The 144,179-nt window shown below is 43.6% G+C and overlaps 1 protein-coding gene across 2 annotated transcripts; it reads right to left on the bottom strand.

Annotated features, from left to right (window-relative positions):
- Window positions 1-68,919: 68,919 nt before the first annotated feature.
- LOC129701706 (tetraspanin-17) lies at window positions 68,920-130,796 on the bottom strand. 2 transcript variants are annotated; one of them, XM_055643074.1, is made up of 8 exons: window positions 130,419-130,794; window positions 104,941-104,991; window positions 99,426-99,572; window positions 93,911-94,081; window positions 90,052-90,177; window positions 80,672-80,719; window positions 72,246-72,362; window positions 68,920-71,777 (listed from the first exon to the last, which is right to left on the bottom strand). In XM_055643074.1, exons 1-8 carry the CDS (start codon window positions 130,497-130,499, stop codon window positions 71,712-71,714), a joined length of 807 nt encoding a protein of 268 aa, XP_055499049.1. In that variant the 5' UTR covers window positions 130,500-130,794; the 3' UTR covers window positions 68,920-71,711. The 2 variants fall into 2 exon arrangements, with proteins under 2 accessions (XP_055499049.1, XP_055499050.1); XM_055643075.1 differs by lacking the exon at window positions 72,246-72,362 and having other exon boundaries at window positions 130,419-130,796.
- Between the last annotated feature and the right edge of the window lie 13,383 nt (window positions 130,797-144,179).

The raw sequence follows: 144,179 nt of genomic DNA, 5'->3' as shown, positions 1-144,179 counted from the left end.
AAATGAGGTGCTTGAGGAGTATAAAGAATGTAAACAGAATCTTAAGAAGGAAATTAGAAAAGCTAAAAGAAGATATGAGGTTGCTTTGGCAAGTAAGGTGAAAGTAAATCCAAAGGGTTTCTACAGATATATTAATAGCAAAAGGATAACGAGGGATAAAATTGGTCCATTAGAGAGTCAGAGTAGACAGCTATCTGCAGAGCCAAAAGAGATGGGGAAGATATTGAACAATTTATTTTCTTCGGTATTCACCAAGGAGAAGGATATTGAATTATGTGAGGTAAGGGAAACAAGTAGAGTAGCTATGGAAACTATGAGATTTAAATAAGAGAAAGTACTGACACTTTTGAGAAATATAAAAGTGGATAAGTCTCCAGGTCCAGACAGGATATTCCCTAGGATATTGAGGGAAGTTAGTGTAGAAATAGCAGGGGCTATGACAGAAATATTTCAAATGTCATTGGAAACGGGAATAGTGCCGGAGGATTGGCGAACTGCGCATGTTGTTCCATTGTTTAAAAAGGGTTCTAAGAATAAACATAGCAACATATAGACCTGTTAGTTTGACGTCAGTGGTGTGGTAAATTAATGGATTAGGATAAGTAGGGATAATGATACTAAGATCTGTGGGTCTGATTAGGATACATTCAACATGGATTTTGCCTGGAAGTCTGTTTGACCAAACGTTTGAATTTTTTTGAAGAGATTACTGAAAGAAATTGATGAGGTTTAATGCTGATAAGTGTGAGTTGTATATATGAACTTGGCAGGACAAATCAAAATAGGACGTACATGGTCAAAATGGTAGGGAATTGAGGAATGCAATTGAACAGAGGGATCTAGGAATCAAACTGGGTATAAATGCCACAGTTCCCAGAAGGTGGAATGGGAGATGCCAGAGAGGAATGGTGGATGGCTGTTTGTCAGGTTGGAGGCCAGTGACTAGTGGGGTGCCACAGGGATTGAGTATGGGTCCAAGTTGTTTGTAATGTGAACATCAATGATCTGGAGGATGGGTGGTAAATTGGATTAGGAGTATGGATGTACTAATTTTGGTGGGTTGTGGATAATGAAGTAGGATGTCAAAGAAAACAGAGAGATTTATGCCAGTTGGAAGAGTGGACTGAAAGATGGCAGATGGAGTTTAATGCTGATCAGTGTGAGGTGCTACATCGTGGCAGGACAAATCAAAATAGGACGTACATGGTAAATGGTAGGGAATTGAGGAATGTAGGTGAACAGAGGGATCTGGGAATAACTGTGCACAGTTCCCTGAAAGTGGAATCTCATGTAGATAGGGTGGTAAAGAAAGCTTTTGGTGTGCTGGCCTTTATAAATCAGAGCATTCAGTATAGAAGTTGGGATGTAATGTTAAAATTGTACAAGGCATTGGTGAGGCCAATTCTGGAGTATTGTGTACAATTTTGGTTGTCTAATTATAGGAAGGATGTCAACAAAATAGAGAGAGTACAAAGAAGATTTACTAGAACAAGAGGACATGACTTGAGAATTTAGGGACCGATGTTTATGGGTAACATGAGGAGGAACTTCTTTACTCTGAGAGTGGTAGCTGTGTGGAATGAGCTTCCAGTGGAGGTTCGTTTTTATCATTTAAAAATAAATTCGATAGTTATATGGACGGGAAAGGAATGGAGGGTTATGGTCTGAGTGCAGGTAGATGGGACTAGGGGAGAATAAGTGTTCGGCACGGACTAGAAGGGCCGAGATGGCCTGTTTCCGTGCTGTAATTGTTATATGGTTATATGTTATATATGGTTATATTATTGATTAAACATGTGAATTAAATAAAATACCAGAGCAAAAGGAGGCTAAAGGTTTTTGGTTATAGAGTGGAGCTACTACTCGTGGAAAAAACCTGTTTTTATGTCTGGCTGTGGCAGCTTTGACAGTGCAGAGTTGTCTTCCAGAGGGAAGTGTTTCAAAGAGATTGTGGCCAGGGTGAAAGTGGTCAGAGATTATTTTACCTGCTCGCTTCCTGGCCCTTGCAGTGTACAGTTCATCAATGGAGGGAAGGTTGCAGCCAATAACCTTCTCAGCTGATCGGACGATTCGCTGCAGCCTACGGATGAATTGCTTGGTGGCTGAGCCAAACCAGACCATGATGGAAAAGGTGAGGACAGGCTCTACAATGGCCGTATAGAATTGGACCATCATTGCCTGTGGCAGATTGTGCTTCCTCAGTTGCCGCAGGAAGTACATCCTCTGTTGCGCCTTTTTGACTGTGGAGTCGATGGTACCCCCCCATTTAAGGTCCTTGGAGATGGTGGTTCCCAGGAACTTTAAAGACTGCACAGATGTGACTGTGGTGTTGTTGGCGGTGAGTGCGGTGAGGGGAGGGGGAGCTCTCCTAAAGTTTACTCTCAATTCCACTATCTTAAGAGCATTGAGCTGCAGGTTGTTGCGATGGCACCAGGACGCCAGCTGTGTCACTTCCTGACTGTAGGCAGGTACTTCCCCATCCTGGATAAATCCAATCAGGGTTGTGTCGTCTGCAAATTTGAAAAGTTTGACAGAGGAGTCAGTGGAGGTGCAGTCATTGGTGTAGAGAGAGTGGAGGAGAGGGAAGAGTATGCAGCCTTGCGGTGCTCCAATGCTGAGGGTTTGCGGGTCCGGGATGTGCTTTCCCAGCCTCACATGCTGCTTCCTGTCTGTCATGAAGCTGGTGATCCACCGACAGAGGGGTTCAGACACTAACATTTTATTTTCTGATGTCCATGATATTTATACCTTACTTCAGTTTTATTATATTAAAATATAAACTTAAGAAATAGAAACATAGAAAATAGCTGCAGGAGTAGGCCATTCAGTCCCTCGAGACAGCACCGCCATTCAACATCTCTTGAAAATCTAAAATATTTCTCTATTATTTGGGGAGAAGACATCATCTGTGTCCTATATCACGCGGAATCAAGCCTATTCTTTATAAAATTTTATTTTTATAATTTCACTAGAATTAACCAATAAATAGATAATTTAATTAAAGAAAGTCTCATTTTGGTCACAGATTTAAGCAGTATTTATTATCATAACCCCAGGATCTGTCTTTGACATTATATTCACAGTTGCTGTGATTTCCTTTTTGAAACAAAATCACATCTCTGAAACATATGGCCTTGGATTTTGCAATCAACAGTTAAAACACGGTGTTCACCACTGACCTCCAGAAACCAGTTACAAAGATTGACCATAGCTGAGTGCATTGATTTCCATTATTCCAACGTGATTAACAATCTGAAACCATTTAATATGGATCTGGGGCATCCAGCAGCAGTGAAATTATAAGTCAGGCTAAGAAGCCAATTAGATTGAAGAATTCTCTCAGAAGGCAACCCTGGAAATAAAAAAAACATCGATGATAAATTATTTTTAATCACTTTACAGAAAACACAATAAAGATTGGGACGTTAATATGTGGAATGTAGGTAAAATATGAGATATTATAACAGCCTAAAAAGAGTGAAGCTAGAGTGAAGATATATTTTCTTGCATAAAATGTTTTGGAATCTTAACATTGATAAAATTGAATCCAATTTCATGTTTACATTTTCAAGACCAGAGGGATCAATCATTTTGATTTGATTCTCTGTTAAGAAGTAACTTCAATTTATTTGGCATAGTTTACCAATTTTATTTGCGATAAGCATTGATAATGCATAAAATCCTTAGCTTCTCAGTAAATCGTAAATTATGCGATGTTTCCATCTGCAAAGTGGACAGCAGCACACCCAGTGGAGAACCAGCCTATCACAACAACTTTCAGATTTTTGCATAGGATTGCACATGGCCTGATACCAGAAGACAGCATGGTGAGAACCACAAACCACGGGTGTCAAGATTTCAACATGGAACTTTTAAAGATATTAATGTTCGTAATAAGGAACCATCATTTTCTCCTTAAATAAAGGAACTTAGAAGAATATGCTGAAGTACATGATACTGCTGCCATCATTTCAATCATTATTAAATATTTTGTGTATTTTTTTCAGGCTATTCTGCTGGATTCAGAGTTCCTCATATTAGGTCCTATAAAAAGTTTAGATTTGGGGGTGACGGTGAGGGTGTAAGATGATAAGGATGCTTATACAGTGATCTTCTCTTTGTCTTTTATGAATTCCTGGACTAATTTAGTGGGTGCAAGGACAAAGATTGGAAAACATATTTAACCTCTGATGCCGCTAAAATGGATTGTGAGAGAACGAATCTGAAGGAATGCCAAAGAAAAAATATTCATGAAAAAGGAAGAGAGGTTTTGTGGACATGCTAAAATTAGGAAAATAATCTATTTCATTTGCAAGTCAGTGTTGTAAAACAAAAAATATATATAATAAAATAACAACAGTACTTGTACATAATATATTATAAGTATAACAACCAGGAGACTTGTTAATAAAACTAATATTTGGATTGTGGATAATATTAAATTATTTACCAGATATTTTCTTATTCATCTTTCATATTTCAGAATTGATGTTATTCCTAATATGTAATATCTAAAAAAAAAACATTTCACATACCAATGTCATTCAGTCCATGACTGCACTAATTGTTGCATCATTTAGCCCTCTGTAGCAGCAATGTCTTCAATTTCCTACAAATCAGCTCTTTTCAACTGCAAACCTTATTATTTTGTGAGATTTCCAACTGAATCTGCTTCCCCTATCCATTCAGACGGCAGATTCCACATTATGACAATGCTGTGCATGAAAATGTGCCCACGTTTCTCCTTTGGTTCATTTCCTAATTATTTTAAATCTGACCTCTGGATACCAATGCACCTGTCAAGAAAAAGCAGTCTCTTCATAAATGCTCTATCCAGAACCCACGTAATTGGAATATGTCCATCAAATTCCTTTGTAACCTTCTCTGCTCTTGGCACAACCATCTCAGCTTCTTTCTTCCAATTTAATTTAGGTTTCTCAGCCCTGCTCTCATTTTGATAAACCTCTCTGTACCATCTCCAAGGTTTTGTCATTCTTCCTAAAATAAACTCAGAATTGTAATCTTAGGCATAACCAACGACTAAAGCTTTTGGTTTGACTTCTGAGTTTTATGATCAATGTCTTTAATTACAAGTACAAGCAACACACAATGTCTTGTCTTCTTAACTTACTATGCAGTGATTATTTAAATGTACCCTAAGCCCTTCACACTGCCCTCCAATTAATACTGTTTATATATGTTGTTTATCTCTGTGTCTATCCGTATTTTCTTCCCATATCCTAAGTGTGTCTATCCATATGTTCTAACAGTTGCAATTTAATAAGAAATAAGAGCATCTATAAGCTATCCGCACGTTGTGACTGCTCTCCCATGTTTAGTCTTGACTTAAGATCATGTTTGATCTTGACCACTCTTCTACTTGATTTATAATCCCTGATTTCCTGTTGTCCCAAAATTTAGTTCTCTAAATCTTATTCTCAGCTCCCTGAAAGAGAGAATTCCAAAAATTCACTACCTTCTGGAAGAACTTTTGTTTTCTCATCACATCCTTCTTAAAATCCACTGAATATTTTGAAACTATATCACACGACTCTCCTGTGAGGAGAAATATCCTCACAACATCTACTTTGTCAAGCTGCCTCAGAATCTTATACATTTGAACCTGTCATTCTTCTAAATTCCAATAAATACAGGCCCAACATGCTAAATAATTCCTCATAAGGCAATCCCTTTATCCCAGTGAACATACCCTGAAATGCACCCAGTATAAATATATCCTTCCTTAAAGAAAGAGGCTAGAACCATACACAGTCCTCCAGGTGTGTTCTCACAAACACCTTGCACAATGTATCAAGGCTTCCCTACTTTTGACCTCAATCGTCATGTAATGCATGACTATTGTCTAAATACTTGCTGTGCCTGCACACTTACGTTCCGTGTCTCATGTACGAGGACATCGAGAAGCCTTCAAAAGAGCAGCCTTCTGAAGTATCTGTTTCATTCTGTATTTTCCCCAGGATGGAAAAATCATATACTGGAGAGCATAGATTTAAGGTGAGAGGTGAAAGGAGATTTGTGGAACAAGTTTTTTTACTCAAAGGGTGGTGAGTGCCTGAAAAGCACAGAAGGTGATGGTGGTTGAAACAGGTGCATTTTGTGGAATTTAAAATATGTTTAGATAGGCATATGGATACATTGAGAATGGAGATATGTGTTATGTGCAGGTAGATAAGTGATGGTTTTCGTATCATGTTTGACATAGACATTGTGGGCCGAAGTGCCTGTTCTTGTGTTGTGCTGCTCTATGTTCTATATTTTCTATTAGTTTTAGTTTTAGAGGTACAGCATGGAAACAGGCCCCTCAGCCGACTGAGCCTGTCCGACCAACAATCACCCATACACTAGTTCAACGTTATCCCGGATTTGGACCCTACACATAAGGGCAATTTAGAGTAGCCAATTAATCGACAAACCTGCACATCTTTGGAATGTGGGAGGAAATCGGAGCACCCAGAGAAAACTGATGCAGTCACAGGGAGAAGTGTAGTCCAGATAGCTAAGGGAGTCAGTGGGTTTGTAATATATGTCAGTCAATAGTCTCTCCCCTGAGATGGAGACGGTGAGATCTAGAAACGGTAGGGAAATGTCTGAGATGGTCCAAGTGAATTTGAGTGCAGGATGGAATTTAGTCATGAGGTTGATGAAGTCAGTGAGTTCTGCATGGGTGCAGGAGGTAGCACCGATGCAATGGTCAATGTAGCACAGATAGAGTTCGGGAATTGCGCCAGTGCATGCCTGGAACAGTGATTGTTTGACGTACCCTACAAAGAGGCAGGCATAGCTGGGGCACATGCGAGTTCCCATAGCTACGCCTTGGATTTGGAGGAAGTGGGAGGAGTTGAAGAAGAAGTTGTTAAGGCTAAGGACCAGCTCTGCTAGGCGGAGGAGTGTAGAGAGGAGGAGAACTTGCTTTCCCTCTCTCCATCCCCTCCCCCTTCCCAGTTCTCCCATCACTCTTACTGTCTCAGACTACATTCTATCTCTGTCCCGCCCACTCCCCTGACATCAGTCTGAAGAAGGATCTCGACCCGAAATGCCCCCATTCCTTTTCTCCAGAGATGCTGCCTGTCCTGCTGTGTTACTCCACCAATTTGTGTCTATCTTAAGTAAGTAAGTAAGTAAGTTTATTGGCCAAGTAGTCACATACAAGGAATTTGCCTTGGTGCTCCGCCCACAAGCAACAACATGACATTCAGTGACAGTTACGAATGACTCAGAAAACACTAAACATTAATAATAATAAAACATTAATGATAATACACCATTGATCAATCATATAAACCAACAAAATACCAGATCAAAGGGAGGCTACAGATTTTTGGCTGTTGAGTAGAGCAACTACTTCTGGATAAAAACTGTTTTTATATCTGGGTGTGGCAGCTTTGACAATCCAGAGTCGCCTTCCAGAGGGAAGTGATTCAAAGTGTTTGTGGCCAGGGTGAGAGGGGTCAGAGATGATCTTGCCCGCTCGCTTCCTGGCCCTTGCAGTGTACAGTTCATCAATGGAGGGAAGGTTGCAGCCAATAACCTTCTCTGCTGATCGGATGATTCACTGCAGCCTCCAGGTGTTCTTCGTGGCTGAGCCAAACCAGACCACGATGGAGAAGATGAGAACAGACCCTACGATGGCCGTGTAGAATTGGGCCATCATTGCCTGTGGCAGATTGTGCTACCTCAGATGCCGTAGGAAGTACATCCTATGTTGTGCCTTTTTGACTGTGGAGTCGATTGTGATTTTTCAGTGTAAACCAACATCTGCTGTTCCTTCCCACATGTAACAGATTATTTGCCATCTTAATTGTTTACCTCCTTTGCATGGTGACCTTCAGTGACTAGTGTACAAGTACATCTTTGAACATTAACACCAGACAATTTCGCACCATTTAACAAAAGTTCTATTATGTGCACCAAAATGGATAAACTCGTAATTTTCCATATGATATGCCACCTGCCAAATTCTTTCCATTCACTTAGATTGTCCTCCTTCTTTAAATTTTACACAGTACTCGTACTGGAAGAACTCAGTGAGATAAACAAGAACTGTGGAGGGAAATGCACAGTTAAGTTTGTTGTTCTCCAAGCGTTCGGTTTTTGCTCCAGATACCAGCATCTTGGGTCTCCTGCCTGGTTTAATGACATCAGCAAATTTGTAAATTTGACAATTCATGCCCTCAGCCATCCAATATCATTAATATACATCATTAATATACATCATGAATACCTGAGTTCCTGTGCTCACAACTAGCCAAGCTGAGAAGGATAAGTTTATTCCCACTCTTTGCTTCCATTCAATAATCAATTATCAGTTCATTATCCCAGTTCCATGTACTCTAATTGTGTTAACCAATCTGCTGAATGACCTCAAGCCATCTGGAAATCCAAATCCACTGGTTTCCCTTCTACTATCCACATCCTCAAAGGACTTCAACGGATATACCCTTCATTATTGATTCCAGCATTTTCCCCACCACGGCCGTCAGGCTATTAGGTCAGCAATTCTCAGCTTTCCCTCTCTCCCTTCTTTCTTAAGTAGTAAACATAGAAACATAGAAATTAGGTGCAGGAGTAGGCCATTCGCCCTTCGAGCCTGCACCGCCATTCAATATGATCGGAGCTGATCATCCAACTCAGTATCCCGTACCTGCCTTCTCTCCATACCCTCTGATCCCCTTAGCCACAAGGGCCACATCTAACTCCCTCTTAAATATAGCCAATGAACTGGCCTCAACTACCCTCTGCGGCAGAGAGTTCCAGAGATTCACCACTCTGTGTGAAAAAAGTTCTTCTCATCTCGGTTTTAAAGGATTTCCCCCTTACCCTTAAGCTGTGACCCCTTGTCCTGGACTTCCCCAACATCAGGAACAATCTTCCTGCATCTAGCCTGTCCAACCCCTTAAGAATTTTGTAAGTTTCTATAAGATCCCCTCTCAATCTCCTAAATTCTAGAGAGTATAAACCAAGTCTATCCAGTCTTTCTTCATAAGACAGTCCTGACATCCCAGGAATCAGTCTGGTGAACCTTCTCTGCACTCCCTCTATGGCAATAATGTCCTTCCTCAGATTTGGAGACCAAAACTGTACGCAATACTCCAGGTGTGGTCTCACCAAGACCCTGTACAACTGCAGTAGAACCTCCCTGCTCCTATACTCAAATCCTTTTGCTATCAAAGCCAACATACCATTCGCTTTCTTTACTGCCTGCTGCACCTGCATGCCTACCTTCAATGACTGGTGTACCATGACACCCAGGTCTCGCTGCATCTCCCCCTTTCCCAATCGGCCACCATTTAGATAATAGTCTGCTTTCCCATTTTTGCCACCAAAATGGATAATGTTTTTGCCACCTAAATGGATAAAGTTATATATGCTACCATCAAATTCACAGAAACAATTCCAGGATCGAGAGAACCTTGGAAACTATAATTGTTCTGTTGTAATTGAAGAGAACTCTAATTGTAAAGAACCTACAATTGCTCTTGCTGGTATAATTCTTTCTACATACCTACCTCTGTGAAAAGAACTTGCCCCGCACATCTGCTGTAAACTTTGACCCTCTCACCTTAAAGCAATGGCTTCGAGTATTAGATTTTTCCAACCTGGGGAAAAGGTTCTGACTGTCTACCCTATCTATCTCTCTCATCTATCTATCTATATATGTCTATGTCTATTGGTTCTAAAGCTTGGTTCTAAAGCTTGCAAAAAAAATGTGTCTATTGGTTCTAAAGCTTGCAAAAAATGTCTATTGTTCTAAAGCTTGCAAAAAAATGTCTATTGGTTCTAAAGCTTTGTCTATTGTTCTAAAGCTTGAAAAACATGTACATTGGTTCTAAAGCTTGCAAAAAAATGTCTATTGGTTCTAAAGCTTGCAAAAATGTCTATTGGTTCTAAAGCTTGGAAAAATATGTCTATTGGTTCTAAAGCTTGCAAAAATATGTCTATTGGTTCTAAAGCTGGCTTGGGTGTGTCTTGAAATTGAAAGGCACTACTTACTGCAAATGGTGGCATGAAGTTGAAAGGCAGTACTTACTGCAAATGGTGGCTTGGGAGCTTTGGCTTGAAGTTGAAGGGCACTATTACTGCAAATGGTGGCTTGGTTGCTTTGGCTTGAAGTTGAAAGGCACTACTTACTACAAATGGTGGCTTGGTTGCTTTGGCTTGAAGTTGAAAGGCACTACTTACTGCAAATGGTGGCTTGACTTGAAGTTGACAGGCACTACTTAATGCAAATGGTGGATTGGTTGCTTTGGCTTGAAGTTGAAAGGCACTACTTACTGCAAATGGTGGCAGTTGTGGCTTGAAGTTGAAAGGCACTACTTACTGCAAATGGTGGATTGGTTGCTTTGGCTTGAAGTTGAAAGACACCACTTACTGCAAATGGTGGCATGAAGTTGAAAGGCACTACTTACTGCAAATGGTGGATTGGTTGTTTGGCTTGAAGTTGAAAGGCATTACTTACTGCAAACGGTGGATTGGGTGTGATTTGAAGTTGAAAGGCACTACTTACTGCAAATGGTGGCTTGGGTGAAATGGCTTGAAGTTGAAAGGCATTACTGCAAATGGTGGCATGAAGTTGAAAGGCACTACTTACTGCAAATGGTGGCTCGGTTGCTTTTGCTTGAAGTTGAAACCACTACTTACTGCAAATGGTGGCTTGGGTGTGGCTTGAAGTTGATAGACACTGCAAATGATGCCTTAGGTGTTGCTTGAAGTTGATAGACACTGCAAATGATGGCTTAGGTGTGGCTTGAAGTTGAAAGACACCACTTCCTGCAAATGGTGGCTTGGGAGCTTTGAAGTTGAAAGGCACTACTTACTGCAGATGTTGGCGTGGGTGCATTGGCTTGAAGTTGAAAGGCATTACTTACTGCAAATTGTGGCTTGAAGTTGAAAGGCACTACTTACTGCAAATGGTGGCTTGGGTGCATTGGCTTGCAGTTAAAAGGCACTACTTACTGCAAATGGTGGCTCGGGTGCGTTGGCTTGCAGTTAAAAGGCACTACTGTAAATGCACTTACTTCCTGTTTGCACTGTATATTGATTTTAGATAAAATGCTACCGCTTACGGCTGTGATTTTTGGCCATCTTGCTCAGTCCCCCTCCGCTGAGCAGGTGCAGAGAATTCTTCCCATCAATGAAAAATAAAAGTGTTATTAGTTTTTTAAAAAATGTTGAGAATCTCTCTCCTGTCAATCACTTCATGAAAGCCACACGTTTTCCGGTGGGGGGGGGGGGGGTTATAAAACCCGGAAATGTGGGTGTGGCTCAGTCTCTGCAAGATGGAGGGAGAGGTCACGACTCGCTGTCTTTAGTGGCTTTGCACCCTACTTCAAATGTTATGAAACTGCACTTGAATTTGGTGGCCTTGCACCCTGCTAGTAGTGGTAAGAAACTGCACTTGAATTTGGTAGCCTTATACCCTGCTTGAAATAGAATTTCAGCCCATAACACCCATACTAGCGTTCCAGAAAGCCCCCCCCCCCCCCCCCCCAACTGGCCACCAATATTAGAATTGGTGGTGAAATATTGCGTTGGATGACCAGCCCTCCCGTGTGATGCTGGGACCCAACGGGTCCCACTTAGTCTAGTATATTACTAAAAGTCTGTTCTTGACCGGTTTTGGCGATCTGTGCTGCGATTGCCAAGAGAACGCCGCCACCGACTGCTGTCATTTTTGGCCACCTTGCTTAGAGCCCCCCCTTCGCCGCATGTGTGCCATGGATTTTTCCAGTCGATTAAAAATGACAGAGATATTAATGTTTTTACAAAATTCCCCATTCTCTCTGCTGCCCCCGCTGGCGGCAGGGGGGAGGGACTATAAAACCAGGAAGTGGTGTGCCACACAGTCTCTTCAAGCTGGAGGAAGGAAGAGGGTCACATTTCTCTGAGCTATGAATAACACTGAACACATGTCTACTCAAATGTAAGAATGTGTCTATTGGTTCTAAAGCTTGCAAAAAAAGTGTCTATTGGTTCTAAAGCTTGCAAAAAAATGTCTATTGGTTCTAAAGCATGCAAAAAATGTCTATTGGTTCTAAAACTTGCAAATAATGTCTCTATTGGTTCTAAATGGCAGCAAGATGGTGGCGCGCACAATCGCAGCGGCTCAAAGCTCTCCCTTTCAGTGCTTTTTTTGTGTGTTTTTGTTTGTATGTCTGTTTGACAATGTTACGTTTTGTCGTGCGAATCTCACCTTCAGTCGACAGGATCTAATGATTATCGGATTACAATGTAAACAGGCAGTTAAGTGTGTTTTTCTGCATTCTCGCAACATACCGGAGGAGATAGCCAGGCCCCCGGGCTCTCCGTGGATTGTTGTCGGCCCCAGCAAATGCCGGAGACGGAGGAGGCACAGGAAGCAAAAGCATGGTCGCCGGTCCGGACTACTCGCTAGGCTAAGGCAACAACCACATAAACCACCGCTACCCAGCATCATTCTCACCAACGCCAGATCTATCTCCAACAAAATGGACGAACTAGGACTACAGGTCGCCGCAAATGAATTCATCGCGGACAGTTGCATTCTGCTAATAACAGAGACGTGGCTACACGCACTTGTACCGGAAGGAGCCATTGAGCTAGCAGGCCGCACAGCATTTCGCTGGGATAGAAACAAAGAGCAAAGGAGGGGGGTTATGCATCTACGTTCACAACAACTGCTGCACAAATATCACAATCATAGACAGACACTGTTCTGCTGATTTGGAGTATCTGATAGTTAGATGCAGGCCTTTCTACCTTCCATGTGAGTTTACCGTGGTCATAGTTACAGCGGTGTATATCCCACCGGATGCTAATGCTAGCATAGCCCTAGGTTACCTCCAAAGCGCTATCAGCAAACAAGAGAACACCTACCCCAAAGCAGCCCATATCATAGCTGGTGATTTTAATCACGTAGACTTAAAATCAGTTCTCCCCAAGTTTGAACAACACATCAAATGTGCAACCAGGGGAGAAAATACATTAGATAAGGCCTACTCAAACATCAAGAAGGGGTTTAGAGCCACACCACTACCACACTTAGGCCAGTCGGATCACCTATCAATTCACTTAGCACCAGCATACACCCCCCTCAGGAGAAAAGCTCAACCCACCACCAGGACTGTTAAAACTTGGCCTGAAGGAGCTTCCACACAGCTACAGGACTGCTTTGAAAGGACAAACTGGGACATTTTTGGAAATCAGGACTTGGAGGAGTACACATCCACAGTACTCTTTTACATCCAGAACTGTGTTGACAACGTCACCGTCGACAAACTCATCCGGGTGTACCTCAACCAGAAGCCGTGGATGACAAAAGAGGTCCAAACTCTCCTCAAGGACCGCAACACCGCCTTCAGGTCTGGCAACAGAGCCCTGTACAGCGCTGCTAGAGCCAACCTGAAGAAAGGCATCAGGGATGCCAAAGCGGCCCACAAGAGGCAGATAGAGGACCACTTTAACAACAACGATCCACGGCGGGTGTGGCAGGGCATCCAGCACATCACCAACTACAAGCCCAGCAACAGCACGACGGCCGACGGCGACGCCTCACTGGCAGAGGAGCTGAACTGCTTCTTTGCTCGCTTCGAGGCAGAACCAGAAGAGTTCGTCACCATTCTCCCACCAGCTCCTAACAACAACAACTACACCCTCACTGTGCAGGAGCATGAAGTGAGGCGGGTGCGCAGGGCGGTGAACCCGAGGAAGGCTGCCGGCCTTCAGGAAGGCGTGATGGCGTGACAGGAAGGGTTCTGAAGGAATGTGCAGACCAGCTCTCTGAGGTCTTCACGAAAATCTTCAACCTGTCCCTGTCCAAATCCATCATCCCACCGTGCCTGAAGTCTGCCACAATCATCCCACTACCAAAAAAGCCTGTTATCAGCGGCCTTAACGACTACCGACCGTTCGCTCTCACACCAGTCATCATGAAGTGTTTCGAGAGGCTGGTCCAGCAGCACATCAAAGCCAGCCTCCCGCCCACCTTCGATCCACACTAGTTTGCCTACAGAGCAAATAGGTCCACTGAGGATGCCATCGCCACTGCTCTTCACACTGCACTGACCCACCTCGAACACCAGGGGAGCTATGTGAGGATGCTTTTCATTGACTTTAGCTCCGCCTTTAATACCATCATCCCCAGCAGACTGGTCACCAAACTCATGGATTTAGGACTCTCCCAACCCATCTGCCTCTGGATCAAGGACTTTCTGTCTAACCGCCCCTAGACCATCAGACTGGGCCATCACCTCTCCACCCCCATCACACTCAGCACCGGCTCCCCACAGGGCTGTGTGTTGAACCCCCTCCTCTATGCCCTCTACACCCACGATTGTGCCCCCGCCCACTCCACCAACACCATTGTCAAGTTTGCGGACGACACGACTGTGGTTGGACGTATCTCAGGAGGAGATGAGACAGCCTACAGGGAGGAAGTCCAAAGACTGGCAGCGTGGTTTTCAGGCAACAGCCTCATCCTAAACACCACAAAAACAAAGGAAATTATCATAGACTTCCGTAAGAACAGTGCAGCCCCCAAACCCCTATTCATCAATGGGGACTGTGTGGAAAGGGTCTCAGACTTCAGATTCCTGGGCACACAAATTACGGAGGATCTCTCCTGGACTACAAACACCACCACAGCAGTCAAGAAGGCCCAGCAGCGACTCTACTTTCTGAGGATCCTCAGGAAAAACAACCTGGAGGAGAAGCTGCTGGTGGCCTTCTACCACTGCTCCATCGAGTGTGTGCTGGCGTACTGTATAACCACATGGTATGCCAGCTGCTCTGCAACGGACAGGAGAGCCCTTCAAAGGGTCATCAACACCGCACAAAAAATCACTGGCTGCCCACTGCCTTCCCTGAAGAACATCTTCAGCTCTCGCTTCCTTGGCAGGGCAGCCAACATCCTAAAGGACCCTTCCCACCCTGGACACAACCTGTTCCACCTGCTGCCCTCTGGTAGATGGTACAGGTCTTTCAAAACTCGCACAAACAGACTCAGAGATAGCTTCTACCCCATAGCCATACGTGAACTTAACAATGCAAAATAAGAAATAACACTCACATTCAACTGAATAGTTCTACCTCAGCTGCTATTGTTATTTATCTGTAATTTTTTTTTTAATATGTATATATTTTTACCTTTTCTTAAATGTTTAAAATTGCTCTTGTGAATCGCACCGTGGGATTGACTTTTAAATTTCGTTGTACCATGTGCAATGACAATAAAGAGATACAATCATTCATAAAGCTTGCAAAAAATGTCTATTGGTTCTAAAGCTTGCAAAAAAATGTCTATTGGTTCTAAAGCTTTCAAAAAAATGTCTATTGGTTCTAAAGCTTGCAAAAAATGTCTATTGGTTCTAAAGCTTGCAAAAAAAAATGTCTATTGGTTCTAAAGCTTGCAAAAATGTCTATTGGTTCTAAAGCTTGCAAAAAATGTCTATTGGTTCTAAAGCTAAAAAATGTCTATTGGTTCCAAAGCTTGCAAAAAATGTCTATTGGTTCTAAAGCTTGCAAAAAAAGTGTCTATTGGTTCTAAAGCTTGCAAAAAAAGTGTCTATTGGTTCTAAAGCTTGCAAAAAATGTCTATTGGTTCTAAAGCTTGCAGAAAAAATGTCTATTGGTTCTAAAGCTTGCAAAAAATGTCTATTGGTTCTAAAGCTTGCAAAAAATGTCTATTGGTTCTAAAGCTTGCAAAAAAAATGTCTATTGGTTCTAAAGCTTTCAAAAAAATGTCTATTGGTTCTAAAGCTTGCAAAAAAAATGTCTATTGGTTCTAAAGCTTGCAAAAAAATGTCTATTGGTTCTAAAGCTTGAAAAAAATGTCTTGCAAAAAAATGTCTATTGGTTCTAAAGCTTGCAAAAAAATGTCTATTGGTTCCAAAGCTTGCAAAAAATGTCTATTGGTTCTAAAGCTTGCAAAAAAAATGTCTATTGGTTCTAAAGCTTGCAAAAAGTGTCTATTGGTTCTAAAGCTTGCAAAAAGTGTCTATTGGTTCTAAAGCTTGCAGAAAAAAGTGTCTATTGGTTCTAAAGCTTGCTAAAAAAAAATGTCTATTGGTTCTAAAGCTTGCAAAAAATGTATATTGGTTGTAAAGCTTGCAAAAAAAATGTATATTGGTTGTAAAGCTTGCAAAAAGTGTCTCTATTGGTTCTAAAGCTTGCAAAAAGTGTATCTATTGGTTCTAAAGCATGCAAAAAAATGTCTAAAGCTTGCAAAAAATGTCTATTGGTTCTAAAGCTTGCAAAAAATATGTCTATTGGTTCTAAAGCTTGCAAAAAATGTCTATTGGTTCTAAAGCTTGCAAAAAAGTGTCTATTGGTTCTAAAGCCTGCAAAAAAATGACTATTGATTCTAAAGCTTGGGTGTGGCTTGAAGTTGAAAGGCACTACTTACTGCAAATGATGGCTTGGGTGTGGCTTGAAGTTGAAAGACCACTTGCTGCAAATGGTGGCTTGGGAGCTTTGAAGTTCAAAGGCACTAACTGCAAATTGTGGCTTGTGTGTGGCTTGAAGTTGAAAGACACTAACTGCAAATGATGGCTTGGGTGTGGCTTGAAGTTGAAAGGCACTACTTACTGCAAATGGTGGCTTGGGAGCTTTGACTTGAAGTTGAAAGGCACCTCTTACTGCTAATGGTGGTTTGGGTGTGGCTTGGGTGTGGCTTGAAGTTGAAAGACACCACTTACTGCAAATGATGGCTTGGGTGTGGCTTGATGTTGAAAGACACTACTTACTGCAAATAATGGCTTGAGGGATGAATGTTGAGATTTGCAAAAGAACAAATAACTATTTGGCAGTATATACAGTGGAACTGTACGCTATTTTGATGGCAGTTCGGTGGATAGAACAGGTGCAACCATGCAAAATATTAATTTGTAGCGACTCATTGTCTGCAATCCAGAGTATTGGGTCTGGTGCATCCCATAGGCGGCCTGACCTAGTGTATGAAATTCTACTACTATTAAGCCAAGTAACAAGGAAGGGCAGTGACGTGACTTTGTTGTGGGTCCCAGCACACATTGGTGTGCTAGGAAATGAAAAAGTGGATAAATTAGCAAAATAGGCCGTTAAAAAAGAGAACATAGAGGTAAACCTACAATTATCCAAATCTGAAGGAAGACACATTGTGTGGAAGAAAATAAATCAGGAATGGCAACAACACTGGGAACAGGAGACAAAGGGGAGACACCTCTATTCGCTACAAAACAGAGTGGGCATTACAACAAGAAGAGGGGGGAAACAGGAGAGAACAGGTAGTATTAGCAAGATTGAGGATAGGACACACCCACCTTAACAGTACATTAAAAATGTTGGGAAAACACCCTACTGGGATGTGTGAGGAATGCCATCAGCCGGAAACAGTTCAGCATGCTCTAGTTGCATGTAGAAGATATGCAACAGAAAGAAGAGTTTTGATCAATGAAATGAAGAAAATTGGAATGACAGATATATCAGAAAAGAACATTCTAGAGTATGGAGGGGAAGGAAAAGGAACAAATTTGTTGTTTAATTTCTTGAGGGCCTCTGGCCTTATAAAAAGGATATAAAGTAAAGACATGAGGACTGTGGAGTGAAGCCAGAAGGTGGCAGCAATGCAACATTGTGGATGCCGGCTGCCGTAAAACTCAAAGAAGAAGAAGAAGAAGAAGAAGAAGAAGAAATAATGGCTTGGGTGTGGCTTGAAGTTGAAAGGCACCTCTTACTGCTAATGGTGGTTTGGGTGTGGCTTTAAGTTGAAAGGCACTACTTACTGCAAATTGTAGCTTGGGTGCTTTGGCATTAAATTGAAAGGCACTGCAAATGGTGGCATGAAGTTGTAAGGCACTACTTACTGCAAGTGATGGCTTGGGAGCTTTGGCTTGAAGTAGAAAGGCACTATTTACTGCTAATGGTAGCATGAAGTTGAAAGGCACTATTACTGCAAATGGTGGCTTGGTTGCTTTGACTTGAAGTTGAAAGGCACCTCTTACTGCTAATGGTGGCTTGGGTGTGGCATAGGTGTGGTTTGAAGTTGAAAGCCACTACTTACTGCAAATGGTGGCTTGGGTGCATTGGCTTGAAGTTGAAAGGCACCACTTACTGCAAATGGTGGCATGAAGTTGAAAGCCACTACTTTCTGTAAATGGCGGCTTGGGTGCTTTGGCTTGAAGTTAAAAGGCACTACTGTAAATGCACTTACTTCCTGTTTGCACTGTATATTGATTTTAGATAAAATGCTACCACTTACGGCTGTGATTTTTGGCCATCTTACTCAGTCCCCCTGCGCTGAGCAGATGCAGAGACTTCTTCGCATCAACAAAAAATAAAAGTGTTATTAGTTTTTTTTTTAATGTTGAAAATCTCTCTCCTGTCAATCACTCCATGAAAGCCACACTTTTTCCGGTGGGGGGGGGGGGGAGAAGGGTTATAAAACCCGGAAATGTGGGTGTGGCTCAGTCTCTGCAAGATGGAGGAGGGAGAGGTCATGACTCGCTGTCTTTGGTGGCTTTGCACCCTACTTCAAATGGTATGAAACTGCACTTGGATTTGGTGGCCTTGCACCCTGCCAGAAGTGGTAGAAACTGCACTTGAATTTGGTGGCCTAATACCCTGCTTGAAATAGAATTTCTAGGATTAGCCATGAGTCAACTACCAGCCCACCAGCCGTGAGTGAGTGAGTGAGTTGCCAGCACAACAGGCTTGATTGACTGAGACGCCAGCCCAAGAATCCATTTGGCGCACAATTTGCATATTAGCCCTCTGGAAACCAGTCCCTTCAGCCTACAACACCCACCCATACTAGCGCTCCAGAACCCCCCCCCCCCCCCCCCAACTGGCCACCAATATTAGAAATGGTGGAGAGGTGGAATATTGCGTTGGATGACCAGCCCTCCTGTGTGATGCTGGGACCCAACGGGTCCCACTTAGTCTAGTAATTTTATATACTTCTATCAGGTCTCCCACAACCTTTGGCATTCCAGAAAAAAAACAAACCAAGTCTGTCCAATCTCACCCTGTTCAGACTTTGAGAAGAAGAACGATCTCGACCCAAAATGTCACCTACTTTGAGAAGAAGAACGATCTCGACCCAAAATGTCACCTATTCCTGATGCTGCCTGATCATCCGAGTTACGCCAGCATTTTGTATCTATCTCCAGTGTAAACCAGCATTTGTAGTTCCTTCCTAAACATTCTGGTAAACCTCCTCTGCACCCTTTCCAAATCCTGCACATCTTTCCTTATTGGGGCAGCCAGAACTGCACACAATATTCCAAATGTGGCCTAACCAGTGTCCTATAACATTGCATCATGACATTCTGACTCTTATAGGCAATGCCCTGATCTATGAAAGCAAACATACCATCTGCCTTTTTTATCAATCTATCTACTAGTGTTGCCTCTTTGAGAGACCAATGGACTAGGACGCCATGATCCCTCTGTACATCATTGCTTCTATCTACTGCTTTTGACTTGTTTCTTTTCTGCTGAGTTCTAAAGTGCTCCTAATCCTCAGACTTGCTGCTGCTTATGGAACTTTATAAGCCTGCTCTTTTGATATAACACCATCTTTAATTTCTCATGTTGGTCATGAATGAATCGCCATTCCTTTTTGTTTCTTTTATTTATTTATTTTATTTAAAAAAAATTATTAGCAATTGTACAAAGATAAAACATTTGGCGTCTAAAATTATCCAATTATTGTACAGCTTCATTTTTAACCTTATAACCTAAACTATGAAAATGAAAAAAGAAAAGAAAAAGAAAACAAGAAAGGAAAAAAGTGTAAAGATAGATCGAAAAAGAACAAAAAGACCCCTAAACTACCAAAGTAGTGTGGCCAAAAGATATAGAAATAAGAAAAAAGAAAAAGGAAGGTGGAGATATACCTTGCCCCCCGTCCCCCTCTGACATACCTAGTGTGATCAATCAGGATCCAATTTTGTTTTAAGTATTTTGGAAAAGATATCAAACATTCCCCTCCAGAAGTTTTGTAATTTTGTACAGGAAACAAAAGAATGGGTTATAGTTGCTTCTTGGAGGAGACATTTATCACAAATAGGAGAGACATTTGGGAAGATCTTATTCAATTTAGAATTTTAATAATAGTCTATGCAGTATTTTAAATTGTATTAGCGAGTGCCTAATATTAAGAGAACAATAATGTGTATATATAGAAGACTTTCCTCATAACTATCCTTTGGAATTGTTAAACCTAATTCATCTTCCCAAGCTTGCCTAATTATTTCCGATGATGGGATATGTAAATTTAAAATGGTATTATAGAGGTATGATACTAACTTATTTGAGTCCGACTTTCTATTCATCCATTCATCTAGTATATCTGGACCCAATCTTGGGTGTGTATTTTCACAGTCTCGTATTTGAAGATATCTGAAATATTGACTACCTTTCAATATTTCTACTGTAATTCTTGAAACAAGAGGAGGGTTCCTTTTTGTTTATTATGCCTTAAGGTTTTTTCTTCTCTACTCGGGCCTCATTAAACTCACTCAAAAGGGACAATTTTACCCAAGCCAATTTGCCTACAAACCTGTACGTCTTTAGAGTGTGGCAGGAATAGAAGAACGCAGAGAAAACCCACGCAGATAACGGGGGAAATGTACAAGCTCTCTGCAGACACACCCATAGTCAGGATTGAACCTGGGTTTTTGAAATTGTCAGGTAGCATCTCTAATGCTGCGCTATTTTGCTGCCCAGTATTTCTCTAAATGTTTAATTGTAATAAGCTGAAAAATCAAGTCATTATATAAATTAATTGGGCATAATAATAGTGGCCTTATGGATGTTTATTTACTAAAAGCTGTTAATTGGTTTTCCCACTCCAAAACGTTAACTAGAAAATTTAAAGAATTTTGTTCATGATTTGTCTAATTAAGCATTTCGGAAATCAATTACCTGGGTTACTTAAATGCGTTGTGGGGGAGGGTTTAAATTAACTTGCCGGCAGGAATGGACTTAATAATTTAAGCATAGAAAGCTAGGTAGGATAAGCAGCTGCCAAATAAAATCAAGCAAGATTTAGATGAAAGGAGAAAAGAAACAAAACAAACTGTCTTGTTCTGGAATGGAAGTGTATTAATCCTAGGAGTGCTGCAAATGAAATAGGTGAGCTGTGAATGAAGATTGTCATGGGCGGACACGATGGCATAGCATAGTAGTAGAGTTGCTGCCTTACAGCGCCAGTTGATCCGGGTTCAATCCTGACCACGGGTGCTGTCTGTATGGCGTTTGTACGTTTTCCCCGTGACAATGTGGGTTTTCTCCAAGATCTACAGTTTCCTTCTACATTCCAAAAACGTACAGGTTTGTAGGTTAATTCGTACCATACTCAAATTGGCCTTCGATCCAGGTTGAAGTGGTATGAAACTGCACTTGAATTCGCTGGCCTTGCACCCTGCTTGAAGTGGTTGGAAACTGCACTTGAATTCGGTGGCCTTGCACCCTGCTCATAGTGGTAAAAAACTGCACTTGAATTTGGCGGCCTTGAACCCTGCCTGAAATGGAATTTCAAGGAATAGTCATGAGTCAACTGCCAGCCCACCAGCCGTGAGTGAGTTGCCAGCAGATCAGGCTTGAGGGACTGAGCTGCCACCCCAAGAACCCATACCAGTGCTACAGAAAGCCCCCCCCACTGGCCACCAATATTGGAATTGGTGGAGAGGTGGAATATTGCGTCGGGGGACCAGCCCTCCCGTGTGAACATGGGACCCAACGTGTCCCACTTAGTCTAGTACTCCTATAAATACACAGTTGCTAAATTTGTTCATACATGGGAAAAGAATAAAAGTAAAGTTACTTCCATAATCCAGATTAATATTTTTAAATCAATTATTTTTCCAATTTCTGCCGACTGGCATGCAGTTTCCTTCTTTCCATGAAAACATATTTCCATACCTCTTATCCTTTTCACAAATTACGACTGAACATTTAATCCTGTTTCTATATTCCAAATAAATGGGTTATAAAACACTTTATCAAATGTCTTTGCGTCGATATACGAAACATCTATTACTTTCAAAAATGCTTTCAGTGATTTCATCAAAGAATTCAGCCAAGCCAAGCCAAGAAAAAAAAAATCCTTCAAGAGGTGCATTATTAAATTATGCTTCTCCGAGTTAAAATGAATTGGCACCTCTTTTATATCAATTTTTATCCTACTCCTTCCTCTGCTACTGCGACATTAACTTTGGCATTTTCTTTTGGGAAGTTGGAGTACTTTTGTGAACTGTGGCCTCTAGTGAACTAAAATAATTTCTTCTCCATTCACAAGGCAGTGCCACCATTTATTTGGCTTTCCGTCAATATTTATAACAAGATTTCAGGGTTCTGTGATATGCTTCCTGCTCACCTTTTATCATATCCTGTTTTTAACTTCCTATGTGCTTATCTCAGACAAATAAATCTGTTGGTAAATTTCAAACAGTTTTTTCCACTCTTTGCGTTATATGATGAGCACCCAGAAACATAACAGCTATTTTTCTGATCTGTAACTACAATTAAATAGATTAAATCTTTCAATCCTTACAGATCCCTTGTATTAATATTGATCAATAATACCATACACCAATTGTTTCTTCATTGCCTCTGCTGAATACATTGCAATGTTTAATTACCAAGGGTCTCTAGTGTGTGTGTGTGTGTGTATAGATAGACAGATAGATAGATAGATAGATAGATAGATAGATAGATAGATAGATAGATAGATAGATAGATACCAGATTTATGTCAGTTACTGAATCATAATCCAATATGACAATTTTTATTTTAGTTTAAAAGTACAGCATGGAAACAGGCCCTTTGGCCCAACGAGTCCACAACAACCAGCGATCTCCGCAAACTAACACCATCCTACAAACACTAGGGGCAAGTTACACTTATACCAAGCCAATTAACCTACAAACCTGTACGTTTTTGGAATGTAGAAGGAAACTGTAGATCTTGGAGAAAACCCACATTGTCACGGGGAAAACGTACAAACGCCATACAGACAGCACCCGTGGTCAGGATTGAACCCGGGTCAACTGGCGCTGTAAGGCAGCAACTCTACTACTATGCTATGCCATCGTGCCCGCCCATGACAATCTTCATTCACAGCTCACCTATTTCATTTGCAGCACTCCTAGGATTAATACACTTCCATTCCAGAACAAGACAGTTTGTTTTGTTTCTTTTCTCCTTTCATCTAAATCTTGCTTGATTTTATTTGGCAGCTGCTTATCCTACCTAGCTTTCTATGCTTAAATTATTAAGTCCATTCCTGCCGGCAAGTTAATTTAAACCCTCCCCCACAACGCATTTAAGTAACCCAGGTAATTGATTTCCGAAATGCTTAATTAGACAAATCATGAACAAAATTCTTTAAATTTTCTAGTTAACGTTTTGGAGTGGGAAAACCAATTAACAGCTTTTAGTAAATAAACATCCATAAGGCCACTATTATTATGCCCAATTAATTTATATAATGACTTGATTTTTCAGCTTATTACAATTAAACATTTAGAGAAATACTGGGCAGCAAAATAGCGCAGCATTAGAGATGCTGCCTGACAATTTCAAAAACCCAGGTTCAATCCTGACTATGGGTGTGTCTGCAGAGAGTTTGTACATTTCCCCCGTTATCTGCGTGGGTTTTCTCTGCGTTCTTCTATTCCTGCCACACTCTAAAGACGTACAGGTTTGTAGGCAAATTGGCTTGGGTAAAATTGTCCCTCGTATGTGCAGGATTGTGTTAGTGTGCAGGGATTGCTAGTCAGTGCAGACTCGGTGGATTGGAGGGCCTTTCTCCGCTCTGTATCTCTAAACTAAATTAAAAGCTAAAAATTCATGCCAGTAAGCAGCATAAAATGTGCAAGATGGTAGTGAGCTATGTTCCACTCCATTATCGAGCAGGATGTGTAGCCACTGCTACATGTTTTCTTGGTACAGAAAGATTTTGGAACAATTAGCCACTAATTCAACTCAGAGCATGCGTTGAATCAATTATCAATCAATTATTTCCCGTGCCCTTGCTATCAATGTAACCTTTGGCATGGGAATGATTAATAACTCATATCTGGTTTCTGTTTGACTGCGGGCAGCATTCTAATGAAACATTTGTCAATCCTTTTAAAGAGCACCTCCATGCAGAGATAATCCCACCCTTCAATAATTTGTATTCATTTGGGTGGCTGGCATTAAAGCACCATCTTATTAAAGTGATACCCGCTGTGCCCTGTCTACCAACCATTGATAGCAATTACCAAACATAGCGCCCGACAGGAATTATAAATCTTAAAACTTTTGCACAACCAAGGAAAGCAATAAACACATCACTCCTTGAAATTTGAAACTTAACTTGAAATTTGAATCCATGATGATCATCGTCATTTCTCACAGCAAGTAAGAGGCTATCGAATATAAGAGCAGATTCAATGTTTTGAAGTGAATGCAAATGTTTGGCAATATTCCGAGTCAATTGACATCACACAGACAATCTGTATTCCTTAGCATATCAAAAGTTTTTACTTGGAAGATGCATAACTTTTAATGATTAATAAGGAATTGCAGTTGCTGGAAAATCGAAGCTAGACAAAAGAGCTGGAGAAACTCAGCGGGTGCGGCAGCATCTATGGAGCGAAGGAAATAGGCAATGTTTCGGGCCGAAACCCTTCTTCAGACCGATGTAGGGTGGGTGGGGGCGGGAAGAAGAAAGGAAGAGTAGGAGCCAGAGGGCTGATGGAGGTGATAGACCATCGCAGGTGATAGACTTCTAACCGACATCCACTATAAACCCACTGACTCCCATGGCTATCTAGACTACACTTCTTCCCATCCTGCTTCCTGGAAGGACTCCATCCCCTACTCCCAATTCCTCCGTCTATGCCGCATCTGCTCCCAGGATGAGGTGTTCTACACCAGGGCATCGTAGATGTCCCCATTCTTCAGGGAACGGGGGTTCCCATCCCCTACTATAGATGAGGCTCTCACCAGGGTTTCTTCCATACCCCATAACACTTCTCTCTCTCTCCCCATCCTTCCCCACTCGTAACAAGGGGAGAGTCCCCCTAGTCCTCACCTTCCACCCTACTAGCCGTCACATACAACAAATAATCCCCCGTCATTTTCGCCACCTCCAACGTGACCCCACCACTCGCCACATCTTCCCATCTCCCCCCGTCTGCTTTCCACAAAGACCGCTCCGTCAGTAACTCCCTGGTCAATTCGTCCCTTCCCACCCGTACGACCCACTCCCTGGGCACTTTCCCTTGCAACCGCAGGAAATGCTACACTTGGCGCTTTACCTCCCCCCTCGACTACATTCAAGGACCCAAGCAGTCATTTCAGTTGAGACAGAGGATCACCTGCACCTCCTCCAACCTCATCTATTGTATCCGCTGCTCTAGATGTCAGCAGATCGACATCGGTGAGATCAAGTGTAGGCTTGGCGATCGCTTCGCCGAACACCTCCGCTCGGTCAGCAATAACCAACCTGATCAGCACCTCAACTCCCCCTCCCATTCCCAATCTGACATTTCTGTCCTGGGCCTCCTCCATGGCCAGAGTGAGGACCACCGGAAATTGGAGGAGCAGCACCTTATATTTTGCTTGGGAAGTTTATACCCCAGCTGCATGAACATTGACGTCTCCAATTTCAGGTAGCCCTCACTGTCTCCTCCCCTTCTCAGCTCTCCCTCAGTTCACTGGCTCCTCCTCTTCCTTTATTTTTCCCGCCCCCCCCCTGAAGAAGGGTTTTGGCCCGAAACGTTGCATATTTCCTTCGCTCCATAGATGCTGCCGCACCCGCGCTGAGTTTCTCCAGCACTTTTGTCTAGCTTTAACTTTCAATTAATTTTGTTTATGCCTTATCCTAGTTTCAATAGACAATAGGTGCAGGAATAAAACATTCGGCCCTTTGAACCAGCACTGCCATTCAATGTGAATCAACTCCAATCAGTGCCTCTTTCCTGCCTTCTCCCCATATCCCCCGAGTCCGCTATTTTCAAGAGTCCTATCTAGCTCTTTCTTGAAAGTATCCAGAGAACCGGCCTCCACTGTCCTCTGAGGCAGAGAATTCCACAGACTCACAACTCTGTGTGAAAAAGTGTTTCCTCAACTCTGTTTTAAATGGCTTACCCCTTATTCTTAAACTGTGGCCCATGTTTCTGGACTCACCCAAAATCGGGAACATTTCCTGCCTCTAACATGTCCAAACCCTTAATAATATTATGTTTCAATAAGGGATGCTATATTGGGATGCTATATTGCAACAGGGCTATTTTGCCCTGTATTTCCTGATTATTCTGTATCTTCTCTCTTTCTATTTTTTTCTTGTTTTTTTTCTCTTTATGTACAACTACTACGGACTGACGCAAAACTGCATTTCGTTGTACTGATACTTGTATTTGTGCGATGACATTAAAGTTGAATTGAATTGAATTGAATTGAATCTCTCATCCTTCTAAACACCAGAGTATACAAGCCCAGCCGTTCCATTCTCTCAGCATATGACAGTCCCGCCATCCCGGGATTAACCTTGTAAACCTACGTAAACCTACGCAGCACTCCCTCAATAGCAATAATATTCTTCCTCAAATTAGGGGACCAAAACTGCACACAATACCCCAGGTGTGGTTTCACTCGGGCCCTATACAACTGCAGAAGGACCTCTTTGCTCCTATACTCAACTCCTCTTGTTATCAAGGCAAACACGCCATTCGCTTTCATCACTGCCTGCTGTACCTGCATGCTTACTTTAATTGACTAATGTTCAGATCCTGTTGTACTTCCCTTTTTCCCAACAACACCATTTAGATAATAATCTGCGATAATAATCTGCGAAGTCGGATTGCCGCCACCGCAACGCCACCACAGGCCCGAAGTCGGCCAGCCCTGAGTTGGTAAGTCCTGGCTCCTATTGATCTCGGAGCCTCGAGGTCGGTCCCAGTTGGAGCCCGCCAGCTCCACGATAGGCCTCAGCGTAGATGGAGACGGAGACGGGGGGGGGGGGGGATACGACAAGAAAAGGTCGCATCCCCCCTGAAGGATTAGACTAAAAACAGTTTCTCCCACCCCCCCATACACGCACAACAAATAGACAAAATAAACTAAACAACAGGACAAAAGAAAACAAAAAAATAAATAAAAGACAGACGGACTACAGGTGAGCCTGGGCAGCGCCGCCACTCTTTGTTTCCTGTCTGCCGACCAATTTTCTATCCATGTCAGAACTCTACCCCCAATTCCATGTGCCCTAATTTTGCACTGATCCCCTAAATGGGACCTTATCAAATACTCTTCGAAAGTCCAGGTACTACATCCACTTGGCCATTTTACCATTTCAAGTGTGCAAGGAGTTGGGCAGGAAACTGAGCTCGTGACCCTGAGAAGCACCAGCGTTGAGGGTCGGGTGGAGAAAATGTTATGACCAATTCTCAGTGGAGAAAGTAAGGAAGACTAGTGACACGATGACCTTAATCAGTCAGGGTATTGATTATAGAAATTGGGATGCTATATTGCAATTGTACGAGTTACTCCAGCACTTTGGTTCTTTTAAATAAAAACAGCATCTGCAGTTTCTTGTTTCTACAATTTCAAATGCTCCGGATTTATATGTGTTGGAAGGAACTGCAGAAACTGGTGTACGCTGAAGATAGATCTATAATGCTGAAGTAACTCAGCGGGACAGGCAGCATTTCTGGATAGAAGCAATGCATGACGTTTCAGGTCGCGACCCTTCTTCAGACTTCTCACTTATAACCCATAAAACATTTTCAAGTGTTTAGACTTGTCCATTTGCCATGGAAGAGTTACTCTTAATGAATAAAAACAGAAGAAAGGGAAAGGAGGATTTATATTTTGATCAATGCAAATTAATTCCAGATCAGAATAAGTCCCTTCTCCCACCGTGCATGTAGAACAGGAATGAAGCTGCTGCAAACTTACCGTTACATTTCTCCCTCTGAATCCAAAATTGCATCTGTCCTGATCCATTTCTCAAAAAATATATACGATGAATGGATATTGTATAAACCCTGCATCGGTTATCCATGAAATATTCTTGTGTTCCTTTTACCGCATCAATGTGATATAAATCCTTGATAGATTATACGTAACGTATTCTTGTGTGTCTTTTATCAAATGATCGCCGAAGATTTAAAAAGCCACTCGCAAATATTGAACAGAGGATTTTATCCACTCCTATGAATCCTGATTGTAGCTTTTACACTCATGCTTTCCACTGCTTCTGTCAAATATATTATTTTCTGCAAATATTTCTCTGCTAATGCCACTGAAGCTCATTTAACCTAAACCTTCTGAGAGAAGGCTGACCCCATTTCTCAAAACAAAATCCTGCTACTGCTAGAATTTCAAATGCTTCTGACCTAGACACCATAAAAAATTTGCAAGTGTTCAGGCAGGTTCATTTGCTGTGGAAGAGTTCCGTGATGGATGCCAGAGGTTGAAAGCGCCCACGGTGGATGCCGGAGGTCAGACAGGGACAAGCCACAGAGAGAACAAAGAGGGACCTGGCGATGGGGAGGGCTGCCGAGAATGAAGAAGAACCATTGGGACTACAGTGAACACTTTGTAACTTTGTTGGCGCCCTATACGTGGCGACTCTTTGCATACTTTGTATATGGTATGCAAAATAAAGAATTCCATTGTGACGTCACATATGATAATAAAGTATCCTTCATTCATTCAAATCTGAAAAGATATGCAGTCAATGCTGGGAATAGTGATCCAGTGAGGAAGCATCAAAGAGGAGAGAAATGGTCAATATTTAACATCAATTACTTTTCAATAGCATCTGAAATAATTATTTTGCTTCTTTTATGTGTAATTTCTGATCAATGTTAGTCAAGCGAACACCACATTTATAAAATAAACTTAAAGCAAATTTAAAGGTCATGTTTAGCACTTTGATTATGCAGTTTCAGTTGGCAATCTAGTTAAACATATGCAAAGTTACTGTTTTGGGATCCTGCTGATAAATAGGATCTGAAATTTTCACACTCTATTTTTGATCCTGCAATAGCTTTAAAAAAGACATAATTCTGAAGTGATATATAAACAGCAGGGTTCAATATCAAAGGTTTTGCGGTTGGTTGCACAGTGAAAATCATAAAAAGTAGAAGCAGGAGTATCCAGCTACCTCTGACATTCAATCTAGATATCAAATCCATGTTCACCATAAGCTCAGACTCCATTATAATTCTCAACTTGAGAATATTTATTGACCTGGTCTCCAGAGCTCTCTGGAATAGAGCATTCCAAAGTCCCACAATCCAACAAAAGACATTTGTCCTCATCTTTGTCTTAAGTGGACTGGTCCTTATTTGGAATCCATGCCCCTTAGTTCAAGATCCCCTAGTGAGGAGGAAACATCTTCTCAACAATAAGGGTGGCATAGCAGTAGATCTGTTGCCTTCCAGCACCAGAGACCCAGTTCAATCTTGACTATGGGTGCTGTCTATATGGAGTTTCTATGTTCTCTCTGTGACCACATTGGTTTTCTCTGGGTGCTCTGGTTTCCTCTGACATTCAAAAGACGTACAGGTTGGTAGGTTAATTCAATTTGGTAAAATTGGAAATTGTCCCGTGTACAGGATAGTGTTTGTGTACAGGGTGATCACTGGTCGGCACGGATTCGGTGGACTAAAGAGCCTGTTTCCACCCTGTATCTCTAAAGTCACCAATCATACGGTCTAAATCTTTTGTGTTTCAATTAGATCATCTCTTATTCTTCTAAATTGCAGTGTCTAGATCCAATCTCTTCAAACTCAAACAGGGCTGGTGATGTGCATCACTTTCCCATTTCTTTAATTCAAATTAGATGTTATAATATTTAAGATAGAATCAATTAAACTGTTCAAAAAAATAAAGAAGGGAAAATATTTTCCAGATAGAATGAGAGAACAAAGAGGAACCATTGGGATTGGGGGGGGGGGGGGGGGGGGGGGGGGAGAATGAGAGAAGAAATTGGGACTACAGTGAACACATTGTAACTTTGTTGGCGCCCTATACGTGGCGACTCTTTGCATACTTTGTATATGGTATGCAAAATAAAGAATTCCATTGTGACGTCACATATGATAATAAAGTATAATAAATACAGCTGGATATGTATGGGACTGATTGGGTCAATAAAAGAGCTATCACACTCAAACCTGAATAAGTTCATTAGTTCATATCGTAGGCCATCTGGCCCATCGTGTCTACTCCGCTATTCAATCATGGCTGATCTTTCATACTATAATTAAATAATTATACATTAAATGATTATACATCGAATGACTGATTCCTGCAGGAGTCCAAGACGTGATAAAAAATCTGGAATAAAGAATAAGTGCATGATAAGACTTTTCAGCTGAGCCTGCGAAACGTACAGTATGATTACAGCCAATTCCCTAACCCAAATTTTTGCTCTATCTCCATATCCCGTGATACCTTCTGTATCCAGATATTTACCTCCTTCCTAAATATATTCAGTGAATTACCTTCCACAGCCTTCTATGGTAGATAACTCCATAGGATCATCATCCACTGAGTAAAGTAATGTCTCATCCCAGACCTAAATCGTTAGCATGCTTGAGCAATTCTGTGATCTCTGGTTTTAAAAACATCACATTTATCCACAGTAAATCCACATCTGCCATGTACTGTATTAGCCACTCATTCAATTTATCTAACTCATCATGTATCCACTTGGCATCCTTTTCACAACTTACAAATCCACTTAGTTTCATGGTATCTGCAAACTTAAAAATATTGTCTCACCACAATGATGTGTCTTCATCAAATGAAATACTAATTTGTTTCTATTCTTCAGGCTATTAATGCTAATAAATCATGGGCATCAGTATTCTATTAATGCACACAGATCCATGTGCCATATATTCCTGGACACATTCCAGATTCAGAACCTCTCCACAGAGCAACTCGTTTTGCTGTAATTATCTTTAACAAATTAAACTATATTGATTTTAGGAAATAAAATACCTATCCTTGTTGTGCAATCAAATTTTAAAGTAATTTGATGACTGCAAAGAGACTGATTGTCATTGCTCTCAAGTTGAGGAAAATATTTATAGTTAAGAACCAACACAAACATGATGCAGAATTTGCAAGTTTGTGACATACAATACGTATTCAATCATCATTCGCAAAGAACTTGTTTCAATGACGTAAATTCCACAATAAAGGTGGAATTAGTTTTAAGCAATTTGGAATTGTTGGATGGACTGTAGTTGTAACCAATTTTCTGCTTTTATTGTCTTAAGTACTACAAGTGATGTAATGATTAAATAAATAGATAATGTTTCCAACATTTAATGAAATACTAAGTATTGATTGAAAACTGAACGATGAATACTTAAATTGTTCAGTGCAAAGAAACAGATTTATCTTCTGTGAATAATTATATTAAAACAAATTATGTCATTTCCTAATGTAGTACACAGCATACTTTCTTATTCAAGTTTGGGGGGGGCGAGAAATACTGAGAGAGAAATACGGGGGGGGGGGGGAGATAGACACGGGGGGGGAGAGACGGGGGGGGGGGAGGGGGGGGGGGGGAACGGCGAAGATGCGACAAAGAGAAAATTTGCATCTCCTTCGAGGTAAGTGACTGAAAACGGTTTCATTAGACAATAGACAATAGGTGCAGGAGTAGGCCATTTGGCCCTTCGAGCCAGCACCGCCATTCAATGTGATCATGGCTAATCATCCCCAATCAGTACCCGTGGGGGGGTAGAGAGGGATATCCCCTAGAGAGGGGGGGAGTTTCAGAGAGGGGGGGGTTAGAGGGGGGGGGTTAGAGAGGGGGGGGGGGGTTAGAGAGGGGGGGGGGGTTAGAGAGAGGGGGGGGGGGTTTAGGGGGGGGGGGGGGTTAGAGAGGGGGGGGGGGTTAGAGAGGGGGGGGGGGGTTAGAGAGGGGGGGGGGGGTTAGAGGGGGGGGGTTAGAGAGGGGGGGGGTTAGAGGGGGGGGGGGGGTAGAGAGGGGGTTAGAGAGGGGGGGGAGAGTTAGAGAGGGGGGGGGTTAGAGAGGGGGGGGTTTAGAGGGGGGGGGTTAGAGAGGGGGGGTTAGAGAGGGGGGGGTTAGAGAGGGGGGGGTTAGAGGGGGGGGGTTAGAGAGGGGGGGGTTAGAGGGGGGGGGGTTAGAGAGGGGGGTGTTTAGAGGGGGGGGGTTAGAGAGGGGGGGGTTAGAGAGGGGGGGGGTTAGAGAGGGGGGGGGGTTAGAGAGAGGGGGGGGGTTAGAGAGGGGGGGGGTTAGAGAGGGGGGGGTTAGAGGGGGGGGGTTAGAGAGGGGGGGGTTTAGAGGGGGGTTAGAGAGGGGGGGTTAGAGAGGGGGGGGGGGGTTGTAGAGGGGGGGTTGTAGAGGGGGGGGGGTAGGTTAGAGGGGGGGGTTAGAGGGGGGGTTAGAGAGGGGGGGGGGTAGAGGGGGGGTTGTAGAGGGGGGGGGTTAGAGAGGGGGGGGTTGTAGAGGGGGGGGTAGGTAGAGAGGGGGGGGGGGAGTTAGAGAGGGGGGTTAGAGAGGGGGGGGAGGGGGGGTTAGAGAGGGGGGGGTTAGAGAGGGGGGGGTTAGAGAGGGGGGGGGGGGGGGGTTAGAGAGGGGGGGGTTAGAGGGGGGGGGGGTTAGAGAGGGGGGGGTTAGAGGAGGGGGGGTTAGAGGGGGGGGTTAGAGAGGGGGGGGTTAGAGAGGGGGGGGTTAGAGAGGGGGGGGTTAGAGAGGGGGGGGTTAGAGAGGGGGGGGGTTAGAGAGGGGGGGGTTAGAGAGGGGGGGTTAGAGAGGGGGGGTTAGAGAGGGGGGGTTAGAGAGGGGGGGGGTTAGAGAGGGGGTTAGAGGTTAGAGAGGGGGGGTTAGAGAGGGGGGGTTAGAGAGGGGGGGGTTAGAGAGGGGGGGGGTTAGAGAGGGGGGGGTTAGAGAGAGGGGGGGTTAGAGAGGGGGGGTTAGAGAGGGGGGGGTTAGAGAGGGGGGGGTAGAGGGGGGGGGTTAGAGGGGGGGGTTAGAGAGGGGGGGGTTAGAGAGGGGGGGGTAGAGGGGGGGGTTAGAGAGGGGGGGTTAGAGAGGGGGGGGTTAGAGGGGGGGGGTTAGGGGGGGGGTTAGAGAGGGGGGTTAGAGAGGGGGGGTTAGAGAGGGGGGGTTAGGAGAGGGGGGGTTAGAGAGGGGGGGAGAAAGATGGGGATATGGGGGGGAGAGGAAGAGGAGAGAGAGACATGGGTGATAGAGACAGACAATGTGGGAGGGGGTATGTGAGAGGGAGTGAGAGACAGAGAGACAGTGAGTGAGAGAATAAAGAGAGGGAGCGTGGACATAAAAGAAAACAGTGTCATCTCCCTTGCCCTATATTCAGCTCTGGGTCACCTTGACAATAAGTACACTTACGTCAGGATCCTATTGATTGACAGTGCTGGTGGAACAAAGCAAATTAGGTAGCATCAATGGAGGGAATGAACAGATGACATTTCAGGTTGAGGCCTACTTCAGGCTGATCATGGCTCGTCATCACTTTGTCATCATCCGTCCATTACCTCCATCAATGCTGCCTAACTTGCCACTTACTGTCCAGCAGACCTCAGTCGGTTATAATTAGTCATAACATTTCCTCCACCCTGATCCTCAATACTGGATTGTATGCTCATTTCCTTGCTCTTCACCTTGTACAGCCATGAATGTATGGCTAAGTGCAACATGAGTTTGGTCTTGAAAAGGACACCAAGTGCTGGAGTTTCGGGTTAAGACCCATCCTCAGACTAAGGAGGATCGCAACCGAAAACGTCACCTATCCAAATTCTTCTGGTATGCTACCTGCCCCAGCACTTAGTGGCCTTTTGGGTATTAACCAGCATCTGCATTTCTTTGTTTATACCAGCTTGGTCTTTAAGTTTGCTGATGATGCCACTGGTGTCAGCTTGATCAACAACAACGATGGGACAGAGGACAGGCATCCATATCAACAGCAATCTAACACAGCAATCACACAGAGACAGCGATCAAAAAAATATATCCATGCATTCACTTGCATAAACGACTGAGAAGATTCAGCATATCTGATGAAGCCAAATAAAGTTACAAAAATAAGAAAATATTAAAATAGGTTTCTGGGCTAGCTTACAGCTTATATTGAGTGTCAAATTAGGCTTGCCTCAGGTTGCGGTGTGTGACATAATAAATACTATAACATTGTCTCCCAAGTGAGGAGGTGACAGAGATGCTACATCTCTTTGATGTATTTGAAAAGTAAGATGTCGTAAACCAAGTGTCCTATGTTTATGAGGGAGGAGGTGACAGAGAGGAAGAGAGGAACCAGGGGAGTAGAAAGGTAAAATGTCAAATGGCCAATGTTTTTAATATATCTTGTACCATGTGACAAAATGCCTTTGATGTGATGCATTCTGTAGAAACCTTTTCCTGTACCTCTGACCATGACTAATATCTGTGGAATGTGCTAAGGTGACAAAGAAACACTATAAAATGCGATGTAATTCTGTTGTTCAGGGAAGGGGGGAGGACGGTGAAGTGTCTACATTGGTCACTTGACTGGAGTTCTCCCTCCCTTCCATCGGCCGATAATAAGTAAAGTTTTGAACTGGTCTACCAAACAGTTTGTGTGGTGTCTGTTTATTAAGAAGCGAACCTGTTTAGTAGTTATAAAAGTAGCTTTTTCATATCTACAAGGATCCACACGCAGTCCATCACGAGTCCATCACAGGCTCGTCACTTCTTTCCATCAGGCTGAAAGTATTTGTCAAAGATGCCTGCAACCTGGCCCTGCCTCATGCCCTCTTCTGCCATCTGGGAGAAGATTCAGTAACTTGAAAACCCGTGCGTAGAACAGCTTCTTCTCCTGCACCAATCGCCTTTTTCACAGTAAAGAAAGATACAAAGTGCTGAAAGACAAGGTGGTCAGAAGGCATCTTTGGAGTAAAAGCAAAGGTGCCGTTTTGGGTCAGGACCCGTCTTTAGACTCTAGATCCGAAACACCATCTCAGATTGACAATGACAATTAAAATTGAATCTGAATCTGAGATGGTGTTTCGGATCACAACCCTTCTTATCAGACCCGAAACATCACCTATCCTTTCCCTCCAGAGATGCTGCCTGACCCACAGAGTTACTCCAGCACTTTATGGCTATCTAAGCCAGCAACTGCACCTCCTTCACACTCACTTTCGAGGGGTGCTGTTGCCACATCTCTTACACTGTACCTCATTTGGCTACTTTTTATTGCACTACTTCAGATTTCACTCCAATCTTTGCACCGTCTTGCTGTTTAACATTCATCGTTTTATTTACTGTTCTACTATTCTATTTATTGTTTACTGTACAAGCTTCAAGCAAAATAAATTTCATTGCACTCTGGTGTAAATAACAACAAAAAAATCTGAATCTGAATTTGCAGCACATTAGATTATCAGGGAGATAGACAGTGTGGGTGCTATGTGGATATGTTCTTTAAGGGGGGGGGGGGGTTATCACAACCTAGAGATATCTACGTATTTCAACATAACTTCAGAGTTAGGCCTTGTCGAATGAAGTTGAAGATGAAGATTTTTTTTGTTCCCCATCTGAAGGGCATTATGTTATGGAAATCTCTCTCGCAGGGCTGTAGGGGTGAAATAATCTATCATTCAGTAAAGAGATTAAGGATTTGAGCTGCAAATGTATCAAGATGCATGGGAAAGTGGCCTGGAAAGTAGTGCTGAGGTCAAGATGAGATCTTATTGAGGGGTGAAGCAGATCTGAAGGCCCAAATGGCCCACTCCTCTTCCTGTTTCTTTAATGTTTTTATGATCTTATTTCAACTGTCTCTCCACCAAGAATGTGAATACTTGAACATGCTTAATATTTGATACTCTAATTAATATACTTTTAAAATGAAATAATTTGCACCATTTACAGTAAGAGAATTTCTCAGTGATTATCAACCCTGGACAATATTTACTCCAGGTGGTTCCTGTTGCTGTGGAAAATAAGGCTAATTTTCTACTAGAAATGCTCATTAAAATTCTTATCAGTGACAAGATTCTAATGCTGAGAAGTGTTACCATCTGTCATGCTGCTAAACCATGTCTGCAATAAAGAAAAGTGCTTTGTCATTTTTGACTGGGGTTGACATCATTTTCATTCCTACCTTTTGGTTTTACATAAGAAACATCAGGATTCCGGATTTAGTATTTCAGTGGGCAAATAATAAATCACAGAACCAAAAAGGATAGGTTTCATGCACAATAAAAATTAAATACCATGGTAATAAATTGCACTTTCCACAGACAGTTGCTTTCTGAATGTTGGGCTCGGCAAAATACTGGGTGACAGCATTGAACATTGAAAGGTTTGCCCACTTAACATTGATTAACAGCATCTGATACTCACTGGTCAAGAATAACCCGGCTTAATTCCAGTCCAAAACACACTCTCGCAATGTGTCCTTGCAGCCTAACATGCGCAATATATTTAAGAGTATAATTTACATCAGGTACAGGTTGTGGGTGATGTTCACAGGATACTCTATTATAACTTTCTGGATTCTACAAATGTAAAAATTAGCTTAACACAAGTTGTATTTTAATAACAGTGCAAACTTCCACCAATAAACAGTAAGAATGTTTTTGATGGTTTAGTAATGGTTAAATTGTGTCGAAGTGGTTTTACTTGCACAGAAACATTTGGAGTCACCTTTTGCTATGCACTCACTCATAAGTTAAATTAAGTTTCAATATATTATTCATTACTTCCATGTTAAGCACAAAATCATTCCTTGGCTCCATAGAAATTAATTAATTTATATTAGCACAGAATTTACCTAATCCAGATTTTGTCATTTTTAGCACAAAAATGAGACTGGTTATGCTAACACACTCAGGGATGATCTTCAAACTTCTACACATCATAAATTTAAACTGCCACCAAAATCCCATTCACCCATCTTTAGGATTCCTCGAAATATTATTTACTCATATTTGGAAGAGAATGTGCTAATTGGGACATTAGCCTCAGCCCATTCTTTTCCAAATATGAGTAAATAATACGTGTCGGCAGCAGGAAACAAAGGGAGGATCTCACAGTTATACTGATATGGGTAGGCGTGGTTAGTGGTATTGAGGTAGCTACGTTATAGGTTGCATGCATAAACCATCTACAATGAGTAAATAATACGTGTCTGCAGCAACTTGTCTGATAAACCTGACTTGTAAGGCCTGGTCTGTGGCAAGTCTTCTTCAGGGACCAGTTTCTTCCCAGCTGTTGTCAGGCAAATGAACTATCCTATCACCAACTAGAGAGCAGTCCTGACCTACCATCTACCCCATTGAAGACCTTTGAAGTATCTTTAATCAGGCTTTACTAGACTTTATCTTGCAATAAACATTATTCCACTTCATCCTGTATCTGTACACTGTGGATGGCTTGTAATCATGTATAGTCTCTCTGCTGACTGAATAGCAGACGACAAAAAATATTTTCACTGTACCCCAGTACACGTGACAATAATAAACTAAATTAAAACTATTCCCCTCGTGATTTTATACACCTCTAGAAGATCAACCCTCGACTTCCTGCGTTCCAAGAAAAAAAGACATACCATGTTTAACAAACAGTTAGACAGGTACATGGACAGGGCAGGTTTGGAGAGAAATGGGCCAAACGCAGGCAGGTGGGACTAGTGTAGCTGGTACATGTTGGCTGGTATGGGCAAGTTGGGCCGAAGGGTCTGTTTCCACGCTAATTCACTCCATGCCATTCAATATAATCAACAGCAGTTGAATATCTCAGCTCATGTCTTAAATTCAATCAAGTTTATTTTTAAATGATGAATGTGATCAATAAGGGTATGGCAGTGGATATTATCCACATGGATTTTAATAAGGCATATGATAAAGTTTCTCATAGTAGGATGATCCAGAAGATTAACATCCATATGATCCACAGCAACTTGGTCATTTGGATTCAGAACTGGTTTACTCATATGCGATAGTGCATTGTAGTGAAAGGGTGTTTGTCTGGCTGGAGGCATATGACCAATGGAGATTCACAAGGATCTGTGCTTGAACCTCTGTTTTTGAACAACTTGGACACAATGTAGATAGATTAGTTAGCAGGTTTGCAGATTATATCAAAATTTGTGCAACTGTGGACAGCGAGGAAGATGCCAAAGTATACAGCCAGGTAGAGATCAGCTCCAAAAATGGGCAGAGAATTGTCAATGGCGTTTAATCTGAGCAAAGGTGAGGTGTTGTGCTTTGGGAGGTCAAGTGTAAGGGGAAAGTGTAAAGTTAGTTGCAAAAGTCTTAGCAGCATTGATATACAGAGGGATCTTGGAGTCCAAGTCTTTCACTCTCTGGAAGTGGCAACACAAGTTGATAGAGTGGTAAAGAAATGGTATAGATTGGTATGCCTGCCTTCATCGGTCAGGACATTGAATATAAGGCAGAACGTCAAGTTGCAGCTTTATAGGACTTTGGTTAGGTCGCATTGGAGTATGGTGTGCATTTCTGGTCGCCACATTACAGGAAAGGAGTGAAGGCTTTGGAGAGAATGCAGAAGAGGTTTACCAGAATGTTAAATAAGTGAGAATAGTCTTAGATGGTTTTCTCTGGAGAATCAGAGGCTGATAAAAGAATACAAAGTTATGAGAGGCATATATAGGGTCGACATTCAGAACCTATTTCCCCAGAGCGAAATTGTCAAATATTAGAGGGCATAGCTTAAGGTGAGTTTGGCAACATTTGCAGAAGATGGGTGGGACAAGTTGTATACCTGGAACGCGCTGCCAGGGGTGGTGGTAAGGCCACAGTGGCATTTAAGAGGTTTAAAGATAAGCACATAAATCAGGGAATGGAAGGATATGGATGCAGGCAGAAGAGATTGGTATAACTAGGCATCAAGTTCGGCATGTATTTTGTGGGGCAAATGGCCTGTTCCTGTGCTGTTCCTGTTCTGTGTTGAACTCCATCACTGCTAATCTTCAATGACTTGACTTAATACATATTTTTTGTTTTCAAATCACTCTCAAACATTGTTCTTCCTAACCTTCTTCCCATTGGGCTTTACTGGACTTTATCTTGCACTAAACTTTACTCCCTTTATCATACATCTGCACACTGTACTCGATTGTAATCATGTATAGTCCTTCCGCTGACTGGTTAGCATGCAACAAAAGCTTTTCACTGTATCCGGTACATGTGACAATAAACTAAACTAAAATTTGTAAGTTATCAAAGCGCTTCATTCATTCAGAACTCCACTCCATTTCAAGTTTGGCTTCTTGTACATCCCAAATTGTAATTGTTCTACGATTGATTGCCTTCAGCTCTCAACATCTTCGGCTCTTCAAATGTCACCACCTTTCAACACTTTCCTCCTCAAAACCCACTTGCATCTGAATGACATCAAATTTAACTTGATAATGCTCTTGTGAAGTGGCTTGTAAATGTATTACTATATCAAATGAGCTACATATATGAAAAATAATTGAATTAGATCCAAGTGCAAAATGCATTTCCCTGTGCATCAGCAAAAAATGTAAACCTCAGATAAGTCAAGAAAAACAAAAAGGAACGCAGGTAATTGCAGGACTTTCTGAAAATGCTGCTGTTTCATAAATATACCAACTGTTTGTATAATAGGCTCCATGTGCTTATTAAACTGGAAGATTCACGTTTATTGTAATTTTATGAGAATCCATGTGCAGTGTCCTTCAGAATTTATGGGAGTTTCCTGTTGATTTCCACCAAAAGGTAATTACCCATTTTACAAGGTACTACATTCATTCAAATTAATAGATGAAAGTTTTGTTTCAGGGGACTCCTTGCCACATTTTTATCCTTTGCCTTTGTGACCGCTATTCATTGCTGCAAAGCTGACTATAAGGGGAATATCAAGTCATTCTATCACCCAGAGGTGCACTTCCAGAGGTTGCTGGATAACAATTAAAAGCAGAAAATTTGCCCTCCACAAATTAAAACCAGAATACTTGCAGGTCTCCTCCCATATTTCATTGCAACATCTAAATGATAATTATTTCACTCCTAGCATGGTCTTCATTCAAGTAGTTTATTTCATTGGCAGATTTGTTGCGTACAGTGAAATGCTGATGTTTGGGTTTATGGGTACATTGATCTTTGTTTGAAGGGACAGACATTATTTTAAAGGAACACAGCTTTCAGTGAATCAAATACACAGCCGGACAGGAGAAAGTTGTTGAATGTTTTAGAATAAAAGTAGCAGTCCACTTACGGTTCCCTCGACGCATTGACATTTCGAAGATTGCAGCAAGCAATCTGTAAAAAAAGGTAACAGATACAACATTTAATTATACTATCAGTTACTCAATGTTGCAAGGAAAATAATACTTCGAAATCAGTGCTGAGTATATAAATACTGATATCTTGCTCATTCCTGGGTTTGTAATAAAAACAAATAATCTGATTTTAACAAAGGGTGTGGGAGATCATCATCGGTTGACATCTTTCTCCATTGTAACTGGGCTAGATACATAGAAAAATAGGTGCAGGTGTAGGACATTTGGCTCTTCGAGCCAGCACTGTCATTCAATTTGATCATGGCTGATCATCTAAAATCATTCCTGCTTTTTCCCCCCATATCCTTGGATTCCTTTTAGCCCTAAGAGCTAAATCCAACTCCCTCTTGAAAACATCCAGTGAATTGGCCTCCATTGCCTTCTGTGGCAGAGAATTCCACAGATTCACAACTCTCTGGGTGAAAAAGTTTTCAATCATCCCAGTCCTAAATGGCCTACCCCATATTTTTAAACTGTGACACCCCTGGTTCTGGACTTCCCCAACAACGGGAACATTTTTCCTGCATCTATTCTGTCGAATCATTTAAGAATTTGATATGTTTCAATAAGATTCTCCTAAATTCCAGTGAATATGAACCCAGTCGATCAATTTTTCCAGTGTATGTCAGTCCCGCCATCCTGGGAATTAACCTGGTGAACCTACGCTGCACTCTCTGATTAGCAATAATGTCCTTCCTCAAATTAGGAGCCCAAATTGCACACAATACTCCAGTTGTGCTCTCACCAGGGCCCTGTACAACTGCAGTAGGATCTCCTTGCTTTCAGAAATAATTTTGGTTGAGTCAAGAGTAATGAGTGGTTGGAATAGGATGATTGGTTTCATTGTTGTATACATTTTTTTAAATCAAGAATTGAAGCTGTCCTTGTTTTAATAATCAAGTTGTACTGTAAATTGTTATGTAAAATGTTATAAAGGAGCATGCAAACACTGCATATAAAATACTGTAAGTTTTGCAGTAAATAAAAACTTTTTTTAGAAAATGTTTTGTGTGTCGATTTGATTGCCTGTTACTGTTCGACTGTGTTAGTGTGTGCACATTAAAAATATGATGCAAAATGAAAGTCGCAATCTATGGAATACACATTTTTTAGAAAGCAGTTCCAATTGTTCGATATTATTCATTTAATGGAGGAGAAAATATAATTGCTCTAAAACCTACCTTAATTTTGCAATCTCGCTAAAGATAATCCCCCTTTCCCTCTCCCCCCCTCCTCTTCTCTCTTCCCCTCTCTCCCCCTTCCCTTCCACTCTCTCCCCTCAGTCTCAACCCCCCCCCCCCCTCTCACAACCCCCCCCCTCTCTCTCCCTCCCACGCAGCGAGGCTCCGACTCCGTACCGCAGACACTGCAGCCCCCGCCCCAGCCCGGAGAAATGGGCACCCCAAGGCAATATTCCACTACTTATCTGGAATAGACACCTAGGATCTTTGGTAGACATGAGGCATAGAGGTGATTTTGTAGAGTGCAAATGGAGACCTGAACCCGCCCGGGCCCACTGCACACGCGCGGAGAGACAGCGTCATTTTGCGTTGCTACTGCATCACCGGCTTCCCTAAACTAAGCATGCCGGACCCAGAATTTCGGGTAATTTCCGTCAAAGTGGAAATGCTGATAGCGCTCCAAATTTTTTTTTCTTGGAATTTTTTTTACTCCGGGGAAAAAACAACTTGGCCGGAGACCCCCTAGATTTTGAGGCCCTAGGCTTCAGCCTATAGGTGAATCTGACCCTGCCGAGCCCCCCCTAGATCTCGAGGCCCTAAGCTTATACATAAATCCGGCCCCGAGGCCAACATGCCATTAGCTTTCTTCACTGCCTGCTGTACCTGCATGCTTATTTTCAGTGACTGATGTACAAGCACACCCAGGTCTCATTGCACCTCCAGCTTTTCCTAATCTGACACCATTCAGAAAATGTTTCAGAAGGAACTGCAGATGCTGGAAAAATCGGTAGATAAAAATGCTAGAGAAACTCAGCGGGTGAGTCAGCATCTATGGAGTTAATCTGCCTTCCTGTTCTTACCACCAAAGTGGATAACCTCACATTTATCCACATTATACTGCATTTGCCATTCATCTGCCCACTCACCCAACCTATCCAAGTCACCCTGCAGCCTCATAGCATCCGCCCCCCAGCTCACTCTGCCACCCAGCTTTGTGTGATCCACAAACTAGGAGATGTTACATTTAATTCCTTCGTCTAAATCGTTAACATATATTGTAAATAACTGGGGTTCCAGCACCGAGCCTTGCGGCAGCGCAATAGTAACTACCTGCCATTCTAAAAATAACCCATTAATTCCTACTCTTTGCTTCGTGTCTGCCAACCACTCCTCTATCCATGTCAATACCCAACCCCCAATACCATGTGCTCTAATTTTGCATACTAATCTCTTGTGTGGGACTTTGTCAAAGGCTTTTTGAAAGTCCAGATACATACTGGCTCTCCCTTATCCATTCTATTTGGTACATCCTCAAAAAATTCCACAAGATTAGTCAAGCATGATTTCCCCTTCATAAATCCATGCTGACATGGATGGTAATGGAAAAAGGGGACTGCTCCCCGAGTAATATAGGAGCGACCATCCTTTCACCAATAAATTTGAATAATAAAAATTATAATAAAAATCCAATTATACATAACACAATTAGAACATGGAAACAAATAAAACAGAATTTAAAATTAAGAAACCTATCTCTTTTAATACCAATAGTCAATAATCCATCGTTTAAACCATCAATCATAGACAAATCATTTATACAATGGGAAAGATTGGGAATCAAAACGCTCGAAGATCTGTATGAATTGGGGAAATTACTATCATTTCAACAACTACAACTGAAATATAATTTGAAAAATAACCAATATTTTAAATATCTTCAAATTCGTGATTATCTGAAAAAACACACAAAAGACTATCATAATATGCCTTCCGACTTATTGGATGAAGCAATGAAGACAAAGGCGGAATCAGCTAATTTAATATCGTACCTATATAATATCATTTTAAACATAGAAATACCCACAACAGATGGAATTAGAAGAGATTGGGAACAAGAATTAGCTATAAAAATCTCAAAAGAGAGCTGGGATAATCATTACAGGTGCATAAATGTTCGATCAACGTACGACATACGCTCATCCAATTTAAAACATTACATAGATTATATTATTCAAAAACTAAATTAAATAAAATCTTCCCTAATGTTTCACCAATCTGTGATAAATGCCTGTGTCAAGAAGCTACCATAGCGCACTCTTTTGTTTTTTGTACAAAAATCCAAAAATTCTGGTATGAAATATTTGATATTTTTTCAAAATTAATCAAAATAAAACTGGTACCAAAACCAGAATGGATTATCTTTGGAATATTGGAAGGTAACCCTGAACTAAACGCGTTTCAGAAGAATTTATATAATTACGGGCTAATAATGGGAAAAAAGCTTATACTTAAATTCTGGAAAAATGCGCCCACACGAACAATAAAAATGTGGATATCAAAAATGTTTGAAACATTACATCTGGAAGAGATGAGATTCCTCTTAGCAGGTAAAGCAGACCAATTCCAAAAGACGTGGTCTCTGTTTCTGGACCTATTACAAGTATGAGGTGCAATAGTAATTTAAATAAATAAATAAATGGTATCAGGACCTGGTAACGGGAGGTAAAACAACAAAAACAGACTTGGTTGGTAGTCCCCTTTCTGCGGAGTTTAATGTTATAATAGAGCGATTGTTCCTATTTTCTTTTTCTTTCTTTTCTAGGGTCTATTTTCTCACTTTACTTCCTTCTCTAACTTCTTTTCTAAGGGCTTTCTTTTCCCAACACTCTTGCACTTCACGAAATAATTTTTTTTTTTTTAAATAAAAATAAATAAATAAATAAATAAATCCATGCTGACTTTGACCAATCCTGTCACTGTTTTCCAAATGTGCTGCTATTACATCTTTAACAATTCATTTTCCAAGCCTGCTCAGGTAATGATACGAGTAAGAAGGAACTGCAAATGCTGGTTCTACACTGAAGATAGACAAAAAATGCTGGAGTAATCTCAGGCAGCATCTCTGGAGAGAAGGGATGGGGGATGTTTTGGGTCGAGACCCTTCTTCATAGTCTGAAGAAGGGTCTTGATCCAAAATATCACCCATCCTTGCAAAAAAATGGTACTGGTTACACCAACTGTCAATTAATTAGCCCCAAATATGATTAAGCGTAGGTAAAGTGGAAATAACTATTGTAATGTACATCAGAGCAATGTGAGGGGTTCAGAGGAAAGATAATAAAGTGTTAAATAAAATATGTATCAAATTAGAACAAAGAAGGAATTCCCAAATCCAGACAATCTTTGGAAATTTAAGATGTAAACAAAGATAGCCAAAAAAAACGACATTTTGAAAATATCAAGAAAATTCAGAAGGAAAAATTTGAACATAAAAATATTGATAAAACCAAGTAAAACACTTAAAGTGTTTTATAGACACATGAAGGAAAATAGAATGACAAACAAAATAAAAGGGCTATTTAAAGTCTAAGACAGAAACCCAATAATAGTGGAGGTCAAAAACGTGTGTTTGGTTCTAAATGTAAAGTAGCATCTCCCTTCATAGAACAGGAAGATAATAGAGGCATTGATTTAAGACGGAACAATACAACAAGTGAGAATTTCATTGATCTGTTCTCTGCGCAAATGACAATTGCCAGAATAAGCTACAGAACTGGATAGAATTACAATTTTTAAAAGGCATTTGGACAGATAATATGGATAGGAAGGGTTTTATTGCGATATGGGCCAACCACAGGCAAATGTACTAGCCAAGCATGCCAACTTGGTAGGCATGCACAAGGTGGGCCAAAGGGCCTGTTTCCATGCTCTGCAACTCTATAACTATAGTGAACGATTAATTTAGAGAGAGATTAAGAGGCAGGGTATGGCATAAGGGTTATGGAACTAACATCTTTAAAAGTGGATACACCATCACCCTCGGATAAAATGTATCCCAGGTTCTTTAGAGAAGCCAGGGAGAATGAGACAACTCCCATCCTCCTTGGCTGCAATTGAATATTGTATAAAAGTGAGAAAGCAGTAGACTAAAGAATTGCAGGCCAGTCATACAAAATATTCACAAAGATCAGGATAAATCAACATTAAAATTCAGTTTAATAAAGACTCAAGAAACTGCAGATGCTAGTTTACAAAAAAAGACACAAAGAGCTGGAGTGCTCAACAGGTCAGGCAGCATCTCTGGAGAGCATGGATACAAGACATTTTGGGTCAGGACCACTTTCAGACTGGAAGTATCAGTTCGGGACCCTGCAGCCTGAAGATGGCTTGGAGATGCCCTGGGCCAGGTGTGGCTGGCATCCCTGGGCACAGAGACTGAGCCATGACCGAGGCAAAGAACGGCACGTTCACGGGCTGATGTCGAGGAGGCAGAGTGGTCAGGTTGTCGGAGTGGGCTGCTGGAGTCCTTGAAGCAGCCCCAGGTTCCATTAAACCTCTCCAAGTGGTCGAGCGCTCAGAATGGACGCAGCCTGCAGCAGCATGGAGCTGCAGAGCAGCAGTAAAGGAGATTGACGCATCGCCTGACCAGGTCAACCCCTGCAACTCTGACCAAGTGCAACCACCAGGCCAACAAGCTTTTATGGTCAAGTTAAGACTTTAAAGGGCCTGTCCCATTTGGGCGTCACTTGGGCAAAGATTTTGTGAATCCCAAAATCCTGGGGCGCCACGCGTGACCGCGCGTCACTGCCTACGCCACCATGAGCCATGTACGCGTAATGCACGCCATGGGATTGCCGTGCATCGTGACGCATAAATTATGTTGCGTAAATGACGCCCAAGTGGGACAGGCCCTTAACACTTTTTTTAAAAATGGACTTGAAGGGGACAGAATAGCACCTGAAATATGGTGACTTGTGTACTGACTCAGTGTGGTCTACTTTCTTACACTTAGTACGATTGTGCCTAATGTATAGAAGGATTGTCGCTGAACTGAAAACTGAAAACACATACACACATTGTCCACTGGGAAATGTGGAATTTTCAGTTCAGCGACAATCCTTCTATACATTAGGCACAATCGTACTAAGTATAAGAGTGTAAGAAAGTAGACCACAATGGTATTAGCACATACCATCGCAATAAAGCACAGAAAATATATATATTCTGTGTTTTTTTTGCAATTGTATGCGCTGGTACATTGTTCAGCCCATCAAGTACATTTTTCCCCGCTATCTATAAAGTTTTCCGGCCACGTGACGTAAATTTATTAAAAGTGTGTGCTAGCACGCATTTGTCTGCATATATATTTAAAACAATAATGAGAAACACTAGATCGTAATGCACGGAAAGTTGATAGAATGCAAAGATTCCAAATAAGACTAGTTTTGTTTCCTTAAGCAGCAATTCCAATGCAAAACACAATTCATCCAAATATATCAATTTCATCCATTTAGGAAGTTGGTTTAAACAAGTGCACTTCACGGGGTGTAAAGAAAAACATGCGTGTTTTTTGTCCAATCCCTTCTCCAATAAATTTTCTCGTACCTTGATTAAATAACTTTGTGGTTTGGCATGTAATCAACAAAGGAACCAGTTATTGCTTTCTGTAAAAAAGATAGATGGTTTATTGTTCAACTGATCCAATCTACTTAGAATACTGAGAGATTAGTAAATTAAACCTGAAAATGAAAATGCCATAATAAGTTGGCTCAGATTTCTAGAAAAAAATAATGGAAACTTGCTGTAATTGTACATTAATAATTGTCCAAATCAATGCATTCAGTTTATAACAACTCCATTTTACAGTAAAACATGGCATGGAGTTTTATAGAAGCATTAAGAAACAAAATTTTACACTAAACCACATGAAACTTCAGAGCAGACAAAGCAAAATAAAAGAGGTAAGCAATACTGCAAAGCAGGAAAGACATGTAGTATTCAGAACGGTAAAGGCATATCTGTAAATGTTGGACCAATGAAAAAACGGAAAGCACAAAATACCAGGTGAAAGTGGAGTGATTTCAAATATTGCACGTGGAATAAATTAATTTGAAAGAATGTGAAAAGATCATGAGGAATTTTAAAACGATGAGTTTAAAATTAATGCTTAAACTGGAGTGAATGTAAGTCAGTCAGCGCGAGGGTGATAGCTGAATAGAACTTGGTGCACGTGAAAATGAAATGCAGGACGGCAACTTGCATTCACGTAGCACATTTAATATAACAAAAAATTATCAAGTTAGTTTATGAAAAATAAAATAATGACCCTGAGCCGCAATCTAATAATAGACAAATAATTAAAAGCTTGGTTTAAAGCAAAGAGGTCTTGTGGGTCAGCAAGGTCTAGTGAGTGAATTTCAGAGCTTAGACTATGGCAGCTGAAGAAACGTTCAACAATGAGTGATTCTGTCTTTTCAACATCAGATATCTGTGTTCCAAATTTTGATTACATTAGCAAAGTAAATCAATACAATTAGGTATTGTAACTGGGAAGACTGTCTTTTCTGATTATGATGCATTTCTCCGTTAAAAATATTGCTTTAAAAAGTAATTTACTGCAGAATCCATTCACAATACAAGCCAGAATTTTCTTTCACACCTTTGAAGGCCAAAGATGAATAGAACCATGGAACAAAGGAACCTGATAGATACAGAATTCCTGTAAAATTCACACTTTGAATGAAAAATAGACAACCTTCAACAGAACAAATTACTTGAAACAGATCATTATTTTAGTCAGGTGTTTGGACAAGCCATTCATACATTTTCAATGTTAATAGAACTGCATTCCTTAAGTGAACTCTAATAATTAAGCAACAGAGCTGAGAACCATGAAAATGCAAGAGGGTATCACACATCAAATTAAGGCAAATTAGCTTAACTCTGAGCAAAAACCAAAAAACTCAACAGGTTAGGCAGCATCTATGGAGAGCATGGATAGGCAATGTTGTGGCTTAAGACCCTTTTTCAATCTCAAGAAGAGTCCCAACCCAAAGAAAACCTCCTTGCCTATTCCCTTCAACACACAGATACTGCCTGACCTGTTGAGTGCATCCAGCAGTTGTATTTTTGCTCAGGATTCCAACATCTGCAGTCTTGCTTAGTTTTGATGTGTTTAACAGAAGAAACAGTGGTGCAGCTGGTGGAGCTGCTGCCTCACAGCACCAGAGACCCAGGTTCAATCCTGACATTGAGTGCTGTCTGTATGAAGTTTGCACGTTCTCCCTGTGACCACATGGGTTTCTGCCGCGTGCTCAAGGTTCCTCACACACCCTAAAGACATGTGGATTTGTAAGTTAAGTGTAGGAAGTGGATGCAAAAGTGAGATAACAGAATTAGAATGGACAGGTGTTTAATAGTCAGTGTGGTCTTGCTGGACCAACAGCCTGTTTCCAATGTGTATCGCTGAACTCTGAGCAACAAACAAATCTCAGATACTATTATCGACCCGAAACATCACCCATTCCTTCGCTCCATAGGTGCTGCCTCACCCGCTGAGTTTCTCCAGCTTTTTGTCTACCTCAGATTCTATTAACACAGTTTTACAGACTAAAACAAACATTCAAACAAGGATTAAGTACTTTGAAAAGATGATAATTATTGTAACCTTGGTTGAATATTTATAAGAAATGATCAAAGGATTACTGGCTAGCACAATATTTTTGAAAACACATATTTCCCAAAACTATCACTTTTCGTGAGGAATCTGAGATTATACCTAGTTCAGATAGTGAGAATAGAAAGCTCTGCCATGCCACTTTGAAACGTTCTTATGAGTCACAGGAGAAATGAATTCTGTCAGTATTAATCCAATCTCCAGTTGACATCATGTTACAATGGAGAACTCTCTCGGGTTTATCATTACTCACCAGGCACAAGATACAAATGCCAAAGAAACAATTGTGTAATAAACAGATATGTCATTTGAAAGAAAAGGGAACACCTTTAACTCTTTATCTGCATATCTAGTTATTCTGTCAACTATTATATGTACAAATAATACTTCAGGCAGGTCAGCATTGAAAGGGGAAGACATTCCAAGGGAACCACATCTGTAGCTGCCAAAGCATGGCAATGATGTTATATTTTATCTTAAAGAGTGCCAAGAAGAATTTATTAATTGCTTTGCCTTGGCCTATTTTGTCTAATTATCCTCAGTTTAAAATACTTCTAAAGTGATTACCGGTAATTCAAAAAAACAATGTTAAATTGATTCATAGAAAATGAAAAATATATTTTGTTGTCAAAAGATTAAGTTAAGAAACTTAACTGAAGGGCGATACGGTGGCATGGCAGTAAAGTTACTGCTTTACAGCGGCAGAGATCTAGGTTCAATCCTGATTATGGGTGCTGTCTGTACAGAGTTTGTACCTTCTCCCCATGACCCCTGTGGGTTTTCCCTGGGATCTCCGGTTTCCACCCACACTCCAAAGACGTACAGGTTTGTTGGTTAATTGGCTTGGTATAATTGTAAAGTGTCCTTAGATGTGTGCAGGATAATGTTAGTCTGCGAGGATCGCTGGTTGACGCCATCTCGGTGGGCCGAAGTGGCCGGTTTCCGCGCAGTATCTCTAAACTAAACTAAAACCAAGCTAAACACTGTAAAATAAATTACAAGAAAATTAGTGGGGAATAATGTTATTGAACACATTAAACAGCAAAACAAATTGAGCCTGCAACAATGCAAAGATTAATAACGAGTAAGATGGTAGCTAGTCTGAGTAAAACATAACATCACGAGCAGAAACACATGTGATTTACAAACTTTTTAATAAATTGACAGCCCTTTGAAATTGCAGCTTGATTGAAATAAGAATCTAATTTAGAATGATAATTTGGAGATCTCCAAATGAAACCAAATATATTTAATTAACCTTTTTAATGTAATTTAGGACTTAAAACCACTTAGACATGTTTGTTAATCTAAAACCTTGATAACATCATGCAATAATTTAATTTGATTAGTTTTAGACATTTCTCTAGGATTAAAAAGAATAAAATGAAATAAACTCCTGGTCCAATCTTTGAGGCCCTGGCACATCAAAATGTAAATTTTGAAATAGCTTGTGCTCTGGGGCCATCTATTGGACATGGTGGAGATTACACAAGTTGAAGGTCTGAAGAAGGGTCTCGACCTGAAATGTCACACATTCCTTCTCTCCAGGGATGCTGCCTGTCCCGCTGAGTTACTCCAGCTTTTCGTATGGTTTAAACCAGCATTTGCAGTTCCTTCTTCCCCAGGTTGGTATTAGTTGATTGTGTAGGAAGGAACTGCAGATTGGTTCTGGTTTATTGTCGTGGCATATACCAAGATACATTGAAAAGCTTTGTTTCATGCTTTCATACTATACCGAAACATTATCAAGCCATAAATGGGTACAACAGGAATGAATACATCAAGAAATAAATACCAGAATGCAGAAGCTCCCAGACTTATGTAGGGGTTAAGAGTCAAAATTGTTTTTGTCATACGTCCCAGAAACAAAGAAATTCTTACCTGTAGCACCACAACAGAATCTTATTGAAACATATAAGATGGTTCAAGGTTTGGATACTCTAGAGGCAGGAAACATGTTCCCGATGTTGGGGGAGTCCAGAACCAGGGGCCACAGTTTAAGAATAAGGGGAAAGCCATTTAGGACGGAGACGAGAAAACACTTTTTCGCACAAAGAGTTGAGAGTCTGTGGAATTCTTTGCCTCAGAGGGCGGTAGAGGCCGGTTCTCTGGATACTTTCAAGAGAGAGTTGGATAAGGCTCTTAAAGATAGTGGAGTCAGGAGATATGGGGAGAAGGCAGGAACAGGGTACTGATTGGGGATGATTAGCCATGATCACATTGAATGGCAGTGCTGGCTCGATGGGTCGAATGGCCTACTCCAGCACCTATTGTCTATAATATGTAAACATAGTACTCTGTAAACAATAGAATAAACAAAAAGCTGTGTGTGTGTGTGTATATATATCCGCCAACTTTCCCTAATTAATCCATCTTTAGGCCACATCTTCCCATCTTCATGCTTTTCTGCTTTCCGCAGACACCGTTCCCTCCGAAACTCCCTGGTCAACTCGCCCCTTCCCACCCAAACCAACCCCTCCCCAGGTACTTTCCCCTGCAACCACAGGAGATGCAACACCTGTCCCATTACCTCCCCCCTCGACTCCATCCAAGGACCCAAACAGTCTTTCCAGGTGAGGCCGAGGTTCACTTGCACCTCCTCCAAACTCATCTACTGTATCCGCTGTTCGAGTTGTCAACTTCTCTACATTGGCCAAGCTCAGGCTCGGCGATCGTTTCACTGAACACCTCAGCTCAGTCCGTCTTAACCCACATGATCTCCGAGTGGCTCAGCACTTCAACACCCCCCTCCCATTCCCAATCTGACCTTTCTGTCCTGGGCACAGGGCAAATTGGAAGAACACCTCATATTTTGGCGTACAACTGCTGCTCAAGATGGCGTCGCGTGCACAACGCGAGGCTCTGCGTCTCCGTAGTTTTTGTAAGTTAGTTTTTCTACTGTTAATAATTACCTTAGTTTTCGCCCGGAGCACTGGAGCGAAGACTGTGTACGGCCGTCAGGAGCTACTTGAGCTCGGCCGTCTCTGCATAACGCGCACCAGAAGCGACTTTCAACTGCCGCGGGAGATCACCAGGACACCGTGGTCTAGCGGGTCCGCGCCCCCGACAGGAAGTGTCCGGAGGCGGCGCAGGGACCGCAAACAAAGGCGTGGGAAGCGGGGAGGCCATCGAGCTAGGCTGCAATCAAATCCTCACCAGCCAGCTCTGCCCAGCATTTTCCTCGCGAATGTCCGGTCCTTGGTGAGTAAAATAGACGAACTAAGGCTGCGGATCACCACACACAGAAGGATCGCCGACTGCAACGCCATGGTCTTCACTGAGACATGGCTAAAGGACAACATCCCAGACAACGCCATTGAGCTGGAGGGACGCACTGTCTTCAGGGCCGACAGATCAGTGGAGGACTCCGGTAAGACCAAGGGCGGCGGACTATGCATCTATGTGAATAACACATGGTGCACGGACGTTGTTAAGATTGGTAGTCACTGCTCTGCTGACCTGGAATACCTGATGTTAAAGTGCAGGCCCTTCTATTTGCCCAGGGAATTCACATCAACTGTTATCACTGCAGTCTATGTTCCCCCGGACGCTAATGCCAGGCTAGCAATGGAAGAGCTGCAAGCTGCTATCAGCAAACATCTATCTGCCCACCCAGAGGGGGCATTTATTGTTGCGGGTGATTTCAACCACTCCGACCTTAAAACTGTACTCCCCAGGTTCCATCAGCATGTTTTCTGCCCAACCAGAGGAAACAATGTTCTGGACTTAGTTTACACTAATATCACTGAAGCCTACAAAGCCCCCCCCTCCCCCACCTTGGACAGTCTGACCACCTCTCCCTGTTCCTGCTCCCCAAATACACACCTCTGATCAGACGTGTGAAACCTACCATGAGGACAGTGAAGGTCTGGCCTGAGGGGGCTGTCTCTGACTTACAGGAGCAGTTTCAGCAGACAGACTGGAGTCTCTTTGCTACTCAGTCCACCTCCAATTCACAAGTGGACATCAACTCGTACACCTCAACAGTTCTGGACTATATAAAATTCTGTACCGATAATGTCACTACCCACAAGGAGATAAAGACTTTCCCTAACCAGAAGCCGTGGATGAGCAGGGAGGTCAGACTCCTACTGAAGGCTCGCGATGCCGCTTTCAGATCTGGTGACGCTGAGGGATACAGCTCATCCAGGGCCAATCTGAAAATGGGAATTAGGACTGCTAAACTAAATCATAAACGGCGGATTGAGGAGCATTTCCACAACACCTCTGACCCCAGGCGCATGTGGCAAGGAATCAAATCCCTTGCCGATTATCAGAAAGTTAACACCCCTCCCCCAGACAACGACTCCCTGCCTGATGAGCTAAACCACTTCTATGCTCGCTTTGACCGAGACAACAAAACCCCAGCCATTAAAGTTGCTCCATCCCCGAATGAACAACCTCTCAGCCTCTCCACCTCTGCTGTACAAGATGCACTGAGCAAGGTGAATGAGCGCAAAGCTGCCGGCCCCGATGGCATCCCTGGCCGGGTGCTTAGGGCATGTGCTGGACAACTATCCCCAGTCCTCGCCGACATTTTCAATCTCTCACTGGCCCAGGGTGTTGTCCCCACTTGCCTCAAGACATCAACCATCGTGCCAGTGCCCAAACAGTCAGCTACAGGGAGTCTCAACGATTTCCGCCCAGTGGCACTCACCCCTGTCATTGCAAAGTGCTTTGAGCGGCTGATCTTGGCTCACCTCAAAGCCTGCCTCCCCCCCCCACACTGGACCCCCATCAGTTTGCCTACCGGACCAACAGGTCTACAGAGGACGCCATATCGGCGGCCCTACACTCTGCCCTGACCCACCTGGACTACAACAACTCCTACATCAGGCTGCTGTTCATTGATTTCAGCTCTGCCTTTAACACCGTCATCCCAGCCAGCTTGATCACCAAACTCAGTGGACTTGGCATCTCCACCTCCCTCTGCAACTGGACATTGGACTTCCTCACTAACAGACCACAGTCTGTTAGGGTCAATAACCTCACCTCCTCCACTATAACACTGAACACCGGAGTGCCACAGGGCTGTGTGCTCAGCCCTCTCCTCTACTCCCTCTTCACCCACGACTGCATCCCAAAGTACGGATCCAACGCCATTATTAAGTTTGCTGACGATACCACGGTAGTAGGACTGATCAGCGACAACGATGAGTCAGCCTACAGGGATGAGATCCAGCACCTGACCACCTGGTGTGCCGACAATAACCTCATCCTCAACTCCAAAAAGACGAAGGAGATTATTGTCGACTTCAGGCAGACCAGAGGAGGCAGTCATACCGCCATCCATATCAACGGGACTGAGGTGGAGCGCGTCTCCAGCTATAAATTCCTCGGAGTGCATATCTCGGAGGACTTGTCCTGGTCCCTCAACACCTCCAAGCTGATCAAAAAGGCACAGCAGCGCCTTTACTTCCTTAGGAGGCTCAAGAAAGCCCACCTGTCCCCCCAGATCCTGACCAACTTTTACCGCTGTACCATAGAGAGTATCCTGACCACCTGCTTCACGGTATGGTACAGCAGCTGTACTGCTGCGGACAGGAAAGCACTACAACGGGTGGTGAAAACCGCGCAGCACATCATCGGTGCCCCGCTCCCTGCCATGGATGCCCTCCACCGAAAACGGTGTCTGAGACGGGCTGGGAAGATCATCAAAGACCCCTCACACCCCAACCATGGACTGTTTGCCCTCCTCCCATCAGGGAGGCGGTACAGGAGCCTCAGGTCACGTACCAGCAGGATGAGGAAAAGCTTCTATAACAACACAATCACACTGCTGAACTCGGAGTCCCGACGATAGATTTCTCTGGTCCCTCCGTCCCCCTTTGTTTAATCATTCTGTATTTCCTGATTATTCTGTATCTTCTCTCTTTCTATTTTTTTCTTGTTTTTTCTCTTTATGTACAACTACTACGGACTGACGCAAAACTGCATTTCGTTGTACTGATACTTGTATTTGTGCGATGACATTAAAGTTGAATTGAATTGAATATTTTGCTTGGGTAGTTTACACCCCAGCGGTATGAAAATTGACTTCTGTAACTTCAGATAGCACTTGCTTTCTCTCTCCATCCCGTTCCCCTTCCCAGTTCTCCCACGAGTCTTAATGTCTCCAACTACATTCTATCTTTGTGCCGCCCCCTCCCGACATCAGTCGGAAGACGGTCTCAACCTTAAAATGTCGCCCATTCCTTCTCTCTCGAGATGTTGCCTCACCCACTGAATTACTCTAGCATTTTGTTTTAAAACATTAGCCACCTTCCCGTCTTCCAGCACCTCCTCAGTGTCTAATAATGATTTGTTTATCTTATTCAGGAATCCCACAATTGATTCTCTAGCTTCCACTTGCCTCATTATTGCATTGGATCCTGTCCTGCTGCCAGTTGTGTTTAAATCCCCACCCGAATAGCATAGAGACTACTGTGTAGACCATAGTTTATATAGGCTACGTCTAAGCCCCTGCCCTCATCAAACTTCTTGGTTAATTTTCCAGAAAACAATGAAATTTGTGACATGATCTCACAGGCACAAAAATATGCTAAATTTCCCTAATCAATCTGTCTTACTAAATGCATGCATATCGTATCCCTCAGAATCCTCTCCAGTAATTTTCTGACCATAGATGCTAAGCCTTCCAACTACAGTTCCAAAGTATTTTGTTTAACCCTTTTTAAATAGAGGAACAACATAAGCCACCCTCCGGTTTTCCGACACCTCAACCATGTCTAAGATGATTTGTATATCTCAGTCAAGAGATATAACCTCACTGGACAATCCTTCAGTAATATCACTTCAAACTGCTGCTGTGATGTCCTCCTTAAGCAACAATGGATAAAATGAATGCAGGGATAATGCTTCCACTAGTATGAAAGTCTAGGAGTAGAGGGTACAGCCTCAGAATAGAGGGACACACCTTTAAAGAGACGAGGAGGAATTGTCGGAGGGTGGTGAATCTGTGGAATTCATTGCCACAGACAGCTGAGGAAGCCAAGTCATTGGGTACTTGTTAAGGCAAGGACAGATCAGCCATGATTGAATGGCAGAGTAGACTCGATGGGCTGAAAGTAAAGTAAATCAAATGAAAGTGCTCCAGCACCATTTCCTGCCTTATGTGGATTTCCTTCATTTCCATCACCCTGGTCCTCTGGCCACTAGTAGATCTGGGAGATTGTTTGTGTCTTCCTTAGTGAAGACTGATCCAAAGTACCTGTTCAACGTCCGTCATTTTCTTCTTCCCCATAATAAATTCACCTGTTACTGTCTTCAAGGCTCTAAACTATTTTTTTCCTCTTCACATACCTAAATAAGCTTTTACTATCCTCCTTTATATTCTTGGCTAGTGTACCTTCATACCTCATCTTTTCTCCCCGTATTGACTTTTTAGTTATCTTCTGTTGCTCTTTAAAAGTTTCACAATCCTCTGGCTTCCCGCTCATCTTTGCTATGTTATTCTTCTCTTTTATTTTTATACTGTCCTTGGCTTCCCTTGTCAGTCACGGTCGCCCCTTTCTCCCCTTAGAATCTTTCTTCCTTTTGGAATGAACTGATCCTGCACCTTTTGTATTATTTCCAGAAATATCTGCCATTGTTGTTCCACTATCATCCCTTCTAGGGTATCTTTCCAGTCAACTTTGGCCAGCTCCTCTCTCATGGCTCCATAGTTCCCTTTGTTCAACTGTAACACTGACACCTCCTATTTTCCTTCTCAAATTATAGATTAAAGCTTATCATATTATGGTCACTATTTTCTAATGTCTCCTTTACCTCGAGTTCCCTTATTAAATCCGGTTCATTACTAAATCCAGAATGGTAGGCTCCCGTACAAACTGCTCTGAGAATCCATTTTGGAGGCACTCCACAAACTCCCTTTCTTGGGTTCCAGTACCAACCTGATTTTCCCAGTCTATCTGCACGTTAAAATAGTAAGAATAAACGAGAACTTACCAGTTTGAAGTTTGATCTTTATTTTATGAGGAGTTACGATGAGCGATTACGTGAAGAAGAACCCCGCCAGTCCGCATGCGTGTCAATCTTCAAAGCAGCGGTGTGAAATCACAGATAACAGTAATTGAAGTAACATAGTAAGATTAGAAACCTAGAATTACCAGATGACCTTTGTGATATAAGGGTTGGGAGCGATGGGCACGTAATCGCTCATCATAACTCCTCATAAAATAAAGATCAAACTTCAAACTGGTAAGTTCTCCTTTAATCTTACTATTTTACTTCGTAGTCACGTTAGTGATTCCGTGAAGATTTCAAAGCTGTGATTTCATGCTGTAGATACAAATCCAGGCGTCTCACTGCATCAATTGACTCAGGATGAGTGAATAATAAACAATTTATAAAACCATGGTATTGATTTGAATATGTTAATGGTTTATTTAACAAACAAACACAATAGCGACCCCTCGCTCCCAGCGGGAAGCTATGAAACAGAACTTAAAATGGAATGGGCGAATAACCCCGGTTCGATAAGCGGTTTGTTATTGAGAACCTTTGAAAAGTCAGTTCATTTGACAATCCTGCGGCCGCGAGGATATGGTCGAGAGGGACGTCCATTTCCCTCGCTGCTGACATTGATGCCGCCCTAGTGGAGTGAGACTTAAAATTGTCAGTGTCTACTCCTGCACAAACCAGAACCTGTTTCAGCCACCTTGAAATGGTCTGAATCGACACGTTCATATGCGGCTTTTTGTGGCTAATAAATAATGCTAATTCCGAACCTCTTGGTGACCTTGATATAATATTGCAAGTGCGACACTACACACAGTCGTAAATCCGTGGGGTATGCCGAAAAAATAAGCTTGAACCCCGACACCCCTGGTCTGCTCTGCTTAATTAAATCATAAACGTAAAACGTAATGTTATTTCCAGATGATTCCATCCTGTCCAGTCGCAGCTTCTGCAACGTCTGGACCCATTGCGTTGAAAACAATGCCATGAGCATGACCACTTTAAGGGTGATTTTGGGCAAAGACAGGGATGTGGCTGGAGCCCACTGGCGCAGCAGCGTGAGTACCACGCTCACATCCCAGATTTCAGAGTACCTGGGCCTGGGGGGATTGAAGTTAAAAATACCCTTCATAAACCGGGATATTAAAGGGTGAGATTCAACAGAATGTTGTTCCGACCCCAGCCATAAGTATGATGACAGGGCACTCCTGGCACTATTAATGGTACTATAGCTCAACCCTTCATCAAAATATAGCGTTAACAGAAATTCTAGCACATCTGAGATGCATGCCGTGTGATATATGTAATGTTCCCCCGTAAGCCAAACACCTCCCATTTCCTGACATGAGAGATGTACTGTTTTTTGGTACTATCCCTCCAGGCCACAGTGATCACATCCACGGTACGATCGGATAGTCCAAGTCCCAGGTATGGCCTCCTCAGAATCTGCAAATTAAAAGATCAATACGGTCATGTAATGGATGTTGATCCCCAGTTACAGGGTGCACCAGTAGGTCACGACGTTTCGGGATCGCCATAAGAGGCTGTGTTATTATGTCCAAAACGAGTGGGAACCATGGCTGTGTAGGCCAGTCGGGTACCACCAAAACTCTTGAGGCGGAGTATGCTTGATCTTGAGCAAGCACCGACTGATGAGGCAAAATGGGGGAAATGCATATAAAACATTCCACCCCAGTGTCGCGAGAATGTCATGTACCGCTACTGCCCCTGGGTCTGGTTCCCATGAAACATACTTTGGTAACTGGTGATTGAGTCTGGATGCAAACAAATCGATATCTGGCATTCCATACCGACCAACAATATCATTAAATACATCATGATTCCACATCCATTCTGTGTTGTCATTGAATTTGCGTGACCTGGTGTCTGCCACCATGTTGAATTTACCTGATAGGTAGATAGCTGAAACCCAAATGTTTCTTGTAATACACCAGTGGCAAATAAGATTTTTTGGACTCGAGGATCTGGAATAAGGAACCCTGGAGGTCCTGCTTTTCAGTCTTCTTCCGAGCTCTCTAAAGTCATGCTGCAGAATCTCTTTCCTCATCTTCCCAACGTCATTTGTGCCAACATGCACTACCACTTCCGGCTGCTCACCTTCACCCTTGAGGATGCCCTGCAATCGGTCCGTGACATCCTGGACCCCGGCACCAGGGAGGCAACACACCATTCTTGAATCCCGCCAGTCGCCGCAGAATCACGACTGTCCCTCTCACGATGGAGACCCCGACTACAACGGCTCTGCCTGATGTCTGTCTCTTTAAAATTCCAGACATTGCATCTGGTACAGAAACATCAACCCCATCACCTTTCCCCTCCATTCTACAGAAAAGGGTAAAGGGAATAGCTGGAGCACTAACCTCACCAATAGTCATAAACAAATTAAGAACCAATGCATATGTTCTTAATGCACCTATCAATGCAAATCACAGAGCTTTTCAGCGTAGGAAAAGGACTCATGACCAAACTCATCCATGCTGGCCAACTTGCCCAACTGAGCTGGTCCCACTTGCCTGCTCCATATCCCTGCAGACCTTTCCTATCCACGTACTTGTCCAAATGTATATTAAACATTGTAATTGTAGCCACTTCTATTACTTCCTCTGGCAGTTCATTCCATGCACAAACCACCTTCTATGCAGGTGCAGCAGTACATTGTAATTACCTTTTATGGGTGACTATTTGCATTCCTTGGGTATGCAAGCAAAGATTTTCCCTGTGACTTGTGACGTGACAAACTATTCAATTCAATTTCTTGCTCATTCAAATTCATTCACAATTAGAATGGCAACATTTCACTCACAAAAAATTATCTTTACCTTCCTGAAGTAGGACAGTTTTTGGAAATAAAACTATCAATACCTCTATTATTAAAGGAGCTCAATGTTGCCATTTATAAATACTGGTTAGCAATGAAGTAAATGAGCCAGCACCCTATGTCCAAAAAAATAAGATAATATGAGAATATAATTTAACTTCTGGAACTTTTTTTAAAAAACATTATTGATGAACAAATTTCCAATGGGTAGCAATACAATGATTTGTATACAAGGCTCAGTAAACTTTGCAGTTACTTCTGATCAGATATATAATTTCAGTTCTGGAGCTGCATTTTAGTTGAAAAGTATTTATTTGGATCACATCTTAATTTGAATATCACTATATTGGCTGTAGCTTTGGTCTAGTGTCTTTTATATCCCGGAACAACTAAAATTACACCTGAGGTGTCCAAAATCTGCACATGAAATCAATGTTTACAGGTATTTCCATCTGGTTTCAGCTGTTGGAACACATGGCTTAGCTCATAACTCATAATGATGTATTGCACCTCAAGTACAAGAGAGCTGTTAGTGAGATTGCACCTCCACAATGTGTTAATTGCAAATGAAACTTCTTCCATCTGCTCAATTCTAAATTCAGTCCCAGTATATAACTAATTTACATCTATTGCATTCAGAATGGGGTTATTTAACAATGATTTTAAATTTGTCATTCATGTACAGATCTTTTCAGTGAGTGAAGATAACTTGTACTGGACCAATCATGAGGGTCCTGGTTATAGATATACTACCCAGCCTCTACTCATTGAGACTTATCTTTTCCAAATGCAGGGGGCTGATTAATGTTCAGCATGCCCAAAATAGTGAACAAAGCATTTTATTGTTTTATATATCTGATAGTCATTGATATTAAAAAAAAACTATGAAATAGTTTAATTTCTTAATACGAAATCTTAAAAAATGAAAATTAAACAAATTAAAAACATCTTAAAAACAAAAATAAAGTTAAAGTAAAATAATTCAAAACACTTCCCTCGGTTCACTGTGGCCCCTGGGGTAACAGCTAAGAGGTCAGATAACAATGCTCTGCCCCTGGCTGGACTGAATGACAAGTCCAGGAGCAGCACCCGACCTATAAACCAGCAGATATTAGTTAGTTCATTCAATCCATTGTTCTGTCAAGTAATTATACAATTATAATCTGAGTTGATCGAGACGTATGCCAAAGCGAATGTCAATATTTCAATGAAATATATTCTGTAGGGTTGGACATTACGTTTGCAGATAAATACTAACGATTTGCATGAGTGAACCTTTAATCTCAACAAATGGTTTAAATTATCTTTAAACCTAACGTGAATAATTGGGTGAAGGGGTGAGAAAGGGAGAGACTGAAGTCAGAGAAAGTGGGAGAAAAGAAAAGAAAGAAAAAAAAATAGAAAAGGCTGTTGACAATTTGTCGTAGCAGAATCTATCAGTTCCGGCTTCATTAGTGGCAATGTTTTGAGTGGAAATATTGAGTAGTAAAAATGAAAACAAATCCTTTCTTTCCACTCCCAAACTCTTAAATCTTGTATATGTGGATTGCAATACATCAAATTATCCTACCATTAGCCATCTGACCATGTGCTTATTCAGATTGCAACAGAGGTAGCTGCCACTTGTACATTAGGAATTTAAGATCTAGCACTTTGCACTATAATTTGTCTGATAGAAGTACAGATTTGATGCTTCCTGTGATGAACCGATTCATTTGGCAAGGTTTACAACTAGTATCACTCCTCAAAATTGCAGAATCCAACACAATTTCATCAATCTGACAGCATATCCTGTGCAGTATGTTTAGTGACACACACATAAATATATCTATATATCCATATCCAAATAATAATTTACTTAATTGACACCCAAACATCATAATAATTTGCATTAAACACCTTAACAGCCAAGTGTCCCAAGACATTTTGGGATAGATTCCAATATAACCATTTTACAGAATGTTAAGCAGTAAACCAAACCAAACATCTTACATAAAGTACGTGGATTCATGTTTGTGTTAAAAAGGAAATTAAAGTTCATTGTCCTTTGTATTTTGTTCTTTGTATTTTGGACCATGACAAATCTGAAATTCCGCAACATGTCTTGAAAAAGGTTAAGATCAAAAAATTAATTTCCCAACAAATACTTCATTTTATGAATTAAAATCTGTGTCAAATAATATCTGGACCTTATAGGGAAATCCTTTTGCCAAAATAGGGCATTATAGGAAAATTCCCCTTATCCTTTTACCAAATTGCCCCAAATTCTTCGCATTAAATGTCCCATCAAGGTGACTTTAAGTCACTACTTAAAACCACCAACATATAAAATTTAAACAAAAACAAAGACTGGATTTGCAAAAGAAAAACAAAAAAAATCCTCAGTTTATCTAGAGCCTTTCGCTTTTCATTGAAATAAGTGATGTTTTAGAAGTTCACTGTTTAGCTTTGTTTAGGGATACAGCGCAGAAACACGCCCTTGCGCCCACCGAGTCCACACTGACCATCAATCACTCATTCACACGAGCTTTAAATAATCTCACTATCGCATCCTACACGTTAGGGGCAATTTACAGAAGACAATTAACCGACAAACATACATATCTTTGGAATGTGGGAGGAGACATGGAGAAAACCCATGTTGTCAGAGACAACATGCAAAATCCACACAGATAGCACCCAAGGTCAGCATCGAAGCCGAGTGTCAGACGCCATGAGGCAGCAGCTCCACCACTGTGCCATTTGAAATATTAAACAATTATGAATTTTAAAATGCACCAACTTTGAAGAACTTCTGATCAACAAACCAGCAGAGTATTCTGCAGCTTTTCCCCACTGACAATATTCAGACACTGAAGGGAAGAAAACAGCCAAAAAGCTAAACAGAACCCTCAAAATAATCATCCTTAACCTCTTAACCACCAAATTCTGTTTGTGTTTAAAAATGCAGTTTCCTACCATTTCAAGCAGTTTGCAAGGCCACCAAATCCAAGTGCAGTTTCATACCACTTCAAGCAGGGTCCAAGTCCACCAAACTCAAGTGCAGTTTCATACCACTTCAAGCAGGGTGCAAGACCACCAAACTCAAGCGCAGTTTCATACCACTTCAAGCAGGGTGCAGGGCCACCAAACTCAAGTGCAGTTTCATGCCACTTCAAGCAGGGTGCAAGGCCAACAAATTTAAGTGCAGTTTCATGCCATTATGTTGTGTTCATGTGTTTGCAGAGTGAAAGGCCACCAAGGGGTTCATGACAATTAAATGCATCTTTCATCTACCACTTAACCACCAAATTCAAACACCATTTCAGCAGTTTGCAAGGGCCACCAAGTGCAGTTTCATAAATCAAGCAGGGTTTCATGCGCAGTTTCACTTCAAGCAGGGTGCAAGGCCACCAGTTCCAACTTTCACAGGTTTCAATAGTTCAGTTTCCACTTCAAACAGGGTTCCACCAAACAAGTGCAGTTTCATATTTCATGCCACCAAATTCAATGCAGTTTCTTACCATTTCAAGCAGGGTGGCACATTAAAAATAAATTGGATAGTTATATGGATGGGAAGGGAATGGAGGGTTATGGTCTGAGCGCAGGTATATGGGACTAGGGGAGATTATGTGTTCGGCACGGACTAGAAGGGTCGAGATAGCCTGTTTCCGTGCTGTAATTGTTATATGGTTATATGGGTGAAACCACCATAAAACCCACACAATACATCACAAAACACCATACTCACAGTTCAGTAGACATTCAGTGTGTTCAGTCGAAACCTCTCCCTTCCCCATCTTGCAGAGACTGAGTCACACCCACACTTCCGGGTTTTATAATCCATCCACCCTCCCACTGGAAGGGGCGTGGCCTTCATGGCATGATTGACAGGAGAGAGATTCTCATCATTTTTTAAACACAAATAACACTTTTATTTTTCATTGATGGGAAGAAGCCTCTGCACATGATGAGCGGAGGGGGACTGAGTAAGATGGCCAAAAATCACAGACGTAAGTGGTGGCATTTTATCTAAAATCAATATACAGTGCAAACAGGAAGTTGTCAAGTTTAGACTTTTATTCATTTGCCATTTCAAAGCAACCACCACCAACCATTTGCTGTACCTTATTTCAAAGCAACCACCACCAACCATTTGCTGTGCCTTATTTCAAAGCAACCACCACCAACCATTTGCTATGCCTTATTTCAAAGCAACCACCAACCATTTGCTATGCCTTATTTCAAAGCAACCACCACCAACCATTTGCTGTGCCTTATTTCAAAGCAACCACCACCAACCATTTGCTGTGCCTTATTTCAAAGCAACCACATTTTCATTTTCAAACCACATTAAGGGCACTCAAGGTCAGTAAAACCACACTCACACTTTAGTAGACATGTGTTCAGTGTTATTCACAGCTCAGACTGAGACATGACCCTCACGCTCCCCCATCTTGCAGAGACTGACTGAGGCACACAACACTTTCGGGTTTTATAGTCCCTCCGGAAGGGGCATGGCCTTCAGGAGAGAGAATCTCAACAATTTTTAAACACTAATAACTCTTTTATTTTTCATCGATGGAAAATCCTGTCCTGCGCAGCGAAGGGGAACTCTGAGTAAGATGACCAAAAATCACAGCCTTAAGTGGCAGCGTTTTTTATTTGTCAAAACAAGTCTCAACTCATGATGTCACCTATCCATGCTCGCCCGAGATGCTGCCTGACCTGAGTTAATCCAGCAGTTTGCCCTTTTGTCTATTAAGCAGCATCTGCAGTTCTGTGCTTCTACATTTTGACCACTCTTCTACTTGGCACATACTCCGATTTTTGCCAATATTTGTTTTTTAAAAATCTGCAAAAAAAAATCTATTTTTGACTTGAGGTTTTGATGGTTATAATATGAAATGATAAATTATTGGGGCTTGGTTATCTCAAAGGCTGTCAATCAAATATTCCCTAATGTTCCTTTAAAAAAAAAATCAATTATTACAGAAAATAACTTGCTCACTCTCATTTTGCAGAGAAGCAATAGTTAAAGACTAGGAATTCATTCGGTGTTTGGTTCATTTATTTTTTTCAATGAGAATAAGGCATCAGATTACTTGAATTTCTAAAAAACTGCCTGGTATTGAGTACATACTGCTTAAAACCAATGTAAACTGTCTCCCTCTTCTGTCAAGAATTTTAAATAATCAAATATTGCTTGTAACATTTGTTAGGTTTTACATTAAATACAGTCATACAGTGCATTCAGAAAGTATTCAGACCCCTTCACCTTTTCCACATTTTGTTACGCTACAGCCTAAATTTGAAATGGATTAAATTCATCTTTTTTTCATCAATCTACACACAATACTACAATGAAGAAATGAAAACAGATGCTTAGAAATTTTTGCAAAGTAATTAAAAAGAAATAACTGAAATATCACATTTACATACGTAGTCAGACACTTTGCTATGACATTCAAAATTGAGCTTAGGTTCATCCTGTTTCCATTGATTATCCTTGAGATGTTTCTCCAACTTGATTTGAGTCCACCAGAAGTAAATTAAATTGATTGGACATGATTTGGAAAGGCACACACCTGTCTATACAAGGTCCCACAGCTGACAGTGCATATCAGAGCAAAAACCAAGCCGTGAAACAAAGGAATTGTCCGTAGACCTCCAAGACAGGATTGTCGAGACACAGATCTAGGGGAGGGTATAAAACTATTTCTGGACATAACAGGTCCAGAAGAGCAGTGGCCTCCGTCATCCTTAAATGGAAGAACTTTGGAACCACCAGGACTCTTCATAGAGCTCGCCCCACCTGCAAAACTGAGCAATCAGGGATGAAGGGCCTTGGTCAGGGAGGTGACCAAGAACCTGATGGTCACTCTGACAGAGCTCCAGAGTTCCCTGTTGAGATGGAACCTTCCAGAAGGCCAACTATATCTGCAACCCTCCACCAATCAGGCCTTTATGGTAGAATGGTGGGACGGAAGCCACTCCGCCGTAAAAGGCACTTGACCGCCCGCTTGGAGTTTGCCAAAAGGCACCTTTAAGAACTCCCAGACCATGAGACAAGATTCTCTGGTCTGATGAAATCAAGATTGAACTCTTTGGCCTGAATGGCGAGCATCACGTCTGGAGGAAACCAGGCATCTCCTGGCCAATACTATACCTACGGTGAAGCTTGGTGGAGGGATTATCATCTGTTGGGATGTTTTTCAGCGGCAGGAACAGGAAGATTAGTCAGGATCGAGGGAAAGATGAACGGAGCAAAGTACAGAGAGATACTTGATGAAATCCAGAGCATTCTGGACCTCAGACTGGGGCGGAGGTACACCTTCCAACAGGACAACGACCCTAAGCACACAGCCAAGACTTTGTGACAAGTCTGTGAATGTCCTTGAGTGGCCCAGCCAGAGTCCAGTCTTGAACCCGATCGAACATCTCTGGAGGGACCTGAAAATAACTGTGCATCGACGCTCCCCATCCAACCTGACAGAGCTTGAGAGAATTTGCAGAGAATGGGAGAAATTACCCAAATACAGGTGTGCCAAGCTTGTAGCGTCATACCCAAAAAGACTTTTTGAATGCACTGTTACAAAAGTTATATTATGAAATTTAATTTCCTAGTTCCATAACAAGCAATTAATTGGTGAGCTGCTGCCTCGTTTCACCAAAGATGCATGTTCAATTCTTCCATCTAAGAATGACGGAGGCCACTGTGCTCTTTTGGACCTGTAATGCTGCAGAAATTGTTTTAAACTTCTGCATGAAGTTTTACACGTTTTTCATATAACATGGGTTTCCTTTGGGTGCTTTTTCATTTGATAACATGGGTTTCCTCTGACATCTCAAAAGATGTGTGTGTTGGTAGGTTAATTGTATACTGCAAGTCTCGCCTGATGTGTCGGTGAGCGGTGGAATATGGGGGTAGTGATGATATGATGATAATGTGGGGATAATAGAAAAATATTAATGTAGGACTAGTGTAAGTGGGTGGTCAAGGCTCAGCATTGACTTGATAGACCTGTATACATGCTTTATCTTTATGATTCCATGACTACTTTATGGATTACTATGTTGGCAGAGTAGATAGATGAGGTTGGAGAAAACTGGATACATACACTGCTTGGCATCATGCAGTTTTTAATTGCAAGACTGTGATGTTTTCCCACATTACATCCTAAATTTTTAAAAGACAAGCAAACTGTGACTAAGTGTTAACCGGCAACAAGTAGATTTTTCTCATTTTATCTAATTAAGATGATCTAATTTTACCAATGGCATAACAATACCTAACATTGTAAGCAGTGTAGATTGAAACACGAATAGATGCTCGTTTGGTGGAATAAAAAAAACAGCATTGGAAGCAAACCTGGATTGAGAGGAGGTTTATCGGGGGGGGGGGGGGGGGGGGGGGGGGGGGGGGGGGGGGGGGGGGGGGAGAGAGGGGGGGGGGGGGGCAGAGAGGGGAATAGAGCTAGTTACTTGATTGTTTTGCAGGCCTGGTCCAAATATTCCAGTTTCACTTACATGCAAACGGTACTGTAAGAGCACTTATATCATGAGCTCAACACTTTTCCGAGCCCACAGAATCCCAATTAAATTTGCCCACCATAAATCTCAGACCAGGAGAATACCACGGGGTACAATTATTCTTCCAACTGTACCAGCATACGTTTTAAAAAATGGATCGGACAGTTTCCCTTTAAGAGATTTATGTTATAATCCAGAACTTCTGTAGCCAAATGAATCCAGAACCACTCATTAGGTGACACCTTTGACACACTTAAAAGAACTAACCAGGGTGTCCTCCTGTACCTAACACTCTCAGCACCCCACCACCCACACAAACTCATTTTGATTTTCATTAATATTGGAGCAGTCAACATTTTTCTAATTTTAGACTGCATGTGCATTATTCTTAAATAGCTTTTTTGTAACTTTTCACTGTAATATACAATTGCAATGGTTAAAGCAACTAAATTTTTAAATAGCATTAATTCAAATATTTACATATTTAATTGTTTATGATTTCATAATGAAAGAGCAGATTTCCCAGTTATGAGTTCTGGAATCAACGTGATTTATGGCCAATCATATAACAAACAGCAGTAACTATGAATTCAAACAGGAAAGATATTTCACATAAACTGTAAATATCTTAGACACAAATGCTGGAGTAACTCAGTGGGACAGGCAGCATTTTTGGAGATATCTTATATATCAGCGTTTCGTCCCCCCCCAAAAAATATCAGCAAATAGTAAACAAAAAATATATACTACTATGAACAAAGGAAAGGCTCCAAGAATGGCTTAAAAATATCAATCAAAGAGGTCAGTTGTATGTGATGGCTGTTAGGGTGGACGGCGAGGACAAGGGGGACTATGTCCTTGTTACGAGTAGAGGGATGGGGAATGAGAGCGGAGCTGCAGGATATAGAGGAGATCCTGGTGAGAGCCTCATCTACAGTAGAAGAGGGGAACCCCTGTTCCCTAAAGAATGAGGACATCTCCGATGCCCTGGTTTGGAACACCTCATCCTGGGTGCAGGTGCAGCGTAGACGGAGTAATTGGGAGAAGGGGATGGAGTCCTTACAGGAAGCAGGGTGGGACGAAGTGTAGTCCAGATAGCCATGGGAGTCAGTGGGTTTGTAGTAGATGCCAGCCAGTAGTCTGTTACATGCGATGGAGATGGTGAGGTCTAGAGTAAAGAGGTCATGTCACAATAGAGAAATGATTGGAGGGGCCCAAGATAAAGCTTTGGGAACAAACTTGGGTTGTCACAAATATAACCAAAATTAATCAAATTTGAAGAGTATACTAATCCGGGCAGGTCAGCTAATAGACCCGAAAATTGTTCAAACATATTTACTGACAAATTATTTTTGACATTTCTTTCTTTGTACCTAGTACATACATAAAGGCACAGATTTATCCGGGATGCCAAAAATCAAAGTTTGCAAATTATTGAACATGTCAATTGTAACAAATTTCATTCCCATCATAAATTTAAGATTACATACAGCACTGTAGAATTACTACCAATTGCTTGACAAATACATGTATTATTGTTTTCCGAAGGGAAGTTACAAAAGGAAATCAAAATTAAACTGACAGTCCTTTCATTTGTATCGTTCAAAAACAGTGTTTTAATCAATCACCATTATGTCCATATTAACCAAACACAAATAGGTTAGTTGCCAGTAAGACACAAAGTAAAGAAAGACACTTTATTGTAATCTTGACGACTCAATGATCACACAAAGAATGTACAATGCATGTTTACAACTATGACTTTCTGAAACTTTAATACTGTGCAAAAACAATATAACAGTTTATTTTTGTAAATCACACTTTGGGATCTAATGAAATCAGACAAACTTTAGAACAATTTATCCAGATAATCCATACAAAATAAGAATGTACAACATAAGGACTGGTTACAGAATTTGTGAGAGAACAGACAAAAATATTGTAGTACAGAGTTATTAAAACTTTCCAAAATGCTTCAAAATGAACCCATCACTTTGAGCAGAATGTTAAATTATTGTACAATTATAATAAACAATGCCCAAAATAAACAAAAATAAAAGATTAATACTGCATTGGATTCCACTGTTTACTGTTTATACGTAATATAAGCGAGTTGGAATTTCAAAAGTACTCTGCTAATTATGAAGTATCCCAAAGCAACATACAAAAGAAAACTACCAATGTACAGTCATGATACGCTGGGTTCATTCACACTACCAATTATCTGGCTCAAGTACTAATTGGAACGTATAACGAAAACAAATGTGTTGAAAAAATGACTGCATATAGCAGTTTGCTGCTTAGATAAGCAACTCCGCAATATTCCAAAGGAACTCTGAGGCAGCTCTACCAAACTGCATTAACACTATTAACATCTCGTCAGATTACATTCTACACTGATTGAGGAAAGTGCAAGTATACAAACTAATCTTGCAAAAGTGTAATGGCGATATTTTGCCACAGAATAGTAAGGAGAATGTTTTTGGTCTGACTTTGTGGTAGCCCAGCACCACAGATTTCTTGTAACATTGCTGTGATGCATATAAAACGGAACATTTCCCATCATTAAAAACCTTTTAAACAGTGGTTGAAAAGTAGAAACATGTAAAATATGACACAATTAAAAGCATTGGCAAAAATTTATTTCCAATTGTAATGCTGAAGAACACTATTCTTGAAAATGTTTAATATAAATTTACATGGCTAATTTTAGAAGTTAGTTGTAACAAGCTTTATTAACCAAATCTTGACTAATAACAGGAAATGTATAGTGGATGCAACAGTGCATTTGTTTAATGTCACATCATTGCAAATGGGCCCTATCAATAACAAATAATGAATAGCACAAAGTAAAATCAAGTATTTTTGAAATATACTTACATTCAGACTAAGTTAATTGGATTTAATTCATTTACTGGACTGCATGACAGCTGAAATGTATATGAGACATGTGCAGGATTTTTTCTTAAACAAATATGATCCAATGGGACCAATCAGGTGAAAGCAAAACAAACACGATAGGCAAATATGACAATCCATGGTCATTCTAAACATGTTGAAGCAACAGCATTAGTGTAACATTATTTTAACTTTCTACACCAGGATTGAGGAAATTCACATACAAATGATTTACACTGTGGAGGCTTGCTTGAATTACTCAATTTGCCAAAAAAAAGCAAATTTCCTGTGTTGGGTTTAAATTTACACTCAAAGTGTTATGTACATAGAGCCAAGGGTCATCTTGAACAAGTGACAAATGTGTCTCACTGATGGTTTGATGGTTAACATTTTTTTAACTTTGACACATAAAGGAGTTAAACGACAGCAAAATAGTCAAAGATACACATTTTCTTCATGCCTCATCAACATCTGCCTGTACCATCTTCCCACCCCCGAGTGTTTTTAAACAGATTTTACTTTCCAGCAATTACTCAGGAGAAATTGAAGAATTAGTCAAGTTCTGGTTTTAGCTTAATCAAATTCTGACCTATATACCAAAACTGAAAACTTGTAGGGATAGCAGGAACAAACGTTCCTGCAATTTAAAGGTCAGTTGTTAAAAGTAGCAGCAGACCAAAAGGCATTTGAGTAGTCTTGGGAGACTAACGCAACAGTGTAGCGTTTGATACCATGCTAAATAATTCACGGTAAATTTCCTGAGTAGACCAGTTTGCACCACCAATTTAAATGACATTTTAGTGCAAACAACGTGTTAATGTTATTTAAAGAAATAAAGTAACACTTACATAATTACCACATAAATCTATTTTAAAAAGCACCTGACGCTGTTGACTTTCTCAGTCTTTCCTAATATGAAAATTATGTCAGAACTTGAAATAAAAGACATCTGTAATAATCTAAGTTAAAGTTCGAGCATTGCCAGGATCGACCACTTTTTTTTCTATAACAAAGAGGCATAGTTAAAAAATTGTTGCCATTTATGATCACTGCCTGAATTACATATAAACTATCGCCAATATGCATTACATAAATCTAATCCCTTAGATCTGCATAGACTAATTATTCTCGCTTTTCTTTCAAAGGTAACAAAGGATCCAGTTTCTTCAATGTAGGACTGGACTATTTAATAGCCCTAAATCTGGTTACCGGTATCTGCAAGTGGGTCAGCAGTTGTAGCAAATCATTTTTCCTCCCCTTAGAAAACATTTAAACCACACAATCTTTAACAGTACAAACTTAATATATTTATGGTAGTGTTTACACCACTGACAAACAATTTTTCAAAATATTAATTGAAAATTGTTCAAGTTCCCTTTGCAATCATAAAACCTCAAATTCAGCAAGCTCTCTGGTATTGTAAAAGTCCAACTTGCTTAATAGTAGTTTATATCCACAGGTCTCATAGCATTAAGAGATTAACCAATACTCTACAGATGACATTCATCCAATGTGCTTTTTACAGATGTGCTTCCAACAGTTCTGTCAAACTCGGCTAATTAACCTTCAATGAAATATCACCAATTGGCTTTGACAGCTTTAATGTCAGTGACCAGATTCTGTGCCAGGCAAATTCCAAATATCTGAAACAGAAACCAAATAAATTCATGAAATTTAAAGGCATTTGTAATTTTATTAAGACAAAGAAACCAACGTACTGTGATGTTTAAGCAAGACTGCGGGCATATCTCAGGAGAGAAGGAATAGGTGACGTTTTGGGTCAAGACTCTTCTTCAGACTCCGAAGAATTGCAATTAGTGATCAGAGTCTGAAGTCTCGACCCAAAAAATCACCCATTCCATCTCTCCAGAAATGCTGCTTTCCGCACATTTTGTGACTATCTTCGGTGTAAATCAGCATTTGCAGTTCCTTCCAACACATACTATGATATGCAAACATATCCTGATTCATACACAGCAAGACTGATAAACAATGCTGAAAACATCCTCACCCTGTCAAAATTAGCTGTCCCTCTCCTGCAATACCTCATAACCAGTTCTGTTTTACATTTATTTTTCTTGGTTTTGGTATTTTCTCGATAAATTGCTTACCTGCAATAAAGCAATAGCGATGAAGATTCCAGCTACCACAATCAAGTTTTCCTGCAACCATTTTTCAAACTGCCCAACACATCCTTTGGTATAAATATAATCTTGTTGATCTATTTCCTAAAACAATAAAGACTTTTACAATACACCACAAGGTCAACTGCCATTCGGTAATAGTCCAGTTGCTAGGTAATTAGAATAGGATTAAAGAGAATTGCTTAATGGATACATTTTGCTTAATTTTTAACAGTTAACCTGCGGGCATAGAAAATACTGTAAAACAGTGGATTATTTTCAACAAAATCCACTCCCAAATATAACGATCATCATCTAATAAATCTTTAGACTACTGACTACACTGGTCATTTCATACCATGGCAACAGTACGAAAAAGTGTGATGTTCTGTATAAAAACCTCAAAGCGCTAACATTTTAGATATTTTATTAATCAAAAATTTGCAAATTTTGCAATTAACATTTTTGTTTTATACATTCCATGTCTGCTGTATCTGGGTTTTGTAAATTTCCTGCTGGAGATCCTCACAGCATACTCCCACAATGAAGTTGAACAGAGTGGGATGGAAAGAAAAAAGCCAGGAACCAATACAGACCAGACTTTCATGTTATCTTTAGGAGTTTCCAGTACCTTAGATTACATTGTATTTTCCCCATTGTGAATTGTTGATGTAACTTAAAAACACGATTGAAGAATATATTTGTGGACTGTAACTTAGCAAATGCACACCGGGATCACATCTAATGCTGATGAATAAGCCATTTTTTTCCAGAAAGTAATTATTCATTGGTTTTTCTCTAAATTTATAGTATTTCAATGTCCTGGTATTTTCTCTCGTGACAGTAGGCAAAATATATTAAATTATAGTAAACAATGTTGACTCGGAAGCATGTCTACTATTCACCTTGTAAAATGAGGATAAAAAATACGATGTCAATAGAGGAATTTCTTCCTTAACATTGCTCAATATTGATAAGCAAGATAAATCAATTGAAGAAATGTTGCTGAGAATTTGACACATTTTTGAACAAGGCAGGAAACTGCAGAGTCAAGATCAATTCAAATAAAGGAGTGATTGGATCACTGACAAAGTAGGTAATAGATTCAAGGATGAACCATGATATAATTTTAGCACATTAGAAACATAGAAAATAGGTGTAAGAGTAGGTCATTCCGCCCTTCAACCCAGCACCGACATTCAATATGATCAGAGCTGATCATCCAAAATCAATACCCCGTTCCTGCTTTTACCCCATATCCCTTGATTCCGTTAGCCCTAAGAGCTAAATCTCTCTTGAAAACATCCAGTGAATTGGCCTCCACTGCCTTCTGTGGAAGAGAATTCCACATATTCACAACTCTCTTGATGAAAAAAAATGTCCTCATCTTAACCTAAATGGCCTACCCCTTATCCTTAAAATGTGACCCCTGGTTCTGGACTCCCCCAACATGGGGAACATCCTCCCTGCATCTAGCCTGTCCAATCGCTAAGAATTTTCTACTCTTCTATAAACTGCTCTCATCCTTCGAAATTCCAGTGAATACAAGCCCAGTCGACCCATTATTTCATCATATGTCAGTTCCGCCATCCTGGGAATTAACCTGGTGAACCTACGCTGCACTCCCTCAATAGCAAGAATGTCTTTCCTCAAATTAGGAGACCAAAACTGCAACAGTGTGTGGTCTCACCAGGGCCCTGTACAACTGCAGTAGGACCTCCTTGCTCCTAAACTCAAATCCTCTCGTAATGAAGGCCACATGCCATTAGCTTTCTTCATTTCCTGCTGTATCTGCATGCTTATTTTCAGTGACTGATGTACAAGCATACCCAGGTATCGTTGCACCGCCAGCTTTTCCTAATCTGACACCATTCAGATAATAATCTGCCTTCCTGTTCTTGCCACCAAAGTGGATAACCTCAATTTATCCACCTTATACTGCATCTGCCATTCATCTGCCCACTCACCCAACCTATCCAAGTCACCCTGCAGCCTCATAGCATCCTCCTCGCAGCTCACTCTGCCAGCCAGCTTTGTGTCATCCGCAAACTTAGAGATGTTACATTAAATTCCCTTGTCTAAATCGTTAATATATATTGTATGCCTAATATTAGGAATGCCTAATCCGGGAGAGAAGGCAACTCAAGAAGCAGTGAAGGAAGGTTTCTGATAGTGAGAAGGAGGGCATCAACATTCTCCAGGGAAACATCAAAAGCCGTTTAACAACCCTGAGACGAGCAGAGTACCAGCGGAAATCACGAAAAAAGAGAGAATGAACGAGATCACGCTTCTTCAAGGACCCCTATTAAGTTCATAAAATCACTTTTCATCAAAGGGAGGAAACCTGAAAACATCAAGGCAGGAGCTGGACGAGCATCTGGAAAGAATGCTTGCGGATGACAAGAGACTCCAGAAAACAGCTATTCCATCGGACATTCCACCAATTGAACAACCAGAGCACTAGATGGACATTAGTCCTCCAAAGTGGAGGGAGGTGGAACAAACGGTAAAGCGGGCAAGAGCATCTTCAGCCCCAGGGCCAAATGGGGTTCCTTATCGACTCTACACGGGTGCTCCTGATGTTCTTCGCTTCCTGTGGAGGCTAATGAGAGTGGCTTGGGAGAAGAGAGTCATACCCAAAGCATGGCGTGGAGTGGGAGGAATCCTGATTCCGAAAGAGAAGGAATCCACAGATATCAGCCAATTCCGCCCTATAAGTCTCCTCAATGTAGAGGGTAAGATCTTCTTCAGCATCATAGCTCAGAGGATTACCAGCTATTTAGAGAGAAACAACCTTGTGGATACAACAGTCCAAAAAGCAGGCATCCCAGGGTTCTCTGGATGTCTCAAACCAAATCCAGACTGCAAAAGAGAGATCTGCATGTCATTTTCCCAACGCGTTCGGAACTGTCCCTCAGTTTCCTCTGGGCATCCTTTGACTTCTTCAGGATACCAGAGACTATCGAAAGCCTTGACAAGGCTTATTTTCAAGCCTTGTCAAGGCTCTGTTTCACCACGCCTGACTTTACGACCACATGGCACTTGGAGATTGGCATTATGGCGGGGTGTACCATCTCCCCATTGATTTTTACAATGGCTAAGGAAATCATCATAAGGGCCTCCAAGTGGATAATGGGGGGGCGAGTGGCTGAAGTCTGGAGTCCGTCTACCACCCATCAGGGCCTACATGGATGACATGACAATCATAACAACAACAGCACCTTGCAACAGGTGCCTTTTAGGGAAGCTTCAAGGGAACATCACTGGGGTCAGAATGAAATTCAAGCCATCCAAATCAAGAAGCGTTTCTATAATCAAAGGCAAACTGACAGATCAAAGGTTCTTCATTGATCGATAACCTATTCCAACTGTGTCAGAGAGGCCAATCAAAAGTCTGGGAAGATGGTATAACTCTAAGCTGAAGGACACCGATTAGGCTAACGGGTTTAGGCAAGAAGTCATCAAAGGTCTGGCGAACGTCGACCAATCCATGCTGCCTGGAAAGCTGAAAACCTGGTGCCTGTAGTTTGGGTTACTACCTCGCCTTATGTGGCCATTAACCATGTATGACATCACCCTCACAAGAGTCGAGAAGATGGAAAGAACAATCAGCTTTATCGTGAGAAAGTGGTTAGGTGTTCCTCGGTGCCTGAGCAGCGTCGGCCTGTACGGTCAGGGGGTACTCTAGCTGCCTCTCTCTAGCCTCACAGAGGAGTTCAGGTGCACTAAAGTCAGACTAGAGATGACTTTGGCAGAATCAAGGGACACTGTCATCCAAGCTGCTGCTCCAACCCTGGCACCAGGATAGAAGTGGACGGCTAAGAATGCGAGACAGCAGGCAAAATCTGCTCTCCACCTAGGTGACATGATAGGACAAATCCAACACGGAAGAAGTGGCTTGGGGCTTGGCGGAAAGCAACCTTGCTGGAACAAGGCATCATCAATGGAACGCCGGAAGTTGGTTGCGGCCGAAGTCCGCCGACAGGAGTCGTCGAGTAGGTGTGCCAAGTCTGTGTCGCAAGCTAAACAGGACCAGTGGATGAGATGGGAGAGTGTGGAAAAGAGGAAGATCAGCTGAAAGGACAAGTGGGAGATGGAGGTGAGCAGGATAAGTTTCCTCATTCAAGCAACCTATGATGTCCTTCCTAGCCCAAAAAATCTCAACCAATGGCTGGGCGAAGATCCATCATGCCCCCTGTGTTCAATACCAGCCACACTTAAGCACATCCTTACAGGGTGTAAAGTAAGCTTCTCCCAAGGACGGTACACCTAGAGACATAATCAAGTTCTCAAATGCCTGGCAGCGACTCTGGAAAGCAGAAGAACAACCAACAATGCCCTGCTGCCCAGAACAACCAACCCAGTTATGCCCATTACCTTTGTTCGGGAGGAGGAACAAAGGCAATGGAAAATTCCACGAAGGACCAGGTTTGGACAGCTGGAGGCAGCCCGGGATTGGCAGATGCTGGTGGATGTGGGCCAACGGCTTACAGTTCCATCAGAGATAGCCATCTCCAACTTGAGGCCTGATCTTGTCCTCGTGTCGAACTCTCAGTACATGGTATATCTTGGGGAGCTCAGTCCCTTGGGAGGACGCTGTGCAGGAAGCCTTCGAAAGAAAGAAACTGCGATATACAGAGTTGCAGCGGAGGCAGAACAGCAGGGCTGGAGAGCTAAGATCTGCCTGGTAGAAGTTGGATGTCGAAGATTCATGGCAATATCAACCGTAAGACTGATGAAGGACCTGCTGATCAGCGGGCAAGCCCTACACCAGGCCATCATTCCGTGTCCCTCGCCATCTTCCAGTCCCGCCTCAAGACCCATCTCTTCACCTCTGCCTATCCTTAGCCCCACGTCCCCCTCCCTTTTCATCTGTGCTTGAATTGCCTCATATTGTGTTTTGAATTGAATTCTGTCTTTAATTTGTGTACTAGTCATGTCTCTACTATTTATTTCATTCCGCATACATGTTTTTCCTCTACTTGCTAATTTTTTGTACGGTGTCCTTGCCCATAGATAAAATTTATTATTATTATTATTATCATAGAAGCATCACGGGTGCCAGAGCGGAGTAGCCAGTGGGTCTGGCTGAAGAGGAAAGACCCCATTTGGTCTCCCAAATATCCAACTAGAAAGATGCAGAGGGGGGTGGTTCTGGGACGCCAGAATGCACCGCTGAGCCTACTGGAGACGTTGTGGGTCCAATCAGCAAAACGTCGATGAAAGTAGGTGCCTACTTGATAACCCCAATGATGTGTCTGCCTAGCCTTTCTCAACACCGGAGGAGCATAGGTGAGTGCATAAGGCTCCCATCACCACCCGGAGTAAGTTGACATTTGGCACTTTGGATTTTTAACATCTAGTCCTGTGTAATTGGAAACATGGAAATAACTGGGGTCCCAGCACTGAGCCTTGCTGTACCCCACTAATCACTGCCTGCCATTCTGAAAAGGACCCGTTAATTCCTACTCTTTGCTTCCTGTCTGCCAATTTCCAGGACAAGGGGTCACAGCTTAAGGATAAGGGGGAAATCCTTTAAAACCGAGATGAGAAGAACTTTTTTCACACAGAGAGTGGTGAATCTCTGGAACTCTCTGCCACAGAGGGTAGTTGAGGCCAGTTCATTGGCTATATTTAAGAGGGAGTTAGATGTGGCCCTTGTGGCTAAGGGGATCAGGGGGTATGGAGAGAAGGCAGGTACGGGATACCGAGTTGGATGATCAGCCATGATCATATTGAATGGCGGTGCAGGCTCCAAGGGCCGAATGGCCTACTCCTGCACCTAATTTATATGTTTCTATGTTTCTAACCATGTCAATACACTACCCCCAATGCTATGTGCTCCAATTTGCACACTAATCTCTTGTGTGGGATCTTGTCATTGCTGTTGTGATTTCATTTGTCTTAGGCTTGACTGTATTGTATGTGATTCATATTTATGTCTAAAATCATTTGATATACAGGTGCACAACCTTTTATCCGAAAGCCTTGGGACCAGACACTTGTCGGATTTCGGACATTTTCGGATTTCCGAATGGAAGATTTTTAGCGTAGATTAGGTAGGTAGCGCGGGCGGCTTGAAAAGTCTGGAGCGACTGCCTCCTCCCCGGAGACCGGGGAATCATTGTAAATCATTACATAAATGTTAGTCAGTTAGTTTGGAGGGATTTTATGTGGTGGTGGGTGAAGGGGTAAACTTTAATTCTTAGTCCCCTACCTGGTCGGCGACTCCCAACATCGCGGAGCTGGGGGCTCCGTCCGGCTGCGGGCGGCGCCGGTTGTAGCTCCGACCCCGGCAACTCGACCCCTGGCTGTGAGGCGCTCCAAATCCAGCGCCGCCCGCAGCCCCCAGCTCCGCGAACGTTGGGAGAAGGCGGCCTCAGCGCCCTGGAGCTTACCGCACAGCGACCCGGTAAGGCATTGCCCGCTTCCCGCTGGTATCCCAGCGCTGCGACGCCGCCGACTCCCAACATTTGCGGAGCCTCGCAGCCAGGGGTAGAGTTGCCGGGGTCGGAGCTACAACCGGCGCCGCCCGCAGCCCCAGCTGGGAGTTGGCGACCACAGCGCGGCGGAGCTTACTGCACGGCGACCCGGTAAGGCATTGACCGCTCCCCGCCTCTCCGACCAGGTAGGGGACTAAGAATTAAAGTTTACCCCTTCAACCCCCCCCTTCACATAAAAGTCCTCCAAACTAACTGACTAACATTTAAGCAATGATTTACAGATGTTTAAGTGTCTCCCCGGTGTCCGGGGAGGAGGCAGCCGCTACAGTAGTACAGACCTGGGTTGACCGTGGGTCGTTTCGGGTCAAGTTTGGCGCCAAACGCGAGCTTTGGTGTGCAGACGACATCCTGGAAAAAATGGCCGGTTTTCGGAGTTTTTCGGTTTCCGGAACACCGGATAAAAGGTTGTGCACCTGTACCAATATTGTACACAAATCTGTGTTTCTGGCAGCCTTGCATTTTATTTTATTTCAAATTGCTACTGCATATTTAGTATATTTATTTTACTGCAATCAATTTCACTGCTATTGTTATTGGAAGAAACATAGTATGTTTGCTCAATGGTAAAAAAATAATTCATACAATTGATAGAGATCCAAATGTGTAGCATCTGGAAACATCTGGAATTATTAAAACAGGTTTTCAAGAAGGGTCTTATCTGACTCCGGGCATTTGTCCAGTAAAGGAAAGAAAAATCAATTTCATAGAGCTGCACAAGACGAGACCTAGGATAATAATAGTCATTGGCTCGGTTTAACATCTAACGTGAAAGGCAATCACTTGACAGTGCTGGACTACTCAGTGCTGCGGGAGAGCATTAGCCTAGAATTTAGTGGTCAACTGATGTATTCAAGAGAATCAGATATAGCTCTTAGGGCTAATGGAATCAAGGAATATGGGGAAAATGCAGGAACAGGGTACTGATTCTGGATGATCAGCTATGATCTAATGGAATGGCAGTGCTGGCTCTAAGGGCCGAATGGCCTACTCCTGCACCTACTTTCAATGTTTCTATGCTTCTAACTCGTTGGCTTACGATTCCACTCAAACGTCTTACTGAAATGCAAGAGACATTGCTGACATAAGTTCATTCTTTTAAAATGTCATTCCATATTGGAATGATGATGCAGAGTATCATTAATTTCATCTGAAGTCTTGCACTGAGGCAGAAACCATGTTTTGGATCATAGTAATTTGGAGCACCTCTTCTGCAGCTATGCATGCAATTCCAGGGATTTATCAAAATTTCCAGTCTATACACCCCAACAATAATTCAATCTAATTTCTACATGTATGCGTGATGAAATAATGCTAAGTACTCAACAATAGACCAGTGATATCAGTCATAACTGTCATGTGATAGCCCAGCCAGAAAATGACTACAGGTTTCAGATTAAAAGCAATGTGATATATTTTTTGAAACTATAATCTGACCTCTGCCTAATGATAGTAGATGAGCGAATTAAAGATTGTTAATTTATCTGTTTGTATACAAGGAAAACAAAAAGAGCATCTCCACAATTCAGGATTTAAAGTCAATTTTTTAAACAATTATTTTACGAATAAAGTACAACAAAACATTCCATTGAATGGTAATACGGTAAACCTTATATTTAGCCCACTACATTATAATCCCTTTATATTATTAGAAAGCTAGAAAGTTTTCATATGATTTAATCCTAATCTTTTAATTATGCTAAAGAAACTGCCAATAGAATGAAAATTGAATATGCTTCCTAGGTTATCTAATTGATGTATATTGCACCAAGGCCAAACAGTCTTCCTGTGAAGCTAAAACAATATAGAAATCTGTTTCTTCAAACAGCAAGAAATGTTTACTCAATCACAATAGAAAGAGCAAATTGTAACATTTCCCCTTCCTTCGATAAGGAATTAATTATTTAAGCTTACCATTTTCAACCTAACATCATATCCACACTGTGTGTTAATGACATCCTCCTGCAAAAAAATAAACAATGTTACATATGTAAATGTAAATGTAAACAATGTAAATCATTCAGCTAAGATATCTTGAAATTTACTTGTTGGTGCATCTATTCAAAAAACTGGGTGACTGACGATCACAACGGTAGCACAGTAGTCCACAATACAATTACAGTAGCCCAAACCAACACCCACCAGAGAGTGCTGAATTGAGTTTGCCTATAAACAGAAGGCATTAATCCCAAAAAAACAAAGCTGGAATTTCTAACTCACATGTTATGCCAAAATATACTGCAACCTTTGTTTGCCAGATATGCCAGAATTTAATGACAAAATTAGTTACATCGGACATTTATTAAAACAGTATATATTGAAGCAAATGTAATTAATTGTAAGTAATCTGATCTTCAATAAAGGTCTGAAGTACATAAAAAATGCTTTTAAAATGTCCTGGTACCAGTATTATGACCAAGATCCATTTATGATTACATTTCAGAAGTACAGGTGCACAACCTTTTATCCGAAAGCCTTGGGACCAGACACTTTTCGTAATTCAGAATTTTTCGGCTTTCGGAATGGAAGATTTTTAGCGTAGATTTTAACGGCTGGCTCAGTGGTAGAGTGCTCGGCTCGTATCCGCAAGGTCGCGAGTTTGCGCCTCGATCCCGGCAGTTACTCGATCGCGAGTTTGAGTCTTCAATGTAGTTTTTTCTTGCAGAATAGGAGAGAATAGGGAGGTTTAGGCTGGGATCATTCTCTGCGAGATGATCTTAGTGCGGGAGACAAGTGTAGGAGAGGTGTACTGACTGTGTGGGCAGAACTTTGGAAGTGATTGCCCACCATTCTCAAAAGCCGCTGTGTCTCCCTGTCCCTCCAACTCCAGAGGAATCCGCTCCCCGATGGGCCGCTACGGCGACAAGTGGCAGTTCGCCCACAGCCCGAGCTGCACCCCCTCATCCGCAACCCGGGTTCCTCTGGAGTTGGAGCGGGGCTGGGCTAGAGTTGTTGCTGGCTGTGAGTCTCTGGGATCTCCGTGCTTGCAGTGGGCCTGGGGGTCGGTGTCCCGATGAGGGGGCGCAGCTCGGGCTGTGGGGCGAACTGCCACTTGTCGCTGTAGCGGCGCATCGGGGAGCAGCTTCTGGTGGTTCTGACGTCTCTCAGCTCCTGTCCAGGGGGTGGCCGGAGACGTCAGGACCAACAGGAACCCGCTCCCCGATGCGCCGCTACAGCGACAAGTGGCAGTTCGCCCACAACCGAGCTGCGCCCCCTCATCTGCAGCCCGGGTTCCTCTGGAGTTGGACCGGGGCTGGGCTAGCGTTGCTGCTGGCTGTGAGTCTCTGGGATCTCCGTGCTTGCAGTCGGTGTCCCGTTGGTCCTGACGTCTCCGGTCACCCCCTAGAATGGAGCTGAGACTGGGAACTGTACCGCCCTTGCCCCCTCCCTCTGCAACTGCAAACAACCCCACAGTTCCCAGTCTCAGCTCCTGTACAGGGGGGTGGCCGGAGACGTCACAGCCCGAGCCATCAGCTTCTGTCCCTACGAGGACAGCGGAGAGCGTGTTCCTCTGGAATTGGAACGGGACTGGGCTGCTGCTGGCTGTGGGTCTCTGGGATCTCCGTGCTTGCAGTGGGCCTGGGGGTCGGTGTCCCGTTGGTCCTGACGTCTCCGGTGACTGGCACTGGCTCCAACGTGAAGACAGTGCAAAGCCCCCACGCCGGTGCAATGCACGGGGAGCTGGAGAGGGGAGGGAAGGGATCACACACATGGCCGGGAAGCAGAGGGGTGTAGGTGGGGTGAAACTGAAGGGAGCGACAATTTGCTGCTGCCTGCACGCTGAATTAAAAACTTCCCACGCAAGACTCACGATACACTGTGTATCGTGAGTCTACCGTGGGAACTTTTTAACTCAGCGGGCAGGCAGCAGCAGATTGTCAATTATTAACCCTCCCGCGCAATATACCCTCACCTTCTCTTTTATGAATGGGGATTTAGTTCCCCTTTCTTCGAGGACCGACCGGAGGTTCCGCTGTCACCTCTGCGGGCCGCCCTCGGTGAACGTTTTCAAGGACCTTTCTTCAAGGACTGAAAAAAATGTCGCTATTCGGAGGTTTTCGTTATTTGGATCGTCGGATAAAAGGTTGTGCACCTGTACTACAAGGTTGATGAAAATTCCACTTTCATGCTTGGGGTTGGTGTGGTAAGAAAAGGGCCCAAGTGAACATATAGGATCCTGCCAGAGGATATTTAGATAAGATTTTCAGGTAGTATTTGTGTAATCAGAAACATTGAAAACCATCTGATTTGCTGATTACCCAAACACACTTTACATTACTATTTCGTCACAAGAAAGAAAAATTCCTCACTCGAATCATGCTTGGTGGTAAATATAACCAAGCAAATCAAGAATTTGTGACATTACCATAACAAAACTCAGACTGCATCAAGACACAAAAAGAAAATTGAATTATTTCAAATATGCAGAAAACTTATCCTTAAGATTTGATGGTGATCAATAAAGCTTAAAAAATTCACCAATTTCACATTTTGTTCCTGAATGGAGCAATTTGAAAACTTGAAATAAAAGCTGCATGTCGACCCTCATGTTATCTGCAGCAGTGATTTACGATTTTGTAGTAAAACACAACAGGGACAAGGCTAAACATTTTAACTGGCTAGTGCAGATAAAATACATTTATTATTCCAGAATTTTTATATCAGCAACATTTACTGAAATATTACAAAAAGTGGGAAGAGAAAGGTGGAAGAGTAACAATGTTTACAAGAGGTGAAATAAGTACAGATGCAAGAAATAATCTAGTCATAGAAGAGGTTGAGTCCATTTGGCTAAAAGTTAATGCTTTTTGGAGTAATGTATAGACTCCCAAACTGTAACCATTGTGCAGGAAAGCATATAACGCAACAAATAATAGAGGCACATACAAAGGGTAGTGTAGATTGGCTATTGCATGCTAGCCAATTAGAGTGTTTGTTAGTAGTAGCTCCGCATAGTGCATGCTATATATTATCAAAAACGCCGTCAGTAGATGTAGCAGCTCGGAGCTGTAACGTACTGCAGATCCTATGCTGTAAGTGATTTAATAAATATGTGTTGTATCTTAATGTGTGTTCGGGTCACATCATTACATGGTGTCAGACAGTGAGTCTTGCCTACTCCGTTTACGTTTATCGGGTTTTATTTTATTTTGATTCATTTGTGTCTTTACTATCTCCGATATGGCTAATTCGTGACGCCGCCTGAGCCTTTTGATCTTTGATTCAGACATTGCTGAACGATAGCGCCTTTTCAAACGTGACTACACTCATTATTCTCGCATCGTTCATCGGAATGACCCCCCAGAAGTGTGTGCATCTGTTTTGCTCAATCTTGTGGGACCCGAGGCCATGAATCATGCCGACAACTTCACCTTTGCTCCTGCTGTTTTGGATAACAACAGCCAGGTTCGTGTGCCAGCAGAAATTATTGACGACCCTGTGGTTGTGCTAAGAAAGTTCAGAGAACTGTGTGATATGCCTTCAAACCATATTATTGAAAGAACCAAGTTCTATGCTCGTTTACAGGTCGATAAACCTATTGAACAATTTATCAGTGGCTTGAAGCACATGGCTGCACGCTGTCAATTTCGTGATTTAAGTGATGAGTTAGTACGAGATAAGCTGGTAGGCGGAACGCTTGAAAGCAAGCTGAGAGCTGAGCTTCTCCGAAACACTAACACTGACCCAGTGCCTTTCAGACCCCGCCAGCAACATAGCGTTAATCTTACAGACTTCTCCTCTCGCAAACCCCCTACCAGGTCTGCTACTTGCTGTCAGAATTGTAACTATTTTCATGCGAAGGGTCGTCAGTTTTGCATTGCCTACGGAAAAGCCTGCAATTTCTGTAAGAAATTGAACCACTTTGCACGATGCTGTCATTCCTATGTAACTCCTAATGCTTCAAGGACAAGCCTGCATCTGCTTCAGCAGGAGTTCACTGATACTGTCTCCCAAGTGCCTGAATTGTCGTCCCCCACTTTGCACTCAGACAGTGTTGATAACAGTTCTGCCATCCACTACCTCCTCCCTATTTCTAACGAGCTACTTGACCCTGAAGTAACCATGTTCGTGAATAACAGGCCTCTTCTTGCCAAGGTGGACACTGGCGCAGAAGTGAACGTCGTATCATTAAGGGAGTTCAAAAAAATTTGCAATGCTGAACGTATTGATAAGCCTCCGCAAAGCTTCGGGCTTACGGGAGAGAGGTTCTGCACCCACTCGGAAAAGCTGATTTAATGTGCACTGTAGATGAACCATCCCGCACCTTACAGTTTTACATTGTTAAAGCTAATTCAGAGACTTTGCTCGGTGTCAATGCATGCCACGATCTAGGCCTGGTCTAGTTAGGACGTGTTGTCCACAAACTCTGCCTCACTGATGAGCCTACTCAGCAGCTACTCTCCCAATACGAAGACCTGTTTAGTGATGAACTTGGCAAGTTGCCTGTCAAATATCGCATTACTGTTGATCCTAAAGTCACACCTGTGGTCCGAGCACCACATCGTGTCCTACATACCATGTGTGACGGAATACACGCTGAACTCAAACGCATGGTCTCAATGGGTGTTATTGTCGAGGTAACTGACCCGTCCGACTAGGTTTCCACCATGGTCATTGCAACCAAGAAAAACAAGGAGATCCGTATCTGCATCAACCCCAGAGATCTTAACACTGCCATCAAGCGCCCACATTGCCCAATACAAATCACAGAGGATGTCACTGCACAGATTGGCAACGCAGCAGTATTCTCGGTCCTGGATGCCAAAAGCTCCTTTTGGCAGATTCCCCTAGACCCAGACTCGTCCAACCTCACTCCATTCGGTAAACCCTTTGGTCGCTTCAAATTTCTAAGGATGCCTTTCGGCATCAACTACACCAGCGAAGTCTTCCAGCGCACTATAGAACAATTGTTTGCAGAGTACCATCATTGTTGATGATATTCTCGTCTATGGCTGCGATTTGGCTGAACATGACACAAATCTGAAGAGAGTACTTGACCATGCCAAAGACATCCAGCTTAAGCTCAATCAACTAAAGTGCAGGGTTTCAAGTTCCTGAAGTCACTTACGTCGGACATGTTTTTATCAGTGACGGTCTCAGACTAGATCCGCAGAAGACCGCAGCTATCAACGAATTGCCGGTTCCTACTGATGTTGTGAGTTTATAACGATTCCTCGGTATGGTTAACTACCTTGGGAAATGTATTCCCAACCTCAGCGACATATCGGCCCCCCTGCGAGAACTGACATACAAGGACGTGGCATGATCCTGGTACCCGCAGCTCCAAAGGATCTTCGACTCTTCAAACTGCAGCTAGCTAGCGCACCTACACTCTCCTATTTCGATCTGGAGTTACCGGTAACGCTTACCTGCGCTGCATCCCAGTACGGGTTAGGCGCAGCATGCCTGCAGGCCACTACTGACGGCGATTTCAAGCCCATGTCATTTGCATCCGGTACGCTAACTGACACTGAACAGCGCTACGCCCAGATCGAAAAGGAATTGCTAACAGTGGTTTTCGCCTGTACTAAATTCAAGGACATTATCTTTGGTAAAACTGTGACCATCGAGACAGACCACCAGCCGCTGGTCAACATTTTGAACAAACTGATCCATGCTGCCCTAGCACAACTACAGAGAATGGTGATGCAACTGAAGCGATTTGATTTCAACATCGTCCACAAGAAAGGTAAAGACATGTACATAGCAGACACGCTATCCAGAGCCCCGCGCAGAACCAACGGACAACAACTCTCCGAACAGGGCAAATTCTCGGTCATGAAGGTCTCGTTTGTGCTAACTGATTGTTTAAGCTGCCTAGCTGAACACACGGCTGCTGATGAGACTTTACAATTGCTGTCTAGTCATCTGGCGTGGTTGGCCCGAAAAACAGCTCGAAATACGCCCCTACTTCCTGGTTCGTGACGAACTAGTGCTACAGGACGGAATCATAGTCAAGGGCCCACCCGCCCTCCGGGACGAATACTATAACGACATCCACAGGGACCACCCCAGCATGGAGGCAACCCTCCAAAAGGCGCAAAGCATGTTTTACAGGCCCGGTATGACCAAATGCATACGTGAAAGAACCGAAACATGCGCTGTCTGCAAAAGCCTGACGCCACATCAGCAGAAGCTGCCCTTACTGCCACAACCATTCCCTCCTCTCCCGTGGTCCTCGTTAGACACCGACATCTTCGAGTGGCACGGGAAAAATTATTTGGTTCTTGTTGACTTACTCGGGCTGGTTCGAAATAGACCTGCTGCAAACCATTTCTTCGGAGGCAGTGATTGAGAAGCTGCACCTCTCCGTGCATGGCTCTCCTGCTCGTATTCAGTTTGACAACGGCAGATAGTTCACCAGCCAAGTCTTTAAAAACTTTGCTAAACGATGGGATTTTCAACACCAGCAGTCCCGAGTTCCCGCAGTCCAACAGACTCGCCGAACGCACCTTTCGGATTGCAAAATTCATAGAACGATCATGCCTTGCCAAATCCGACGTATACCTGGACTTACTCAATCTACGGAACATTGCACGGGATCCCATACTATGTTCTCGCTAGAATTTAGAAGATTGAGGGGGGATCTTATAGAAACTTAACAAAATTCTTAAGGGGTTGGACAGGCTAGATGCAGGAAGGTTGGTCCCGATGTTGGGGAAGTCCAGAACAAGGGGTCACAGTTTAAGGTTAAGGGGGAAATCTTTTAGGACCGAGATGGGGAAAACCTTTTTCACACAGAGAGTGGTGAATCTCTGGAATTCTCTCCCGCAGAAGGTAGTTGAGGCCAGTTCATTGGCTATATTTAAGAGGGAGTTAGATGTGGCCCTTGTGGCTAAAGGGATCAGTGGGTATGGAGAGAAGGCAGGTACAGGATACTGAGTTGGATGATCAGCCATAATCATATTGAATGGCGGTGCAGGCTTGAAGGGTGGAATGGCCTACTCCTGCACCTATTTTCTATGTTTCTATGTTCTCCTGCCCAACGACTGATGTCTCGCCAAACTCGTGCTCCCCTGCCTGTCTCCCAGCAACTGTTGCAACCACAAGTTCATTCCTCGCCTGCGGTTCAGAAACAACTGCAAATCAAACGTGATATGCAGAAGCGGTTTTTCGACAAGTGGTTCGTCTGCAAACTGACAAGGGCCATGCACGCCTGGGACACATCCAAGGGCCTGCCAAAGAATCACGTTCACATCTGGTCGAAGTGGACGGTGTTATCTACAGACGCTACCGTCAACACATCCTTCCTGTGAAGGAACCTAGTCCTGCGACTCCCTATCCTGATGGCCCACGCCTCGTGCTCACTCCCACATCGGTCCTATTTCCCCACCTCCAACCGTTGTTCCTACCGCGGTCTCCCGGCGTCGTTTGGCACCCGGCTCGCCTATTTCGTCTCCCACTGTGCCTGTCGGGTCGCCGGTTGTTCTCCCACTCCCCTCCCCGGTCTTTTCTCCCGCGAAAGGAGGTGAGGCGGTCTCCTACCACACGAGGGCCGGACGGGTTTGTAGGCCACCGGTTAGATATGCCGATTTTCTATAACTTTGCAAGTATGTTCTTAATATTTCGCTTAGCTGCCGGTGTTTCTTTATTTCTACAAGAGATGTAGATTGGCTATTGCATGCTAGCCAATCATAGTGTTTGTTAGTAGTAACTCCGCCTAGTACGTACTATACTTTATAATATCAAGAGCTCGCATATGCCAGTCAATAGATGTAGCAGCTCGGAGCTTGTAACGTACTGCAGATACTTTGCTATAAGTGATTTAATAAATATTTGTTGTATCTTAACGCGTGTTCAGGTCACATCAATACAGGTAGTGCATTAAGAATGAGTGATGGTAATCATCTTGCAAATTGGATTTATCAAGTTGGAACAGTTAGCTACAAGAAGAAAATATATAGAGTGCATTTAGGATAATGCGTTATGGCGTCAACCAGCAAAGTGGCACTCTTAGATCTGGAAATGGGTAATGAGGAAGGTTAAACAAACAACCTCAAAGTGAAATAAGAATAGAACAATAGCTATGTGAGAAAGTAACCAAGAACAACAACAAATATAAGAGTATCTTTTGAATATTCAAAAAGGTAGAGAGAGGCCCATGAACATTGCTCATATAGGGTAATAGTTCTGGGGGAAACAAGAAAATAGCGAAAGAGTTCAACAGATATTTCACATTAGTGTTTAGGGCAGAAGATACCTGTAACATCTCAACACTAAATAATGCCAGGAAGGAAATAAATACCATCACAAAATAAGTGGCATTAATGCACTAACAGGGCTAAAGATACTGATCTAAAATTAGATCTAAATCCCGATCAAGAATCCTAAAAGTAGTAGCTACCAAGTTCGGTTACAATCTTCTAAAAATATTGACATTCTGGAGATGTGCTGGTGCACTGGAAAACTGCCAGTGTGACATGTCTAGGCAAAAAAGGAGAGAGACAAAAAGTGGGCAACTATAGACCGACTAGCTTAATATCTGTTGTTGAAATAGCTCCATTTTTAACGAGGTAATAGCATATTTGTAATATAGCAATCTAATCAAGCAGTCACCATGGCTTTGTGAAGGGAAAAATCATGTCTGCGTCAGTCATGAGTTTTAGAGGATGTCTCGATCAGGCTGAATTGAGGGGGATGTTAGGAGGGATATTGTTTTTGGATATGAAAATAGTGCTTCATAAAATAATCACAAGATAAAGTGCCCATGATGTTGGGAATAACATATTGGCAGGCATTGAAGTAATACGCAGAAGCAGCGACGAGGGAGAAGGAGGAAGATTTTCTCCCTCATGACCATAGGGATCAGTGCTGGAACTGCAACTGCCTATAATATATATTAATAACATGAAGGATGCGAATATATATTTGTCAAATTTGCACTTGCAAGGCAAACTGTTTACAAAGCACTGTTGATAGGTTTATGGGAGTGGCAAAATGTTGGCAAATGGAGTGTAATGTGGGAAGATGGAAAGCTTGGACGGAGAAACAAAAATAAAAGCATATATTATTTATAGGTGTAGATAAGCCATCTTGGTTGGCATGGATGTGTTGGATCAGAGCCTATTTATGTGCTGCATAACTCTGACTCTAATTCTATTGAATGGCAGAGCAGGTTCAAGAAGCTGAATGGGCAAATCATTTAGCTTTTACTTATATAAAAGTTGAGAGTTCAAGAGCTTGGATTATGTTAAGACTTTTCATTTTTAGTTGTGTTCCAGTTCAAGGAGTCATTTGACCTAATTTACTATAATCTACAAATAACCAAGCATAAATGTATAAAATATTCATACCGCAGGATCTTTAATACAGCAAGAAAATGGAACACCACATCGCTCTCTGCTTGGGTTGAAATCTGTACAGTTAAAGTAAATATTTAGGTCCCAGTCGATGGGTCCTCGAGCACCACAGCACAACCACTATTACAATAAAAGAAAAATATATATATTACTGCTTTGCAAACATCAGGCTACATTACCATTTCATGAAATATAACAGTATTAAAGTACAGTCTAGTGGAAGATAAAGCCATTTAAAATTTTAACAAACACAAATGCAGATTCAAACTGAAAATAGCTTTTTTTGTTCAAATTTGGTCAAAACTATAATTCTGACAGATTTTTTTTTCCAACCATAGTTTTATGGGTCTGAAGGGGTATTTTTCCTCATTTCTTTTCACTTTCTTCTGATGGGCAAATTAGTTAACATCTAATGATGTTATGTGATTGATGCACAAAAGTATAATTCCATGTGCAAGGTGTGAGGGAACATAATTTATGGCAACAAAAATTACATTAAATTAAGCACTCAAACTACTGACTGTAGTTAGACAATACCCCTCCTCGACAAATCATCAGCACTCTTAAAAAATCTTCCTTTTCACTTCCATAATACCAATTCACAAAAGACAAGAGATCTCATTGGTGACCCTCGGACTATCTTTGATCGGACTTTACTGGCTTTACCTTGCACTAAACGTTATTTCCTTCTTATGTATCTATACACTGTAAATGGCTTGATTATAATCATGTATTGTCTTTCCGCTGAGTGGTTAGCACGCAACAAAAGCTTTTCACTGTACACCTGACAATAACTAAATCGATAACTAAACTGAACTAATCCTTCTTCCAGTTTCCACTGCTGATACCTGAACCACTGATCTCTAAATACGGATCAGGATGATTAACCCTGAAAAATCTGGTCACCGTTTTCAGAAAAAAATCTCAACCATTTGTGTGCTCTTCACAAAACGATCCTGATGAGGAGTGTGTGAGTGTAGAAAAGAGATAAGAATGTTTAATTGACATATGTACTGAAACAGAACAATGAAATTCTTACTTGCAGCAGCATTACAGGTTTATAATCTGGTAATCAATACATAAAATAAATAAAAAGTGCAATAAATAAAAAACTCTAATATAGTGCAAAACAAAACAAAAACTCGAAAACCCTTGTGCAAGACAAGACAGCTTGTAGTTTTAAGTTTAGTTGGTGTTTGTAGTGTTCAACAGTCTGATGGTTGTTGGGAAGAAGCTGTTCTTGAACCTGGAGGTCACGGTTTCCAGACCCCGATACTTTCTTCCCGATGGCAGGATTGAAATTAGAGCATGGTCAGGGTGTTGTGGTTCCATGATTATGCTGTCAGTACCCTTGATAGACAGTGCAGTGTTCACCACTTTTTGTAATCTCCTTCGTTCCTGGGCATTTGAGATGTTGAAACAGGATATGATGCAACTAGTCAATATGTTTTCTCCGCCATCAACCTGTTGATGAAGACAGGTTAGTGGATCCTCAGCCTTCCTCTAGAAGTCAACAATCAGATCCTCGGTGCTATTGATGTTGAGAGCAAGATTGGTGCTCTGGAATCATTCAATCAGAGGATCGATCACTCTCCTATGCTCTCACTCTTCATTACCTATAATATGTACAACAACAGTTGTTAATATTGGCTAAATTAAAGACACCATAAAATGGAGGATCCCTGCACTTGTCAGAATTGCTTAACCTTTGTCAGCTGAACTTTACAGGCTTTGATTGGCACCAGCCAGTCTAGGCTCAGACTGATATGCAGGATGGTAAGGGGTGCAGGTGTTCTCCCTGCTTCGCTTAAATTGATGTTTTTTAAATTGATGTATAGCGGTTTTGCAAACTAACCTTAAATGCATCATTTCTATTGGATCGCTGCAAAAGCATTGTAAATAGTATAAATAATGTTGCAAGACAATCATCCAGTTAATTGATGATTGGTCGAACAGTTGAGCCTTGGAGAAATTGTTTGAATCTCAGGGCACATGTTTCAATGTTTGTTCTTGTTTGCTTCCTTTCTTATACGATGTATTAGCTGCTGTATTATTGGGTTAGGGAAATGTCTGTTATGTATGGGGTTAATCGATATCTGTAATTGGATTATTAACAGACCACCCCCATGTGGTTCGGCCCCTCAAGGTCCCGGGACCTATAAAGGTCCGCTGCCACGAGGTCCAGCGTCGATCGTCTGGGAGAACGCTTGGGACTGCGTGACCCTCTGCATTGTCTCTGTTTGAGCGAGGCCTAGAGGGCTTGATCAGGCAGATATGAAGATCGAACCCACAGTGGGATATGTACAGTAGTTGAACAGTTATTATGTTTTGCTAAAATAAAGATCAGTTGTTCAAGTGCTTGATTCATTGTTTTTGACTGAAATGGGGGGAGTTCAGAACGAGCAATTTACAGTGGCACAATTGGCGAATTTAAGTTAGAGTTGGAACTGTGTCCAGCTATACAGTCATGGGTATAGTGAGTAGAGCAGCGGATTGAGCCCACAGCTTGAGATGCTCAGTGTTGGTAGTTTGAGGAGTAAGTGTTGGTGCCAATTTGTATCAATTATGTTCTGTTGATGAGGAAGGACCCAGTTGCAGAGGGATGCACAAAACGCTCAACTGAGACATTCAAGGCACTGAGTTAACCATATAATACGTTTTGTAATACGTTTTGAAGGGATGGTAATTGTGTACACCGAGCTGTAGTCAGTGAATCACAGCATGACCCGTGTGTTTTCTATTGTCCAAATATTCCAGTGCAGAAGGGAGAGCCAGTGACATCTCATCTCCATCGATCTATTGTGGCAGTTGGCAATTTGTAGCATGTCCAGGTTCCTGCTATGGCAAGAGTTGATATGTACCATGAACAGACTCTCAAAGCACATCATCACCACCAATTGAAGTACCGCTGGTCAGTAGCTGTGTCACCTTACTCCTCTTGGGCACAGGTATTATTGATGCTCTTTTAAAGTAGGTGGGAAGCTCACACAATAATGAGAGGTGAAGATATCCACAAAATCTCCAACCAGTTGGTTCACACAGATTTTGAGAATGAGACCAGATGCACCATCAGGTCCAGATGCTTCACAAATGTTCACCCTCGTGAAGGATCTGACATCAGCCTCGGTGACTGAGATTGCAATAATATCAGGGCTATGGATGCCCAAGAAGGCACATCAGTTCGACCTATTGAGCTCACTGTCGTTTGAGCTGCCACTTGGTTTCGCCTTGTAGCACTTGATGGTGTGCAAGCCCTGCCAGAACAACCGAACATCCGTCTCATCCTCCAAATTACCGCAAAAGTCACAATTGGCCTTTTTCAATCCAGGAACAGGTAATAACAGGCATATTAAAACCAGACTACCAAAATGAAAATCACACACCCCATAGCTCCGAATAGGATGATAGGCTGGTTGTACAGAAGCACACCCGTTTCATCGAACATTTAAAAAAACTATAAATATTATTAGAATCATCGACCTATACAGTTTGGAAATAGGTACATTGACCAAAATTTAATTAACATGAAGTAGGAAATATTGAAATAAGTAATACACTAGTAAAGGTTTTCTAAATGTTTTCTCCAACATCCATGGATCATGTCCAATAATAACTTTCTCATTATTTATTATTTGAAATTGTAGGTGAAATGAGCCATCTGCAATTTCAAATTCAAATAATTTCAACTATTTGAAATGAGTAGACAAAGCAGTTGCAGTAAAATAATCTTTGAATCGCCACCATATACATTCAAAATGACTGAATTAAAACAAATATATCAGGCGCCCAAACAGAAAATTTGGTTGAATTATTTAGAAATTTCTCATTACTACAAGGAATTGAATTTACTTACATATTCTTGTGCAAAATCAATAAGGTTTTGAAGATCTATGTCATCCCTATAAGCTTGAACATTTTTGTTGATAAATAAATTGAGCTGGTCCTTGATCCAGTCCTTGAAGACGAATGCTAGTATCCCAGTTGTCAACTCCAAGAAGAAAATTAGACCCAAGAATACTGAAAACTGAAAAACAGAATTTTATTATAATGGAGCAGATATCAGAATACAATAATACCCACGTGTGGTATATTTCCTCAGCTTAGAGGTCATTTTCACAATAATAATTTCAAAAACACTCGGATGGTATTTTAGACCTAGATTATTTTTTTAATTTAATATTATAATACTCAAAAGCAAAGAAGGGCAGAGTGGTGTTATCACCCTATTGAGTTAGGATATCAAGCAAACTGGTACAGGTGCACAACCTTTTATCCGACGATCCAAATAACGAAAAGCTCTGAATAGCGACATTTTTTCGGTCCTTGAAAAAAGGTCCTTGAAGACGTTCACCGAGGGCGGCCCGCAGAGGTAACAGCGGAACCTCCCGTCGGTCCTCGAAGAAAGGGGAACTAAATCCCCATTCATAAAAGAGAAGGTGAGGGTATATTGCGCGGGAGGGTTAATAATTGACAATATGCTGCTACCTGCCCGTTGAGTTAAAAAGTTCCCACGGTAGACTCACGATACACAGTGTATCGTGAGTCTTGCGTGGGAACTTTTTAACTCAGCGTGCAGGCAGCAGTAGATTGTCGCTCCCTTCAGTTTCACCCCACCTACACCCCTCTGCTTCCCGGCCATGTGTGTGACCCCTTCCCTCCCCTCTCCAGCTCCCCGCGCATTGCACCGGCGCGGGGGCTTTGCACTGTCTTCACGTTGGAGCCAGTGCCAGTCACCGGAGACGTCAGGACCACCGGAGACGTCAGGACCAACGGGACCACCGACCCCCAGGCCCACTGCAAGCACGGAGAACCCAGAGACCCACAGCCAGCAGCAGCCCAGCCCCGTTCCAATTCCAGAGGAACACGCTCTCCGCTGTCCCCGTAGGGACAGAAGCTGATGGCTCGGGCTGTGACGTCTCCGGCCACCCCCCTGTACAGGAGCTGAGGAACTGTGGGGTTGTTTGCAGTTGCAGAGGGAGGGGGCAAGGGCGGTACAGTTCCCAGTCTCAGCTCCATTCCAGGGGGGTGACCGGAGACGTCAGGACCAACGGGACACCGACTGCAAGCACGGAGATCCCAGAGACTCACAGCCAGCAGCAACTCTAGCCCAGCCCCGCTCCAACTCCAGAGGAACCCGGGTTGCGGATGAGGGGGCGCAGCTCGGGCTGTGGGCGAACTGCCACTTGTCGCTGTAGCGGCCCATCGGGGAGCGGGTTCCTGTTGGTCCTGACGTCTCCGGCCATCCCCCTGGACAGGAGCTGAGAGACGTCAGGACCACCAGAAGCCGCTCCCCGATGCGCCGCTACAGCGACAAGTGGCAGTTCGCCCACAGCCCGAGCTGCGCCCCCTCATCGGGACACCAACCCCCAGGCCCACTGCAAGCACGGAGATCCCAGAGAATCACAGCCAGCAACAACTCTAGCCCAGCCCCGCTCCAACTCCAGAGGAACCCGGGTTGCGGATGAGGGGGCGCAGCTCGGGCTGTGGGCGAACTGCCACTTGTCGCCGTAGCGGCCCATCGGGGAGCGGATTCCTCTGGAGTTGGAGGGACAGGGAGACACAGCGGCTTTTGAGAATGGTGGGCAATCACTTCCAAAGTTCTGCCCACACAGTCAGTACACCTCTCCTACACTTGTCTCCCGCACTAAGATCATCTCGCAGAGAATGATCCCAGCCTAACCCTCCCTATTCTCTCCTATTCTGCAAGAAAAAACTACATTGAAGACTCAAACTCGCGATCGAGTAACTGCCGGGATCAAGGCGCAAACTCGCGACCTTGCGGATATGAGCCGAGCACTCTACCACTGAGCCAGCCGTTAAAATCTACGCTAAAAATCTTCCATTCCGAAAGCCGAAAAATTCTGAATTACGAAAACTGTCTGGTCCCAAGGCTTTCGGATAAAAGGTTGTGCACCTGTATGTGGAAATATTATCCCCCCCCGAACTAATCTATCTATACTATTACTAAAACTCATCTTGACCACTGCGTTGTATTTAAATTTGCACAAATCCGGTACCCTATATCGCCACCTTACTCACCGTTCTCCTTTGCTCCAAGCGCGTCAAGCTTTGTTCCAATCGGTGGAGTATTATAAAAGTTATGAAGGTTTGAAAAAATCGTGAGATGAGCAGAATAGTCTTCTCGCCTGTCAGTCACCACGCCCTTTCCGGCACCCGCTGTCCGGCGGGGAGAATAAAGATGAAGCGGACTGCGAGCGAGGGGCTGTGCTCTGCGAGCGGGTGCTGTGTTCTGCGAGCGGGGGCGGCGACCACCACGGCAACCCGGGTGCCGATGTGTGCTGCTGGGGACCAGAGCCGGTGAGTCTCGAGCCGGTGAGTGCAGTTGGAGCCGGGGCCAGGAGCCACTGAGCCTACACACCCCTCTTCCCCCCTCCCCCCCCCTGTAAGTCCGCAAGCCGTGAGTGAGTGAACTGTGAGTCCGCAAGCCGTGAGTGAGTGAACTGTGAGTCCGCAAGTCGTGAGTGAGTGAACTGTGAGTCCGCAAGCCGTGAGTGAGTGAACTGTGAGTCCACGAGTGAATGAACTGTGAGTCCACCAGCAGCGAGTGAGTGAACTGTGAATCCACCAGCCGCGTGTGAGTGAACTGTGAGTCCAAGAACCCATTCGGCCCACAATGTCCATTCTATCCCTCTGGAAACCAGTCCCTTCGGCCGACACCACCCACACTAGCCCTCCAGAAAGCCCCCCCCTCATTGGCCACTGCCTGAAGCCGTGCCCGTCCCCCAGCTGCAGGACGCTCACCCCACCGGCCCCCGACAGCCCCCGCCCAAAGCCGACCCCCTCCCCGGCTGCAGAATGCAACAAGAGACGCAACAAGAAAGAATGGACTGAATAAATCTCCTCTTTAACGTTTAAATTGTTGTTATATTTTAAGAGTTATTCACATTTTAAGCTTTAATAAATCCCTTTTCCACTTGCTGTGCCTGTCAGCTGCACCTGCGCAGTAATACCTGCGTGTTCTACGTCACAATGGGAACCCAATGTGAGGGAATGGCATATGCCGTCGGAGAACCGCTAAGAGTGGATGGGGGGGGTGGGGAGTTTTGAGGGGGGGGGGGGGGGGGGGTGGGGGGTGGGGGTTGTGCGTGGGGGGGGGGGGGGGAGGGTAAGGGGCGGAGGGGAGTTCAGTGGCATCACAACGGGAACCCGTCAGCCATGCCTGCGCAGTTGGGGGCTATGCGTGAGTGGTGGAATATTGGAATTGGTGGAGAGGTGGAATATTGCGTTGGGGGACCAGGCCTCCTGTGTGAGAATACTTAGTCTTGTAACCTTTAAAATGCGTGAGATTTTATCAATCTAAGTGGTTAATGTCATTTGTACAATAATTTTGTTCATGTCACTCCCCAGCAAACTACCAATGAGCGTGGCAACTGCGTGCTGGTCCCAGAAGATGATCTATTATCTCTGATTTAATTGCAAATCTTTCAAGTTATCATGTCCTGAATACATTACCCGGGTGTTTGAAGAGCTAACGACAGGGAGAATTAGTAACTGTTTTCTAAATTTCCCATGCTATATGTTTCTATGTCCTGTTCTTACATGAAAGTTGTAACATCTAGACCTTCAGTAGTACTTTTCTTCAGAAATTTCAGTAAGATTACCCAGAAATAAAACATAATTACCATAGGTTTTAGCTGCCCAGTTTTGAGTTTTGAATCTAAAGCAGTTTTGAGTCTGACAGTTGAGGGTCCAAAGATAGGACCCAAAACAGCACCTGTCCATATTTACCCCAGATGCAGCCTGACCCATTCCTCCAGCACTTCTTTGCTCATAGCTGCCCTACTTATCCTATCTCTTAAGATCTCTAGTTTAGCAAACTGTAGAGCATCACAGCAGAAGCAGCATAAATCATAAATCAGCATAAAGCAGCATCCGGTAGGCGGCGCGGCTCTGGCCAGCAGCGGCCTCTGCAGTCTGTCCGCGTTTTTATTATTTTCTGTCTGTGTTTTAATGTATTTTTTTGTTATTTTTTGTTGGGGGTGTGTGTGTGGGGGGGTGGGGGTGGGGTGGGGGGTGGGTGGGAGGGGGGGGGGGGGAAACTTTTTAAATCTCTCCCTGCACTGGAGACCCGACCTTTTCTCGTCGGGTTTCCGTTGTCGTTGAGGCCGCAACGAGGAGCGGCCTCCAACAGGAAGAAGCCGGGGACTCTGGTGCTACTCACCGTCGCCGTCGCGGAGCTGGCCGAGTCCGGAGCGGTTGGAGCGGTGGAGGAGCGCTGATGCTGCTGCTGCTGCTGCTACCGGAGAGTCGGAGGCTCCAACGGCAGGTCTGTGGACGGCGGCGCCGGGAGCCCGCGGCTCCCTGGAGGGAGACCGCTTTTCGGGGCTCCTGCAACGGCGAATTCTCCCGCCCGTGTTGCGGGGTTGAAGAGCTCCTGGAGCGGGGCCTTGCATCACCGCCCCGCGCGGCTGGAATGGCCGCGGGACTTTGCGAGCGCACGCCGGGGGCTCCAACACCAAGACCCGGTGTGCGACCTCGCACCACCCGGCGTGGCTTTAATGGCCGCGGGACAGTCGCCATCGCCAGCCGGGGGCTTTGACTTTGTCTCTGACATCGGGGGGGGGGGGGAGAGTGCAGTGGAGAGATAAGTTTATTTTGGCCTTCCATCACAGCTATGTGATGGATGTTTATGTAAAATGTAATTATGTTGTGTCTGGGGTCTATTTGTGTGTAATGTATGGCTGCAGAAACGGCATTTCGTTTGGACCTCTAGGGGTCCAAATGACAATTAAATTGACTCTTGACTCTTGACTCTCTCTTGATAAATAAATCTGCTGCAGACATTCTTCTGCTTAACTCAAGCTGGCAACCCCTTCAATTTCTAAACATTGAAACTAACCATTTACAGTTGGTTACTCTTTGTAAACAGATCTAAAGAAATATCTATTACATTAAAAATTGATAAATTCTACATTTTTGTCAAAATCTTTTGGAATGAACCATGATGATTTCCTCAAAGGGAAAACCAAAGATAGTTTGATGCAACAGATTTTCATATTCATAACTATTATGATCGATGTGCATATGCTAGCCATCAAAACTGTTTGATTCTGTCATTTTTCCATGAAAAAATGTTGACAATTTTATCACAATCTATTCTAAACAATTAACTAATTATGTTCAAAGATTAAAAGCAACAATTAAATTTGGAAATTATGAGAATTAAAAAAAAATACAGGATGCTTATCTGTGTCCATTTTCCAACTTAGATTTATAGGAATATTGTAAACTTTTATAATTGAAAAACTACTTTAAACTGAGTTTAATGAACTAATGACAACTTTAAAAACTTCACAAAATCTTTATATGTTTCTCATGGATAAGTTGTAATGTAAACAAACACTTACAAATTTCAGTAGGAAAGTGTTCTCACGCAGTGCACCAATACAGCCAGCAAATCCAAGAATGAACATTACTCCACCAACAACAATGAACAACCAGACTGGGTCAAATCCTCCCAAGTCTGTGATAGAAGAGATGTTGGAAAGCACACCCTAAAAGAGAACTGCATGTGATTATCATTACTCAATGAAGCACTAAACATCGCAATGCTTCTATTTACAATGAATTTCTCATTTAAATTGAAACCACTAAACTAATTCATAGAAAAGCTACAAAAACTTGACATTAATAATCAAGGCTGTCACATAAAAGTCAATAGGATTTAGGTACCTGTGGGTATTAAATACAACAGCTGGTACTAGTGGGTAATACATTAAATACAACAGCTGGTATTAGAATGGCAAGAGGTCACCAGAGAAGACATTTTCAATTGTGAAATTCTTTACACATATAGGAGAGAATAGTAAGATTAAACGAGAACTTACCAGTTTGAAGTTTGATCTGTATTTTATGAGGAGTTACGATGAGGGATTACGTGAAGAACCCGCCTCAGCACGCATGCGCGGCATACTTCAAAGCAGCGGTGTGGAATCACAGATAGACACAGTTATTTGAAGTAAACATAGTAAAGACAAGGAGACATCAGTTTGCTAGTTTGACCCATATTAATGAGGGTGGGAGCGGAGGGCACGTAATCCCTCATCGTAACCCCTCATAAAATACAGATCGAACTTCAAACTGGTAAGTTCTCGTTTAATCTTACTATTTTACTTCGGAGTCACGTGAGTGACTACGTGAAGATTTCAAAGCTCTGTGATTTCAAACCGTGTAACAGTTATTACTACATCATTGCCGAAGTCTTTGAGGGAGGAAGTGTGTTATCGTAGTCAACCAATGAATCTGTTTGTAGAAAAACACAATGGTATTTTTTACAATAACAATGAAGAAATTTAAAAGGCTCCCCTGGGCTTAATTTAAATATTTGCAGACTGGAATCTTTCCTGCAAATAAAACAGGTTTTGTCAACAGCTTATAATAATTTTTTTCTGAACGTTTTACCCCCACCATTCTACTGTAGCCAGGATGTGGTTTATAGGCACGTCCATTCTTTTTGCCGTTGACGTGGAAGCTTGTCCTGTGGAATGAACTTTGTACATGTTAGTTTTATCCCAGCAGCTTTAGTACCTGCTTGAGCCATCCCGAAATGGCTCGTTACCCGACCACAAGGTTTTTTGTGACTGACCCACAAGGCTTTTCATCTCCCTCGAATATTTAGGTTGTGTCTATGTAGGGTAATAGGGTCATGGCACATTACCGTGTTTTCTGGCGGGTAAGCCCGGATTCCACGACTGGATTAGGTGTTCCTGGTCTGGTTTGACCATTCCCTGGACAATGATAGAGATCTGGTCTGGAGCTGTGAGCATGGTGTCCAGTTGCAATAGGAGTAGTGACTGGACCCTCTGGGCAGCTCCAAGTGCCAACAACATATGTGTTTAGAGCATAGATGGTTCAGGTTGAGGGATCTGGCTGGTGGGCATCCCCTGAGGTATGGCAGTACCACACTGTCATCCCATATATGGGTGTACCTGGTCTAGGGGTTTAGAGTTGTAATACCCTTCATAGTTTTACCACCAGCCAGTGGGACCCCATGGTCTGTTGTCCTGGAGCTGTTTTTAAAAGACAGGCAGGGCAATTCTAGCTGTGTTGATGGTACTGTAGCCGAATCCTTCATCATGGTGAAGGTTCACCAGGAATTCTAGTATGTAGTAACTGTAGCGGTTGAGTAGGTTGTCCCTGTATCCATGCAGTACTTCTCTTGATGCTGGACAAGTGCTGTAGTCCAGTGGATGTTCAGAGGGATGCTGACATGGTGTCGACGGTTCGTTATGATAATCCGAGTCCCAAAAGTGGTTTGTGCAGAATCTGCAACCCAGGAGCTTGAATTTCCCATGGCACGGATGGCTTGTGCCCGACTCCGAGTGTTAATAATTCTGGGTCACTGGGGAATACCATCGAAGTTTCAACAACCATGTCATGGAGTATTGGGAACCATGGCTGCGTAGGTCAGTCGGGTACTATCAAAATACCTGAAGCAGAGTCCATTTGTACTGTGCATAGTCCCCGACTGATGAGGCAGAAGGGAAGAAATACATAGAAAAATAATTTCCCAAATCCAGCGCGAACGCATTTGCTGCTGCCGCCTCAGGGTCTGGTTCCCAAGTGACATACATAGGACATCACCCAAACACCTGGTGATTTAGCGTTGATGCAAATAATCGATATCTGGCGTGTCATATAGCTTGATAGTTTTATTGAAACTTTTTTATAAAAACATCTAATCGATGTTGTCATTAAATTTATGTGACCTGATGTCTGTCACTGTATTTAGCTTACCTGGCAGGTAAGTTGCTGATAGTCAAATACGTCTTTGGACACACCATTGCCAAATTGTGTGACCAACTTGTCGCATGATACCGACTTTAAGCCGCCCATATGGTTAATGTAGGCCACCACCGTAGTATAGTCTATTTATAACCGTACATGCAAGTGCTTTAAATCCATAAAATTCACCCAAACATTTTTAGATAATTAATGCCCAGTGTAAGTGGTAACCCCACCACTGTCTTTCTGATATTACTTCAGTGGGTAACTTCATGAGACGCTCATTGACAACCTGTATGCCGTTTTTGATACTAAGGTCCGAATTATGTAGCCAGAAATGCTACCATTTTCCCAATTACTCTGTTACTTGTCGAGTAGTTGGTAGTTTGTTGACCATTAATTTGTTGCATGTTTGTGCCAATTCAACTATGTTGTCTCTTGGCAACATTATAGTCACGTAGACTGAATTAATTATGAAGCCCAAGATAGTCCAAGAAAGAGCTCTATATGCTGGTAGGAACCAGACCCACCTACCTCCATGGTTATTGGCGATTCTGTTTTTTCATTTTCCTGAATGTTCTGTTCTGACGACGTGCTGGCGATGTTGGGGGGAGGCGCATTTTCCAGGGGGTCCGCTGCGGGCCCTGATCTAAAAAAGATCTTTGGGGATAATGTGCGGCCCCAAGCGTTCACCAGTCCCATATTCCGGACGTCGACTGGTGGATGCCGTGGGGTGCTGCCGCTTGGGTATCGGAGGTCTTGGTTTGCTCGTCCCGGGGCCTGCCCTCATTAGGCCGAAGGTTTTTGATGCCTCATCCATCTCCTTCAGCTTTTTATTAAGATCTTTCCCAAATAGCAGTGAGTCAGCCTCCGCAGCTGGGGCTTTACACAAGCCAGCAAATTTGGGATTGAGGGCAGGTCTTATGATTCCCTCCAGAGATTGTTGATCTCGAATTGTATGATACACATTAATGCCAGCACATCCTGCTGGCATGTATTCATCTCCGTCGTCTCCACGGAACGAGCAAAGGCTGTGATGGCTGACGTCAGGAGCCTTAGGATCCGCTGTAGCTTGAGTTCTTGGGTCCGGATGTGTGCCCCCACATGCCCCCAGATTTGGCTGTTGACACTTTTTACTTTGAGGGCCTCACAGTTTTCTGGTGCTGTGTGGTGTTCCAGCACCTCGGTGAGCACCTTTTCCAGTAGTGGTTTATTGGATAGGTGGTTAATGCTGGCTGCCATTTTTGGCTCCAGCGGTGCTCCAGCCCGTGGGGTTGCTACAAAGCGGTCCATCACACCCAACAGCTGTTCCTGTTCCTGCACCCCTAGCATACTCCCGAGTTTGTCCGCCTGCCCCTGTTCCAGACCAGCCCTGCCCTGGTCACCAATGCTAGCCTCCTGGTATGAGGGAGCAAAGGGCAGTGCACAAGGTACTGTGGAGGAGGTACCTGTCCTTTGTCCACGGGAGCGCTGCTGTTCCCGGTGGACCATCTCCTCCAGGAGCTGCTGAATGCAGCTCAGGCGGCTGTTTCTCCTCCGCTTTGGTGGAGACATGTCCCCCTCCGACGAATCGGAGATGACCGGCCGATTGGTCTTCCTGGCCGCTTTCCCAGTCCGCCGTGCAGGCTCTGGCGAGACTGGGCTTGGCTTGGTCTCGGGGATAGCGAACCGCTCTGAGAGCGACGCTGCCGCCGGTTGCTGCCCCGCTGGTAGAGTTGGAGCGGGGCAGTTTCTCTTTGAGAGTTTTCTGCGTTGTGACATGTTTTCTGAAAGCCTGCAAAACACAACTGCAACTCTCCTCTGTATTCCAACGCCCAAGAGCCGCTCCTGCAGCTCAGGCGGCTGTCTCTCCCCCTCCTGGGTGGAGAGACGTCCCCGTCCGATGTCGGAACCACCGGCCGGTTCTTGCATATACCGCGCATGCGTGCTGAGGCGGGTTCTTCACGTAGTCACTCACGTGACTCCGAAGTAAAATCAAAGAACAGTCAGCCATCAGAATTGTTTCAATGCAAATTTAGGCGAATACCCTCAGCAAAGTAAAGATTTTAAATGGCGTCAGTCTTCACACCCCTGAATATAGACCTGTTACCAATATAGAAATGAAGAAGTGGAAGTGGAAGATTACAGAATAGATGGTAATGTATTGCTATAAGCAATAATGTGTATCAAATTGGATTGCTCTGCTGGTTCTGATAGAAATTCACCAAGGAATGCTAAAAGGAAGAGAATTCTTGCTCACAGATCGCATGGTATGCTGGAGTCAGGATTGGTTCCCACAGACTAAGATAATTTTGGTCCAAGACATCCAGAACCGTTTGTTAGAGTGACTTCAATTACAGAAACAGCCAGCAGTTCTATGGATCATCTTCCCTTCTGGCCAACATTTAGTTAGGGTATTAATACTTGATGTAGCTATAACTTCCAAAGATCACGAATGCAGCTGTGTGTGTTAGTCTCTAGGTAAAAATGCAAGGTGGTAGAAACTGCCAGAAAATACCAAATGAAAATGAACTACAGAGGATCATCCATGATTATAACAATTTATTTATGATTTCAGTCAATTCCTTCATAAGATTATTTCATTTGAGACGTGCTTAGATTTGTGAAAATCTACTGCACAATTGTGTAAAAATCAGAAAAGAATTGAAATAAACAAAATTGCTCTATTCCAAAAGAAAATACGATGAAGGATGGAACTTCAAAACTAGATGGAATTTCAAAAAAGCAATGGAAATATTGAGCAAGCAAGTCAGCATCTGCAGAAGGAAAAAGATTGTTAACCTTTCAAAGGTTCTGACAAAATGAAGCATTTAAAATGGAAACAAACAAATATTCTAAGAATGTGTCAGTAGGAACTGCAGATAAGGATTTATGTCAAAGATAGAGATGGAGATAGAGATGGAGTAACTCAGCGGGTCAGGCAATATCTCTTGAAGTTCTAAGAACACTGTGCTCCATAAATTCATTACCTTGTCTTCTTAAACTATGCAAGTGAAAATGATTATGATATATGAACCAAATTTAAATTGTGATTCATTTCTCAGAAATATTCCCAACCACTCCACTGCTTCCCAAAAATAGACTAAAACACCAAAATTATTTTTTTAAATCATCTTCAAATATGCACATGCAAAATACCTTCTCAGCCCAAGCCCAGAGGCCAATTCCAAGAAATGCAGCTCCTAGCAACTGCAAAACAAAATATAACAACATATTAAGGTTTGCAAATGCACATCTGCCATATATTACATTATTATGAGTACAAATATCCAGCCTTTGAAAATGTTGGTGTGCAAAATATATGCTATGCTTCTTTGAAACATTCGTTTTTTAGTTTAGCGATACAGTATGGAAACAGACACTTCGGTCCACCAAGTCCACACTGACCATTGATTATCGTTCATACTGGTTCCATGTTATTCCACTTTAATCCACTCCCGACACATTAGGGGCAATTTTACTAAAGACAATTAACCTAAAAACTTGCACGTCTTTGGGAAGTGGGAGGAAACCGAAGCACCTGGAGGAAATCCGCATGGTCACAGGGAGAACGTGCAAACCCCACACAAACAGCATCAGAGATCAGGATTGAACCCACGTCTCTGATGCTGCGGGGAAGTAGCTCTGCCAACTGTGCCACCTTAATCAACGGAATTATTGCAAATTATTTATTTGGACAGTTTTCAACTAAATAGCTACTGTATTTAGGATTTTAATTGGCTGTAAAGGATTTTGGACATCACAAGAACCCAAATAGCAATTGGAAAGTATTTTTTTCTTTATATTCCCAAGGAAGAATTATTGTTTGTTCTCCCTGTCATCTACACCTCAAAAGTAAACGATTCAATAAAAAAAAATATTGTATTTACAAATATTCCACCTCTCTACACACTTCTATTCTCATAATTCTAACCTCTCTCTAATCTTAGTAGAGAAAAGATAACTGGAAAGAAACATAAGTGAATATGACAGGTATTCATGACTCATTAAGCAGTATCAATTCTAATGTGATAACAAAATGGTACCTGCAGTTAAGGAGATATTTTGACCTAGCAGATGCAAGATAATGATCTTGCTGGTTAATCTCCTCCACGCTCACCCACATGCCTGCACATTCAGTCCATTCAAATATTCATCCAGCTGCAGTTGACCCTTGACAGTACATTTTGACCCTAACCATTTGATGCACAAAACAAATCTCTATGTAGATTTTAGTTATTTTGCTAATCAGCTTTACTCGATGTTTTTTACTCATTAATCCCTCCAAAAGGAAGTTTTTCGCTCTCAGCTCTACATTCCATGACATTGACCTGTTCTTCCACTCCCCATTCACCTTAACCCTACAATTTTCAATGTGCAGCACTCTGTTCACCGTGCCAACCTCAATATTTCCATCAAACCTGCATATTGAGCCAGGATTTGTGATTTTCAAATGGCCTCCAATCTCAAAGGGGCAAACACTTCCTTTTACAGGGCTCGAAATTAGTGGTTGCCTGGGTGCCACTGACCACCCAAAGTGTCGCCGGGCAACCTAAACGAGAGTCATTTTGCCCGGCTTGGCACGCAGATACTGGTTTATACCGTAGACACAAAAAACTGTAGTAACTCAGCGGGTCAGGCAGCATCTTGTGTTGTGTTGGCGTCGGCTGTAATGCATGGGAAAGATGTGGCGTGGGAAAGTGTGGCGTGACGGAGGGTCGGAGCGAATTACGGGCCCTGAACAACACCATCTCCTCCTCCTCCCGCCCCCGCCTGGCCTATTAGCGGCCGCTGCTTGCCACTCTGCCAACCCGCCAACAGCGCTTTCAAAACAAACCCTGTCACACACCGAGGCTGGGGATGGGGATGGGGGGGTGGGATCCCAGACGTCGATCCCAGACGTCCGGAGTGGTGCCCCCAGGCCCACAGCCAGCGCAGAGAAGCACCCAGCTCAACTCTGCCTGTCCCGCCATGACCAGGCGAGACAGGCAGGGTTGAGCTGCTTTTAGCGCTGTTTTGAGCCTCCGAAGCCTCACGCACGTGTGTCCCCTGGTCCCCCCCATATTTTGATAGCGATTTCCGTGCCTGGGACGGCCAAGGCAGCGATGATGCAGGTGTTGTTCGAAGAGCGCTGACCTTCCTTCCCACCTCCTCTGCCCCTTCCTCTCTCTCTCTCTCTATCTTTTGTACGCCCCCCTCCACCCTCCTTACCCTGAGACCCCTCCTCTCAATCCCGCACTGATCCCCATTCCTGCCTCTATTCAGTCCTCACTGACATCCCGTGTGCGCCCCCCCACCCCCCACTCCATCTATTTATCCTGCACTGATCTCCCTATTCACCTCACATTGATTCTCCGCCACTTCCCATCAATCCTACACTGGCCCCCAATTCATCCTGTACTGACCCCCCTTCCCATCCATCCTGCACTTTTCCTCCACTCTCCGCTCGCTCCTCGTCCGCCGGCACGGCAGGCCGCCTTACACATGCGCACTGCCATGGCCTGCATCAAAGATCCTACAACGAGGATCTTTGGCCAGCACATCATTGACCGTGGTTGTGCGCATGTGCCGCGCAGCACATGCGCCCTGCCACTGCAAATGGTTGGCATCGGTCACTTTATCCCTCCCTTTGCATTGTGGGAGATCTGGCCGCAATTGCTGTACGGTCGCCGGCTTGCCGCAAACCAACGCAGAATCACTCGCTGGAGCTGGAGTAACTCCCTGGATTAACTCTTGCTTCTTGGTTTCCCAGTCCTCCAAAAATATTCGAAATGGAATTTAAACAGGAGTGGACCCACCACCACCAAACTCCAAACTCTGAAAAATAACAGCCTATTGCATTTTATCTGTTTATTTATTGTGTATATGTGTATATATATATCATATATATGTATATATATATATATATATTTGTGTATGTGTGTTTGTGTATATATATATATATATATATATATGATTTGGACTTAAGCAAAAAAAGTATTTCTTCGGGGAAAAAAGTGCTACCTTAAATTTAATTGCGTCTGGTTGGGTACCTCTTGTAACCATATAACATATAACAATTACAGCACGGAAACAGGCCATCTCGACCCTTCTAGTCCGTGCCGAACACATAATCTCCCCATGTCCCATATACCTGCGCTCAGATCATAACCCTCCATTCCCTTCCCATCCATATAACTATCCAATTTATTTTTAAATGATAAAAACGAACCTGCCTCCACCACCTTCACTGGAAGCTCATTCCACACAGCTACCACTCTCTGAGTAAAGAAGTTCCCCCTCATGTTACCCCTAAACTTCAGTCCCTTAATTCTCATGTCATGTCCCCTTGTTTGAATCTTCCCTACTCTCAGCGGGAAAAGCTTTTCCACGTCAACTCTGTCTATCCCTCTCATCATTTTAAAAACCTCTATGAAGTCCCCCCTTAACCTTCTGCGCTCCAAAGAATAAAGCCCTAACTTGTTCAACCTTTCTCTGTAACTTAGTTGCTGAAACCCAGGCAACATTCTAGTAAATCTCCTCTGTACTCCCTATATTTTGTTGACATCCTTCCTATAATTAGGCGACCCAAAATTGTACACCATACTCCAGAATTGGCCTCACCAATGCCTTGTACAATTTTAACATTACATCCCAACTTCTATACTCAATGCTCTGATTTATAAAGGCCAGCAAACCAAAAGCTTTCTTTACCACCCTATCTTCACGAGATTCCACTTTCAGGGAACTGTGCACAGTTATTCCCAGATCCCTCTGTTCACCTACATTCTTCAATTCCCTACCATTTACCATGTACGTCCTATTTTGATTTGTCCTGCCAAGATGTAGCACCTCACACTTATCAGCATTAAACTCCATCTGCCATCTTTCAGCCCACTCTTCCAACTGGCATAAATCTCTCTGTAGACTTTGAAACTCTACTTCATTACCCGCAACCCCACCTATCTTAGTATCATCTGCATACTTACTAATCCAATTTACCACACCATCATCCAGATCATTGATGTACATGACAAACAACAGTGGACCCAACACAAATCCCTGTGGCACCCCACTCGTCACTGGCCTCCAACCTGACAAACAACCATCCACCATTACTCTCTGGCATCTCCCATTCAGCCACTGTTGAATCCATCTTGCTACTCCTGCTTTTATACCCAACCATTGAACCTTCTTAACCAACCTTCCATGAGGAACCTTGTCAAAGGCCTTACTGAAGTCCATATACACAACATCCACTGCTTTACCCTCATCAATTTCCCGAGTAACAACTTCAAAAAATTCAAGAAGATTAGTTAAACATGACCTTCCAGGCACAAATCCATGTTGACTGTTCCTAATCAGACCCTGTTTATCCAGATGCTTATATATATTATCTCTAAGTATTCTTTCCATTAATTTGCCCACCACTGACGTCAAACTAACAGGTCTATAATTGCTAGGTTTACTCTTAGACCCCTTTTTAAACAATGGAACAACATGCGCAGTACGCCAATCCTCCGGCACTATTCCCTTTTCTAATGACATTTGAAATATTTCTGCCATAGCCCCTGCTATTTCTACACTAACTTCCCTCAATGTCCTAGGGAATATCCTGTCCGGACCTGGAGACTTATCCACTTTTATATTTCTCAAAAGTGTCAGTACTTCCTCTTCTTTGATCCTCATAGTTTCCATAGCTACTCTACTTGTTTCCCTTACCTCACATAATTCAGGGTGAGGACTATTCCATGCTTAAATTGTGCGGGGGAAATCCTTGCAGCAGCACGCACACACACACACACACACACACAATTTCCCTCCTGGGATTAATAAAGTTCTATCGTATAGTATTGTGTGTGTAGGAAGGAACTGCAGATGCTGGTTTAAACTGAAGATAGACACAAAAAGCTGGAGTAACTCAACAGGTCAGACAGAATCTCTGGACAAAAAGAAAATATTACGTTTTGGGTTGGGTCTGAAAAAGGTTCCTGCACACCTTTGGAATGTGGAAGGAAACAAGAGCACCCGGAGAAAACTCATGTGATCCAAGGCAAAAGGAGCAAACTCCATACAGACAGCACCCATATTCAGGATCAATTCCGGGTCTCTGGCAAATTTATGCAGCAACTTTATGGCCAATGCACTGCCCCATAGACTTGAACTGAATTAAAACATACAGTAGCTGTAAAGGGGGACTTTGCATCGCTTAGAGATTAAGACTGAAAATGGATAGTTTTTTTTTAGTAACCAAAGTTATCAACGTATAACTTTTTGTGTGTTGGAAAATAAAATATAGTGGCACAGCTGGTGGACTTGCTGCCTCACATGCCAGAGATCTGTGTTCGATCCTTTCCTCGGGCACTGTCTATGTTGAATTTGCACATTCTCCCTGCAAGTATGTAGGTTTCCTCCCACATCCCAAAGACGCATTGGCTTTGTAGGTTAACTTGTCCCTGTAAAATTGCCCTTAATGTGTAGGGAGTATTTGAGGAAAGTGGGATAATAGAACTTGTGTGAATGGGTAGACAAAAATGCTGGAGAAACTCAGCAGGTGAGGCAGCATCTATGGAGCGAAGGAAATAGGCGATGTTTCGGGTCGAGACCCTTCTTCAGACTGATGTCGGGAGGGGGTCGGGAAAAAGAAACGAAGAGGCAGAGATAGTAGGCTGTGGGAGAGCTGGGAATGGAAGGAAGGAGAAAGCAAGAACTACCTGAAATTGGAGAAACCAATGTTCATACCGCTGGGGTGTAAACTACCCAAGTGAAATATGAGGTGCTGTTCCTCCAATTTGCTGTGGGCCTCACTCTGGCCATGGAGGAGGCCCAGGACAGAAAGGTCGGATTCAAAATGGGAGGGGAAGTTGAAGTGCTGAGCCACTGGGAGATCAGGTTGGTTATTGTGAACTGAGTGTTGGTAGTTGTGCGAAGCGATTGCCAAGCCTGCTCCTGGTCTCACCGAGGTTGATCACACGCTGAATAATCCAACCAGAATTTTGTTTGGAAGTGGAAAGAAATAATAGAAATTGCATTCATTGCAACGTGTAAACAGAGATGAGATACTGTATTGCAATTTTGCTGCATGTCATTGTGGTATATATCATATCTTGATTGGAGAATATGTTTAGTTTGTCACTTTATTTGAAGCAGAAATAATATGTGAATGCTTCTGACTGGTAACTACACTCTTCGTCGGAGCACATTATTGCAAGCCGTCTTAAATGACCACCTAAACTGTCATTTGGCAACCTAAAAAGCTGCCTAGGTTGCCCGGCTGGCAACAGGGAAAAAAAGATAAGCGAGAGCCGTGCAGTGCATTCATTGCCATCCCTTTGTATACTGCTGTTAGAACGGCTGCTTCCTGCTTTTAGCACCAGATGATGTTGTAGAAGCCTTTTTGGAAGCCTCCCTCTCCCTCCCTTGCTCTCTCTCCCTCCTTCCTCTTTTCCTCCCTCCCTCTCCCACTCCCTCTCCATTTCCCTCCCTCCCTTCCTCCCCCTCCTTCCTTTTTTTCCTCCCTCCCTCTTATTCCCACCCTCTCACCTTCTCCCTCCCCAGTCTGTGACCCATGGCGCTGTGGCCATAGCGCTATGTGTAAAGGCAATAGTGCTTCAGCTGGTGGCGCTATAATTAGAACCCATAGCTTTGTCCGTTGAAATTCCCACGTGCTAAACTGACAGAGCTGTTTAAACATAGAAACATAGGAAATAGGTGCAGGAGTAGGCCATTCGGCCCTTTGAGCCTGCACCACCATTCAATATGATCATGGCTGATCATCCAACTCAGTATCCTGTACCTGCCTTCTCTCCATACCCCCTGATCCCTTTAGCCACAAGGGCCACATCTAACTCCCTCTTAAATATAGCCAATGAACTGGCCTCAACTACTTTCTGTGGCAGAGAATTCCACAGATTCACCACTCTGTGTGGAAAAAAAAAAAATCTCATCTCGGTCCTAAAAGACTTCCCCCTTATTCTTAAACTGTGACTCCTTGTTCTGGACTTCCCCAACATCGGGAACAATTTTCTTGCATCTAGCCTGTCCAACCCCATAAGAATTGTGTACATTTCTATAAGATAAACCTGTAGCGGGACAGGCAGATCAAAACTTTGAAAAATAATCATCCAGAAATATCATAATTGAAATTTAAAATACCAATAGATTTAATCTGCTTGTAACTTTTAGAGTTATAGTACGACTTTTTATATCCTTGCATTTTTTAAGCACCAAGATGAAACAGGAAGTCGGCCGATTTAAAAAAAAATCAGTATTTTACAAAGCAAATCCGTACATCCGTATTCTTATCGCATTTCCGTACAAAATACGGAAAATCCGTACTACTTGGCAGTTCTGCGTATGTGTTCCACTCGGACAGTCGCCGTTCCAGTCGCCGGGCTTTCAGCAACCGGCTACGGCTTGACAGTTGTCGGCAGTCGCCTGAAAAATCGTCTAAGTGGGACAGGCCCATACGGCAGCAACTCTACCGCTATGTCACCATGCTGCCCAGACAGTCGTTTATGCTTTCCTTGTACAGAGGCTCAATCAATTCCCCTCCAGCACCACACTTATTCACCTGACTGAATGCTTTCTAACACTGAATGTCTCCACCTATTCAATTTTCCAAAATATACAGCTATGGGAACTCTCAAAGAGCTGAGCCCGTTTCTTTGTGGAACATATAGAACATCCCTTGTTTCAGTTTGATGCAGGACTTTTTCCTCAAGTGTTTCTCCAGTACATAGATAATTATTTGATGTTGTTCATGCACCTGTATAGGTAACAAAACCTCTGTTACATAAGATTTAAATTTCGATCCAGCTCCTATGTTCACGCGGGCCATAATCTAAACGTATGTCCTGTGAGGATTCCATTCTCCCACATTCTTTATTTCAAATGTATTTGTTGTCATTGATTTTCTATACCAGACCGCATGAAGAATTGTCCATAAACGGGTCCACCTTCCACCCCTTCATAATTGATAAGGTTTTCAACTACCTCTCTATATTTCCTACACCTGCCTTTTCACTATATCTCCTACCAGCCAGACTAAGGAATGGTTCCCCGTGTCATTTGTTCTCACATTCCATCTCGCGAAACCCCACATTAAATACACCCTATTTTCCGATTTTTCATCTCCATTAAAGAACTTGCATCATCAGACACACCAACTCTCCTTTCAACATTCGGAAAAGATTGTTTCCTTTGTAACTCGCTAATCCATTCTTTGAGCTATACCAAACATTCCTGTTCCTGCTCATAAAACAGCAGGAAATGTAACACCTGTGGCGGCTCCTAAGGGTCGTGCCATTATACTGCCGAACCCCTCGGCACAGGAGTGGTGCAGTCTGGAGGTGGCCCTCAGCCGGAGGGTTTAAAAGGCAGGGTTTGGGTGCCATCTTCTTCAGGTTTTGTCTTCCTTTCAACCGGGAGGAATAAAATAAAGGTGCTTCTCAAACACTGGACTTCGTGCCTCCTTTTGAGACCCACGCACCACATTGGTGACCCCGACGCTCCATTGGCGTCATGATGGAGACACGACAAAGCCCTACCACCTCACACGCCAGCCCAGCCCGGGCTCTAGACGCAGTCGCCGTTAAGCTGCCCAACTTCTGGACCACCCGGCCGCTCATCTGGTTCCAGCAGACGGAGGCCCAGTTCAACCTGCGGGGCATCACGGTCGATGCCACCCGCTTCTATTACCTGGTGGGAGCCCTCGACCAGGATGCGGTTGAAGAAGTAACGGACTTCCTCGCAGCCCCCCCGGACAATAATAAATATATCGGCCTGAAAGAGCTCCTGCTCCAAATTTACGGACTGAGTAGGATGGAGCGGGCAGGTAGGATCCTGCATATGGGGGGCCTGGGCGACCGGCGGCCATCTACCCTCCTAAAGGAGATGGTGGCGTTACTAGACGTGCCGAGTACACCTACCTGCATCTGCTGCCGGCCTACATTCGGTTGCAGCTCACCGACGTCTCGTTTGCCAACCTTCGGGCCCTCGGGAGGCGCGCCGACGCCTTGTGGATGGCGCGCCCTGATGACGTCAGCGCGCTGGGCGTCAGCAGAGACGGGGTCGCGCTGAGGTCGACGCGCCCTGATGACGTCAACGCGCTGGCCGTCGGCAGGCACGCCGATGACGTCACCCCAGCAGCTCCCGATTTCCTCCGGTGGGGCGGGGGAGCTGTGGAAGGAGTGACAGCTCCAGCCGGACGGCCCGCACGATCACCCCCAGCGGCAGTGAGGGGTACTGCACCTGCAGTCCAGCGCCAGCAAGCTGCAGGCACCACCAGCAGGGGCAGGCAAGCTCCAAATAGCACCAACACAAGGAGCTGGTGCTATTTCCATCAGCGCTGGGGTGCTGCAGCACGACAATGCCACCAGCCATGCACGTTCCCGGGAAACGCCTGGGCCGGCTGCCAATAGTCCCCACGGTGGCCGGCCAAATTCACCGCCTTTTCGCCTGGGATCGGCGCTCCGGGACCCGCTTCCTCGTGGATACAGGAGCGGAGCTCAGCGTCCTGCCCCCTTCGCTGACCGACATTCGTTCCGGTAAGCGGGGGCCCGTCCTCACCGCGGCGAACGGCAGCCCCATCCGCACATATGGACTGCGCATGGTTCCCATCGTGCTCGGCTCCTGCCATTTCTCATGGAACTTCACCATTGCCGACGTCTCCCAACCATTGCTCGGGGCCGATTTTCTCCGGGCGCATTCCCTCATGGTGGACGTCGGGCGTCACCTTTTGGTCAACGCCACTACAATGGAGCCGATCACGTTGCACTTGGATCAACCGGTGGGACGGCCACTGGCGTCCATGGACTCCCAATTCGCACGGATCTTGGCTGCGTTCCCGGACATTCTCACTCCGCAGTTTCATTCAGCAACCCCCAGCCATGGAGTGGTGCATTATATCCCGACTACCGGCCCACCACTCCATGCACGAGCACGACGACTGCCACTAGATAAACTGCGTCTGACACGGCGGGAATTCCGCACGATGGAGGCCTTGGGGATCGTCCGCCCTTCGAGCAGCCCTTGGGCGTCCCCACTCCACATGGTCCCTAAATCAAGCGGGGGCTGGCGACCTTGTGGGGATTACCGACGGCTGAACGCTGCAACAACAGCGGATCGATACCCCGTACCCCACATCCAGGACTTCACGGCCCATTTGGCTGGGGCCACAATTTTTTCAAAAGTGGATCTGGTACGGGGTTATAACCAGATCCCGGTTCACCCGGATGACGTACCCAAGACGGCTATCATCACGCCATTCGGTCTTTACGAGTTTACTCGGATGCCGTTCGGCCTCAAAAACGCTGCACAGGCCTTTCAGCGCCTCATGGACGGAGTTTGTCGTGACCTCGAATTCGTGTTCGTGTACCTGGACGACATCCTGGTGACCAGCCGCTCGCAGCAGGAACACTGCACTCACCTTCGACAGCTCTTTCAGCGGCTCAGCGAGCATGGTTTGGCCATCAACCTGGACAAGTGCCGTTTTGGGGTCAACGAAATTGACATTCTCGGCCACCGCGTGACTGCGCAAGGCGCGGATTCCCTGCCTGACAGGGTTGACGCCATCCGTCGGTTTCCCCGCCCACGCACGGTGCGTGGCCTGCAGGAATTTGTCGGCGTGGTGGCATTCTACCATCGTTTCGTGCCATCCGCGGCCCACATCATGCGGCCCCTGTATCAACTTCTGGCGGGTGGGCAGCAGAAGAGCGTTGAGTGGACCCACGAGGCGGAGGCAGCTTTCAACGGCGCGAAGGAGGCCCTTGCTCGGGCCGTACTGCTGGTGCACCCGCGGGAAGATGCCCCGACTGCTCTCACTGTGGACGCCTCGGAGTCGGCGGTTGGTGCTGTGCTGGAGCAGCTGACGGGCGGAGTTTGGCGGCCTCTGGCCTTCTTCAGTCGGCACCTCAACCGTGCGCAGTCCAAGTACAGCGCTTTCGATCGTGAGCTCCTGGCTCTGTACCTGGCTGTGCGCCATTTTCGTTACTTCCTGGAGGGCCGCCCGTTCACTGCCTACACCGACCATAAGCCGCTCACTTTCGCACTGCAGAAGGTTTCCGACCCCTGGTCCGCACGTTAGCAGCGGCAATTGGCTTATATCTCCGAATACACCACAGCCATCCGCTACGTCGACGCATTGTCCCGCCCTGCTATAAACGCCGTGTTCGAGGTGGCGCCCGGAATGGACTATTCTGCTCTGGCGGCGGCACAGCTCACGGCCGACGAGGTGCCCGCCTACCGGACTGCCATCTCCGGCCTCCGCCTTGAGGATGTCCCTCTCGGTCCTGGGGGAGTGACAATCCTGTGCGATGTGTCGTCCGGTCAGCCGTGCCCCATCGTCCCTGCCACCTGGCGCCGGAGAGTGTTCGAGGTGATCCACGGACTGGCTCACCCATCAATCCGGGCGACAACGGCACTGGTGGCAGCTCGTTTCATGTGGCACGGTCTGCGCAAGCAGGTTGCCCATTGGGCTCGCACCTGCATCCCGTGCCAGACGGTAAAAATCCAGCGCCATGTCCGCGCACCTCTCCAGGAGTTTGGTCTACCTCACCGGCGGTTCGACCATCTCCACGTGGACATTGTGGGGCCCCTTCCACCGTCCCGGGGCATCACCCACCTTTTGACCATGGTGGACCGCTTCACGCGGTGGCCGGAGGCCATTCCGTTGGCTGACACCTCAACGGTTACGTGTGCTCGTGCGTTGTCCGCGCACTGGATTGCTCGCTTCGGGGTGCCGGCGCACATCTCCTCCGACCGGGGGCCACAGTTCACCTCCGAGCTGTGGTCAGCCATGGCTCGCTTGCTGGGGGTGCAGCTGCACACCACGGCTTACCACCCGCAAGCTAACGGTCTGGTGGAGAGGTTCCACCGGCAGCTGAAGGCGGCATTGAAGGCACGACTCTCCGGCCCGGACTGGATGGACGAGTTGCCGTGGGTCATGCTGGGCATCCGGACCGCTCCCAAAGAGTACTTGGCCTCATCATCGGCGGAGCTGGTGTACGGGTCGCCACTCACAGTGCCCGGGCAGTTCGTGCCGTCGGCGCCGGAGCAGCAGGAAACGCCCTCCTCCACCCTTCCACGCCTTCGCGAGCGAGTTGGCAGGCTCGCACCCGTCCCGACGTCCCGCCATGGGACATTTCGCCCACACATGCCATTGGCCCTCACGGACTGCCCATACGTCTTCCTGCGCCGTGATGTCCACCGGACGCCACTCCAGAGGCCGTACGAGGGCCCGTTCCGGGTGCTGGAACACGGGCAGTCGACTTTTGTCCTGGACATGGTGGGCCGGCCAGAGGCCGTGTCGATTGACCGTTTAAAGCCGGCGCACCTGGACATTGACCAGCTGGTTGCCCAACCTTGGCCCCGAGGGCGCCCCCCTCACGACTCCCTCCACCTGTCACTCCACCTGTTCTCCCGCCGGTCCCTCGACCTGTCCCTCCACCTACGCCCCCACAAGCCCCGGGATCTGCTGACTTCCGCATGCGGGCCGGCCGGGTCGTGCGCCCGCCGGTGCGTTTTGTGCCTCTGGTTCTGGGGGGGGGGGGTCCTGTGGCAGCTCCTAAGGGTCATGCCATTATACTGCCGAACCCCTCGGCACAGGAGTGGTGCAGTCCGGAGGCGGCCCTCAGCCGGAGGGTTTAAAAGGCAGGGTTTGGGTGCCATCTTCCTCTGGTTTCGTCTTCCCTTCAACCGGGAGGAATAAAATAAAGGTGCTTCTCAAACACTGGACTTCGTGCCTCTTTTTGAGACCCCACCACCACACACCCCTTATTTATCTGTCTATACCTGCTGCTCGACTTCCAACCACAGATAGTACTGCTATAACAGGGCTCTCACTTAACTTAGTCATTTAGTCCTTGCTTTCTCCCTCCTTCCCCTCCCCATTCCCAGCTGTCACACAGCCTACTGTCTCCACCTCTTTCTTTCTTTTTCCCGCCCCACCCCCGACATCAGTATGAAGAACAGGGCCGGATTTACGTATAAACTAGACAAGCTTAAACTTAGGGCCTCGAGATCTAAGGGGGCCTACTCACTTCACTGAGCCCCAGGTTCCCAGCCAAGGTCTGTAGAATCATAAAATACAAATAAGGTCTATTATAGACTTTATATCTCTATGGTAGAATAGAAAGTAATCAAAATGTGCGCTTAAAAAGTGCCTGCGACTTAATGGACCAAACAGATCTAAGCTCCATCTATATTACTAAAACTCTGTTCTTGACCGGTTTTGGCTTTCTGTGCTGCGGTTTCCAAGAGAACGCCGCCACCTACGGCCGTCATTTTTGGCCACCTCGCTCAGAGCCCCCCTCCGCCGCGTGTGTGCCGAGGATTTTTCCCGTCGATGAAAATTGACAGAGATATTAATGTTTTTACAACATTCCCCATTCTCTCTGCTGCCCCTGCTGGAGGGAGGGGGAGCTACTATAAAACCAGGAAGTGGTGTGCCTCAATCAGTCTCTGCAAGTGGTGTGCCTCAATCAGAGCTTTGAATGACACTGACAAATGGCTACAGCACTGTGAGTACCCTTAATTTGGTTTGAAAATGAAAATATGGTTAGAGGTAAAAAAGCACTACCTCCCCCCCCCCCTCCTCTCTTCTCCCTCTCCTCTCTTCTCCCTCTCCTCTTCCCCCCCCCTCCCTCTCCTCCCCACTGCCCCCCCTCCTCTCTCTCCCCCCCCTCTCTCTCCCTCCCCCCCCCCCTCTCTCTCCCCCCCCCCCCCCCCCCCCCCTCTCTCTCCTCTCTCTCTCTCCCCCTCCATTAGCGTGAGTGCGGGAGGGGGGTAGTTAGTGTGTGTAACGCTGCATGCTGCCTCCTCCCCCCCACAACCATACGTTGGGGGGAACAGACCCAACGGGTCTGCACTTGGTCTAGTTTTAATATAAAATTGCATACATGTAAGCCTACAAGTAACAAACAAAATGTGTAGATCACCTCTGAAAAGTACATAGTGACAATACCACTTGTTTTAGTGACTGTGAAATGAAAAAGAGTAATTTAATTAAATAGATCCTGGAAAACCAATAACCATTGGTGAAAAACCAGTCCAGGCATTAAATTTTGGGCTTCTGCCCCATCCTACCATTTGGGCTTCTACCCCATCCTAACTGTGTGTTAGTTGTCTGTGCGTGATGTGTGTGTGGGAGGGAGGGAGAGAAGGGAGGGAGGAAGAGAAGGGAGGAAGGACAGGAGGGAGGGAGGGAAGTAGAGGAAGGAGGGAGGGAAGAAGAGAACGGAGGGAGAGGGCCGGCGGCAGGAGCAGATGCCAGGGTCCGAGCAGACGGGTGTGAGGCCGAGGTTTGTAAACGTTGCTCCAACCCTCAGCCCGGCCCTTCGTGTATTGTTCACTGCGTCTCCCCGGGGAGAGAGAGGAGTGGTGCCGGGGCTGTGTGCATGAAGCACGGAGACTGGAGGGGCGGGAGCGCTGCCCCGGGATCGTGTGGGAACGACGCATCGCCCCCTCTCCATTCCTCCTCACACCCCCTCCCCGTCTACCCCTTTCTTCCTCCTCCACCCCTCTACTCTCTCTCCGCCCCTCTCTTCCCCCCTCCACCTCTACATCTACCCGAGCTGAGAGTAGATTACTATGGCGCGGGGCACCCTTTCCCGCGGGGCCGAATTGGGAGCAATTGGTCCAATCGGCTTAAGGCCGGCCCTGAGCTCACCTTTGTCCCCATCCATCCCCACCTCAAAGAGCTCCAAATCACCGCGATTTGGAGCTCTTCTTCCGTCGCCTCCGCCTCACACCATTCTTCCATGGGAAGGAGTCTTCGCCCCCATTGATGATCCCTTTTCCTGTCTCCAATGGCCCCCCCCACATGGCCATTGGTACAATTAAATTTCGGGGTCACCATCCGACGTCGGAATGGGAGAACATTCTCAGCGGCTTGTACTTCCGAATCGGCTACTTCCTAACGGAGACCGCGGCTCCCGAAGTCCACATGCTGAGCTGGGTGGAGATTCACGCTGGCGGCCCTCGGCAAAGGGATCCCAGGGCTCCGCGATATTGAAATCAGCGCGGCCCGAGGCTGTAGCTCCGCAAACCACAGCTCCATGATGTTGAAGCAGCAGGACCAACACTCCAGAGCTTCAAACGGCGATCCAGGTAAAGCATCACCTGCTCTGCGGTGAATCCAATATGTATTTTGAAACCAACTGTTTAATGGCAACATACAGTAGGGTCCAAAAGTGTCACACTGTCACTGTCGAGTATTCATGGTCTTCTAGTTGTGGGGGTGGGGGCTCACAAGTGAAATAGCTTAGGCCTCTCTTCATCTAAATCCAGCCTGCTGAAGAAGGTTCTCGACCCAAAACATCGCCTATTCCATTGATGCTGCCTCACCCGCTGATTTTCTCTAGCTTATTTGTCTATGACCCATTCACACGTTCTGTTATCCCACTTTCCTCACCCACTCCCTACATATTAGGAGCAATTTTACAGGGACAAGTTAACCCACAAAGCCAATGCGTCTTTGGGATGTGGGAGGAAACCCAGATGCTTGCAGGGAGAATGTGCAAATTTAACACAGACAGTGCCAGAGGACAGGATTGAACACAGATCTCTGGCGTGTGAGGCAGCAAGTCTATCAGCCGTGCCACTATATTTTGTTTTCCAACACACAAAAAAGTCATGACCCATGTCGCTAATGTGTGGGAAACAACTAGTGTACGGGTGATCGGCGTGGACTCAGTAGGCTGAAGGGCCTGTTTCCCCGCTGTATTTTTTAAACTAAAATCACTAAAACCAGAGAGTCTAAAGAAGGGTCTCTACCCGAAACGTCACCCAATTTCTTCTATCCAGAGACGCTGGCTGCTCCATGGAGTTCCCCCGCACAATTAAAGCATGGAATAGTCTTCACCCTACCATAGTTACCCAACCAGACAGAATTAAATTTAAGGTAGACACAAAATGCTGGAGAAACTCAGTGGGTGAGGCAGCATCTATGGATCGAAGGAAATAGGCGACATTTCAAATCGAAATCCTTCTTCAGACTGATGTGGGGAGGGGGGGTGCATGAAGAAAAAAGGAAGAGGAGGAGACAGTGGACTGTGGGAGAGCTGGGAAGGGGAAGAGGGAGAAAGCAAGGACTACCTGAAATTGGTGAAGTCAATGTTAATACCGCTGGTATGTAAACATCCGAAGCAAAATATGAAGTGCTGTTCCTTCAATTTACAGTGGGCCTCACTCTGGCCATGGAGGTACAGGACAGAAAGGTCAGATTCGGAATGGGAGGGGGAGGTGAAGTGCTGAGCCACCGGGAGATCTGGTCGGTTATTGCGAACCGAGCGGAGGTGTTTTGCGAAGCGATCGCTAAGCATACGCTTGGTCTCACCAATGTAGAGCAGCTGACACCTAGAGCAGCGGATGCAATAGATGAGGTTGGAGGAGATGCAGGTGAACCTCTGCCACACTTGGAACGACTGCTTGGGTCTTTGGATGGAGTTAAGAGGGGAGGTAAAGCGACATGTGTCACATTTCCTGCGGTTGCAAGGGAAAGTGCCAGGAGAGGGGGTGGGAAGGGATGAATTGACCAGGGAGTTAGAGGGAGCGGTCTCTGCAGAAAGCCGAAAGGGGAAGAGAGGGAAGATGTGGCCAGTGGTGGAATCCCGTTGGAGGTGGCGAAAATGTCGGAGGATTATCTTTTGTATGCAACGGCTGGTAGGGAGGAAGGTGAGGACACGGGGGACTCTGCCCTTGTTACGTGGGGGGGGGGGGGAGTGAGATCAGAGTTACAGGTGAGAACCTCATCTATAGTGGAAGAAGGGAACCCCTCCCCCGTTCCCTAAAAATGAGGACATCACCGATGCCCTGGTTTGGAAGCCAGTGGTGGGAAATTTAGGGTAGCTCTTTTTTCCCCACGAACCCTTTTTTATTTAAGTTCACCCTCCTCCACCTCCAGTTTCAATTCCATTTGGAATATTTTTGGAGGACCAGGAAACCAAGAAACAAGAATTACTCCAGGGAGTTACTCCAGCTCCAGAGAGTAATCCTGCGTTGGGCTTCAGCGGTCGCGGCGAGCGGACAGCAATGGTGGCCAGATCTCCCACAATGCAAAGTGAGAAAGTACTCGGCGCCGACCAGTGGCCATGGCAGTGCGCATGTGCAGGGGGAGGATGTGCAGGCCGTGGCAGTGCGCATGTGCAGGGCTGCCGAGGATGTGCTAGCCGTGGCGGTGCATATGTGCAGGCGGCCGACCGTGCCGGCGGATGAGGAACAGCGGAGACTCGGCGGCCCAGACAATAGCCGTGCTGTAATGCAATAGTTCCATTCCCTAGGAACATTGTGTTATAGGAAAACAATCACACGAGAGAGGTGTCAATTCTGGGGAAAGGGGATCATATTTCTGACATTTATTATTTTTTAAGATTTCCGGCGATGTTTAAAAAAAATGTTCTATTGTTCATGGCTGTGGTGTTCATAGTTCTAAATATCTCTGTCATATTCCCTCAGTACCTTCTCTGTTCCAAGCACAACCATCAGCTTCCACAGTACTTTCATATCTGGAATAATTTAAGCGAATCAGTTCTGTACCCTTCTGAACATCTTCTAAATTCCCTAAGAAGCGGCGACTTGAATTGGACATAATAATCATATTCTGGTGACTCCAATGTAACGATATCCTTAGCGTTCTCTGACTTGCATCTTTTTAGAATTATGCCCTCTAGTTTATGATGCCTGTCATCCTACCCAGTCGCAGGAAGCATTCCAATTGAACTACAATTTAATCTGTCACATATCTGCCCATTATGTGTCAGTCTGTCCCTATACACTTGAGGACTATTATTCTTCTTCACTTCAGAACATCAAATTAGCATTCATTTGCAAACTTCAATTCAGACAGTTTTAACACAGAATTAAAATGATTTCCATGCAATGAACACAGGAGAATCCCCAACTATGGCAAATAATGGGTCTGGCCTTTTTGCCTTAAAACATTCATTTCACTTGTATCATTTCAAGTCAAAGAACAGTTTATCTAATAGAACATCAGTTCAACGATGATTTGCAAAAAAAAAAAATCATCATAGTCCTGCAGGAAAAAGACATTGGATCCATTGCAGCGAGATTTCATGAGCAGACTGTCAAAGCGATCTGCCAGAATGGTTCACCAACAAACTTTCAAACCACCACCTAGACCTAGTGTCAGTGAGAAATGCCCTTCCACAGGGCCACAACCCATGATGGCGGAAGTTGAAATAAATAATTACCAATCCCCTTAGAGAGCACGTCTATTGCCAACAAGATCTTGGAGGAAATAAAGGCATTTGTCAAGATTCATCCCGAACAGTTAAGAGTCATAGAGTTATAAAGTGTGGAAACAGGCCCTTTGGCCCACACCGACCAACAATGTTCCAGCTGCACTAGTCCACTTGCCTGCACTTGTTCCATATCCCTCCAAACCTGTCCTATCCATGTTCCTGTCTAACTGTCTCTTAAACGAGGGATAGCCCAGCCTCAACTACCTCCTCTGGCTGCATGTTCCATACATATGTTACCCCTCGGATGCCTATTAAATCTTTTCCCCTTCACCATGAACTTGTTTCCACTGGTCCTCGATTCCCCTTCAAGAGACTCTGTGCATCTACCCAATCTATTCCTCTCATGATTTTGTACACCTCTATAAGATCACCCCTCATCCTCCTGCGCTCCAGGGAATAGAGACCCAGCCTACTGAACCTCTCCCTATAGCTCACACCCTCTAGTCCTGGCAACATCCTTGTAAATCTTTTCAGGACCTTTTCAAGCTTGACAATATCTTTCTAAACCACGGTGCCCAGAACTGAACACAATATTCTAAATGCGGAATACACCAACACCTCATACGACGGCAAATAAACACGACCTCCCAATTTATATAATACTCTGACTGATGAAGGCCAATGTGCCAAAAGCCTTTTTGTTCACCTTATCTATCTGCGACTCGACCTTCAGAGAACCATGCATCTCGCTCCCAGATCCCTCTGCTCTACAACACTCCCCAGAGGCCTACCATTTACTGATAGATCCTGCCTTAGTTAGACATCCCAAAATGCAACATGTCAAACTTCTCTGTATTAAATTCCATCAACCGTTCCTCCGCCTACCTGGCCAATCGATCCAGATCCTGCTGCAATCTTTCACAACCATCTTCACTATCTGCGAAACCACTCACTTTTGTGTCATCAGCAAACTTGCTAACCTTGCCCTGTATGTTCTCAACCAAATCATTGATATAGTTGACAAACAGTAACAGGCCCAGCATCGAACCCTGACGCACACCACTAGTCACAGGCCTCCAGTCCGAGAAGCAACCTTCCACCATCACCCTCTGCTTCCTTCCATGGAGCCAATTTGCTTTCCATTCAGCTATCTCTCCTTGGATTCCATGCGATCTAATCTTCCAAAGCAGCCTACCATGCGGAACCTTGTTGAATGCCTTTCTGAAATCCATGCACACATCTGCAGCTCTGCCCTCATCAGCCTTTTTGGTCACAGCTTTAAAATAAAATCAATCAGATTTGTGAGACACGACCTCCCACGTACAAAACCATGCTGACTATCCCTAATCAGACCTTGCCCATCCAAATGCCTGAATAACCTATCCCTCAGAATACTCTCTAGTAACTTTCCAACTACAGATTCAGATTCAACTTTAATTGTCATTGTCAGTGTACAGTACAGAGACAACGAAATGCAGTTAGCATCTCCCTGGAAGAGCGACATAGAATATGATTTCAATAAATAAATCTATTTACATGCATACAGTCATAGTGTTCTTCCTGTGGGAGGAGTGTCCAGGGAGGGGGGGCGATTGGCAGTCACCGAGGTACATTGTTGAGTAGTTTGACAGCCGCAGGGAAGAAGCTGTTCCTGGACCTGCTGGTCTGGCAACGGAGAGACCTGTAGCATCTGCCGGATGGTAGTAGGGTAAACAGTCCATGGTTGGGGTTAGAGCAGTCCTTGGTGATGCTGAGCGCCCTTCGCAGACAACGCTTGCTTTGGACAGACTCAATGGAGGGGAGCGAGGAACCGGTGATGCGTTGGGCAATTTTCACCACCCTCTGCAGTGCTTTCCGGTCGGAGACAGAGCAGTTGCCATACCATACTGTGATACAGTTGGTAAGGATGCTCTCGATGGTGCAGCGGTAGAAGTTCACCAGAATCTGAGGAGACAGATGGACCTTCTTCAGTATCCTCAGGAAGAAGAGACGCTGGTGAGCCTTCTTGACCAGAGTTGAGGTATTGTGGGTCCAAGAGAGGTCATCGGAGATGTTGACCCCCCAGGAACCTGAAGCTGGAAACACGTTCCACCTCCATCCCGTTGATGTGGATGGGGGTATGCGTGCCGCCCCTAGACTTTCTGAAGTCTACAATGAGCTCCTTGGTCTTCTTGGAGTTAAGGGCCAGGTTGTTGTCAGCGCACCATGCTGCTAGGAGCTGGACCTCCTCCCTATAGGCCGACTCATCTCTGATGAGGCCAATCATTGTATCATCTGCATACTTGGTGATGATGTTAAGCTCAGCTGCCTCTAGTTCCCAGCATTTTCCCTGCAGCCCCTCTTGAATAGAGGCACAACATTTGCCACCCTCCAATCTTTCAGCACCTCTCCTGTATTTAAGGACAACTCGTAAATTTCGACCAGGGCTCCCACAACTCCCTCTCTAGTTTCCTGCAATGTCCTCAGATAGATCTGATCAGGCCCTGGAGATTTTGTCTACCTTCATACAATATAGTACCTTTAAATTGTGGAGTACAGAGGCAAATAAATAAATGATGGGCTTTGTCCCAAACATTATGGAGGCAACATCTCATGTTGACATGTTGTATCGATAAGTAAACCGATACAGATCCAGGCACTTTCTGAGCAGAAGTTGATTCCTGCCATAACCAACCTCTCGGAGTACTTTATTATGGTGAATGCTAGTACAACTAGTGCCTTTAGCACTTCTTCGACAGTTACACTGACTGCTATCAAGACACTTCCATTGACTGCCCCACGTTCCTCTGTCCTGCTGTCTTTCTCATCGGTAAATACAGAGGAGAAATACTCATTGAGGACCTTGCCCATTTCCTGTGGCTCCACACAGAGGTGACCGCTTTGATTCGAGAGGTCCCATTCTCTCTTTGTTACCCTTTTCCCCCTAAAGTATTTATAAAATCTTTTGGAATTGGGATGACACAGAACTCTGCTGAACAGGCTATTTCCAGGAATCAGGTTCAAAAAGGCTTCTACCTTACCAGTGCTTCCATGAATACCATCTAGTTGTGCTTGCATTCACCATAATAAAGTACTCCGAGAGGTTGGTTACGGCAGGAATCAACTTCTGCTCAGAAAGTACCTGGATCAGCATCGGTTTGCTTATCGGTACGACATGTCAACATGAGATGCTGCCCTATAATGTTTGGGACAAAGACCCATCATTTATTTATTTGCCCAAGAACTCCACAATTTGAGATTTGTAATAGAAAAAAAGGGTTAAAGTGCGCATTGTCAGATATAAAATATTAAAGGGTATTTTTATACATTTTGGTTTCACCATGTAGAAATTACAGCTGCGTTTATACATAGTCGATCACATTTCAGGGCACCCTGCTTGAGCGACATGGCTTCATCGGTGTTTGTAATTGCTCAGGTGTGTTTAATTGCCTCATAATGTAGGTATGAGAGCTCTCAGCACCTAGAGCTCTCTTTCCTCCAGTCTTTCCATCACCGTTGGAAACTTTTATTGCTGTTTATCAACATGAAGACCAAAAGTTGTGGCAATGAAATTCAAAAAAAGCCATTATGAGACTGAGAAACAAGAAAAATACTGTTAGAGGCATCAGCCAAACCTTAGGCTTACCAAAATCAATTTGGAAAATCATTAAGAAGAAGGAGAGCATGGGTGAGGTTACTAATTGCAAAGAGACTGGCAGGCCAAGGAAGACCTCCACAGCTGATGACAGAAGAATTCTCTCTATAATAAAGAAAAATCCCCAAACACCTCTCCAACAGATCAGAAACACTCTTCAGGAGTCAGGTGTGGATTTGTCAATGACCACTCTCGGCAGAAGACTTAATGAACAGAAATACAGAGGCTACGCTACAAGATGCAAACCACTGGTTAGCCATAAAAATAGGATGGCAAGGTTACAGTTTGCCAAGAAGTATTTAAAAGAGCAACCACAGTTCTGGAAATAGGTCTTGTGGACAGGTGAGACGAAGATTAACTTATATCAGAGTGATGACAATAATAAAGTGTGGAGGAGAGAAGGAACTGCCCAAGATCCAAAGCACATCACCTCATCTGTGAAACACGGTGGTGGGGGTGTTATGGCCTGGGCATGTATGCTGCTGAAGGTACTGGCTCACTTATGTTCATTGATGAAACTACGGCTAATGGTAGTAACATAATGAATTCTGAAGTGTACAGACACATCGTATCAGCTCAAGTTCAAACAAATGACTCAAATGGCCAGCGGTTCATTCTACAGCAAGACAATGATCCCAAACATACTGCTGAAGCAACAAAAGAGTTTTTCAAAGCTAAAAAGTGGTAAATTCTTGAGTGGCCAAGTCAATCGCCTGATCTAAACCCAATTGAGGAGAGAGAAAGAGAATGTCAGATTGTGACCTTCAATGACACAGATGTTCCACAGAAGGCTGAACTATTTATATAATCTGCTTGCTCTTGCCCCAAGTAATTATGAAAAATAAAGCAACTGAAATTACATCAAAATTGTTCAGAAAATGATTTTCTTCAGAGAAAAAAAGTATTAAAAATGAATCCTCAAAAATTGTAATAATTCCGATTCCGGACTGAAACGTCACCCGTCTGTTCCCTCCCCAGATTCTACTAATTCATTCCCAGCACAGAAGCTGCCTGAACTACCGAGTTCTTCCAGCACTTTTTGCATTTCATTCAAGATTCCAGTCTAAACTCATGTAATCCTGATGATTCTGTTTTCAGACATAAGAGCGGATCGTTCTATACAAAACAATGCTTTCTTAATGTGAAATATTAATACTTCAGTGTAATATTTCAATTAGTGTATCTAAACAGTTTATTCTGTACTACAAAGTTGACGTTTTTGCCAGAAATGGCGAATTTAATGATTAAATCAGATGTTAATGCATAGGCAAGACTAAATACCAAATTACAGCAATTAAAAACAAAGACCGCACCCTGATCCAAAGTATTGTTAATCAGCCTTTAACATTTGATTTTTTTAAACTTTTAGATGCGTTTCAGTCCATCCAAGTTCAACACTGATTTCTGCTCATGCCCCCCGGAAAATATAAAACAAACACATGGAAATGTTTCCATGGGGTTGCATTAAAAATGGAATACTACAGTAATTACACATTAAAACTGAAGATCACGCTCAGAACTGTCATTCTTGGAAAATTTTTAGCTGATGGGTGGGGTGTCCTTTTTCCAACCCCACCTCTCACTCCCATGCATATTTGCTCCAAATAGACTCAAGCTCACCCAAAACTCTTTAAACCATAACATGACTTTGTTAGCTTTATATGGTTGGTCTAATTCAATAGACAATAGGTGCAGGAGTAGCCATTCAGCCCGTCGAGCCAGCATCGCCATTCAATGTGATCATGGCTGATCATCCACAATCAACACCCAGTTGAGCAAAGTATCAATTTAAATACTCTCATTTGCCTCATATCTATCTGTAGCCTTCGCCTTTTCCAGAATCCACCCAGATAAGAGCTCCTTCAGTTTTGAATATCTACAATGTTAAGAGCACCACCTTTACTTATCATTTCTTAAGCTGTTCTGGTCACAAACTTCAGAACAGCTACACTAAAAACTCAATTTTCTTCCCTCTGTTAAAAACCTTGTTAAAGCCTTCCCCTGACTAAACATTTAAGCAATCTATCCCAACATATCTTTATGCAGGTCTGTATCATAACACCACTTTGAGGATGTTTTAGTATGTTAAAGATGAAATATAATTACAAGATGTTGGATGAAAGAGAAGCCTGCGGTTCCATCCACCACATCACTTTGATAGGATAGCCTTAGAAATAGACAGAGTACTTAAAAACATCAAGTTGTGCAAATGCACATGACTGGTCTGTAGAAGTTTAGAAACTTACAGATGAAGCCATTTGGCATATCATGTATGTGCTGAATCCTGCCAAATTTAACTTTTCAGCAGTTTATCTATTGTCTTCAAGTTTAAGTCTATCAAAAGTTTCTGCCTATAATACTCAACTAAGACCCAAGTATTCTTCATGGAAAAACTCATCAATAATTTTAGATGTGTGATCCTAGTTTCTGCCAAGGGAAGAAAAAATAGTCCTCTCTCGAATCTGACCTCAGCCTCCTCTTGTCCTTGGGTAAAAATGTAGCCTATTCATTAATCTTTCCTCACAGCAACAATCCCTTGTAAGGTGCACATGCCAGTGGCAATTCTCATCAACACAAAGTGCAGCTCAAAAGTAAAAACATGGAGAGACGCAAGGTCCAGCCTGCATACAATGTAGCCAAAAAAATGGCTGGGAGTACTCAGCAAATGAGAAGTTGTAAGGGTTAAAATGATGGGGTGCAAAGTAAAGGGGAAGGAACCAAGTTAAAAGATTCAGCCACAGGGAGTGTGTGGGATTCAGCAGTGTGAGCATGTTGGGCATGATGCCAGGTTGTGTGGGAGTGTCATGTGTACCTACTGTCCTGCATTCATACAATGTGTGCCAATAAGCGTATCTAACATTACAGAGCAATAATCAATGTTTATTGTTACCGTGGATCTCTCGTTGAATATTTTTTTGTCAACGTGGCCCCCACTTGAGAAATAGCGAACATCATTGCTCTAGATTAATTACACCCTTTATGTAATGTAGCCAAGACCGTAAACAGTACTCCAGCTGTGACCTATTATGCTCCACATCTCCAGCTTAACCTCGTTTTTTATACTCGGCCAATAAAACGTTACACTACCTACCTTTCACACCACTTCCATATTATTTTACAAATCATTGTAACAGTAAACAAGAAAGGATGCAGCAGGACAGTTTGGTGTACCAAGCTTTTCAACCACCGATCGCAATTGGACGATTTTGTTTGAAAGAGAAATAATGTTGGCTCATGATTTTTCCCCCCAGAGAAGTTATGAAATTGAAAACAATGGCATCCTTTCCGACCGGCTGGCTCTCCGCATCAAATCAAACAAAAGCAGCAAAGAGTTACTGAGTGGCACTGTGATAAACGGGAAAACTGCAGTACAAACTGAAGCACGATTGTAACAACGGCGTCTCCTACTCTACAAAACAGTGGCCAGATTTCCTTGTGGCTTTTGTCACGCTTCACCATTGAAACTCCAGGAACTCAAAGACACCCACCACCTCCCCTTACCCTCGCAGGTGCCCAGTTTTAAAACATTCCACGTCGTTTCGTCGGCGACAAAAGGGCGAAGTTTCTGAGGTTGCAAGAGGAGCGGTTTGCAGAGGAAGTTTTTGTTCCGCCCGGCGCTGCGGATCGGGACAAAAGGCAACCTCCCGACCTTTTGTTCTGTATAAGGATGCACAAAGAAACCTAGCAGCTACACACAGCCAGTTTAATATTGGATGTGGGAAATAATCGTGCATTCTCCCTAATGCTGACCGGGAGTCCGATCAGGCACCCTAGGTGCCACCCTGGGCACCAACACCCGGCGCCGGCTTCCCTCAACTCACCCAGAAGATGATGTTGAAGCCGAACAGGACGTACTTTACGCAGCAACTAACTTCGGGGCCCTTGAAGTGTTTGCCGGACATGGTGAGCGGGAAGGCGGCGGCGGTGGGAGCGGACGGTCGGGGAGGGAGACCCCGACGGAGCCGGAGCCCGGCGGCCGCCCGGTTCACTCGCGATCAACGGCCAGCGAGAGGAGCCAGGCGCCGAGGCCCGCCCGCCCACAGCAGGGGCACCGAGCGATCGTGCATCGGGGCTGCCCTCGGTCCGACAGCCGGTCGACAGCTCACAGCTCCATGGCATCGACGCCCGCCGGGCGACCGTCAACCGTCTGTGCCCATGCACCCTCTGCCACGCCTCCGCGCATGCGCCGGCCGGGCCCTGCACGCATGCGCGGATGGGGGGGAGAGAGAGAGGAGAAGGGGCGGGGCGGTTCCGTCGTGACTGACATGTCTAGTGACGCCGCTAGGTGGGCGGGGCAAACTCTCCCTAAGATCTTTGATCCCCGGGGTTCTGACCCGGGATCGGCTGCAGCAGGCGGGTTATTCGCAGGAGAAAGTCTTCATGCGGTCTGGTATAGATATCAATTACATTTCCAATGAAGAACCTGGCAGAATGCAATGGAATTAAATCCTTACAGGAAATTTGTGTAGGAAGGACAGCGGATGCAGATTTAAACGAAAAATAGACACAAAATGCTGGAGTACCTCAGCGGGACAGGTAGTAGCAATGTTACAAAATGTTGAGATTTAAAAAATCAAGCCTGTAATTGATCCCATCAGATAAAGCATAAAAATAAGTTTAATTTGACACCTAATTCACTTTCATATCTCAAGTATTTAAAAAGTTATGGCCATTTTCATACTCGGAAATTAGCATCTTGTTCCCTATTGATTTTCTAAGGACATAACAAAAAAGCTGTAATCATGGACAGTCAAAAGGCCATAACCTTCTTAAAAATTAAGAGAACCGAATGAAATTTTCAGTTATCGTAGATTGAACCATTCTGAAACAAATATAAAATAATCTAACTTGGATGACCTGAAATTAAAGCATATAATTAGTTAGTTACCCAAGTGTAGCAAATTTCAAACTTCAATTACTAGATCTAAACATCTATCCATTTCTTAATAAATGATTAACGTTTTTAAATAGCCCAAGTGTCCAAATAATATTCATAAATAATTCACAATAAAACATGATTTTAAAATCTCATTTACATTAATCTATAGGCCAAATGGAAGGAATTTAGTGTTCAATTGCTGTAAATTAAAGTCAATTTTAAATCGGCTTTCTAGTGGGTTCCTGTGAACACGCTGGTTTAGAACGTTCACATTGCAGTGGATTTGTGCCCTCAAATGCCCAGAAAAATACTGCGGGATATAAAGAGCCCAAAATGAGCTACTCGCTATAGAAAACTTTATATACAGGGTTCTTAAGAAGCCCCTTTTAATGTAAAAATAAGGTACATACCTTTAATTGTTTGCTTTATAAAACCCTGGGGCTGCGAGAGGTCGCGGGTTTAGAGAGTCATTTTTAAACTACTATAACTATTATACAAGGCCATAAAAACTAATACCTTTTGCGAGGGGGGTCTTTCAGCGATTTTTCGTTAATGATTTACTAGGCTGAACATTTTCGATTGCAACAGCCTAGTAAAAATCGCGTTTTAAACCCGCCCCCTCTAAACAGCGCCAAAATCACACACACGGGGTGGGGCAGATTCTCAGACACGATTCAGGTAGGTTTTGTAACATACCTACAGGTAGCGTCTCTGGAGAGAAGGAATTAGCAATGTTACAAAATTTTGAGATTTAAAAAATCAAGCCTGTAATTGATCCCATCAGATAAAGCATAAAAATAAGTTTAATTTGACACCTAATTCACTTTCATATCTCAAGTATTTAAAAGGTTATGGCCATTTTCACACTCGGAAATTAGCATCTTGTTCCCTATTGATTTTCTATGGACATAACAAAAAAGCTGTGATCATGGACAGTCAAAAGGCCATAACCTTCTTAAAAATTAAGAGAACTGAATGAAATTTTCAGTTATCGTAGATTGAACCATTCTGAAACAAATATAAAATAATCTAACTTGGATGACCTGAAATTAAAGCATATAATTAGTTAGTTACCCAAGTGTAGCAAATTTCAAACTTCAATTACTAGATCTAAACATCTATCCATTTCTTAATAAATGATTAACGTTTTTAAATAGCTCAAGTGTCCAAATAATATTCATAAATAATTCACAATAAAACATGATTTTAAAATCTCATTTACATTAATTTATAGGCCAAATGGAAGGAATTTAGTGTTCAATTGCTGTAAATTAAAGTCAATTTTAAATCGGCTTTCTAGTGGGTTCCTGTGAACGCGCTGGTTTAGAACGTTCACATTGCAGTGGATTTCTGCCCTCAAATGCCCAGAAAAATACTGCGGGATATAATGGGCCCAAAATTAGCTACTCGCAACATTAAACTTTGTATAAAGGGATCTTAAGAAGCCCCTTTTAATGTAAAAATAAGGTACATACCTTTAATTGTTTGGTTTATAAAACCCTGGGGCTGCGAGAGGTCGCGGGTTTAGAGAGTCATTTTTAAACTACTATAACTATTATACAAGGCCATAAAAACTAATAATACCTTTTGCGAGGGGTCTTTCAGCGATTTTTCGTTAATGATTTACTAGGCTGAACATTTTCGATTGCAACAGCCTAGTAAAAATCGTGTTTTAAACCCGCCCCCTCTAAACAGCGCCAAAATCACACACACGGAGTGGGACAGATTCTCAGACACGATTCAGGTAGGTTTTGTAACATACCTACAGGTAGCGTCTCTGGAGAGAAGGAATTAGCAATGTTACAAAATTTTGAGATTAAAAAAATCAAGCCTGTAATTGATCCCATCAGATAAAGCATAAAAATAAGTTTAATTTGACACCTAATTCACTTCCATATCTCAAGTATTTAAAAGGTTATGGCCATTTTCATACTCGGAAATTAGCATCTTGTTCCCTATTGATTTTCTAAGGACATAACAAAAAAGCTGTGATCATGGACAGTCAAAAGGCCATAACCTTCTTAAAAATTAAGAGACCTGAATGAAATTTTCAGTTATCGTAGATTGAACCATTCTGAAACAAATATAAAATAATCTAACTTGGATGACCTGAAATTAAAGCATATAATTAGTTAGTTACCCAAGTGTAGCAAATTTCAAACTTCAATTACTAGATCTAAACATCTATCCATTTCTTAATAAATGATTAACGTTTTTAAATAGCCCAAGTGTCCAAATAATATTCATAAATAATTCACAATAAAACATGATTTTAAAATCTCATTTACATTAATTTATAGGCCAAATGGAAGGAATTTAGTGTTCAATTGCTGTAAATTAAAGTCAATTTTAAATCGGCTTTCTAGTGGGTTCCTGTGAACGCGCTGGTTTAGAACGTTCACATTGCAGTGGATTTGTGCCCTCAAATGCCCAGAAAAATACTGCGGGATATAAAGAGCCCAAAATGAGCTACTCGCTATAGAAAACTTTATATACAGGGTTCTTAAGAAGCCCCTTTTAATGTAAAAATAAGGTACATACCTTTAATTGTTTGCTTTATAAAACCCTGGGGCTGCGAGAGGTCGCGGGTTTAGAGAGTCATTTTTAAACTACTATAACTATTATACAAGGCCATAAAAACTAATAATACCTTTTGCGAGGGGGTCTTTCAGCGATTTTTCGTTAATGATTTACTAGGCTGAACATTTTCGATTGCCACAGCCTAGTAAAAATCGTGTTTTAAACCCGCCCCTCTAAACAGCGCCAGAACGTTCACATTGCAGTGGATTTGTGCCCTCAAATGCCCAGAAAAATACTGCGGGATATAATGGGCCCAAAATTAGCTACTCGCAACTAAACTTTGTATAAAGGGATCTTAAGAAGCCCTTTTTAATGTAAAAATAAACAGCCTACCTTCTGTTGTCCCCTGTATGAGACGGTTGCCGGTGGTCGCGGGTTTAGAGGTTAAATTTTAAACTACTAAGAGTTATATAAAGCCTTTAAAACTAATAATAGCTAAAGCGACGGAATCTGCCAGCGATTTTCCGTTAATAATTAACTAGGCTGAACATCCTCCATTGGAACAGCCTAGTGAAAAATCGCATTTTAAACCCGCCCCCCTCTAAACGGCGCCAAAATCGCGCACACACCCGCAGCAACAGATTTTCAGCGACGCTTCAGGTAGGCTTTGCAACATACCTAAAGGAATGGGTGGCTTTTCGGGTCGAGACCCTTCTTCAGACCGAGAGTGACAGGAGGGGGAAATACAGAGATAAGGAAATGTAAGGTGTGAGAACGAGACATCAAAGGGGGTGGAGAGCAAGGAAAATATGGAATAGATCATTGAGAAGGTAGTGATGGAAATGGATTTTAGGAAATAGGGGTACGCTAAGGTCCTGAGGCTGAGGTTGGAAGGATGGGCGGGGGGGGGGGGGGGGGGGGGGGGGGATTACAAGGAGGGATTTTTTGTTATGTGCAGTCATACCCATGTAAGAGTACAAGAATGCATCTTATATATTGTAGCAATGTTACAAAATTTTGAGATTTAAAAAATCTAGTCTGTAATTTATCCCTTCAGATAAAACATAAAAATAAGTTTAATTTGACACCCAATTCACTTTCATATCTTCAGTATTAAAGAAGTTATGGCCATTTTCATACTCGGAAATTAGCATCTTGTTCCCTATTGCTTTTCCATTGACTTAGCACAAAAGCTGTGATCGAGGACAGTCAAAAGCCCATAACTTTATTAAAAATTAAGAGAACTGAAAGAAATGTTCAGTTATTCTAGATTGAAGCATTCTGAAACAAATATGAAACAATCTTACTTAGATGACTTGAAATTAAAGCATATAATTAGTTAGTTACCTAATTGTAGCTAATTACAAAATTCAATTACTAGATCTAAACATCTATCAATTTCTTAAGAATAGATTAACATTTTGAAATAGCATAAGTGTCCAAATAACATTCACACAAGAATTCACAATATAACATAATTTTTAAATCTCATTGTCATGGATTTATATGCCGAATGGAAGGAATTTAATGTTTAATACTTGTAAATTAATGGCAATTTAAATCATCTTGTGAGTGGGTTTTTCTGGAACGCGATCATTTGGAACGTTGCGGTTTGCGGTGAATTTATACCCCGTATCGGCAGCAAAAATACTGCTGGTTCGTATGGGGACTAAATCACCGTTTCGCAACTTAAAATGTGAATTAGGCATCTTAAGGACCACTTTTATATATAAAATAAACGGCTTTCTTTTACCTGTCCCGTACGTGAAATCCGTCCCCATTGTCGGCAGTGATGGCTTTAGAAACTGATTTTAAAATTACTCCAGCGCTGAAATTGTCGGGCGATTTAAAAAAAAAATACACAGAACGCCCGTCGGAACGATTCTTCAGCAAAAGCTTGTACTCCAACCAAATATATTCCAGGACAAGGTAAGAAAAAAACGCAGAACTGCAGCGCCACTGAAGGTAAGTATTGTAACATACCTATATATTGTGTATTTGTAATACAGTTTATTGTGTATTATATGTCATAGCTGCTTCCTTGCATCTCTCTCTCTCTGTGTTGCCTGCAGCCATCGTCTGCTTCGGTGACAGAAGCAGGTCGGTGATTGGTCACAACGCCCCTCGGAGACTGTGTCTGATTGGCCGCCGAGTGACCAACGCATTATGTGATTGGACACAATGCCCTTGGAGACAGCGGCTGATTGGACGGGAGGAGACAAATTTGTTAATTGGACAGAATTTTAAGGGAAGCTGGTCGGTGATTGGTCACAATGCCCCTCGGAGACTGTCTGGCCGCCGAGTGACCAACACATTATGTGATTGGACACAATGCCCTTGGAGACAGCGGCTGATTGGACGGGTGGAGACGATTTGTTGACTGGATGGGATTTTTAAGGGATGCTGGTCGGTGATTGGACGCGACCCCCTTAGAGACAACGTTTGATTGGCCGCCAAATAATCGGGCACAAAAAATTGACAAATAGGAAAACAATAAAATCAGAATTCCGATTTAAATCAGAAGAATGTCATGCCTGATCTGCAGCAAAGATACAAGTATCCGCTCTAGTATCTTTGATCTGCATTTCCTTCCAATTGAAGAAGAACCCTGGCCCGAAACAACTACAAATCCGTTCCTTCCACAGATGCCGCCTAGCCCGCTGAGTTCCTCCAGCACTCTGTGTTTTTTATTTAATTCTGAAATTGAAGATAGACATAAAGCTGGAGTAACTCAGCAGGACAGGCAGCGACTGTGGAGGGAAGACCCTTCTTCAGATTGAACTAAACTCTCGTCGGTGAGAGTACTTCCGATTGCAGAAGGGTCTCGACCCAAAACACCACCCACTCCCCAGAGCTGCCGCCTGTTCCGCTGAGCAACCCCAGCCCCCCGTGTCCACCTTCAACTCCAGAGCCAAATAAAAAAACAGAGTGCCAGAGGAATTCAGCGGGCCAGGCAGCACCCATGGAGGGAACGGACCAGGAGCCACAACGGGCCAGGGCTCCCACTCCCCCCCCCCCAACATGAAGGAACTATAGGTTACACAAAAAAGCTGGAGAAACTCAGCGGGTGCAGCAGCATCTATGGAGCGAAGGAAATAGGCAACGTTTCGGGCCGAAACCCTTCTTCAGACTATAGATGCAGCCGTCCCCGCAAAACGGCAAATGATTCCGGGAATGCCGAGGCTAGAGGGTGAGAGAGAGGGAGTGAAAGGGCGAGAGAAAGACGAGATGGGGAGCGGGAGAGAGAGACCGAAAGACAGAGAGACACAGCGAGAGAGGGAGAGATAACGAAGGATGGAGGGAGAAAGGGAGAGGAGAGAGAGAGAGAGAGAGAGAGAGAGAGAGAGAGAATAATAAAATAAGGTGGTTGAATGACTTTACCTGCGCACCAGAAGAAGCCGTGCTCGTGGTCTGGAGCCCTCAATGACCGTGAGTTAAGAAATTCTCCCGTGAATTTTATTCAAAGGAATACAGCGTCATTAATACTTGGTCAAAACACAATTACATTTACTGAGGACTGTGAATCGATGTATTGATGACACACTGTATAACTACGTGTTAACTACAGGCTGTTAACAAGTGCTAACAGTGGTAGTTAACAATTCGTTTTCGTCTCATGGCAACTGAACAGTAAGGGAACGCCGTCCCCCTGCGTACCTCCCCCCCCCATTTCCATCATTGGGAGAAGTAAAAACAAAGCAAACAAAAATCTGTTCTTGCAACGTAGAGAGACCTTGATCATCACCCTGTTTAAGAAAAAACTTCAGATGCTGGAAAAATTGAAGATGGACAAAAAAGCTAGAGAAACTCAGCGGGTGAGGCAGCATCTATGCAGCAAAGGGGGGTCGTGAACTGAAACATCGCCTATTCCTTCGCTCCATAGATGCTGCCTTATCCACTGAGTTTCTCCAGCTTTTTTGTCTACCTTTGATCATCATCCTGAACAGCCTCCCAACCAGCAATAGGGTGAATGCATACATGATTACCTCCCACATCAATATGGCTGGTACGTAGTTACTCGATTTCTTTGTGAATCTTTTTTACAGAACAAAGATGTAACAATGTTCCAATCATCAGGCGACGATGCTCAAGAGTAAAATAAAACGGGAAAGGGGAGCATAGGACCAGGCCGATGGTAGGAAGCTCAGGATTGGGAGTTTCAATTAAAGGATGCAAGAGAGCGTGAGAAAAGACCAGCATCAAACATCAAGAGAAATCCCAAAATAATCTGTAGGCACCTAAATCGAAGCACTGTGAAATGGAAGAGCTGATCAGAGACCAACATGGAAATCTAGTCAGAGACAGTACAAAACACTAATGCCCCTGTCCCGCTTAGGAAACCTGAACAGAAACTTCTAGAGACTTTGCGCCCCACCCAAGGTTTCCGTGCGGTTCCCGGAGGTTTTTGTCAGTCTCCCTACCTGCTTCCACTACCTGCAACCTCCGGCAACCACCTGCAACCTCCAGGAACCGCACGGAAACCTTGGGTGGGACGCAAAGTCTCCAGAGGTTTCTGTTCAGGCTTACTAAGTGGGACAGGGGCTTTAGTGCTTCAGACGGAAGAAGAAGGGTTTCGACTCGAAACGTCACCCATTCCTTCTCGCCAGAGATATTGCCTGTCCCGCTTAGTTACTCCAGCTTTTTGTGTCTATCTTCGGAAGAAGAGCCCCGATCTGAAACATAATCTGTGTATTCCCTGCATGAAATGCAGCCTGACCTGCTGAACTCCTCCAGCACTTTGATTTTTGCTCAAGATTCGTGCATCGGCAGTTCCTTGTGACTCCAAAGCCAGGAGGCTGTGGCTGAGGTACATAATGAATACCTCACATCAGTTTTCAGCGAGGAAGGTGATGTCTTTGTAGTGTTGGCAGGATCGATGCAGAACTGATTGAAAAAGGAATGACAGAAGGTCGTGGGCTGGGGGCAAGTATAAGGCGCAGTTCTCAATACTGGATCCAGTGCTTTTCTTTGTTATGATTTTGATGTGCACAGGATAAATATACTGGTGATGATCTTTGGAAGAAGAATATTTCAAAGGAGATAGACACTTTGGTGGTATGAGCAGATGGGTAGCAAGTGAAACATAATGCTGGGGACTGCAATGTTTGAGATTTTGGAAGGAAGCATAAAGTAGAAGGCATTATTCTAAAAGAAGTACAACGGAGATCTGTGAATTTTTATGGATAGTTCATTGAAATGGCAGGGCATCTTGAGAAAGTGGTTAGAAAAATCAGTCGAGGTCCTGAATGATGTAGAATCCAGGAGCAAAGTAGTGAGTGAAAAGTACAAGACTGTAGTTCAACCATCGTTGGTACAGTTGGTGCATGATCTCACAGATGAACACCAGGCCTTAATCTCAAACACCATTACTGATTTCATCACTTCTGTCCGTCTGCCTTCCACAGCCTCCAAACTTACCATTTCCCAGCCCCCCACAGCCCGTTTTTAACCTCCCTAAAATCCACAAACACAACTGCTCTGTACCGATTGTTTCTCCCTGCTCCTGTCCCATGGAAATGATTTCCACGTATCTCGACTCCATCCTATTCCAACCCCTAGTCCAATCTCTCGCAACCTATGTCCAAGGTACCTCAGATGCCATTCTTCTCTTTAATGACTTCCGCTCTCCGAGCCCCCACTCCATCATCTTTACTATGGAAGTTCAGTCACTCTACACCTCCATCCCCAACCAGGAAGGCCTTAACGCCCTCAGTTTCATCCTCGACTGTAGAACCATCCAATTTCCCTCTACTTACACTCTACTCTGCCTAGCTGAGCTGGTCCTCACCCTCAACAACTTCTCCTTTGACCCCTCCAACTTCCTCCCGTTGGGCCCCAGCTATGACTGCCACTATGTAGGGTACATTGAACAATCCCTGTTCCAGGTGTACACTGGCCCTATCCCCGAACTCTATCTCTGTTACATTGATGACTGCATCAGTGCTACCTCATGCACCCATGCAGAACTCATGGACTTCATCAACTTCACCACCAATTTTCATCCTGCACTCATCTCTACGACACCTCCCTCCCCTTTCTTCATCTCACAATCTCCATCACAAGAAATAGACGATTGACTGATGTCTATTACAAACCCACTGGCTCCCACAACTATCTTGACTACACTTCTTCCAACCCTGCTTCCTGCAAAGACTCTATAGCCTACTCCCAAATTACTCCATCTACGCTGCATCTGCTCCCAAGATGAGGTGTTCCACATTCGCGATGTCCTCATTCTTAAAGGAACGGGGGTTCCCCTCTCCCATCATAAATCAGGCCCTCACTCGTGTCTCCTCAGTACCCCACAGCTCCACCCTTGCTCCCCCTCGACGCAACAGAGACAGAGTCCCCCTAGTCCTTACTTCCACCCCATCAGTCGTCGGATACAACACTCAATCATCTGAAATTTCCACCACCTCCAACGGGATCCCACCACTAGCCACATTTTCCCATCTCCACCCCTTTCCGCCTTCCGCTGAAACCGTTCCTTCCGCAACTCCCTAGTTAACTCAACCCTTCCCGGCCAAACCACCCCCTCCCTAGGGACCTTCCCCTGCAACTGCAGAAGATGCAACATCTGTCACTATACATCCTCCCTCGTCTCTGTCAAGGGACCCTGACAGTCCTTTCAAGTTAGGCAGAGGTGCATTTGCACCTCATCCAATCTCATCTACTGTATCCGTTGTTGAAGATGTGGACTCTTATACATCGGCGAGACCAAACGCAGAATTGGTGATCGACTTGCGGAACACCTTCACTCAGCCCGCATAATCCAACCTGATCTCCCGGTTGCTGGATACTTTAATTTTCCTTCCCATTCCTACACAGATCTTTCTGTCCTTGGTCTCCTCCATTGTCAGAGTGAGGCTAAACGCAAAATGGAGGAACAACATCTCATATTATGCGTAGTCAGCTTACAGCCAGTGGTATATTGATTTATCTGATATCTTCAGGTAGCCCCAGCATTCCTTCTCTCTCTCTATCCCTCCCCAACCCAATTTGTACAAGCTTCTCATTTCCCCCCCAACAAACAGCTTACAATGGCATGTTTCCTTTATCATCCTTACTTTTTTGCATATCTTTCATTGATTGTTCTTTATCTCTCCACATCACAATCTATATCTCTCGTTTCCCTTATCCTTAACCAGTCTGAAGGGTCTTGACCCGGAACATCACCCATTCCTTCTCTCCAGGGATGCTGACTGTCCCCCTGAGTTACTCCAGCTTTTTGTGTCTATCTTCAAAGTAAACCAGCATCTACAGTTCCTTCTTGCACATAGTTGGTACTGCATTGTGGCTATCAAGGCTTTCGAAAGGGTACAGAAGAGATTTACTATAGTGATTCCCAGTATTCGTTGAGTTTGTGGATAGTCTGCTAAAGGTTTGCTAGTTCTCCATCAAACAGAAGAGGTTGTGTAGGCATCTGAATGAGGCATTGGGGTAGAAGATAGCAACCATCACGTGGTCTGCCCTGTTTCGACGAATGCAATCAACCCGGCGTACACAATCAAATAGAACAAGTTGTCCTACAACTTTAGGCTGTGCACGCCATACGAAGAAGCAAGAAGAAGAAGAAGAAGAAGAAGAAGAAGAATGAGGCATTATGTGTAAGCCCCCATCGGTCATGACTGACCATGGGTGATGCATCCTAGTTTTGGCTGTTTGCTCCAAACCTCGGCTCAAGAATAAAATAAAGAGAGAAAGGGGAGCATAGGACCAGGCTGATGGTAGGAAGCAAAGATCAAAGAAGGCTAAGAAAGACCACTCCTGCAAAATCCAATGGACTGAGGTGTAGTATGCAACGGAGCGGAACAACCGACATTTTAGGAACCTGACTTCTGTTATGCCTCTCGCAGTGTATTCAGTGTGGTGGGGGAACACTGTGTGTGATACAGCTCATCTACCACATATTTTTGTTAGTTTTCTTTTCAAATGTTTTCCGCCCTGCTTAATCTATCTGTTTCTGCCCATTTCACTCCCATCCTTCCTCCCCATCCCCCTCTCTTGTGCAGTTTCCCTTGTATTGCTCTAACAAACACTATGCACAAAGCTAACTTTTTATATATTGTTTAAGTGGCGGCACTGCCTTGCAGCTGCGGCCCGACTGCAGTCTGTTTGTCTATTTTTTTGTTGTTTTGTTTTGTCCCGTTGTTAGTTTATTACGGTTTATTTAGTTGTGTAATTGTCGGGGGGTGGGTGTAGCATGTTTTTTGACTCTTCCTTCGGGGGGATGCGACCTTTCTTGCCGTATCCCCCGTCTCCGTGTCCGTCTGCGCTGAGGCCTATCGCGGAGCTGGCAGCCTCCAACTGGGACCGACCTCGAGGCTCCGGAGGCAGAGCCAGCCAGGACTTACCAACACGAGGCTGGCCGACTTCGGGGCTGTGGTTGCGGTGCGACCCAACTTCCGACCCGACTTTGGCCAGTAGACGACATCGTCGGGAGCTGGCAGGTTGGTGATCAGTTTTTCCGGAGCTCCCGCAACTACAGCTGCATCCGCTGGACTGGAGGGCAGCAGCTTCGACCGCCCCGGGCCGCGGAGTTTGAACCGGCCCGTTTGCGGAGCTCGGATTCAGCCGTGGGACTTGCACACTATCACCCGGCGGGGTTGCAACATCAGAGGCCTGGATTGCCTCGGCGCAGAGGGAGAGCATGGAGGGAAGAGACAATGACTTTGGAACTTTAAACTGTGTTGAGTGTTTGTTTTGTTATTTATTCTATGTTATGACTGCAGGCTAAACCATTTCGTTGTACTGAAAAGTGCAAAGACAATAAAATTGAATCCAATCCAATCCAATTCATATATTTTACTGTTATATTTTCCTCCAATAGTTATTTATTTTGAATTATATATTAATTTCATTAAACATTAGCCAATTTGTGCTCTGTGCCTTCATTCATAGTTTTCTTTGTTTACAGTTGGAACTCTAGTTTCAGATTGAACTATATCACACTCAATTTCATCACTTCTCTTTGACCACCAGATTATTAATAAACCTGAACAGAGGGACCTAGAACAAATACCAAGTCCCCTGAAAGTGGCATTGGAGTTAGCCAGGTTGGTGAAAAACGCTTTTTGCATGATGGCCTTTATCAGTTAGGAAACTGTTTGAAGTTGGACACTATGTTGCAGTTGTACAAGGCATTGGTGAGGCTGCACTTGGGAGTATTGTGTTCAATTTTGCCCATCCTATTGTAGGAAGGACAATTATAATTCATCCACCATAAAGCAAATGACTTCTGAATACTTTCTAGCATTCTGTGAAGTGTGTGAGAAAGTAATTCGCACAGAATTTGACTATGTCAAAATGACCAGGAACAACATTTCCCATCTAATAAACACAATACACACGAATACAAGGACATGAACGTGTGCTGCAATAGAGTCAAGGCTAGATTTATAGCGATCTTTGTGTGTTCACGTACATTATGGACTCAAATTTAAGAATAGAAAAGTGTAGGACATGACCGTTAAAGGAAGTGTAAGAAAGTTTAAAAAGTAGAACAAAAGTAAAGTTCAACATTTTCTTAAATTATTTAATTGAAGTAATACACTTGTTTATCTACATAGTATGAAATTTTGATTTGTTACCCACACAAAATTATGCAAATGACGATTTATTTATTATTGTATATACGTTGGACATTTTTTCCTTTGGGGTAAGCAGGGGTGGGGCTATAATTGTTTGAAATACTGGTTGAATAATTGTTTGAATTTTACATCACTTTCATTGGTTAGCTGATATGCGAAACACTGCAACCCTGTAAATCTCGCACAAAAAATGATGTAAATTATGTAAATCTTACCATGAATGACAGAAATAAAAAGTGTTATCCTTGTTTATGAAGTTCAATGTTGAATTATTTAAAATTGAGTGGGTTGGTGCAATATACTGCTCACCCACAAATGTGTAGTTATGAGATATTCACATTTGAAAAATCCATAAATCACACACACAAAAAAAAAGATGCCTATGTTATTTGACCAACTTACTGGTTGAATTTTAATATGAAATTTCTACAGGTTGTATGGTAGTGGATAAGGATCGTGTTAATAATGCATGTAACTCATTTGTGAGGGTTGGCACTATTTTGCACCAACCCCCTCAAATATATGTTAAATTCAAAACTAAACTATGGTAGCAATATATATATCTATTGATCTCTATCTTGCCTCTTGGACAC

This window comes from Leucoraja erinacea, chromosome 11 (genome assembly GCF_028641065.1).
Source record: "Leucoraja erinacea ecotype New England chromosome 11, Leri_hhj_1, whole genome shotgun sequence".
Classification (NCBI taxonomy): Eukaryota; Metazoa; Chordata; class Chondrichthyes; order Rajiformes; family Rajidae; genus Leucoraja; species Leucoraja erinaceus.
Note: the sequence above shows the minus strand (reverse complement) of the source record. Positions and strands in the feature narration are given on the sequence as shown.

Coding starts and splice junctions, on each gene's coding strand:
- LOC129701706 (XM_055643074.1), bottom strand. CDS start 130,499: ATGTCCGGCAAACACTTCAAGGGCCCCGAAGTTAGTTGCTGCGTAAAG. Junction 99,573..104,940: donor TCTGGGCTTGGGCTGAGAAG/GTATTTTGCATG, acceptor GTTCTCTTTTAG/GGTGTGCTTTCCAACATCTC. Junction 90,178..93,910: donor TTGATTTTGCACAAGAATAT/GTAAGTAAATTC, acceptor TTATTGTAATAG/TGGTTGTGCTGTGGTGCTCG.